Here is a 143,026-nt window from a genome sequence, read left to right as displayed (position 1 = left end):
GTCAGGGCTGGTAGTCGGGCGGCAGTGCTGGCAAACGTAGCCCCGGCTCTTGTACCACTCGTTGGAGGTCTGGTTGACGAGAGCCAGGTAGACGTGGAACAGAGAGTAGCCCGCCAGGAGGAAGAAGATGAAGATGAGGAAGCCGAGCATGAAGACGATTCGGGGGAAAGTCAGAAACAGATGCTGGAGGGAAAAGAAAAGACAATTATTTCACGTTATTACTCATGATCAGTTTGACAAAAACAATAAGCACACGTTGGAACAAAAATCTGATTTACCTGAACAACGAACAGAGGCCCTGCAAACTGCTGCTCCCCGTTCTCGTCCACATAACTGGCTCTTAACATCCCCGAGCGCAGCACGGCATGGAGCAGCATGTCTCCCGTGAGCAGGGCCATGTCACCCGCCATTGCGCACACGCTCAACAGGTAAAGCAGGAAGTAACGCGTGTTCTGAGCTCCGATGCAGTTGTTCACCCACACGCAGTGGTGGTCGAAACGGAGGACGCACCTGTTGCACACGCCTGGAAAAAAAGTGTTTTACGATCAGCAGAAACAAAAAGAACGTGTTCAGAAGGTATTCGGATTTCAAGCGGTTGTGACATTTGTTTAATGTCTTAAAAATAGACGATTCAGCATTTAATTCAATTATGTCCCTTATTGCCCGGCTTCAACATTTACATAGAAAATGTATCATCATGCATCTTTTGTGGTGCCGTTTACATGACAACATTTTCAAGTGAAAGCAGAAAACCTTTGCTTGTACGTTTATACACGACAACTGACTCACAGACACTGAAAATATACGTTTTTCAAAACCCAATGTGGACATTTTTGAAAACACTCCAACTCAGTTAAAACTGGGGAAAATGTGACTTTTCTGAAATGCTGCTACTGCAAACGTGCACCAGGTCTGGAGGAAACAGATGTTCTGCTCAGTAGATGGACAATAACAACAATGGCGGCCTTCAGAGCGTCATGACTCCCAGTCCAGGTTCTCCTGGGTGGTTATATTTTGACAGTCAACATCATGACAATCCAAATTCCTGGTCTGACCGTGTACTCCCATCATTAATGTTTATAACCTATTGTTCTCTGTGTAAATGTACGTGGGGTTTCATTACAAATAACACCCAATAACGCCAGCTGGTGGTCCAACATGGTAACCACACTGAGTGTCTGCCATCGATCTTTCTGAAGCTAAAACGCAAAAATGCAAAAATGAAACATTGTCATGTGACCGCACAGAGAAAAGAATATCATACAGTATGTAGGGTGTTATGAGGCTCCTTCAATTTGTTGGTCAGAATTTAGTGTTAATCCCTGTATGCATTTCTTTTTTTACACATTCGTCTTTCCCGCTGCTGACATTTGAATTGACCTTCATGTCTCCTGGAGACACTTTTAAATAAATTATACACTTCCAATGTAAACATGCAAACTCGGTTGCTTTGTGACATACATTCATTTAATGCTGACTCACCTAAATAGGTATAGGGAACCGCTGGTGTAAAAACATTACTCACGGCAGTGTTTGGAGCGAGCTGGCTTCAGCAGCTGGCAGGTTGGACAGGAGACTCCGGGGTGAAACAGTCTGCGGTCGTATGGATAAACGTGCAGCTGGCCGGCAACGTTCTTCTTTGTCACCGTGCCTGTCACAGGAAGAATTATCATACTTCTCCACCAGAAAAGAGCAAACACAAGAGCAACACAGTTTTTTCTGTTATTATTCACATTCTCTGAAATATGTGTGCATGTATGCAAGTACTGGAGGATGAACCTGGATCTCTCTTGATGCAGCGGTAGAAGAGGAAGGTCTTGACAGCCAGCAGGATGTAAGGCACAGACAGGCTGGTCAGGGTCGTGTCCATCTCCCTGCAGAAGCCATACACCTCGAGGGTGAACTCTGCGTACACGGCCCCCTCCAGCAGGATGTGCAGGTAGATGAACGCGTTGCTCCTGAAATCAAAGAGAAAATCACAAATCTGAACACGTGATCTCACAATCAGCGACAGGATTAGAATCTGCGCACAAACCTTTGGTGGAATAGAGTGTGTAAGATCCAGTGAGAAAGCTTTTGGAGCCATTTTGGAGTAATTGGCGCAAGTACCTGAGAAGAAACTTTTATTTTAGACTTGCCATTGTGTATGATGAACTAGTATCCAGCGCCACACGGTGGTGAACTGCAGGAAGAACCCCTGCTCGGGCTTACCGTCACTACACAGTTGAGGACAGTGTTAAAGGGGGTTTTCTGCTGGCCGGAGTATTTGCAGATCAGGACGATACATGTCAGCACCACCAGCACGTAGACAGCGAACAAAGTGAGGAAATCCATCTGGAGTGACACACAAAACCACAGGATGTCGTACAATCTCAGGTCAAAACAAACCTCACTGATGGAGCTACGACTTCCTCTCTGCAAGACTGATTTAGTGTCTTAAAACCAGAAGATGACAGACTTTAAAACTAAATCCAAACTTATCTAGGAAGTCTCAGATGAGCAAAATTGTATTAGCATGCTTACTGAAAGAGTTGGCAAAACTGCTAACCCAGTTTCTTTAATTTCTTGAGGCTCTTCTGAACCATTCCCCTCTTGCCCTCTACTGGTCACACATCGCTCCTTTCAGGTTGTATCTCTTGGCAGCATCGTCACGTTTGCTCTCCCTGCTGCTGCCGGCGTTACTTTTCGTCCATGCTCTTGTCCTGCGGCTGTAAACAATGATGCTACTTCCGTAGCATCGAGCTAACAGCTGGTAGCACGGCGCATAGGATCCATGGAGAGGGCGGGGCGATGACGTAACGGCCTCTCATTGGTCCTTTTTTATAGACCCTTTTCAACGGAGGCAGTGGATCCAAGCCAAGGGAGGAGGGTCCGACGGGGAGCACTCTTGTATGCAGCCGGCAGTCATGGAATGACTTTATGAATGAATGAATTATTGCCCCACCTAAGAGAGTGTCTTCCAGAGGGCTCAGAAAAGGCAGCTTGTCGTCTCGCAGCAAGTTAGCCAGGCTGAAGCTGCTACTGCGGACCACGATTATGTGGCACGTCCACCCACAGGTAAATATCTACGATGGTAAATTGTATACATTTGTCATATCTGCTTCCTTTTCTCACCTTCTACTAACCTCAAGTTGTCTTTTGAGAGAATACATGCAAACATTCCTACATTTCTTACTTTACTGTAGAGAGGAGTTTATTACTGCCTCATATAAAATCAACAATAATAATAATAATATTAAAGAAAACTGAGTGCCGGTATCGGCAGATATCCAAAATCGGGGATCGGGATCAGATTGGAAGGGAAAAAACATGGGTCGGTGCAACCCTTGCATCTCAGCAATCCTTTGATGGGATTGCAAAACAAAGACGATCTGATCGAGGATCATATGACCAATGACTTTTGGTAGAAAAACCAGAAAGATAAACTTTCCAGAGCGTAAATCCCACCACAAGAACTTCCCATTCTCTAAAGTTTTGACACCCAATTTTGTGATGGCATGACCCGTACATGCACCAAACCAACACAGAGCTCCTCCCGACGGGGATGCGTGGACCAATGCTCATGCATGGGACAAGTAGTGCTGAAGGCCAGAAGTGGAGCATGGACAGGATTGTGCGTACGGTCAGCAGACGCTCAATCCGGCCTTAATGCGCAACAGTGACATTAACTTTTATGTTCCGGCCCTTTAAAACCACCTCAGTAGTATTTGTAGGAGTGAGAAGAAATAATGGACGTGTGTCTCTGCAATGACTCTGCTGATGTTCCTTCATCCATGAAACGTCGCCTCACTTGGAGGAACGACCAGCCTGATGAGACGGACACATTGATGAGGCGTCGCTGGAGGCTGTGGTCGAGGCTCCACCACCTCCGCTCTGTGCACAAACTGGAAATATCAAACGCTCACCAAAGAAACGCCATCACCAGGGTCAGAGGTCACACAGCTTCTGCATGACCGTCAATGTTGTTTAACTCAGGATTTTATAATTAAAGCCTTACTTTTAGCCAGTTTATCGCTGTTCCACCACTTCTGACATTTTTTTAATCTCTTGTTCTGTGATGATTTTAACCTTCTTGTGTGCATATGACTGGTATATTGTTTGTCTAATGACAGATGTCTATCTATATACCAGTTTTGAGCTTTCCTTCCGTTCGTTACATCTTCACATAAAAACAGTGGACCAAAGCTATACTCTGTACAAATAGAATATTTTAAAACGTTTATTCTAAACCGTGGTGGGTTGTTACTATGACAAGCTGTGCAGTGGTGAGTGGATATTTTGTCGTGTGTCTTAATTCAAACATAAGATGTGAATAATCTTTTCTCTGCGCTGCTTCAAAATGCCCAAGTGTACTTCTACAGCTGTTGAAATGACTTTTCTTTTAGGGATGCCATCCTTTAACATCTTCCAAATACCTCTTTTAAAGCTGCATCCTGGGCTCTTCTTGTTCTTTGCCTTGCGTTTTGTTCTGTTTTCGATAGCCTGCATTAAGTGAATGTAATGTAGAAACGTGTCTTCAAACAGTGATGTTTTCTTGATTTGTCTTGGGTTTTTTTTCATTCCTTTTTTAACTATTCCAAAGTGGCATTAAATCTTTGGGTCATTTGTAAACAATCTGTTACAAACTGACACACAGTTTCTCACTCAATTTGATCATTGAGGCCAAAAGCAAAGTCCCTTCCTGCACCGACTGTTGCTGCACGTTCTTCCTGGTCTGCAGCCTTACTGAGTGAATGATGGCGGGACGTCTGTGGAGCTCTAGTAGCACAGTACTCTGTTTATTGTGGTATTTTATCATGAATTAATAAAGGCCAAGGGCATGTTCAGGTTTCTGCAACAAGAGGCATCCTGCTCACCAGACAAAAGTCTGGTGATTTTCATGTTATAGACGTGAGATTTCTGAGATAAAGTTTAACACAATATATTGAATAACCCTGTGAGGAGTCCTTAAATGTAAATCAAACGAGTACGGTGGGACCAGAGGCTCCCGTTGTCCCTCCTGCTCAAATAGCCAACCAACGCCCACCACCGGAGCTGTCAAACCCCTGGCCTGGTCTGGCCTTGGGTGCCTCTGGAATTATTCCTTTTTTGATGTAGTAATTATGTCTTTTGTGCTCAATTGTTGTAGAAGACAGTAGAAAAGAGCGGGGGAAAGGTACATGCTCAAATCCTGCTCAGTGCCTGCAAATGTTGCCATTTCTTCTTTTGGAAAACTCTCATAATTTCATTTTAGGTGTCAAGTCCAAGTAATATATAATCAATTCTACCGATTGGGTTCGTTCTGCTGAAGGAAATCAACCTGCTGTGAGGCGCAGTGCTCGATTCCAGCCAGCAGGGGGAGATGTTGCACCACAGTTTGAAGACTGCGTTCAGTCTCTATCCATCTATCCATCAATCAATCTATCAATCTATCTGGATTCCCCTTGTCAGAACCATTTCAAAGGGATCGTTAATGACAGTTTAAAGAGGGCTTCTATGAAATATAAGCACGTCAGGCAACGTCAGCTGACCAAGTGGTGTAAACTGTCCAAGCAACGTCAGGTGGCCGAGCAATGTCAGGTGGCCCTGCAACGGATATTTGCTCAATATCATTGCTCAATGTCACAATTGTCTTTACGTGTGTTCTCGATTTTTATTTCTTGTCTTCCATCCCATTAAAAACTGTTGTTTTAGTTTTGATGCAGAGTGGAGAATATTCCACTGGCCATTATACTATGTCTGATTGTTGTTTGTGACAAATAAAGATTTTGATTTGACTTGAGAGTCGTGATGGAAAAAGATTTCAAGGAACTGAAGGGAAAAGTGAGGCAGCAGCTGTGTGGAGGTGCGTCAGTCTGCACGCAGACTGGAAGTGAACTCAGATCTGATGAACCCTGAGAATCCAGTAGCGTCAGCATATTGTACTGCTGACAGTCTCCATTCCTAACTCAACCAATTTACACATTTTCTTCTTCTAATTGTGAAAACTGGCAGCATTCCATCACTTGTCAAACCGTTTCCCAGTGACATGCAGCGTTTCATGATGGCACAACCACGTCATCACACAGTTTGTCAATTGAAATAGAAAACAACTAGTACTAAACTCGGCAGAGCGCATACCTTCACCAACGCCACATTCGTCACCATGGAAACCAGTGGATTAGAAGGTATTTGATCCACCACACCACTCCTTCCATTATTTGTCCTGGTGGTCTAAATTGCTTTATGTTATCACTTTTTGACGGAGATGTACACACATTGTACAATTTCCATGTGACCAACCCGCCCTGACCTTTGACCCCCCCCCTCCCCCAACTGCTTAACGGGGTAATGACATCACTGCATCATATCATCAGAGGATAGGGAGTTGATCTACTGTGGGCGAGGGCAGGATTCACCTGGACAGGTGACCAGTCTGTCACAGGACAAACACATACAAACACCCACACACACTCACATTCACACCTCGGGGCAATTTAGTGTCACCAGTTCACAGAGACAAGTTATCGATCAGAACAAAATCAAGATTGTTTTTTATTAATTCACTTCAGGCATATGGCACTTCACATGTGTACAATCACTACGTACCAATATTCATATAGTCTGTATTTACATTAATGTGATGGGGGGGGGGGACTCAGAGCCAAAAAGCCAAAAAGCTGATCCAAAGTCAAAATATCTTGTGTTTTGAGTTGTTTGGAACTTGACTGTTGTACCTAGAAAGACTGGGTAAACCTTCTTTTAAACCACTACTGGATTGTTTCCCGTCTTGATCGAGAGTTAATGTTTTAGTGAGATTAATCTCGAAGACGTAAAATATGACATTAGGCAGTCAAGAATTGTTTTGATTGAACGAACCCCTCAGATAATCCTCACATCCAGTCTGACCTCCGACTCAGCAACAATGTGAAGCCAAACAGAGGAACACACGGACTCATAAACATCATCAAGGCAACAAGCAGTTTTCTCAGGTCACATCTGGACTGTGAAAAGATAATAATTGTGGTTTTAGTGACATGTACATGCACTTATATTCCACCTGGTGGCCACAGGGAGGAAGGTGTGGTGTCCTCCACTCCACTGTTGCCCAGAGGCTATTATGTTAATATGTGGTGACTTCAATCATGTAAATGGCGACTCCACTGCCTGCACTGGGGAAAGCAGATCACAATCTCATGCTGGAGCCTCACTACACTTGATAGTGAGGCAGTTGCCTACAAGCACACGCTCATTCATGAAGTGGCCCTCAGAGCCGGAACCAGCTGCGAATGACTGCTTTGAAGAAACACACTGGGATGTTCTGCAGCACAAGCAAGAACATGGAGTTGGTCACATGGAAATTAACCACGCCTCACAATACATCAACTTGTGCATGGAAGCAGAAGTTGATGCATCACAACTGACATCGAGGGCCTTCTGTATCAAAAGAAGAAGGCCGTTAAAGATCAACAGGAGCTCAAGTGCACAAGAAGCTCCTGTTGATCTTTAATTGCCTTCTTCTTTTTATACAGAAAAAGAAGGTATATATATATATATATACATATATATTGATGGTGCTTACCTCCACCCCCACCCACCCCCACCACCCGGCCCCTCTACAACCAACACCACCCTGACCTTCACCCCCACCAAGCCCCACCACCCAGCCCCTCCACGACCAACACCGTATCTGCTTCTTTCGTAATGATAGCCTTCCTCCTCTCCAGCAGGATGTATGGAGGCGGGGAATAGAACCTGCAGTGCAGCCGGCGGCCCACAGGGGGCGTACCGGGCCTCCGCTGCCTCCACAATGAATGCCAGGCTGCACAAACTCACAGTTTGGATGCAGGGACACGCATGAAGCTCATCACCAGAACAGATAACCACACAACTTAATAATAATAATGAAAAACAAACACTAATGTGACTCTGCAGGATGGTGTCGCCATCTAGTGGTTAATTCAGGTGTTGTCAGCTATTCTCCCTTTTCAGGTTGAACAGTCTCACATTAAATCAGGTTGATCAGGATGACCAAAGTAAAACTTACAAAAATAAATCCCAACAAAAAATGTATTTACATTTTTTTCCATAGAATATGTGAAACATCTATCGCTTATGTTCTATTGTTCATAAAATGTGACTTTGTGTGTTTGCAGTTATAGTTAACTAACAGATTGAACAGATAGTATAACAGTAAATTATAACAACTGATGTGTAGACATTTAAAAATATACCTTGTTATTGGTTAATGCAGGCAACTTTATTTATTACATGCTGCAGGATGGACAAAAATACCTCCACCTATATCATGATTGGACTTTTACACTTAAGCAGCCATACTTCCTGTTTGATAAGAAAAAAAAAGCATTTTCTTCAAAAAGTATTAAAAAAAAACTGGCCTTCGCATATGAACTATTATTTTTTATTGTAACACGTCAAATAAAAAAATAAAAATATCAGACCAGTGAAAAACACTATGAAATATATGTGTCCCTTAATTGGAGCAACAGGACATAAACAGTGTAAGATAAATCAAAGTGTGAACTGTCAACCTGAAGCCTGCCACTAAATGAATGTTAAAATACTTATTATCGAAGAACGAGACAAAGTTGAGCAGGCGAGTGTTAAAATAAGTTGTTTAATAGAGTCTTTGCTGTGACATGATTAAAACTAGAAAGCAGCAGTCTGCCGCCCTCACCTGGAAGTGCATAGATCACATGTTTCATCATACAGTACTTTCTGGAGAGTAGAGTTTGTGTACGTCACGCATGAGCAGCGATTTCACGTTACAAACAAACAATGTGGGACCAAAAATAGCAGCAAAAGGTTGCAAGTGTCCAAACGCTGCTGTGGAGGCATGCAGCTCCCGACGACCTCCAGCCGTGATGGAGGAGGTACAGGGGAGGTTTTTAAAGGTGTGTGGAGGTGAGGTCTGGTCCGCGGGTCGCAGGCCGGTCAGGCTCCTCAGCGGGCGGGACGACCCCCCGCGGGGCTTTAGTCCCGCCCCCGTCACCCTCTGACCCGCCTGGCCGCCGAGCAGCAGAACCAGCTGGAATGAAGACTCCTCGCCTCGCTCTCTACTGCTTGTCCTTGCCTGGAACGCAGGAAAGAATAAAAACACCTGATGTCAGTTATGAAAGTGCTTGAGAAATCATTCAAAGAAAAAAAACTGCTTGTTTCGCTGATTAAAGATGCAGGAAGTAAAAAGCTTCTGTAGAGTTACTTTTCAATCTGACATTTTTCCTATTGGACTGAGGAAAAACTGGATATCCTGCCGGTTAGTGTGGAATCAGAGCATGACTTTGTATTATTCGCTCTTTCTTCTTCTTTTTTTAAGTGTGTGTGTGGAGCATTATTGTGAAATTACATTTAGAAATGAATTTGCCCAGAATGCCCTATTTGTTAAAGGTTGCACAAACTGGAGAACTTTCTCTCACCTTTGTCAGTTAAAAAAAAACAACCCAAAAAAGTACAAGATATTAAGATTATTAGGACAATCATACACTCTACACACACACACACACACACACACACACACACACACACACACACACACAGTCGGTTGCCTTGCCACCTGAGCTATCCAGCCGCCCTACACTGGAGATATATATATATATATATATATATATATATATATATATATATATATATATATATATATATATATATATATATATATATATATATATATATATGCATGCAAATATAAACAAACAAAAATATATTTTGTTTGTTTGTTTATTTTTGTTTTAAATGGCACTTCACTGCTGTCAAACTGCTGAGTAAGCACTTTAATATTTGCACTTTATTGTGGGTTTTTAGGAAGAATTATTTTACTGCATTGTTTTTCTGTTTTTATTGTTTTATATGTTTGGGATGGAAATTAGTGTTGTCGTGTTCAATCTGGCATATTTACAGTAACCTCATGAAGAGATGGCCTGTTCATTAATATGCACTGTCCCGCTCAAATAAACGAATCAATTGTAAATAAATAACAATAAAAAAAGTTTAAATATTATACTTTTGAACTAACTAATCTGATTCCGGTGCAATTAAATGTCTTGAAATCGTCTTTTTTTTTTTTTTTTTTTACTTGTTTATGCTACAAAATGTGTTTTTCTTCAGCCTCCTAATTCAAAAATATATCCGTCTCACTGTAGGCATTTCTAATTTCAGAGAATATTTATGCAATAAAATTGCAATAAAGCTGACAAAGAAGTACCGACAAAGAAGAAGAGGGAAAAACAAACTGCGAGGGAAAACAGAAATAAGGAAAACTAAAGATAATGATCCTGGATTACAACATGTTTTCCCCCGCAGTTTGTTTTTCCCTCTCCTTCTTTTTCTTCTTCGTTGGTTATGAGGCACATAACCAACCAGAATTCAACGCCCGCCCCAAATTTCTGTGATTGGTGGACAACCGTGTCTGTCACATTTGGGCTTTGGACATTTTGAGCGAGCGCACAGCAGAACTTGAGCGGAGGTGGAGAGATTTGAGCGAGAGAGAGAGAGGTTGAGCGCAGAGGAAGAATCTGAGCGCAGAAATGATTTTTGAGCGAGCAATCTCAAGTTTGTCTTTGCGCAATTTAAATATTTCCTCAAAATGCTTTTAGTGTGCTTGCACAATTAATTTTTTTGCGCTCAAATTTTCCCATCGCTCGCTCAGAATTTTGGCACAAATATAACCCCATATGGGTCCCCCAGTCTGAACTCTGGGTCCCCCAGTCTGAATTCTGGGGCCCCCAGTCTGAGTACTGGGTGCCCCAGTCTGAATTCTGGGTCCCCCAGTGTGAATTCTGGGTCCCTCAGTTTCAATTCTGGGTCCCTGACTGTGAGAGCTGGGTGCCCCAGTCTGAATTCTGGGTCCCCCAGTCTGAATTCTGGGTCCCCCAGTGTGAATTCTGGGTCCCCCAGTGTGAATTCTGGGTCCCCCAGTGGGAATTCTGGGTCTCCCAGTGGGAATTCTGGGTACCTCAGTCTGCTCAGCAGTGGGAGGCGGTTGAAGCTCCTTCTCATGTTCCACCGGTAAGTGATGTTTAGACTTTTTATAGTATAGAATAGACAGTCAACAACCCATGACAACCCTGGAAACCATGACTTTCTCTGACTTTCAGTGTGCTGAACACTGGGTCCCCTAGTCTACTGAGGACTTGTTCCCAGATTCTGGTCAGGAGAGGGTCAGAGAGGAAGCTGAGTCTCATGTTCCTCAGGTGAGTGCTGTTTAGAGTTTTAATAGTATAGAATAGACAGTCAACAACCCATGACAACGCTGGTAACCATGACTTTCTCTTACTTTCAGTCTACTGAATGCTGCGTCACCCAGTCTGCTGAGTGCTTGTCCTCACATTCCGCTCAGCAGAAGGTCACGGAGGAGGCTCAGTCTCCTGCTCCACGGGTAAGTGCTGTTTAGAAATTGAATAATGACCAGGAAATACAACTTATGACAAATAAGTTAGCTCAAGACAGAATGTAGACCAGTAATATAAATGCTTAAATGAACATTTCAAGCACCCTTAAATAAAGGATGTGGTGTTATAAAACATGCTGTGCTAATTAAAACTTTATAAAATAAAATGAAGTAAAAAAAAAAAGCCCACACCAGGCCTTCCCTTGATTTTGAAGAAGATCACTGTGACTTCTTCCTCTCTGTGTCCTTCTGTGGACATTAACGGTGTCTTTCCTCTCATTTTCTACCTCAAATAGCAGCAGCAGTTGCAGCCACACTCCGTGAAGGACCAGGGGGCCGAGCAGCTTCAGGCGGCCAAAGACAAGGCTGAGAATCATGAGCTACTTGATCTCGCCAAGAACTGTGAGGATGATCAGCAGAGCCAAGCTGATCAGCACCTACTGGCTGAACAAGCCGAACAGCACCGGCTAAACAACAACCGTCGGGTGGCTGACCAGGAGGAGAAGCGACACCAGGTGGAGCAGCCTCGTCAAGACAAACACCATCAGTTGGCTGACAAAGAACGTTGGCTGGACGACCAGGTGGAGGAGCGGCGGCGGTTAGTGGAGCAGGCCAAACAACAACGGCTGAACAAAGAACATCGGCTGGATGACCAGGAGGAGAAGCAACGTCGGGTGGAGCAGCTCCGTCAAGCAGAGGAGCGTTTACTGGCGGAGCGGGCAGAACAACGGAGGCTCAACAATCAACGGCGGCTGGCCGATCAGGCAGAGAGGAGGAGGGACGACAGAGTCCCGCCAGGCAGTGGGAGGACACAGTCCCACTGGAGACGAGTCTCCGGATGAGGAGGTGAGAATCTGTTGCCATATCGTGAGAATATTGAGGAGAAGAGACGCCCCTGAGAGTGGCTGCTGAATGAATTCAGACACACTCATTGATAAAAGCTGGTCTTGTTCGTGTTCAGGTCATTGATCATCTCTCACTTTTTGTTCCCCTGCAGGAAACCATCTCCTCCCCGACCCCAACCTCAAGGCTTTTATTTATCATTAAAACAAATTTTAAAAAATCACTTTTTTGTATTTTGTATTATTGTACTTTGTGTGTCAAGTGGAGTGAGCATGAGCTGCAACCACCAGTGAATACCACATTTTAATTGTTGGCTTATTTTCAAGACAAAGGGCTGCTGTGAGGAAAACAATGGGACAATTGTTGAAGTCCCTGTGTCTCCAGTGTCCACAGGGTTGTCAGAGGAAGCATGACTTTTTCAATCCAACTCCTTTTCACTCGTATCGTCACAAATCACACAGAAGAATTTTTTTTTTTTAAATTCACATTAACTAACCTCAAAGCCGTGCTGCCAGAGTGTTAAAAACACCCATAATGCAACAAAATCTATACATTTCATTGGACATTTCACTGTGTGTGTGTGTGTGTGTGTGCATGTGTGTGTGTGTGTGTGTGTGTGTGTGTGTGCAGGATTTTATTTTTCATGTCTATGGTTGTTCCCCTCTGGTCACACTCCCGAACAGTAGGGGGCAGTAAAGCTCCATTTAATTGTGCCAACCACCGATAAAATACACCGAAGCAGAAGAAGAAGAACACCAGCCTTGAGTCTCGTCCGCCTAAATCGAAGTAGACGAAGAAGAAAAAGCAGTTTTGGCGGCTATTTGAAGCTCGTTAGTTTCCACGTCGAGTCTCACACAGGAAATATTTCATCTCCTGCAGCAACAATGAATTCAGTTCAGGCTTTGAGAGAGTTTATCAACGAGCGACTAGCTGCTGCTGCTGGAGAAATATTCTCCATGTTTCAGCAAACCATCGTCGAGCGCGAGGACGAGAATACCCGGCAACACAAATGTCTGGAAATCAGCGGCAACCGTCGAATCAAGTTCCACAGAACAGGTGTGGGAACGTCTGAATGAATGTGACTCGTGGAGGATCGTTACGTTTCTTTTGAAGCTCGCAGACAGAAATGACGCTTCAGTTCTGGTTCAAAGTGAAACAACAGGAGTGAATTTAAAGCAGAAACTTCCTGGATTAAACAGAGTATCTGTCCCAGAAACAAAGCAAACGGTGTTTTATGCTGTTTATAATAATTATATAATATCTCATAATAATCCTACAGCGACGATTTGGGTTTTAAGTTATTTAAAGTTGTTCATTGCAGGTTATTGCTTTGCTAACTTGCATGATCTGCGTCCTTTTTCCGCCATTGTGATTTTCTGTAAACGCTGGGACCCTTTAAATGTTGTGAAACATGTGGAAAATGTTTCCGTCGACACAGTCATTTGTCACAACACAAGAGAACTCACACAGGTGAGAAACCTTATTCTAGTGAAACATGTGGAAAAAGTTTCAGTCAACAGAGTGATTTGTTGGTTCACAAGAGAATTCACACAGGTGAGAAGCCTTATTCTAGTGAAACATGTGGAAAAAGCTTCAGTCAACACAGTAATTTGTCACAACACAAGAGAACTCACACAGGTGAGAAACCTTTATTCTTGTGAAACGTTGAAAAAGTTTGAGTTTTCAGAGTAATTTTTGACGCCACACGAGAAATCACACAGGTGAGAAGCTTTATTCTTGCACTGAGAAAAATGATTCATGGGGTTAGTTTGTAAAGCTTGAAATCAAGAGCCTTTTTTACAGAAAAAATTTTAGTTTGTTACATACACATGTTTTAATTAGGGATGCTCGATATTGGCTTTTCTACCGATATCCGATATTCCGACATTGTCCAACTCTTAATTTCCGATACCGATATCACCGATACCGATATCACCGATACCGATATATGCTGGCTTTTTACATCAAAACTGTTAGGTAACAACAACATAAAATATCTCCTACTGTGGAATGAACACATTATGCCTAATTTTATTGTGACGCCCCACTGGATGCATATGTGAATCAAACATGGCTTTCCAAATGTACACACTGAGAAAAATAAGAGAACAACAACTTAAATTATGGAAAAAAGTGCCATATTTATTTAGTGTTAGAGAGAAACCTCAACAACAAACTCAACAACATCACAGACAATATAAAAAAAAGGAAGAGGCATATCTTCAGTCCATTAGTTGTAAACAGTCAATGAATGAATAACTGGACATAACTTGTCAAATAATAGCCTCAAACTGGACTCAGTCTCTTTTAAGAGTAACAAAATAGTGCAAATATAAACAAGAAAGGCACAGAAATGCTCACAAAATTAAAACAGCCCTCCTTTAAAGTGCAACAAAAACAAAGACTGAAGTTGACTCGTCCATAAAACTGGTCTATTTCTTTTCCCATGTCCTCATGTGTAAGAGGGAGATTGTTCTGTATGAATACACTGGTTCACTGTCAACACTGGTGCAGGGTGCAGTCAGGTACTGGTACCAGTGCTGAACAGTGGTTCACCGTCAACACTGGTGCAGGGTGCAGTCAGGTACTGGTACCAGTGCTGAACAGTGGTTCACCGTCAACACTGGTGCAGGGTGCAGTCAGGTACTGGCACCAGTGCTGAACAGTGGTTCACCGTCAACACTGGTGCAGGGTGCAGTCAGGTACTGGTACCAGTGCTGAACAGTGGTTCACCGTCAACACTGGTGCAGGGTGCAGTCAGGTACTGGTACCAGTGCTGAACACTGGTTCACTGTCAACACTGGTGCAGGGTGCAGTCAGGTACTGGTCCAGCAGGGAAGAGGGCCTGGTTGAGCCTCCAGTCCTCCACGGACATTTCATTCACCGGGCTTCTCCTTCTTAGCCACGAGTCCAGCATGTTGTCTTTGTTGTTGTTAAACGTCATCAAGCGCGCGCCCGTAAACGTCCCATGCTGCGTTCAAGGAGACTCGGAAATTCCAAGATCGGTTGTAAAAATCCGATACCGATATTTCCAAATATTAAATTTTTAAGTCAATATCGGCCGATAATATCGGCCCACCGATATTATCGGACATCCCTAGTTTTAATCAGTTAATAACTTCCTGTTATAAGTTTGTCAAACTGAGAATATAGAAATCTGTCTTGACTCCATAATTTAATGATTTTGAATGGACATTTCTGCTTCCACTCAGCAAGAGACAATATTTAGTTGGTGCAACTTGAATTTCTGTTAAGCATCCTTCAAAAGCTGAGTAAGACTGGACTTGCCCGCACATGTTTTACCCAAAGGCCACGCCTGCAAGAAAGTGGAGGGAAAGGAACGGACATTGCATATTTTCAATCCAATTGAATGTTACTGGGTGAGTAGTACTTTTTGCTTTCTTTAATTTGCAACACTCAATGAGTGTTTTAACATAGTGCAAGGAGTAGTTTTTTTTTTACACAATCCTAAAAGCAGGTTTTCAGTTAACTGTTCATTAAGCTATTGTATGTAATGTGATACACTTTAGCTGAGTCTTTCTGCCGCTGCTGCTAATCATTAGGTTTTACATTACATTACCCTGCACAGCTAAGAGATTATATGTGTCATTGTCTCCCAATTTAAACACAAGGATGATGTGGGTTAATGTTTAAGCTTTGTACATAGGTTAATTTTATTTTGTTCAGTGTTTTTAACCACAGTTAATTGATCGTTTTTTGTCCAAGACCAACGTAAAAACGTAGGCTGGAGAGCTGATACGACAACGTTGCTGAGAGGAAGAGGCCTAAAAAAGTAAGTCTATTATCACTTTACTTAACATTAAACATATGAAAATATTGGCCTGCTAGTATTGCCATTGAGTGTGCACTATTTTTTTTCCTTTGGCATGTTACAACATTAATGAGAAGGCTTTTTGGGTTGTTTTTTTTAGGCCCCGTTGCATAAAGTTTGAGAGGTTGGCTGCTAGTTGTTGTTAATGACTTCAAAGTCCGATGGCCTGCTCTTTTTGATGCAGCTCAGGTAAATATTTGATCATTAAATGGTTTGCAGTATGTACTATGTTGATGGAAATTTCCTGCATTTTAAAAAATTGTCCCTGTTGTTTGTCTTTACACTCACAGATAAACCAAGAGTTCAGAAGAATCACAACTCTCAATCTGGAGACAACATTCATGGCAAGACTGGACCAGTACATCCCGAAGATAATGTCCTTGCTGTCAGCAAGAGGAGGAGCTGCAAAGATGAGTATTCAGCGCATAAAGAACCTGCTGCTTGAGGTATGAATAAACCTTATCTTACAGTATACGTGGTGCTATAATGGTTCCAAAAATCTATGCAAATTGTTACCTTTTTATTAAGTTTAGCCAATGTATTATTTTTTAGAGTGTGTGAAACCTCACAAACCTCAGTCATTTGTCATCTCCTGACAAATGACTTCAACACAGTCATTTGTCACAACACAAGAGAAATTTAGCACCAGCTCTGTTACTGTCAATTGACTTGTTTCCTTTGCAGTTCTCAATAAATGTTCATCTCCTGTTCATGTTGAAACCCTGACTCCTCATCTTTACTCTAAAATAGTGTTTTTAACTGATGTAGATTTGATCTAACAAGGAAAACAAATGAAAGAAATACGGTTAATATTAATTGATTAAATAGAATTAAGTTAGAGTAATCACTTCCAACCAGCAGGTTTAGTTAAAAGAACTAACAAGGTTTTAGTTAATACTTAGGAAATAGGAGAAGAAGTCTCAGAAAGAGCTCCTCTGGATCTCATAACAATTAATATCAAGGACCTGAACTAAAAGTCCAATAATAAACCATCAGATGCAATATAACCAGACCACCACCAGGCCAATACTTTCAAACTCCACATTTAGTGATTTAGCTGAACTTTCTACAGGGAAAGAAAAGTGTGGGAACAAAGTTAATCAACCAATAAATAAACCAACCAGGAAAGAAGAAAATAACTAGTCTTACGGTTTTATACCTGTTAAAAGTCAAACTAATGCGACGGACAAAGCCATTCCCTTTGAATTCTAATGCTGATCATTGAAACTACACTCAAAAAAATAACTCATTGGATTTACTCAATTAAATTGTGGGCAGAATTTCCATCCAAAAAATATATGTAGCCCCAACTCAAAACAAGTGCATCGATGTAATATAATGTATTTGAGTTAATGTAACTTATTTTTTTACATTTGGTCCAACTCAAATTGAACACTTCAATGTAGTGTAATTAAATTGAGTTACCGCAACTCATTTACGTCAAGGAGAGCTAAAGTAAAGTAAATATACTAAAGTAATGAAAATTATTTGTGTTTGTTCAACCTAAAAAGATTTAATTAATTAAATTAAGTTAAATTGAATTAACCAACCCACCGCACCCCCACCCACCCCCACCCACCGCACCCCCACCCACCCAAATAGGACACATGTGAGAGCATACCTGGTTGAGGTGCTTTTATTTAAAACCAGTTGAAACTCAGATCAACAATGCAGTGTATAGATTTTACAAACCATAAAATGCATTCTGTAAGGTCAATGACCTTCCCTCATAAACGTCAGCACCTGAACACGTACATCAACTACTGTAGTTAATACAGAAAGATACATTAAAACACGTTTTTGGCAGCCAGTGCAGCCATAGCATTTTCAAAACGTCAAACCCAACTCTCCTTAATGCCCCACAGTTGCAAACAGTGCTACTAAGGAGGTAGGCACTTTGAACCATTCACAAAAACAAAAACAAAGACTCACTGTTGGATCGTATTTTTAATTTGCTTCAACCTACATTTATCGCCATGGGAAGTTACAGCTTGTACAGATTTAACCGAGAACACTTTCTTTTCAAAAGAACATAAGATTTAGAATGTAAAAATAAAATGTTGATCTTGAAATGTTGTAGTAAGTTATTCCACCATCCTCCCAACAAACTTAGAAAATGCGTCAAAATGTTTTTTGTTTCTAAATCAGAGTGTAAATTACAGGACCTTATTTGACAAATGGAAAACCCAATCCAGATGCTCCTTGTGTTTCACTGAATTGAGAACACAAGGGAAGGAAACATTAATTGTGGCAAGTAAAACAATAAAAGGCAACGGTCTACATCTATAAGACATTTGTTTACAAGTCGAAGCTTGTTTCTATGCCAAGTGCAGGTACAGTTATCATCTCAGACCCCATCACCTCAGCATGATAAAGCCAGCTTAGATCCACAACTTATTAATGCTCACCTTAGTTATGATGGTCATCAAATGAAGTAGACATAAAAAATACATTAAAACACGTTTTTGGCAGCCAGTGCAGCCTTATTTTCAATTTAACTTACCAAACCCAACTCTCCTTAATGCCCCACAGTTGCAAACAGTGATACTAAGGAGGTAGGCACTTTGAACCATTCACAAAAACAGGAAGTCATTGGCTAGTAGATATCACAATTTTCAAAGTTAAATGCACAACACATCCTTCCTTTCCTTTTTTTTGAGTAAGGTACTCAACAATAAAAGTGCATCATAACATTTTTGGATAATACTGTCCATTATATAAATGCAGTTCCAAATTCCAACTGCTCCTGAAGCAAAACATCAGGTAGGAGCAGTCACAGTACAACGCTCTACTATCTATGGCTCAAAGCTCAGTTCAGACAAAACAAAAACAAGTCCCCAGTCCAAGTGGTTTTTGTCACCTGTGCCTCCTTTTACATGAACAGCTTGATTTTCAGCTGCTGTATTTTGGCGTTGAGCCGGTGTGCATCCAGATTCATCAGGATTTTTTGGACAAACTCAAAAGTGTATTTCAGGTTCTCTGGAAAACTAAGATCCAGCGCATACATTATCCCAAAGAGTGAGATGAAAGCACTTATGGCACTTCCTACATTAGTTAGGACTTTCACACCTTCGATGACGACCCACACGTCACCTGGCTCCCCAAACTCATGGCTTCGGACTGTGTGAATGCTCATAACTGTAGTGACAATGTCATTCTCAGCATCCTCAACAGCAGATGGCTGAAAAAAGCCGAAACACACAACAATCATTTAACATAAAAGATACACTATTTGCACAGATCATAAACATAACCCTCCCACAAACATTGAACTATTGATGAATACAGTGAATGTTGCAGAGGTCCATGCTAGGGTTGCTGCGGTGTGGAAAATGTCCCACAGCATAATACACTGGTGTTATCGAATACAACAACAAAAAGATTAGTCTATACCGCACATTTCAAGAACTTTGAGGTGTGTCGCTGTTGCCACGTCATTTTACCAGGGGTTCAGCCTGGAATGTTTTGAAGTTCCAGATATATTTTATATATAATTTCCACAGTGGACACGTTCCCCTCACTTTAAAATGAGTTTAATTTTATTTTTTAACTGCAGGTGTCATCATCACGGAAGAGTACAGTGTGCATTTTCTTTGTATTTATATATACTGAGAAATATTTTATGTGTCATTACATCTCAAAATACACATGGAACAAATAGCTTGTGTAAATAAAAATACATTTTACTTCATTAGCTTCCATGTCATGTGACCTAGTGTCAAATTATTCCAGAATTATTTCCAATTACAACAGAATGCCAGCAATTTTTTCTTCAATAACATTTGGCAGATGTAATTCCGCAGCCTCACCAGAACTTAAAGTTTCATAATCAGGATTTATGTCCTCAGAACCTGTTGGCACATCTACTGAATTGTCTGACTGATCTAGCCGAGTCCTTGTATTCAGTACATTAGCTTTAAAGTCTTTTAGTGAATGTTGGTTGTGTTTCCTGTTAGTCCCAAACTTTTAACCACAAGTCTGTTCAACACAAGATTCCAATCATCGATATAAAGATACACGACAAGTGTTGCAGTGTCACATTTCACCAAATATGGTGTAACACCTGTTAATCTAGGTCAGACAAATTAAGTATTGCTCGCGATTTCAATACCACAGCTGTATTATTCACTGTCATAAGCTTTTAAAAAACAAATCCTAATTTTTAATGGTAATTTCAAACTTATATCACTTTACAATAAGTGTTTAATTTATATATTTAACATGACCTCTCTTCAGGGCTTCGCCCTAATAATCATTGCCCCAAATGTTTATTTTTCATAAAAACAATAACATTATGAAGAACTATATTTTTCACGGAAACAATTAAGTTACATATACTTGATTAGATCATGAAAGCATGTCAAACTAATCTTATTTTTGGCTTTTTAAGTAAATCATAGCCTTAATAATCTGCATTAGGAGTTTAACGAACAACAATCAGCTTAGTTTGATATTTGTGTTCGAAAAAAAATTACAATGACAATATTGTGGCGAGCGCCGTGGAAGAATTGCTCTGCTATAGATTGCTATTTGCCAGCTGATCACCCAGAGGCTTTTATTCTGACAACACGAACATCGCAACCGGAACTTCATAGCGGACGACACTCCACACAACACCTTCGTCACTCATGGTTGCAAACCAACATTCTAACAAACCAAAATAAACTAGATGAAATAGTTACTCCTTGAACTGGGGAACAAAAACACAGCAAAAGCACAATCAACACAACAACAACCCCAACAATAACCCACAACAACAACAACAAAACATGAATTCCCATCATGCCTTGCAGCGACCACCTCTGTGATTGCTACAATATCATGAAAGTGGCTTATACTTTAGATTAAATATATTTTTGAATTTAACTTACAATTACATAAAAACATAATTTGAGTGTATCAACAATAAACAGTACAGTGAATATTTCTGTAATATTTTCAGTGTATTCATGTGGAAAATCACTTCTTGAGATACATTAATGACGCCAACTCTGCCATCATTGAGACCGACCTAACTTCATATCCTGAACAGTCAACAAAGCGATTCTGTTCCCTGTGATAACGCTTGCATCACTGCTTTACTCCGCACATACATTTGCAGTTTACACGCGTGTTTGTGTCGTTATCTCTCATAAGTTTATTAATGCTCGTACAACAAAGTGTATTTTTGCTTACTGTGTGTGTCTGCTGCACCGTGATCAGCGGCGGACTGTTTACTTGCGCTGAATTGCAACAGAATGCTAACTGCTGGCCTGGCACGCGGTTTACAGTCTATGGTACGCTATAAGAAAAAAAACGTTGTTTTTACGGAAAAAAACTGGCAGCTGTGGTTGCCAGAATAATATTGTAAAAAATACAGCGGACTGTAAAACCCGTACAGAACAACCTGTAAATTTTACAATATAAAACTGTAATCCTTTACAAAATAACATTATAAAATTTACATACAAAACTGGTAAATTTAACATCCATTTTCCGCCAAAATAGCATGACTATGCCTTTATTAAAGCTATTTTCTCCTGTACAATTTACATGTAGCCATTGCTTATTTGACATCTAATCCCATTCAATTTCACTGGAAAACATCAGACAAAGGCATTAATAATCGGTAAAAGCCTCATTATAAGACAGTAATTTGACTGAATTTTTCTGCTTATTTTATTAAAAGGTTATGTGTTGTGTAATATATTTTGTAGTATTAATAGCGATGTTTTGTATTGAAATAAACATCTACATACTATCATTGAATTATTTGAGGAATGTCTTCATTAAATTAGTTATTACCGGTAAGACAGACACACAGACAGACAATCTCTGTCACAATGTCAAACAAAGATTTTCATCTGTAACATTTACTGTCAAAACAAAGCCAGCTAAAGAAAACTGGGACGGATGAAAAGTAGAAGATTGACCACTTCTATATTTGATGGTTACATTTTAAACTGCCGTTTCTTTTTAGGTTTGATTTACCATAAATGTGAAGAGAACTGTAACCTGTGGTGTGCAGCAACTTAAAAAACAAACACAATACCAACTTGTCATTTCAAAACCTCATTTTATTGTCTCAAAAAAGGTATGGAAAATACTTTAACAGTTGTGTGTTTTGTTTTTCTTAATTTTAAATTATTCCTTTCCTTTTCCTCTTGGAAAAAACAATATATATTCCTTGAATATAAAAGAAATAAATGTGCAACCATAGTGTCACAACTTCAAACAAATATTTTCATCTGTAACACAATAATGCAAGCTGAAGTAACTAAGCAACCATAAGAAACCTGAGATAAAAGGTGAGGACTCTGGGGTGCAAAAAAAAGTATTCAAAATACTTTTCAAAAACTTTTCAACAGTTGTGTTTTGTTTTTCTTAATTTTAAACTATTCCTTTCCTTTAAAAAAAAACAACACACATTTTGGAATAAGGCCTTGAATATAAAAATACATGTGCAACCACACTGACATAACTTCAAATATTTTCACCTGTAATACAGTAATGCAAGCTTATGTAACCTTCTTGAATCAAGGTGAGTGTAGACGGGAACTGCTGCTCTTCTCCACTTCCATGCCCTCTGTGCTGATGGAGAAGGGGAATCTTGGAAAAGAGAAGAAAAACAGACTAATATGTTAATGATAAAATACACAGACTTACAGACACACTGAGACTCACAGATTGACTAACAGACTAACATGCACACTCAAACACAATCAAACTCGCAACTTCATACAAATATTTTCATCTGTAATGTTTACTGTTAAAGTTTAAGGAACTAACCCACCCAGAGAAAAGTTTTATTTATGACTGGGACATCACCCCAAACCATGGCTTACTTTATTCCATATTCAGACACCCCGCCACTCATGGTCTGAAAGGCCTTGGATCAACCGTCGTCTGCGTCTCTGTTCCTAATTGACTCTTCTCTGCCTCTCGTCGCTTCTCCTCGTGTGTTTGTTGCTCCTAACTGGCCAATTTGCGCCCACAATTCCGCTCGGCGCCAAGCACTGCCCAACAACGTAGCGTCCTCCAATGACAGAAGTGTTCAAAAACGGTGCTGCTCTGTGATTGGTCTGCAGTTTGAAATTCTAAGCTTCTGTTCCACACGAAGTTCCACGAGCCAAACACTCTTCGTACACGTTCCTAACTCGGTCCTAACACGTGGCTAACACGGTCAGAAAAACCGTGAGCTCCTCCATTCTTGTCATCCAGGTCATGACATGCCAGGTGTGCTATTAATTTCAATAAATAACTCTATTTGATCTGAAATATATTTTTGAAAAGGTTTACGGGATAATAACAATGGATCCAAATGCCATGCATGTTGGGTTGCAATATTATCTGGGAAAATCAAGTCTAATTGGACAGGGGAATGGTCGGAGATCACTATACTATGGTTCTGGCATTTAGTTACTGAGGAGAAGATGCTATCATCAATTAGAAAAAAATCAATTCTTGAGTAAAGGAGAGGGAGTAAAGGGGAGAGTAAAGATGAGGAGTTAGGGTTTCAACATGAACAGGAGATGAACATTTATTGAGAACTGCAAAGGAAACAAGTCAATTGACAGTAACAGAGCTGGTGCTAAATTTCTCATGTGTTGTGACAAATGACTGTATTGATGGAAAGATTTTCCACATAAAGCTTCTCACCTGTGTGATTTCTCATGTGGCGTCAAAAATTACTCTGAAAACTCAAACTTTTTCAACGTTTCACAAGAATAAAGGTTTCTCACTTGTGTGAGTTTTCTTGTGGCGTAAAAAACTACTCTTGTAGCATACCCCCCGATATGAAGGATGACACTTTACTGATGGATTTTTAGGTTTAATGGCAGTAAACCCTCAATCTCACCGTAAGAGCTGGGAATACACGCAGAAATTGCACGTGAACTTACAGCCATACTCTTACATCCGTTAGCCTAGCATAAACGTAACAGCTTTAACATTTTTCTTAGCTTCGCAATAAAATAAATACATTTGTCACCTTTTAAACCATAAAACAGTGTTTTCAATCTGTATGAATTCTCTTGTGTTGTGACAAATGACTGTGTCGACGGAAACATTTTCCACATGTTTCACAACATTTAAAGAGTCCCAGCGTCTACAGAAAATCACAATGGTGGAAAAAGGACGCAGATCCATGCGAGCTAGCAAAGCAATAACCTGCAATGAACAGCTTTAAATAACTTAAAACCCAAATCGTCGCTGTAGGATTATTATGAGATATTATATAATTATTATAAACAGCATAAAACACCGTTTGCTTTGTTTCTGGGACAGATACTTTGTTTAATCCAGGAAGTTTCTGCTTTAAATTCACTCCTGTTGTTTCACTTTGAACCAGAACTGAAGCGTCATTTCTGTCTGCGAGCTTCAAAAGAAACGTAACGATCCTCCACGAGTCACATTCATTCAGACGTTCCCACACCTGTTCTGTGGAACTTGATTCGACGGTTGCCGCTGATTTCCAGACAGTTGTGTTGCCGGGTATTCTCGTCCTCGCGCTCCACGATGGTTTGTTGAAACATGGAGAATATTTCTCCAGCAGCAGCAGCTAGTCGCTCGTTGATAAACTCTCTCAAAGCCTGAACTGAACTCATTGTTGCTGCAGGAGATGAAATATTTCCTGTGTGAGACTCGACGTGGAAACTAACGAGCTTCAAATAGCCGCCAAAACTGCTTTTTCTTCTTCGTCTACTTCGATTTAGGCGGACGAGACTCAAGGCTGGTGTTCTTCTTCTTCTGCTTCGGTGTATTTTATCGGTGGTTGGCACAATTAAATAAAGCTTTACTGCCCCCTACTGTTCGGGAGTGTGACCAGAGGGGAATAACCATAGACATGGTAGTAAACGCCGATCGACCGCTACGCCCGGTTGGTGCCGCCATCTTGGCCCGGTCGTCCGCTGCTCTCAGTTTAATCTGCTTGACAAGAGCAATGAAGTGTCAGAGACTTTAATCAATCGTAACTCGGTGAATACTGAACTGATCTTCACCTGGTTTTCTTTCCTGTGTTAGATTATATTAACTTGATTTCTTCTATGTCATCTTCCATTTTGGCTTCACTATTAAATAGACAATGGGTTTGAATTCTGCCATGAGTTTACCTCCATTTTCTACCATGTTCCTTCAATGATACTCAAGAAGAAGCGCTTGTTGATATGTTTTTAATTGTTTGTTTTTATTTATTTATTTTTTATTATTTTGTTTTGCAGCATACAGGACGAAAGACAGAAACAAACAACAACGCAGTACAGTAAACTCTGTGATTATGTTTTTATGTAAACAAAAGAAAATGTTATTTATTTATTTATGTATTCATTTTTTTAATTTAAAAAAGACATTTTTAAATACATTACAGTCATTCCAACGTGCTTTTATAGAGAAAATTTAAAAGCCCAACATATCCACATGAGCAAGTAGGTTTGTTTGCGACTGTGGAAAGGAAAAACTCCCTCCAACAGGGAGAAACCTTTGTAGAAGCCAGACTCAGAGGTGGAGGCATTCTGCTGACCAGTTGGGGTGAAAGGATGGAGGAGAGGAGAGGAAAGGATAGAGGAGAGGAGAGGAGAGGAGAGGAGAGGATCACAGAGATAGACTTGGTGGGGAGATACATACAATACCCTTGTTAGTGCTATATATATATATATATATATATATATGATCGTGATCATCACCATGACTTTTTGAGGAGATGCTATTTGTATGGGTCAAGCAAGCAGAACAGGTGAATAGAGCAGTGGTGAGGACATTGAAGGGAACAGCACACTCAGTTCTGGATGAATACATTTCAAGACCTCAAAGACTCTGACTACTTCTCTGGTGACTTCCTGGATAGAAGTCTGATACAGTTCTCATGTCTTGAAATAAAAGAGGGAAGTGATGTTGCCTTTGTGTGATGAGAAAATGCAGTTTCTAAATTCAAAAAGCATCTTGTCCTCACTAGAAAGTATAGAGAGATGTCACATAATGAAGGTGTAGATTTAAGTACTAACCCATTGATAAGAGTTGAAATCAATAACAAATGTACAACATCCTATGCAACATACACATATATAGATAAAGCTTTTTCATCATTCAATGCATACGCCATTGGTGCATACAAGAATCAAATGTTTCTGCACAAGGCCCAAAACTTGACTCCTTGAAAAGTGTCTAAAAAACCCAGTAAAAGTATTGATACACACAATAAAAGGTATTAAAAATACATATTTACAGCAGTGAATAAAGTGCCTACGATGCATACGATAAGAATTATTGCACTGGAGTATTGCATCATCCTCAGACCTGACAACAAACTATTGCAGTTCAGAAGTCTTGTGTCCTGAGGAATGAAGCTGTTGTAGAACCGGGCTGTTCTGCACTCCAGGCTGCGTTTCCTCCTCCCAGAAGCAGCAGAGACAACTGAGCAGTGAAATGAATCCACAAACAGAATCCAGTGAAACACAAGTAGAAGGAGCCATTGTAGTCATACTTTAGTTTAACGGTTGTGTCGTCCTGTTCATGATCAGTTTCAGCCTCTGGAGGCAGTATTGGGCTGGCGTCTCACATGTCACATGACTTTAGGCTTCAGGTGAGTTAAAGGTGACGGTATCACCAGGCCCGCCCCTCCCTACACGCAGAACACGCGCTGTGCGTAGGGCCCCGCGATCCATGGGGGCCCCATTTTGCGCAAGTGAATTCAATTTCCCTCGGGATCAATAAAGTATCATCATTCTCTGCAAATGCGCAAAGGATGCGCGTGCATTTTGCCGAGAGGCGCGTAGAACACCGCCACCGAGTCAGCCAGAGAGAGAGAGAGAGAGAGAGAAAAAGAGACGCAATGATTGAAAGCGCGAAGCGTCACCATCTGACCAATCAGCGGTCAGATGGGCCGGCAGGCAGTTGTTTCCAGGTGGAGAGTAGAGAGAGAGAGAGAAAGAGAGAGAGAGAGAGAGAGAGAGATGGCTTCCAGACGTCAATACGATTCAGGAGCTAGCAAAAGAAAGAAAAAGTCCAGTCAGAGGCTCGTGCTTCACTTGAAGGTGGGATGTTGTTGAAATAAAAAAGAAAAAACTTTGTGGCATAAACTGTTTATGCCACAAAGTTTTTTTCAGACGTGTGCATCTGTAAAGTTCTTGTTCCACTCTTGATAGAGGCTGTTCATTTGATTCGTTAGTAATTGTAATTTATTATAATTATAATAATATTTATTATTATTATTATTATTATTATTATTATTATTATTATTATTATTATTATTATGTTATTATTATGACGTCGGTGCCATACACGCGCCTCTCGGCAAAATGCACGCCCATCCTTTGCTCATTTGCAGAGAATGATGATACTTTATTGATCCCGAGGGAAATTCAATTCACTTGCGCAAAATGGGGCCCCCATGGATCGCGGGGCCCTACGCACAGCGCGTGTTCTGTGTGTAGGGAGGGGCGGGCCTGAACTTCCGCATTCACTTGAGCAGCGATCTTCTTCCACGCCGCCTCCCTCTCTTTAGCAGCCGCTGCGCTGTTGCATTTCTTTTTGAAAATAAAAGCACCAGATTTGGCCCACGAGTGCTTCAGAACCTACTCTCTCAGAAAAGTACATCATCCACAGAAAATAAAAATCCCAAAACAGTAAAAAAAAAAAAAAAAAAGGGATTTTATTTCATTTTGTCCTCATTTTACTCAAAATGACCGTCTAAACTACACAACTCGCTGCTGACTTCCGGTTTGTATTACACTCAGCAAGGAGCAACGTGATTGGTCAGTTGATACACGTGGTGTTTACATTTTGAAAGGCGTCAATATTGTTGCATGTATTTGCTCTGCTCCAGTTGATTTGCATATTTTGTCTCACAATGAGAAATGAGATTATATCAGCAAAGATGGGAAACGCAGCACAAGAACATATTCACACTTTAGAAATCGTGTTGCTGCCATCAAAGAGAGAGTAAATCAGTTGTATTGTTGTAGTATTATCACAAACTGTATTTCCTTGTCTGCTTTATCATTTCTCATTGAAAAGTATGAAGCCTGGATGACGCCCAGTGAATCGATTGAAAAGTTTCAAAAGAAAAGTATAAAAACAATAATAAGTATGTAAAACAATGGCAACATTTATAGATTTAGTAAACATAAACAAGTATATTTCAACTCTTTCATGATTTGATGAGTACAATGTTTTCTTTTAAGTTATGAATTTGAAATAAAACTTGAAAACAATCTCCTCAGATCAGATGTTACTCCTACTTATTACAACAGAAATCCATAATTTACACAATTTACCTGGCTTCACTGGACTCTTTTAAAAAGTTATGTCATGACTGTCCGCAGGTGTATTGAATAATAGACTTAATTTCATCATCATTATTATTATTATTATTGTTGTTGTTGTTGTTGTCGTCGTTGTTGTTGCTGGTGTTCCTTCAGTCAGTGTTGGTGGACGGGGTCTCGATGACGCTTGTTTGGTCGGACACTGCCATCTATCGGCGGCAGGCGGAACAGCGGAAGGCGGAGCTCCGTTAAACCTGCAGGAGAATCAGAGCCACCGACCATCTGAGACACGAGCAGCCTGATCAACGCTGATTTCCTCCCGGAGCGGTTCTGAAATCACACCTCGACATGTCTTTCTGCCAGTTTCTTGGCGGCGAGATCTACAAGGATCATTTTAAACCAGGTGAGCGAGCTGGACGTTATTGAAAGCACAGAGGTGATATAACTGGATTATAGAGGACACAAATAACATTTTGTTCTCACAGTTCGAACCAGATTGTGAAAACGGGATTATTATAAGAGAATAGCGTGCTATTTATAATGCGAAAACCAACCAAATAGTAAAAATCTAACCTTTCATAATGATGACGTGCAGGAAGGGTCACGTGACGTTACACATATCAGATGGTACAAAAGTAACTCCAGAAATAATAGTTTTCTTGTAGTGTAAATAAATGGTTGAACTGTGCAGTTGTGGTTTGTATGAGCTTACATTCCTCAGTTTAGTGATTCAATTATTATTGTTAATGATGAATGTGGCTTTAATTGAACAACATGTTTTAGACTATTGGAATCGATATAATCCAGATCTTTATGTTGAGAAGAAACGTGTCAATGCAGATTGCATTAGGCTCAGTCTAAAAGCAGACATCAACAACAGAAGTCAGGGACTTCTACACAGGGAGTTGTATCTCTAAATCCGAGGTTTCTTTTTGTTTGCAGATGTGTAGGCTGATGAAGAACATCTAAAATGAAAGATTAAATCACCATGTTAGTCAGGGAAGTCAAGCGTCTGGCTTACAGATCAGTCAAACCCTGCTGAAGTCCCATTTCGTCCTGTGGCTGTGACCATGCAAAGTGTAGAAATTACTCTTTTTTAATGAAAGTCACTCCATTTGGTCTATTCCTGGTTAATATTGTTCCTCCTTTCTAAGTAAGAGGAGCAGAAATAACATAAAAGAGCCTTGAAAGCTCAGCGATGGAGCAGTACTTGAAATCCACCTTCAAATAGCCTCAGTGACAACGAAGCAGCCTCTGAAACTCTTGTCATGGTGAGTGTGCAAACCAGCTGAAAGGCTGCACAAACAGTGTTTCCCTGGAAAGCCACGCTCTTTTGTCTTCACATTTTTCACCCAAATAGAGCTCAAATTCAATGTGGACTTTTTTACACTCAGGTAAAAGAATGCAATTGGTGTCGTCATGTTTAATTGATAATGATGTTATTTCACTGGTACAGTTAATTCAGGACAAGACTGAACTGTGTGCAGTCTTACATGGGTTGTCTAAGAGAGTCCTGGTTGGTTGCACCGTTACAATATGGAAAAGTCGTTGATGTTTCAGACAGACGCTCAGCGTGTTGTACCAAACTTTCCTTTCCCTCTCAGGAATGTACGTTTGCTCCAAGTGTCACCACCCGCTGTTCTCCAGTCGCTCCAAGTTCGCACACTCGTCTCCGTGGCCGGCGTTCACCGACACCGTCAGGGAGGACAGCGTGACCAAGATGATGGAGACGCTCACCGCCTTCAAGGTCTGAGACACACACTGATCCTGTGACCAGCGTGAGGCAGGAACTCTGAAGTCTTGTGCGCTCGCAGGTCCTGTGTGGAAAGTGCGGGAACGGACTGGGCCACCAGTTCGTGAACGACGGGCCCGAGGAGGGAACGTCACGCTTCTGAATCTTCAGCCACTCGCTCAAGTTCGTCCCCAATAAAGGTGGGATGGTCTCGTCTGAGAAGGAGCCGGCGGAAACCCACAGTCACTTCACTGTGATAACATTTAGATTAAAAAGAAACAAGCTCCAGTCTAATCCAATGTGAGAAACCTGAGACGACGGTTGGAAGTCAAAGTAAAAATCCAGAACCAGACTAAGAGCAGTTGGGAGTAAATGACTCGAGTAAGAAAACCAGGAAGAATTGAGAAATAAATGAACAGCAGACAGTAAAATACTTGACATGAAAAGTGTTAAAGAGCATTAATATTCTCTGCAGAAGTGGAAACCTAAAGCAGCTTCACTCTGAAAATGTCCAGCGTGAACAACAGACGGTGTCCAGACTCAGTTTGATTGCAATTTTATTGAATAAATATTCTCTGAAATTAGAAATGCCTACAGTGAGACGGATATATTTTTAAATTAGCATAAACAAGTAAAAAAAAAAAAAGACAATTTCAAGACATTTAATTGCACCGGAATCAGATTAGTTAGTTTAAAAGTATAATATTTAAACTTTTTTTATTGTTATTTATTTACAATTCATTCGTTTATTTGAGCGGGACAGTGCATATTAATGAACAGGCCATCTCTTCATGAGGTTACTGTAAATATGCCAGATTGAACACGACAACACTAATTTCCATCCCAAACATATAAAAACAGAAAAACAATACAGTAAAATAATTCTTCCTAAAAACCCACAATAAAGTGCAAATATTAAAGTGCTTACTCAGCAGTTTGACAGCAGTGAAGTGCCATTTAAAACAAAAATAAACAAACAAACAAAATATATTTTGTTTGTTTATATTTGCATGCATATATATATATATATATATATATATCTCCAGTGTAGGGCGGCTGGATAGCTTGGGTGGCAAGGCAACCGACTGTGTGTGTGTGTGTGTGTGTGTGTGTGTGTGTGTGTGTGTGTGTGTGTGTGTGTGTGTGTGTGTGTAGAGTGTATGATTGTCCTAATAATCTTAATATCTTGTACTTTTTTTTGTTTTTTTTTAACTGACAAAGGTGAGAGAAAGTACTCCAGTTTGTGCAACCTTTAGCAAATAGGGCATTCTGGGCAAATTCATTTCTAAATGTAATTTCACAATAATGCTCCACACACACTTAAAAAAAGAAGAAGAAAGAGCGAATAATACAAAGTCATGCTCTGATTCCACACTAACCGGCAGGATATCCAGTTTTTCCTCAGTCCAATAGGAAAAATGTCAGATTGAAAAGTAACTCTACAGAAGCTTTTTACTTCCTGCATCTTTAATCAGCGAAACAAGCAGTTTCTTTTCTTTGAATGATTTCTCAAGCACTTTCATAACTGACATCAGGTGTTTTTATTCTTTCCTGCGTTCCAGGCAAGGACAAGCAGTAGAGAGCGAGGCGAGGAGTCTTCATTCCAGCTGGTTCTGCTGCTCGGCGGCCAGGCGGGTCAGAGGGTGACGGGGGCGGGACTAAAGCCCCGCGGGGGGTCGTCCCGCCCGCTGAGGAGCCTGACCGGCCTGCGACCCGCGGACCAGACCTCACCTCCACACACCTTTAAAAACCTCCCCTGTACCTCCTCCATCACGGCTGGAGGTCGTCGGGAGCTGCATGCCTCCACAGCAGCGTTTGGACACTTTTGCTGCTATTTTTGGTCCCACATTGTTTGTTTGTAACGTGAAATCGCTGCTCATGCGTGACGTACACAAACTCTACTCTCCAGAAAGTACTGTATGATGAAACATGTGATCTATGCACTTCCAGGTGAGGGCGGCAGACTGCTGCTTTCTAGTTTTAATCATGTCACAGCAAAGACTCTATTAAACAACTTGTTTTAACACTCGCCTGCTCAACTTTGTCTCGTTGTTCGATAATAAGTATTTTAACATTCATTTAGTGGCAGGCTTCAGGTTTGGGCTGGATCCTCGGCTCAAAGTCTCTGGGGTGCATTCTCTGTGACTTTCCAGCTGATTTGGTAAACATCTGCACATTCTTATGTGTATAGTTGTGTTGGAAAGGCTGGTTTATGTACCTTGGAGGGGCTGCGAGTCAAGGGGGAGTTTGTGTGACCATTAAATAAAAAAACAAAAAAAAAAACAGATGCAACCAGGGGTGTTTTTGCCGGAGTTAAATGGGATGTCATCATGAATGTTGTGAATGTGAATGCATTATTCCATCTTACATGCTAAAGTCTCCATGTTGTATGTGTAATAAATGTGTGGTAGTAGTTGTTGAGATATGCTCTCATGTACTTGGATTTGTTTTTGTTTACATATGATGTCATGGCAACGCTCATTGATCATGTGACTGAATGATTGCTGATTTGACACACGTGTGAAAATAAAGACTAGTGTGCCCGAGGTCATCACAAAGGAAAAAGACGTGTGCTGTGTTATGTCACGTTTAACGCTGTGTTTAAGTGTAGACTCTGCTAACAGGTTATGGGCCCAGAGTCGTAACGCACAGTTGGATGAAGTACCGGGTGAAAGTCGCGACGTTTAGCCTACTGCGTGCACCTGAGAGGCAAGTTGAAGTGATCCGACCATGAGTGGGAAGGACAGAGACGCGGTGCCAAGTGGCCGCTGGGCAAGGCGCGTTTTCGATGGAGACGAGAAGAACTACGAGCTATGGGAGACAACGTTTTTGGGCCACATCTATCTGCAAGGGTTAAAAGACACTATCCTAAATGAACCCGCTGCCGATAATGAGGAGGACGGCGAGAAGAACGCAGAGGCCTACGCGGAGCTCATTCAGTTTTTGGATGACAAGAGCCTGTCGCTGGTTATGCGTGACGCGGCGGATGACGGACGCGAGGCGCTCAAGACTCTCCGGGAATATTACCCCGGCAAAGGGAAGCCAAGAGTGATAAACTTGTACACCGAGTTGACCTCACTGCAAAAGTCACCCATTGAGAAAATCACTGAATATGTCATTAGAGCGGAGACTGCGATTACTGCCTTGAGAAACGCAGGCGAGACGCTCAGTGAGGGACTTTTAATAGCCATGGTGTTGAAAGGGCTACCAGAGACATTTAAGCCGTTTCAATACATGTGTCTCAGATCGAAGATAAAATGACTTTTGCCGAATTTAAGACGAAGCTCAGAAGTGATGAGGATGTTGAAAACATGCGAGCAACTGTGTCAGAGGATGCGGTTATGAGGGCGAGAGCGCAGTTTGGCACAAAGCGCGCGCCCGAGAGCGCAAAGAACAGTGATAACATGGACATTGTGTGTTACAAATGCGGTGCCAAAGGCCACATTGCCAGGGCCTGTAATCGCAAACTATGGTGCAGCCACTGCAAAAGTAACACGCACAACACCGCTAGCTGCAGACGGAAAAAGCGGGATAACGCACGGATGGCGTCCGAGTCGGGGAACAGGGAATACGCGTTCTGGGTGAGAGACGGGGAGATGCGGGTGCCAAATGTCAAGAGGAAAGGACTGATGGTGGACGCGGGTGCAACGTCGCACAGAATTCGACGGGAGTTTCCAGGCCAGGACGCACTGCGTGGAGCTGGCGGACGGGACCAGATGCAACGGTGTCGCCAAGCGCAGAGGTGACGCGGAGGTGCGGCTTGTTGACGGCAAGGGGCGGAGTGTCAGAACCACCCTCAAGAGAGCCCTATACATACCAACGTATCCCCAGGATATTTTCTCAGTGAAAGCTGCTACCACCAGCGGAACCACAGTAATCTTCAGTGAGAAGAACAGTGTCCTGCTTCATGGAGACGGTACCGAATTCCCCATACACGTACACAACAACCTTTTCTATCTGCACACTTCAGACATTGACTGCAATGACCAATGTATGAAAAGTCTTGACTTGCAAAGTTGTCATGAAATTTTAGGCCATTGCAATTCTGCAGATGTGTCCAAACTAAGGCATGTTGTAGATGGGATGGACATTAAGAACGAAGGTAATAAACCTGTTCCATGTTGTGAAGTTTGCACTCAGGGGAAGTTTGTTCAAACTAGGAACAGAGGGCCAGATACGAGGGCCAAAGCACCTTTGAACATGATGCACACGGATTTGGCCGGTCCTATAGACCCAATGTCTAAAGATGGTCATAAATACGCACTATCATTTACAGATGACTTTTCTAGTGCAGTGTTTGTCTATTTCCTGAAAAATAAAAGTGATACAGTGCAAGCAACTGAGAAATTCATAGCAGACATGGCCTCTCATGGCAAAATAAAATGCATGAGATCTGACAATGGCACAGAGTACACAGGCAGAGAGTACCAAGCTTTAATGCGCAGGAGTGGTATTAGGCATGAGACTTCAGCCCCATATTCTCCACACCAAAATGGTACTGCTGAACGTATCTGGAGAACCCTGTTTGAAATGGCCAGGTGTATGCTCATAGAAAGTGGGCTGCCAAAGATGTTGTGGACCTATGCCGTCCTGACAGCTGCTGTGGTGAGGAATAGGTGCTTTAACAACCGCACTAAACAGACTCCTTACTACATGTTAACAGGCAGACGACCAAATATTGCCAGAATGCAAAAGTTTGGACAGGTGTGTTATGCATACAAACAGGATAAAGGGAAATTGGACACTAGATGTGAGAAGGGCATTTTTGTGGGATATGACAAAAATAGTCCAGCCTATTTGGTGTACTACCCCCAAAACAGGAAAGTACAAAAACACAGACTTGTGGAGTTTGCATCTAGATTGAATCAGGAAATACTGGATGCCGAAGATGATGATAGAGTGATTCAGAATGAAAGACAAAAAGTAAAAGCCCCTCCAGTTTGCCCAGACATAACTGGAAGCTTATGAGGGGGTTTGATCGCCGTCCTAAAGGGGGAATCATGAGTCACCATGGGTCTGGTGCACGGCCTGGTGGGCACTCTCACCAATACACACACACACACACACACACACACACACACACACACACACACACACACACACACACACACACACACACACACACACACACACACACACACACACACACACACACACACACACACACACACAAGCAAATTGCCATCTGTTGACACGTGCAGCAGTTCAAAGATAGATCAGGACCAGAAGTGGCGCTGACGCTCAGAGGCTCCGCCGCTTCTTTTTCCAAGTTGTTGTGTCTCAATGTGAGCACATGCAAGTTGTCAGCAGTCCGTACACACACACACATACGCACACATGCGTGCACACTGTCTGTTCAATTGGAAAGGGTTTCTACAGCCACGCAAACTAGAGACGTCTTGTTGTCTCCAGGTCCACGGAGGTTGTAATTTCCATTCCGTCAACTAGAAGGACTACTGGAATCGCTGCAACCAACTCTGGAAATGGAGCCATTCAATGACCAGTTCCTGGAATTCCACCCAATCCACGGCGTCAACGTCAGACTGGACCACTCGGGGACTCAGGCCACCCGCGTGGAGAGCTTTGCTAATGGGGTTTGCTTCAGCAAAGACCCCCTGAAGCCCGGAGAGATATTCCTCATAGAGATCGAAGATAAAGAGCTGGGCTGGTGTGGACACCTCCGGGTCGGCCTGACCTCCCGAGACCCCCGGAGCCTGGAGGCGGTGCCTGAATACTCCATCCCAGACCTGACCGACTCGGGGGACAGCTGGGTATTTGCCATCACTCGAAACCATAATAAGATCATCGAAAGCGAGGAGGATCCAGGAGCCGAGGACGGAGCAGCTGGAGGACGGAGGCTTGGGCGAGGAGAGGCCGAAGATGGAGGAGGCGAGGGAGGAAGCAACATGAAGCCAAAGACTTTCTTCACCGACACTCACCTGTACATTGAGAAGTTTCGAATCCCCAGGGACAAGCTGGTGGGGCGCAGTCGGCCCGGGCGGTTCAGTCACATTCTGGACGACTTGTACAAAACGAACGCTCTGCCGCCCATGGCCAGGCGGAGCAGGATCGGAGTGCTATTTGTGCCCAAAGGCCCTGAACTGGGCGACATGCACATCGTCATCAACGGTGAGGACATGGGCGCCTCGGCCAAGGGGATCCCCACCATCCAGCCTCTGTACGCTGTGGTGGACGTCTTCGCCGCCACCAAGTGCGTCCGAATCGTCCAGGTGGAGTATGGATGTGAGTTTTGGAGTTTTGTATCATTCTTGTGGGCTTCAGATTCATCTAGTCTCTTTCAGATTTCCGATCATTTTCTATCTCTTTACAATCATCCTGTGTCTTAATGGAATGTTTTCTACAGTTCTGGTGCAGCTTTCAATCAAGGATTTAGTTGACGAGTTAAGAGAAGAGTTAATCTCCTGCAGTCTTTCTCATCATTGTCGTTCCTCCTCTGTCTGTTCAGTTGCATCCCTGCAGACGTTGTGCAGGAAGGCCATTCAGAAGCACATAGTCCACAGGATGGCCATTGATTGGCTGGCGCTGCCCGAGGCGCTCAAGCACTACTGCAAGTATGAATGAAAAAAGCCAACCTGTGATGGACCTTTTCTGCTTTCACTCTCTGAGAAACTGGCATTATCCGGTATGACGGGAGTCACACTGTGATGATGCCGTGGTCTCAAAATGTCACAAAAAAACTGAAATAAACCAACGGCACTGGTGCGCTATCCGCCTGTTTATTAGGTTTCCATTCACGCTGGTTTCTTTGTTTGTTAAGCTGATTAATAAATACTTGAGATTGCAGCACTGGACATTGCATTGGCCGCCTCACTGAAGATTTCTACACACAGAAGTGACGATGATCTGCTGATCTTATCACATTGATACCCTTTTATAAAGATAGTACATAACGAACGTCAAGTTTAAAAAAGGAACAGCTATTATTATATTGTGTAGCAGCAAAAGAGCGGAACAAGGAAAAGATGCATCTGGCAGGGGATCTTTAAGCTTTTATTGTCATGAGACAGGAGGACACATTAGTTGTCAAAAGTGTCAAGGATATATACTATATATATAAATATATTTCAAATAAGAAATAAGAAATTAATACAGTAATATCTCAGTCAGACGTATCGAGGCATCAAGGAGCAGAGGATGATGCTCATGTTTGATTGTTTTATTCCACGTTCTTGCAGCAGATTATTACACAGGAGGTATTAAGATTCGTAGCATGTATACATGTGAACAGAGAGCATGAGCTTAAACTGAGACAAAACCATTGCACCAAAACTGTATAAGTAACTTAAAATTGAAGCTGCAAGCAGCCTTGATCGGGACCATGCACTCTGGCCTCTGGCCTGGCGGGGTCGGCCCCATCATGGCCTCTGTGCCATTTAAATATTGATCAAATATACATTTTGAAGATTTTAACAGAAAAATACTTTTATTTTGAAAAAATGTGTGGGGCTTTTAATTTAAAATCTTCAGAGCCCGGTCCTCATCACAGCTCCTTTGATTTAATGGCTTTGATCCCAAGATGGGAGCATGATGACGTCAGAGGATGCCTGCAAGATGTAAGCATCAAAGCATCACATGATGTCAGCAACTGAACTTTGTGCCTTTGATCTGCAAATATAAAAGGCACGTCGGAGCAGCACAATCATTTCAATTGCTGACCTACACGGACAAAGCACCAGCTAGCACAGTAGCCCCCACGTTTGTTGGTTGTTTTAAAACAGGTTTGGAAAATGACTGAAAGAGGCAGAGAAGGTTTTAAACATGAAATGGAGAACCTCCCTGCAATGCTCCTTGAAATAAAAGGTCTGGACCTCAGGAAAGCTGAGACCATGAGGACGGAGAAGTTTCAAACTCTGGAGGAGAGGCTGCAGCAGGTGGTGGAGGAGAGAGACAGGCTGCAGCAGGAGAAGGAGTCCATGCAACATGGGATGGAGACCCTGCAGCAGGAGAATGAGAACCTGCAGCAGGAGAAGGAGGCCCTGCAGCAGGAGAAGGAGGCCTTGCAGCGGGAGAAGGAGACCCTGCAGCGTAAGAAGGAGTCTCTGCAGCATAAGAACGAGTCCATGCAGCTTGTGAAGGAGACCTTCCGCACTCAGTGCAATAAAATGCTGGATATGAACAAGCCGCTGCTGGATGAGAAGATCAGGCTAACGAAGGCCAACCAGGTCTTAGAGGAGAAACTCCAGGGCAAGAAAAAGACGAAAAGAAGCTTCTGGAGGCGACTCTTCAGATGGTGCTGAACAAGCATGAGAGAGCAGAGGTCCGTTTCACAAAGCAGATTTATCGACGACGCCAGAGGTCCGTTTCACGAAGCAGATTTATCGACGACGCCAGAGGTCCGTTTCACGAAGCAGTTTACTGACAACGCCAGGTCAATTAACCCCGAGTTGAGGGAAATGCTGGGTTTTCCGTTTCACAACGGTACGTAACTTCAACCAGAGGATTGATACCCATGCCAACCCCGGCTGCTGACCCCTTACCCAGACCCTGAACCAGGCCCCCAACAGAACTTCAACCGGGCTCACTGCAGGACAAGAGCCCGGGTGGAGATGACCATAAGCCTGCTGAAAGCCCGTTTCCAGTGCCTACGTCACCTCAGGGTGACCCCTGAGAGGGCCTGTGATATTATAGTGGCATGTGTTGTCCTTCATAATATTGCCACTATTAGAGGAGAGCAACACCCTGCCCTACATAGAGGACCCTGCCCTACATAGAGAGGACCCTGCCCTACATAGAGAGGACCCTGCCCTACATAGAGAGGACCCCGATGATGATGATGAGCCTATTGACTTGTCAGCTATGCAGGACGGCAGAGCTGTCAGAGACACTATTTGCCATCATCACTTCGGGGTCTGATCACCACCACCACCACCAAATAAAGACATGATGCACAATTAATTTGGTCTTCTTTATTTCCTACAAATACAAGAGCTAGTTTAGTTAATGTAGTTAGTAGTTAGCATAATTCACCTGGGACTCTACACCCACCCTTAACTTGTGCTCCAGTAGTTCAATTTACAGATCTGTCTTTCTAATCTGGTGGTCCAAGTACTACATTTCCTTAGCAGTTTTTTCCATCTTCTGGAGCAGGTGGAGTCTATAGATCTGTTTTACAGATAACTGGGAAGACATAAGGAGGACATTCAATTATTACAGTTGGACATGAATTCCAAAGTCAAAAGTATGATTTCAATAGAGACGTCTGTGCTGTCCAATACCTGAAAGCCCCTGAAGTCTGACCAACATGAGCTGAAGGTGCTTTGGTATCTGAAGTGAAACTGCAGAAAACGACAAGTCATCAAAATCATTCGTTTTTCTCAGAACAACTGGGTCTCCAGCAGGACTGACCAGGACCAGAACACTGAAAGACGTCCACAAGGAGGCTCGGCTGGAGAGGAGGAGAGCCTGGACAACGCTGGTCAGCAGCTCTCCTCTGGGAGAGAGAGAACAGGACAGAGGGAGAGAGAGAGAGAGCAGAGAGAGAGAGAACAGAACAGAGGGAGAGAGAGGAGAGGGAGGGAGAGAGAGAGAGAGGGAGGGAGAGGAGAGAGAGAGAGCAGGACAGAGGGAGAGAGAGAGGAGAGGGAGAATAGAACAGAGGGAGAGAGAGAGAACAGAACAGAGGGAGAGAGAGAGGAGAGACAGAGGGAGAGAGAGAACGGAGAACAGAGGGAGAGAAAGGAGAGGGGAGAGAGAACAGAGGGAGAGAGAGAGTATAGAGAACAGAGGGAGAGAGAGAACGGAGAACAGAGGGAGAGAAAGGAGAGAGAGAACAGAGGGAGAGAGAGAGAGAATAGAGAACAGAGTGAGAGAGAAAGAGAGAGAGAATAGAGGGAGAGAGAGCAGAGAGAGAGAGAGCAGAAAGAGAGAGCAGAGAGAGAGAGCAGAGAGAGAGAGACAGGGAGAGAGAGGGAGAGAGAGAACAGAACAGAGGGAGAGAGAGAGAGGGGGAGAGAGAGAAGAGAGAGGAGAGAGAACAGAGGGAGAGAGAGGAGAGAGAGAACAGAGAGAGAGAGAGAGAATAGAGAACAGAGGGAGAGAGAGAGCAGAGGGAGAGAGAGAACAGAGGGAGAGAGAGGAGAGAGAGAATGGAGAACAGAGGGAGAGAACAGAGGGAGAGAGAGAGAGAATAGAGAACAGAGTGAGAGAGAGCAGAGAGAGAGAGCAGAGAAAGAGAGCAGAGAGAGAGAGAGCAGAGAGAAAGAGAGCAGAGAGAGAGAGAGACCGGCGACTGAGAGAAGACAGAACAAAGTTGCTTTAAAAACTGTTTAAAAGCTCAAATAAAGCTTTGAAATCTTAAAAAGTCATGATTTGTTCTCTTGATCAGTGGAAATGTGGTTTAAAGGTCCATTTTGTGTTTGATAAAGTGAGCTGGTATTTCTGATTGGACGTTCTTGTCCAGCGTAGAGCTCAGTTTTATTATCGTCCCCACCAGTAGCACTGGTCAATAGAGGGCGCTGAGTCTCTGATTATTAACTGTCACCTCTAATTTACCATTTGAAAGGAGACATTTGAAATTTTGCTGAAAAGCTGCAGCTTCAATTTTCTCCATTATAGTTATTTTTAAATGTACTTAAACACAAATGTGTTCAGAATTCTGAAAACATTTCCAGGTTTTTTAATGTTTATAAATGCTCATATTCATTAAGAACTGATAATCTAAGCTTACAAAAGCAGCTTATTTTGCACTTCTTATTTGAGGTTTCTGTCAAAGAACTTTAAAAAGGTTTGAAAGATGTATTGATGTGGTGTTTGAAAATACACCTGATATAACTTTTGTTTTCTTTTGTCATTTCAAGTAAACCAGCCTCAAAACGCAAATTTTTCTAAAAGCATCTGCTTGTGTTTGTTTACAAGTATGTAAAAAAAAAAAAAAAAAGCAACCCAAACAGTTTGTGTCCGGTTTCAACTGCAGGAGCTGACAGCTGTCTGCGCAGACAGGGGGCGCTGTCCGTGTTGGTGCACGGTGCGCCCTGGGCCGCTGCTCACTTCGCCCATGGCAAAATCCCCCACCGGTCACTATGAAAGACAAATAAATAGTCTAGAAATAGATGTTTATGTGCGGTAGAAGTCTCAGCAGACTGCCAGAACCGAGATTTCCAGTTTTATTCTTGAAATCTTCTGGCGCAGTCGACACATTTGGATTTTCACCTCCAGCCGCAGAGCCAAACCACTCCAGCTTGTTTTAATAAACGTGTAAACACATTTCTCCTCTGGGTTTTGCTTTGGGCTGGTCGAGTGTAAATGAATGGATCATCGTCTTATTAAACACCACTCCTGCCTAAGCAGAAGAATATATGATCACTACAAGCTGTCTCTTTATATTTCTCTCCAGGAAAAGTAGACGATAAGTGTTTTAATGCATAACTCATTAAAAACAAGTACAAATATTACATAAGAGTGAGGTGCAAGGTGTAATGAAATGCCCTGGGGTTCTCAAAAAGCAATTTCCAGGCCAACCCATTATAAAAGCATTTACAAATCCATTAAAAAAAAAAAAAAAGGTGTGTACTCTATGTACCACTGTATGGTACAGTGACACTTGTAGATGGTTTCTTCACGTTGGACACTGAGCCACAGAGCTCAGGCTTGAAACGCTCCGGCCGGCCGGCAAAAGTCGTGCCGAGACTCTGAAGAAGCAGTTTAACGGGGACGGATGTTCAGAAGCGAATCCGTCCTGCCGGGCTGCAGATAAACTCCTGGAAGCGTCTCACAGCACACTTCAAACCAAGTGCGCATTTTGAAAGGCGGATGTTTTCCCCCCCTATACAATTATGTGTGTAAGAGCTTGATATGCAACAACAGTGGATATTTTAATGTGGCCTTGTTAGCGGAAAAAAACATTTGGAGGAGTGTCTGTTAAAATCATTTATTTCTTCAAATTGAAAAAAAAAAGGTGAGAACAGAGACACTTGTAGTATATATATATATATATTAATTTAAAAGCAATTAATTCCATCACTGTAAGAGCAGGTTAAGTGATCGAAGGTGTCACAACTCATTTGTTCCCGTCGGCAGGACCACCTTCTTGAGTTTAGCGTTGAGCCTTGGTTTGGCCGAGCCACTCGCCGAAACACTTCTCCATGGCCTTCCTGCTCGTCCAGCTGCCCACGTTCACCGTGGGGATGATCTTCAGGGGCTTGAGCCACCGGACGAACCGCTTCAACTCCGCAAAGCTGCTGTGCTCGCTGTACGGGACGCCTGTGGAAGAGACGCACGCGTTTACTGGGCCAGAACTGGAAAAAACAAGATTTACCATCGGAAGAGCTGTTGAAACTAATGCAACGATTGTAGAGAGCCGAGGAGTCAAAGAGCTTATAAAAGGTGTAAAAGCGTGAAAACAGTGACAGCTTGAGATAAAGGCGTGTCACGTCTAATACAAACCAAATAAATTGACAAAATCTGCATCCTTCCATCAAAACTAAATGTTTTCTCCCACAGTGAGATCCCAGCCAGCTGAAGAAATCGTGCCGACGACTATTTGAGAGCCACTCACGTCTTGTTTTTTTTTTTCCCCTCCACACAGCGGGAGTGTTTAAGCTGTAATTATCTCAAGCTTCCTTTTATCAAGAAGCCAAGTCCTGCAGGGAAGGAAGCCGGCGGTGCCGACGAGCTGAAGTCCAAGGACTTGGGAGACATTTTCCACTTCCCATCATTTCCTGCAAATGGATTTCTTAAACAAAGTCCCTGCTTCGGAAAACAAGAACTACGTCTTCCATGTCTGCAAGCAGGAGAAAAATCACGTGAGCCTTAAAAAGACGTCGCAGGTGCTTATTGAAGTGAGCCACTGCCTCAGACCGTTTCCCTCTCCAACAGAAAACCTGCAGTGCTTCCTTCTGGTTTTTTATTTTAATTATCAGGTCCTTGCTTCAGCCCTCTACCAGACTGATCAGCTCCTCAGCTTAAGACTGATCTTGAAGTTCAGGGTCTGTCCTCCCACATGCAGGGAAAGATATTAGTAGCAGCATAACGGCAGGAGGGAGAGGAAGAGATGAATGGACAGACAGCAGAGAGCGAGAGAGCGATTGGCTTCCACCTGAGCAACACTGTTACAGAGAAGGAAGAAGAAATTATGCGAGTGTGTTCTGCAAAAAGGCCGGCGCCGGTGACTGAAGGTTACGAGCCAGATGGCTGCCGCAGTTGGCGGTTCTATTCCCAACATGAAACGGGAGACAGGAAGGAGGGGGGGAGTGGCAATTCTGCAAATCAATTCACTTCAGCTTTGGGCTTCGACGAGAGAGAGATTGTAAGATTCCGGCCAACGGATGAGGAGGACGACACTCCAGCTCCGTCAGGATCATGGATTCCAACATAAAAGTCTTTTTACATCTTTTTTTCTTGCTTCTAACCCGGGAGTGTCAAAAGTCGTTATGAAACATTAAAAACAGCTGACCAATTGATTTCCATCTAATTCATGTTAGACATTAAGCGGGAAATCAAAAATAAACTCCCACAGCAGTGAAAATACAATATAATACAATTAAACATACAAAACCCTGGTTTGAGAAGCCATTTAACATTTTCCCTCTAAAATAAATCAAATTATGCTTGTGTTCATCTTTCTCCAATGGCTTCTTGTCATTTTAAGATTCATTTTAAACTTGTTTTTGCAAAGAGGTACAATAGTAAAAAAAAAAAATGTGTTTAAATTTAACAGAACATGTTTAACTTCTGTGAAGAAATAGCACAGTATTAACATCTTGCCATTGTACATGAAGCCTCCTGGTGTAGAACACAGTGAACCATGTGATTTGTGTTTCATTCCCCTAAAAATGCTTCAAACTTTATTTTGTCAATTTTCTGAAAGGTGAGAAATTCCTCAGCAGGTCAACAAAAATATCTGCTCTCTGGTTTTAATACAACAAGCCTTCACTGCCTCAGTGCAATTTTATTCTTCACTTGAGAAGCAGTTTTTGTTTTCTTGGTAACGTTTAGATTTCGCAGAGTGAACTAATCGCCCGCCAGCCGTGTGTTTGACTCGGGTACATTTTCTGCTGAATAAATTCCTCCACAATGGAGAAATGAGTGTTATTCACTTCACCTGATGTTGTAATGTTTGCAGCATTTACAAAAATACTCAGATAATATAAAATGTTAAGGGAGAATCTCTACTTTGATCTGATTCTACAAACATGTGAGTCACAAAGGCAAAGAGCTGCATTCATTATCCGGATCAGAAGAAGTGAGACTGGACTGAGGAACCTTCCAGTTTGTTCTCCTGATTACCAAAAGATGGCACTGTAGGCCAATTATAACTGAGCAGTCGTTCATACAGTCATGGACAAAGAAAAAGACTATATTTTATTTTAACAGAGACCATTTCTGTCAAATTCTGAAAGATTCCAGTGTTGTTCCTGCTCTCCTTCATACAACATTCTAAAGATCTGCTTCTGGAAAGGCTCGTGGTGAGGAGACGGTTTGTGCGCACCGTAGATGGAGACGTCGCCGCTGATCTGAGGCTGGATGTCCTCCACCGACTCCACCTGCTGGCTGAAGGTCCAGCCGGTGGGCTTGAAGGCCACCAGGCGATCGTACTGCTGGGAGAAGCGCGACAGGTGATCCTGCAGCTTCTGCAAGAAAAGAGTTTGCAGAAAAAAATATATATTTGAGAGAGTAAAGGAAAGGAGGCGAGGGGAAATGATGGCGTTTGAACTCGACCACAGTTCAATGTCCTTGGTTTTCTCTGGACTTCTAAACCTGGTGACTGCAATCACGGTTTTGTTCCACCCTCATTATTTCTGTAACAGCTCTTCTTGCTTAAACTGCAGAAGTCCGTGCTTATAGCGCGCACACACACACACACACACACACACACACACACACACACACACACACACACACACACACACGCACACTCTCTCTAAACTGCAGCATCCGTTTCCTTCAGGTCAGCCTTTCTGTGCCAAGCGGAGCGTGAATTACACCGACTTATCTGTGGTCACACAGACGGGAGTTTTAAAGTGCCTCGCCGCTCAAGGCACAGTGTGACTTTCCCTCAAGACGAAAGTCATTTTAAAACACGGCTTCAGTCGTTTCACTGCGTCGGCGCTCATCGGGAGCACACTGGAAACATACGGTGCGAGTAAAGACCGGGGTCAGTTCAAACCACCAGGAAGTGAAAAACCTACGTTGAAGGTGAGGTGCATCATGGGAAGCACGTGGACCTGCGCCGCTTTCCAGTCTGTGGTGATGCGCCCTTTGATTTGATCCGACTCCAGGCAGCACATGGTGTTATATTTGTCCCTGGACAGGCACACTTTGGAGCCCAGGACCTCGGCCAGGGCTGCAAATGGAGGGAAATAAACGGGGTTGTTGTGCATCATCTCCACTGGAACGTTGTGTCCCACATGCCACTTAAGGGTTAATAAGCAAAGAGAGACACGAACCCGCTGCATTATGTTTAACGCATGATAAAAGTGCGCTCAATATAAACCATCAGGACAACAAATGCACAGCTTGTTGTACTTTCTGGGTAAAATGGAGCAAATGTTGAGCGTCACTTGAGGACCGTGTGCCTCTTCATGAGGACAGAACTCAATGTGTGAACTGGGTTAAACCTCCGGCTCCCCGAGCCGCCCTGGTTCACTTTGCAATAAAGACACAGCATCACACGGCCTTTCAGAGGGAGGCGACGCACGCCGGTGGTATAAGAGCACAGAAACACTTTTACTTTGTCGCTGACAGGCTCTGGTAGAATCATATTCAATATCTTTAGTTGCTGCATTACAGCGAATAAATACAGAAACGCATCGTTCCGATGTTTTGAAAATGTGCAAATCTGCTGATTGTAGCTATGAGAGGTTAAAAAGGTAAATGGACTTTACGTATATCATTATGTAATGTTATACGTTTGACTGGTTTCTCCAGTCAAACTTGCTTCAAGTGGTCGGGGACGTGTTAAGCTGGCGATTTCTACGTCTCACATTGTTTAAAATGGTTCCAGTCTTGATTTGACTTCATCATCTTCCTCTTTTTACCAACTATTTCAGCCACTTCGCGACACCATGTCGTCTGACCATGTCCGTTTTCAAAGGCAACCCTTGGCGGGTTGGTGACAGCACCAAGTATTGACTCTCCTCTGAGGTGAGTGACGCCCCCGCCCTCCTCCACACGTACCCAGAAACACCTTCTCCTTTCCCACCGAGTAGGAGCCACACACCACCAGCGTCCGCGGGTTGAGTGTCACCGACTCGAAGGCCGCGCTCGCCGCGAAGCTGATGACCTCTTGCTGTTTTGGGAAGGTGTACTCCGGACTGCAGTACCTGTTGGGTGTAGCGTCGCGCAGGTAAATGATTCAAACAAATTCAGGGCCGTCTGGCTCGTCGCCAGGAGTCACGCGGTGGGAAATGGGGGCGGCGTACGTGGTGTCCAGGTAGAGCGTCTGCACGCTGCAGCCCAGCAGCTCGGGGTAGGCCTCCATGGAGGGGTCGGCACGGAAGTCTCCGGTGTGAAGGACCGTCTGTCCGTCGGGCAGGAAGAACAGCAGCATGGCGGCGCCCGGACAGCTGCAAGCACAACGAGGGGACGAGAGGTGAGGCCGACGGCTGAATTCTCTCAGTGGCCTTCAAGGAAAAGCTCAAATGTTTGAGTTGAATTAAGGTGCAACAGTTTCCGTAGCCCCCCCCCCGGCGTCTTGAGGGTGGAGGCTGTTAAGAGTTTTATGGAGATTTAGAAATGCACCAGCAGAACGTTCCCACGTTATGCAACATCTCTCCTTTTGACGTGGCGTCATTGTTTTTTTGTTCAATTTTAAGTTTAGTTTTTCATTGTAAGATTCATTTATAAACGCAATCCCTTTATCTCAATTCTTCCCATTGAAAAGTAAAAGCAAACAGCAAATAAAATGAGCAGCTAATCTTTGCTTATATCAGTTACATTTCTCTCCCCGTAAAAAAAAAAAACAAGCCTTTGATTGTCTCACATCGTTTCTTTGCATTTCAATAATAACTTTGATTTAATTGCTTTTTTTTTTTTTTTTAATGTACCGTCTGTTTTACAATCTTTTGCATCCTTGTCTAGTTTTGTTCCACAGCTGGACCCTTTTTACTGAAATGCTCGTTTTTACATGAACACCTCAGTGTGCGTCGGTTTCTATTGCCCCCAGTGGATTATTCAATATTCCCTCATTTTTTGCCGCCACCCCCGAAGATTTCTGTTCCATTGAAGTTCTAGTTACCTTCTCTTCTTGCAAATTAATTTTCCACACACACACATATATGCAGTCTGAATCTGAAATGCACATACGTATTGACCAACAAACCAAAAAAAAAAAAAAAGGGGGCAAAAAGAAGTTTCAAACTTTTCACTGTTGGCTCCATCTTTACAAAGTCTGTGCTCTGCGGCTGATCGACTCACTGGTTGGCGTCCAGAAGGACGACCTTGACTCCGTCCACAGTGACCTCGGCGTTCATGGGCAGGATGTGGACGTACTGCTCCGCCACCTTCAGTTTGCTCTTCACCAGGTTACCTGTGATCTGCAGACGAGGCGTTCAATTAAACGGGGCGGACAACGCGAGGGGAAAAAGCAGAAGCAGTGAACACTGACGCAGCTCAATCGCTTCAACGGATCAAAGCTTCATCTCAACTCGCCGTTTTCTTCCTCCTGCATGTCAATTTCATGAAGTTGTTAATAGAGAAAAACACACGGGCAGGGATTCACCAGAAAACCAAAAAGACAACCAACCATCAATTTATTCATCTATAAAGCACTAATCAAGATCGATAAATCCTCTGAATTAAAGAGCTTTTCTCCTTGTATTTTAGCTGCTGAGTAAACCTCATTAAAGTGAAACCGAAGAGCAATTTATAATTACCAATTAGCCTCACATGAATGTTTTTGGACTGTAAAACCAGTGTATACCATTATAAATTGTACATTTGTTTCTAATCTACAAAATAAAACAGTCTTTATTTTTTATTTAATCCCAATGAAAGGGGATTCAGCTCATTATAATGTGCACACATGCACTGAACACCTATTAGGATGCACACCCAAGTCCATTTATCCACAATTTACACACTTCAATTGGTGCAACATTTGCACAAAACAAAGAGCAAAATTTTATGTTCTTGCGGAGCAGGTATTTTTAGTCTGTTTGAAAAAAAAGAAAAGAAATGACAGAGGTCTTCCAATTCTAATTAACTCCAACGTGATCGCTGCAATTTGGCGAATTGGTATTCATAACAAGCCGTTTTATTTTTTCCCATTACAGAGACCCAATGCGGTGCAGAGAGATAAAATGGATCAGGTAGCTCGTTTCTGAATTATGCGGGAAAGAACATCCAGGAAGCATTTTAATGTGATGCAAATTAATTGGATTTAGATTTTCCAGGGAGGAAAAGTTTGTTGAGCTTCCAAACATGTGGACCCGCTTCATGACAGTGAAGACGTGACAATCCTTTGAAGGGAAACTTAATTTATTTACAATGCAGCAGAAACGCCACCTGCGCTATTCAGAAGAATGTGGCTTGTGTAGGACATTAGTCTGAAATTCACCAGGCCAGTTCAAATCACTGACAATCAACCCAAGGTGTGAAGTTTGACTCACTCTGTTGCAGTAGATGGGGAAGGTGGCGCTCCTGGTCAAGCCTCCATAATGATCGGAGTGGAAATGAGTCAGGAAGTAGGCAGCGATGCCCTCGATCTCGCCGTACCGGAAGGCGTCGATGGCAAACTTTGTTCCTGAGCGAGATTTGACATTTGAGTTGAACTGCGAGACGACTGACCTTTGAACTCGAGTGTGTGGAACTCGTTCACCCACCTGGAATCTTCTTATAGAACGGGCAGCGTGGCGACTGCGCTTCCCCGTCGGCACTGGCTCGGCCCCAGCGTCCTCTCCTCCACCCCCGGCTGCCGCCTCTCCCCGCTTCGCCCCGGACCTCCGCCGAGCCGCCGGCGCTCGCGGCGGTTCCGTCGGCCCGAGGCTTCCTCTGCCGTTCTCTCCTCTGCCTTTTCCGTCCGGAGCTTTCGCCAACCCCCGGAGAGGCGGCCGCGGTTTGTTCCCTTGGTCCCGTCGCGGCCTCCTTCTCCTTGAACGGCTTGAGGCCAAAAAACACCCCGATGTCCGTCTGTCTGAGGCCCGGCGCCGGCGCCATGCTTTGAGATGGTGAGGGAGGCACTGCAGGAGTTGCACCGTGGCGCTCCGGGTGAATCCTGCTGGTGTTGAAGTCGCTGCTTGAGCTGGGGAGGGAGTCTCTGAGGCGCTCTAAGACAATACTCTGTGGAGACTGAACACTGGTCTTGCTGCTTTGCTTGTCTCCAGCTCTGTTGGCAGCTGCCTGATCGCCGGGCGCTGACGAGGAAACTGAATCCAGCTGGGTGTTCGGGGACGACCGCTCCTTTTTTTCCTCCGAGTTATTTTCTACATATTCGGCAAAGAGTTCGTCGTCACTGGAAAAGCCGTCGCTGAACAAAGTCATAGAGTTTTCCACCGCACCGTCGTTAAAAAGGGCTTTGCGACACTCGGCGCCAAGAACTCCAGCCTCCGCTGGGAGCTCAGAAAGAGGAGAGTAGGATATTGCGTCGTCGTATTCAGGAAGTTTTTCAGTTTTGGGTAAACTTTCACGAGTCTGTCCTCTTTCTTCCTTGACAGGGGGGGTTAAAAGTTCCTTTTTACTTTCTTGCGAACTGGTAATTGACTTTTGGCTTTGTGGAGATGAAAGCCAGCCTTTCTTTTTCTTGAAGTCCTCTGGGCCGGGGGAGCGCAGTAGCAGAAGGCCGTTTGGAAGTTCAGCTGGAGGCGTTCCACTGTGACAATGATCCGGGGAAATGCTCTGACTGGACGAGGATGGGAGATTGAGAGCGCCGTCCTGAAAGGTTTCTGAAATGCAGCCGTCCGAGTCCGTGTTCACGTGTCCTGGGAGACGACGGGGGCCGGTCCTCCGGCCGGCGCCCTCAGCGGGCTGGGTCCCGCTGACCGCTGATGCTTCACCAGTCGCTCGGCTTTGTGCCAGGAGCGTGTGATTGAACCTCTTGTAGTGATTTGGGATGGTTGAGGAGCACCGGAGGCCGTCTGGACATTCTGCTTGAACACAGAAAAATCATCAGAATGAGATACGATCACGTTTAAATCCACTTTCAGGTGAACATTATATTACATTTTTAGCCAAATACCTGATTTTTTTGCATCTTTCTTGTCCAGCATTTTTCAGACTTTTTTTTTTTTTCTTATTTGACAGTAGAATAGAATACAACTGAATCACAATACTTAATTAATCCCAGAGAGAAAGCATTAAGCATTGCTCCACACAGGATAAATAGAAAGAAAGTTGAATATCAAATAAGGCAGGATAAAAATTAAATAAGTAATTTCAAATACTAATGAGTACAAAACTTAATAGTGACTAACATACAGAAAGGAAACACAATCTACAAGGGGGAGTTATGAGTCTTATGACAACAGGAAGAACATTGTGTGAAGAACATTTTAGCCATTTTATCTCCTTTCTAAGCAGTTTTGCTTGATTTATTTATATATTTTTCATTTTCAAGCTTTAATCCCCTTTTAGAAATTCTAGTCATTTTAGCTATCGCGCCTTGTTTTACAAGTATTTTTTAAAGTTTGTTTTTTTTCCCCAAATGCAAGAGATACATTTATTTTCATTGTCATTTTGAAAAAGACTCTGGTGGGTAAATGAAATCAAAAGAAGATTATCAACAATTATCAAATGTTTCAGAACCCAAGTTGTGAACGACTCATGTGGAATTCAATATCTGAATGTTTAATTATTATATACTAATTTGTATTGTATCAGTTGTATTTGGTGTTGTTTGGGCTTGGAGATGCTTCGGTTTGCATGTCCTCCCCGAGCAGGTGTCCAAACTGTACCCCACTTTTGTCCCATGACCCAAAAACACACGTTTGAATCTCATGTTTGCACAAAAGTGTGAATGTGAGTGTGTGTTGCTTTGTCTTTATGTGTTCGCCCTGTGACAGAGTGGTGATATATACAGGTATACAGTATATATCCAGGGTGCACTCTGCCGTCCTCCACCATCAACTGGGATCTGAGTTGTTAAAGTAATAAAACAGATGATGGGAGGACATTTTCTCCAACTAATGCAAAAGTTCACACATAAACATGGTGAATGTGTCTTTGAACAGTCGTTCTCCATAGATGGTGGAAACCTGGACACCATCCTGCAGGTCTAAGACGTCTCCCTGAATCTAGTGATCATAATCAAGCTTTTTAAAAAAAAAAAAAGCTCGATCTGTAACAAAATAAAAAAGATTAAACAATAATTTGAATGTGATCTTATTATGTTTAATGCTTGTACATTATTTTGTACTGATTATTGGAGAAATAGATTACAGATTATGGAGAACAGAAGACTATAAATGACTTGGGCAACAGCAATTATACATAAATACCATAAACTATATGCAGATATATGTATATACAAATAGTCCAATCTTTTATAACTCATTCTTACAATACTTGGAGGCAGGGGGGTATTTTGCCTGCATCATAATGTAATATTAGTTTTCCATTATACTATCAATTACATTTCACTTGGGTTTATTACACATGTTATTACACGGTTGTACCTGTGCACTGGCCCCTGGGGGAGTCCAGACACTCGGAGACATGCCATCGAGGGGACTGGACCACCAGGATGAAGAAAGGCATCTGGCAGACGGGACAGGAGTCCCCAGAGGACGAGTCTTTCGTTCCATCAGCCCTGGTCTGTGGCTCCGGGTGTGTGCAGGACTCGTCCCTGCAGCCACTGGGAGCTGGACGACCTCCACTTTCTGCAGCTTCGCCACGGTCGTCCAGCGGCTGGGAGGTTTTCCTGCTCGTGCACTTTCGTCTGGTCACGGACGCAGATGCTTGGCGTCCCTTCTTTTTCTTCTCCAGGGGTTTGTACTCCCATATGTCGCTTTCCGAGTCGTCCTGCTGAGACATTGGAAGCAGGAGCGAAACAAAACCGAGCCCGGCGTCGCTCCTCTTGTTATGATACAGTCACTGATGTTTACTAACATCCCGCGATGAGACAAGATACAGTAGTGCAGACAGCTGTGGATGGGTTAATATATTATCAGAGTCGTGGTAGCGATAATAACCGATTTTTTAAATTGTAAATCTAGTCGGAGAAGAGTGTTTCCCCGTGACTGGAGCATTTTGGACAAGCCGGGACTTCTTACCGCCTCAACATATGCCCCTGCAGCGACGAAACGCAGCGACACATTCGTCACTTTTTGTAATTATTAAGATCTTTTATTCAACCACAATTCTAATGAAAACCACAAAAGACTCAACAATGACCATCAAAATTGACTTTATCTTTTTAAAACTGTAGGCTGTGATAAAAGGTTATGCGATGTTTACGCTACTTCCGTGTCGAAAGTGCGGATGTGAATCTGCGTCGTTGGTTTACCTCAGCGAGTGGGCGTTGTTGTTAGAAACATGGCGACCCAGTGCAGCCTCTCCACTCTGTTTCCTCTCCAAAGTCAGCTGGATTGCTCTTTAGACGACGCTACCACCGAGCAAGAGAAGCAGAATCTGGTCGACGAATATCTGAAACAGCTGGACGAGCGAGAGGACTTGAAGATACCTGATTTCCAGACAGGTTAGAGGATGTTATCGCTCCAGCTTCCTCAGGTCGAAGTGTTCCTGACAGGACACGACTCAACTTGTCCACACAGCATCAAAGCTTTCTTATTTTCTACTTTTAAAAGCTTTCCTGTCTGTATATTGAGGTTTGATTCTTAATCAGTTACAACAGTTTCCTTGTGGGGAGCTTGTTTTTGAAACGTTAGTTCCTGTGGAGGATCAGAATAGACCAGAGTAAAACAATATGTGCCTCAATAAATATTTCTATACACTGTGGAGCTAATTGATGGGAAAGGCACATGTATTTATAGAGAACCCTTGAGACAAGGATTTCAAAGAAATATTGAAAATTCATGAAAACAAAAAACATTGAAACAGAAGGTTTAAGAACTGTATAACAAGGAGAATACATAAAGTACAATCTTCATATAAATAAACGTAGTAGAATAAGTAAAATCCATTGTTTAATCAAAGGCTTAATAGATATTGATTTAAGATCTGATATAAAAGAAGTGTTTATCAGCAGGGACCTTGTTCCACAGGTGAGGAGTGTAGAAACTAAAAGCTGCTCCAGTTTGTTTCTCATGACTATGAAACACTTAATACAATTGTGTAATGTGTAATATGATGCTGGCAGGATGTGTATTTACAGAAAAATCTCATGTGGGTGTTTTTCAGCTTCAAAAACATGAATGAAACTATGAATGGATGAATTGATTTACTTCTGGTCACAGGTTCTTTTCTGTTCTTTTTAAATGATGAAGAAGAAGAATAGACTGTGGCTTATTTAGATTATAAATTATATGAATAACCTACAATGTGTATAACTTCAAAACAAAATCCTAAAACAACAAAAGGCAAAAAGATCTAAAGGACTTCACAATAACATGATTATTTACATTACCTTTCTCTCATCATCTAATTTATTCTGTATTTTACAGGTTTTTCATAAGCTACATTTACATTCATCACTGAAAATGCAACTCCACACAACAGAAACTCATCTGTGTTGTATATTAGTTCTCACTTTACATGACTTGAACATAAACAGTTCTCAGAAATTGTATCCGTTTTCTCTCAATTTGAAAAAAAACAAAACAAAACAGCTCTTGAATACAAACACGTAGGCTTTTATTCTTCTCGTTCATCCCTCAACGTTACAAAAGCCTGAGAGACAAACAGGCCTTTGTTTATGCCGGTCATTCTTCAAACGGTGGCGTCCTACTTTTCCAAAAACAAAGGCTTGAGTGTTTAATTTGGACCCGCTATATAACTGTCATCAGTTATGTCTGACGTTTACAAACCTTCACAGCCCTTCAATAATTTGTTAAAAACCTCTTGTCGTGCCAGTCCTGAGAAATACACCGGGATGGTAATATCTTTTCTTTCCAGTAGATGGTGATCTGCAGTAGAACATCAAATAATAAAATAAATAGGGCTGTAGGTTACCATAACTAGGTCAACAACTGAGATGCTTAAAAAAAAAAAAGTTGGCCCAACATGTATATGCATAGTTGATTTTTAAAGCGAATGCAAAACTGTTCAATAATTAATGACATGAGGATGTATATAACCTCTCTGTAAACTGAAGGAGGAACTCAACTGGGTGTTGTATGTAATTAAAATATTTTTTGCTTCCCTTGTGGAAGAGAGTATAGCCTTATTAATTCTTTCATTTTACTGAGTTAGACTTGTGAATAATTCACAATCCCTGCCATTTACTTTGTTATCCATGGGTACTGATGTGTGCTTGATGCAGATTGAACATTGAAATCTGAACTATTATCTATACAAGTTATAACTGCTGTGCTTCTTTCAGAATATTGCTTGCAGCGTTCTGTGGAAAGTTATGAAGCGCCATGTGTGGGAAACACATTTTCAAACACATTTTTAGAGAAATGGCTGTGACTTGTTTTTATTACTTCATGACTTGAAGCACGGCGGTGGTATCTAAAGTGCGGGCTGGCTTCCTCTGAGGGGCATCGCTGAGGTTCAGAGCGCAGCCAGAAAGATCTGAGGGGTCAGGAGGATTGCCTCTACATGACATCTTTTCTTTAAATTATTTTTGATAAAGAATCCTGTTATAAAGAAACACATGGAGGGTTAAACTTCTTCCATACTGCTCACATACGGCATTATATTAAAACACACTGATTTGTAGGACACAATGAGACCAATTGTGTTGAAAATCAAGTTACATTTAGCACAAAACCAATAGTATAATAAAACATTATATTTTACTGATGTGAATAACATTAGGAAGTCCATGAAGCATTGATGGTGCTGTTAGGTGAGGCTCTAACCCAATGGTGTCAAACATAAGTCCTGTGGGCCAAAACCAGCCCACAAGACGCTCCAATACGGCGAAAACAACAAACAAATTGTGAAAACATCAAAGAAAACATAAAAAAAAATTCTTAAGAGTAGCCAACACAACACAACACTGAGACCTGAGCTGAGAGATCAATGATGCCGGTGTAGATGTAAATGGACCCCGGGGTCTATTTTCAGCTGCAAAATATGGACCCCACCCCCTATAGAATATGCCCCCCCGTAGTATTTGCACTGAAATAATACTACATTTTAACAACATAAATAAATGTGAACAGAAACAACAAAATAAAATAAGAAGTGAATACAACCTTTATTAGAGATCCACTATTATAGAGTGACAACAGGTTTAAAATAAACAAAAACATGATGGTGCAGATAGAGATAATAAATAAATAATAAAATGGACCCAGGGGATTCATATATAATATTACACCGGCATGAAAGATAGCTGCTTTGTTGCTATCAAACTAAACCACTACTACTACTACTACTACTACTACTACTACTACTACTACTACTACTACTACTCCTAACATGCCTCAAAGCCAAGCAGTCTGTGAGTTTGTAAAAGCGTGATTATTGCATCAGTTACAGGAGACGTTTATTTGGACATTTTACTGTATTTTACACCAGAAGGTTTAATTTAAATTGGCGTCGTGTTGATTTTCTACATTAACTGTTTGATTTTTGCAAAACATAGGCATTTTTTATCATGTATCCTCACGAAGTTTCAATTTAAAGGTTGCTCTGCCACTATTCTACTGGTTCCGGCACACTCAGGATGAAATCGGGCTGCTTGTCGCCTCTGAACTTAAACGTGTTTGACACTCCTGCTCTGACCACTTTGAAAAGCGCTCATCTTACGTGTAAGTGAGGCAAGTGTGACAAAAAAATAAAAATAAAATGTGATGTATATCTATTTATATAGATTTTGCTGTATTATATAGTGAAAAGTGAGAGTTTCTGCTCTAATCAGTTGAACATGCGGCATGACTGCTCTGTGAGGAAGAGCTCATACGCCACTGTGAAGTGTTTTATCACTGCTGAGAAGCTCTCGCATGACAAGCAAGCATTATGAAACATTGCCTGCATGGTGATTGAACATCATTAAGAGGATGACAACAATATATTTGTATTTTTCCAATCTGCACGTGTCTGCAGGCCTGGAGTGGCTGAACACGGAGGGGCCTCTGTCTCTTAACAAGGAGCTGGCTGGTAAAGTGGTGCTGCTGGACTTCTTCACCTACTGCTGCATCAACTGCATGCACATCCTGCCCGACCTGCACCGGCTGGAGGAGAGACACTCCGTTCAAGGTCTGTACCGGCGATTGCATGAAATGGGGAAAAAAAAAGAAGCAGGGATGTCTTGATCTGGAGCGGTAACAAGATGAAATGACAGTGCAGGGTCACAGTGTTCATTTTATCCAGAACATTGAAAATGTTCATCAGGAAAATGTCTTAAAAAATACTAGTGCAGCGCCGTGGTGCACATGACGGGGGAGAAAAAGTGCTGTGACTGCTGCCAAGAGCCCAATTCACATCCTGATCTTCAAGTTTAGAAAGTCCAGCTGACTTAGAATTCACTGGTTCAAATTGTTCTGAATCAACCATAAATCATATGCGCCGTTATTCCCACGCTTGAATTTTTCTTCCAAACTCTTCCGACACGTTTCTCAGAGTCACGTGTTTTTCTCTCTCCTGTGTCTTGTGGTCACTGTCTCTGCACGTTTGAGCGGAAAATAAAGAAAAACAACGGAGACTTTTAACACGCGTCAATCAGGGTCCAGCGGGGTCAAACTAATCATGCCATGGGAATTGTGTAACGTGAAAGCCTGTTTCATAAGACTGTTGTCAGTGACGTCTCTACGACGGCAGTGAAACGACACAAGGACAAACACAGCAGCAGTGTGTTGTTCTGTCGCTCTGCGCTGGCTCCCCGCTCCACTCTCAGCCCTCCGGAGGATGCACGTCTTGGCAAATGACTCTGCCATTTATAGGAAATGTTTAAAAACATAGACGCGTGCACACGCACACACACACACGTGCACGTGTGCGCCAGCGTAAGTTCCATGGGCAGCCCTGGATGATTCCTGGAGGGTACGTCGTTTCTCTGCTCTATTTCCCCACATTTCCTGTCTCGGCTGCTTTTATCCAATTAAGGTAAAACCACAACACACACTCACTTGTCGCACTTTAGAAAATAAGAGTAGTAACCAGTGCATTTGTCCGGGGGGGGGGGGGGGGGGGGGGTTCAGCCATGGATTAGTGCATATTTGTGCCTCCAGGGTTGTGTCTGGACTAATGGCAGGAGCCTGGCGGGGCTTGATTGTGTGCGCTTGCAGCTTTCTGCAACAATTTGAGCCAGTTCTATTGACAAATCCAGCCTGTTTAAGCTCAGGACATATGCAAGTTAATAGGAACGGTTCAGTGTTTCTTTTGAAGTGTCCGTGCGGTTTATCGATGGTGTTATAAAATATATGCATCGAAAGCTTTGTTCTTTAAGGCACAGCACTAAACCAACCCCATTCAGTATGAATTAGCCCAGTTTTGTATGAGTTGGTATAATTACAAAATGTGTCCCGTCGTTACAGGGAGAAGCATTGAATATGTAAATAAATAAAAATACGATACGTTCAAGGTACAATAAAATGAAAATCTAATCTCGTGCGTCAATATAAGTGTTTCAATATGCCTTTGAAAGCCGCCTTGACATGCCGGAGACCATTTTCTTTAACGCATGTCGTCAGAGTAAGACTGCCGCTGGTCCTTGAGGAAACTAAAACCTGGCAGGTCCTACTGAGGGAACACAAATCAAAAAGCAATCCTGCCTTATGTGTCATGTTGCATCACAGAAACAGGCAGAAGTTCAGTGGGGCAGAGAGGCTGTAGTACATCACTTTACCTCGCCCGCAAGAGCAGAAGGCCACTTATCTCAGCCGTGAAGAGACGGCGACTAAAAATACTTCATGCTGCAGCTTAGGTGAGTACGGGGCCAATAATTGCACCCTATGCAAGTTCACTGCGTCGTGCTTAACATAAGCGCTCCATCTCCAGCGTAATCTCCGGCATCCTGCTGGTACTTCAAAGGGAAACTTTGTATTGGATGCTGAAGTTTCTTTTCAAGGAGTCGATGAGACAACATGTGAGTTCAGTATGAATAAATACATGCACCGACTAAATTTAGGCGGAAAAGGTATTCAAATAAAATTAATTTTTAAAATAGGTGTGAGGTTACATTCTGTTTCTCAATTCAAGGTCTTTTATTGGATGTTTTCAGTGTGACTTCATGGATATTGACGGGCCGGCTTCCGAAGGATCATCTGAGGAAACTGCAGTTCGGAATTCAGTTTCCAAACACACACACACACATATGCACACTGCATTGGCATCACACGTTATCGTGCTGGCCTTATCTTTGGCTCCGCTGTGGGTACATTCTGTTTGCTGCTCTGGTCAGCGAGGTGTGGGAGCCTCCCTGTCCAGTCACTCCCACAGTCCACCACCCACCCACCCATCGTCGCTGCAATCTGTGTTGTCGCTGCTCCGCTTGGCGGAGGCCTCGGGCGATGAAACCCACTGCAGACTGTCGAGTCGGAGCGTTTTGGGGTTGTGTGTGTGTGTGTGTGTGTGTGTGGGTATGTGTGTGTACGTTAGCTGCTCTTGAAGCAGTGACGGTTACTTAACAGAAGCAGTTTTGTTGAGGTGTTGTTGTTGTTCCCACTTGTGATTGATATATATATCTATATAAATCAAGGATTAACAATCCACATGCTGGAACAAATGAGCAGAAAGCAGTTGTGGGCTGAGTGAATTCCTTTAAAGTAGCACTTATTTGTTTTCATTAGTTCTTTAAGCGCCTTTTCAATCATTTTTTTTAATCCTAAATGTGTCTTGATTTTCCCTACACTGTAAAATGAAGAAAGTACCCAATCGTAATCAATTATCTGCCATCTGTGCTGATCCTGCCTACATTTCCGATGCACCCATGAGTGTTTAATGAGGCGTTGTCAGGCACATTGTTGGCGCTCAGCTCAGGGTGGAAGAAACCAACAGTATAGGACAAAGTAAAAAAAGAAAAATGGCGCCATGGAGTGTTATTTTAGCCGCACATGACAGACTCACAGTTTACATCCACGCTGCTTGTTAATGACACGCAGGAAATGTTATCAAGACGTGAAGTCACGTGTGTGGGTGTTTGTTTTTTTAACATGTTTGTTTTTCTTTGGAGTTTATTGCATATCTGAAGCAGGGTCTTTGCACACAGTTACACATGAGGCAGCAGCAAAACTCCAACAAAACCACCTTCATAACATTGAGGCACATTTGCCAAAGTTTAAAAAAAAAATTGAAGACAAGGTGGCACTTTAATTACTTTAAATACTCCCAAACAAGTTCAATTAGACTTCAACTCGTGAATATACACAACAAAAAAGCCTGACGTATAGACTGTATGGCTTAATCTATTAAATTAGTGCTCACAGTTTAAAATTCTTAATGTCTATTAAACATATTACCTTTGGTCTTGAAAAAGTGAGTGTCACATCTGTCACAGCGAGAATGAAAATGTTCAGAGAAACAAAAAGTCCATCACCAACACTTTCTGTGTCCATAAATAAATAAAAAAATGCAGAATAGATTTGGTCTATTAACGTCAATTACAGGCTGCTTGTCTTGATGAGTGGCAGTGGTACAAGCAGGAATACACACAGTCACACTTAATAAAACTTTCAATGGATTGTAATAATGTATAAAATTGTTCTGGTATGAAAATGCTTCCATGACACTGAGCCGAATCGCTGAACGTATTGTGAGACCGTCTCGGACGGGTCGGCTTTCCCGCTGCCGTGCGCTCACTCTGCTCACAGGGAACATAAACAACAGTCGCACGCCACTTTGAAAACAGGAAAGAAATTTGATCAAGTTTATCTGCAGTGCCGAGCGTCTTTAGTTAAACATTTCAGCTCCGTTTTCACAGTTTTCAGGGTTTTTTTTGTTTTTCCATTACGCAACAGCAGAACATCCGTGTTCCCCGTCAGAAGTCATGATTAAAACTCAATCGCTCTCATTGTCTGCACAATCATCTTATTGTTTTCGATGCCTCCTCAGATGCTACTAAAATAGTCTTTCTCTAGCCCCGAGGCTCTTCACTATTTTCCGGGCTCCACATGTACGAAGCGTCCGTCTGGAGGGGGGGGGGGGGGGGTTTGAAAGGATGACCCGCAAAGCTCGCAGTGGAAAATCAAATCTTTTCATCCGTTTGTGTGCAGCTTTTGTGCTGCTATTGATGAAGCTTATGAAACCTTGGGCACAGCAAATTACAGCAAAATACTTGCAGAGATGTGAAGATTGAGTCTTTTGGCCGGACACAGGTTCAACTCATTTGTTTATCTTTCATGCTCTTATGTAACAAACAGACGGCCTCAAACTATAAAACAAGGTCGACTCAGGTTGGGTTTTTTTCTTTGCAGCCTACGAAAACCTATCTATTAAAGACCTTTTAAAAATGTGTTATTGTTTGCAGCCACTAATAGTTAATATATTTGCAATTGTTAACTGTGTCCTCGTGTTTTTTTTTATTCCTTCTGCCAGATGGGTTGGTTATAATTGGAGTGCATTCGGCTAAATTTCCCAATGAAAAGGTAAGTGCTTTCATTGTGTGAATGGTTTGGCTTGTTTGGCTCCAGCAGGGCTTTGTCTCTGCACTTATGTAACTTTAGTGTTGACAAATATGATGGTTTCATTTGGGAATGCTTTTGAATTCAAATAACAATAATAAAAAAATATATATTTGTGACAAGCAAAAACATGCATTTGAAGGTAATTGGCCAAAGAGATTTGGATGGATGGATCTATTGATGCAAGACAACAAAAACATGTTTAATCATACTACAACTGGGAGGAACATCTCACAGAAGATAGTTAATAGATGAAATAAATAAGAAAATAGGTAGAAGAATAAATATGGCCACTGACAGAAGTTAAATGAATAAACTAAAGAAATAGATTCTAAATTATACAGCAAAAAAAAAAAACAAATACATTTAAACAAACTTAAAATTTGCATACTATGGAAGGAGTAGAAGAAATATCTTGATAAATTCAAGCAATTACATAACTCAGTAGTTAAACAAAATGTTTTTTTATTGAAGGGACAAGAAGTTACAGATTTTCTTTCAAAACAGTCATGTGAGTTTGCTCTTCAGTTTTTACATGATTGAACTTGGAACAACCGAACAATAGCTGGAGGTGGACTACCCTTTTGGTTTACATAACATTATCAACAGTCGCAATTATTAGTGTTCATGTCAACATTACATAAAATCACATCTTATAGGCTCAACATATTCTGTGCATTTAGGCCAAATTTTATAAAATTAGTCCATTTGCATTTTGAACTTGTGAAGTTTCAAGTGAAATCGTAGCAAAAGATTGGAAATACTCAACATTAGACAATAGAAAAGAGCTTAACATTTAAGAAAAGGGATTTGTTAAAAAGTTGAACGAATAAATAAATGAACCAGGAAAGAAACGAGCAAAGGAGCAAGAAACTTGAGAATATTTGACGGAAAGAATAACACACAAAACAAATTAAATTAAATAATTGACAAAACTACATGCAAATACATTAACAAAACCATAAAGCTCAAATAAACTTTGAGTAAATAAGAAAACAGAAGTGATGCTTCATTTCTTCCTCAGGATTAAAATCTTTAAAAAGTTAATATAATTTTTTATGTGCTCTTCAGTGAAAACTATGTCTTTTTAAGTTTATAATGAAGCTTTTCACCTTTGTTGTAAAAGAAAAATACTTTAAAATACATACAAAACGACCGGGATCAAAATGGATTTATAATGGGTAGGCAGGGCTTTCACAATGTAAGAAGATTGTTAAATATAATTCATTGCAATAGGGCTGCATCTGACACCGCTCTTCTATCAATAGATGCTGAAAAGGCCTTTGATAGAGTGGAATGGCTATACCTTTTGAAGGTTTTAGAAAAATTTGGCTGTGGAGCAAACTTTTTAAAGTGGGTCAAGATATTATACAAAAATCCGACTGCTGAAATTATGACAAATAAAAATATTTCAGACCCAATTAAGATTAGCAGAGGTTGTAGACAAGGTTGCTCACTTTCCCCTTTATTGTTCACATTAGCTATTGAGCCACTTGCTGTTGCTTTGCGCTCTCATCCTCAGTTTAGTGGGATCTCAGTTGGACCAACGAGCCATACAATTTCGCTGTTTGCGGACGATGTAATTTTATTTTTGAAAAATTTAAGCAAGTCAATACCAATCATTCTCGAAATAATAAAGTCATTTAGTAAGATATCTGGTTACAAAATTAACAGAACCAAGTCTTCAATTCTGTTATTAAATGCAAATGATAGAGTCCATCCACCTCCTGAGGTCTTGCAATTTAATGTAGTTTCACAATTTGAGTACCTGGGAATCCAAATCTTGCCAGATTTGGAAGAAATAGTTGAAATAAATTAAGATCTCATAAAGAAAGACTTAACTAATTCAATTGAAAAATGGATGCCTCTACCAATATCTATGATAGGGAGAGTCAATATATTGAAAATGAATGTGTTACCAAAATTACTCTATTTGTTTCAAAACATCCCCTTGCTGCCTCCTCCAGACTTTTTTCTCCAAATTAAGAAGCTTTTTATCACATTTATATGGAATAATAGAAGGTCACGACTCCGCCTGTCTTTGCTTTACCTTCCGTATGAACGAGGAGGTCGAAAATGCCCAAATCTCCAACTGTATTATTGGGCTACACAGTTGAGGTCTATGATGTTTTATTATACAAATCCCTCTCCACATTGGGTGGATATGGAAAGTCAAGGGTTACATTTGGAACTCCCTTTGTACATGTATTCCAACACAGTTACAAAATTATTAAAACAGACGAAAAATCCAATACTTAAAAATATGATCAGAATATGGAGAGATGTGAAAAAATACTTAAAAGAATCAAATGGTTTATCCCAATTTAGTCCAATATGGGGCAATTTTTTGTTTGCACCTGGGAGAGCTGATGCAGTTTTTCATACATGGAGAGTCAAAGGATTGGGAAGGATTCGAGATGTTTACCTACCTAACTGTGATACATTAATGAGCTTTCAGGAGTTACAAGATAAATTTCATATAGATAAAAAACATTTCTTTAAATATCTTCAATTGCGAAGTTACATACACAAAACCCAGAACAATATACTAACGAAACCTACACACTCAGACTTAGAGGAAATTATGACAAAGGATAGTCAAAAGAAAGGCATAATATCACATATATATAATTTTATGATGGGAAGAGATCCTGAAGATTCATATGGCAGACTCAAAGCTTGGAACGAGGATTTGTCATTGGATTTAACTGTGGAGGAGTGGAGGGCTACATGTAACTTGGCACATACCACATCTATTAACGTACGCCTCAGATTAATACAGTTTAAATGGTTAATGCGAGTATATGTAACACCGGTAGATCTTCATAGATATAATGGTAACATTCCTGATCTATGTCCAAAATGCACCGACTGTAGGGGAACACTGGCTCATTGTATGTGGTATTGTAGGAAGATTATAATGTTTTGGGAACAAATAAGAGGTGTCATTGAAAAAATTATTTCTAGGAAATTTATATTGGACCGAAAGCTATTCATATTTGGTTTATACCCAGAGGAATGTACATATACAAGGAGTGAAAAAATGTTTATAAATATAAGCCTGTTGAATGCTAAGAGATGTATATCACTATTTTGGAAAAAGAGTCATGGACCTTCTGTGGAACAGTGGAGGCAGCAGATGTTGTCAACACTCCCATTGGAGAAGATCACCTATGTGTTGAAGGGCAGACAAAATGTTTTTGGGAGTGTCTGGGGGCCTTTCATGTTGTATGTCAAAGACCTTTGAGCATGAGTAATAGTGTGATGGTTTACTTTACCTTTGTTAATTCTTTCTAAACGGGCAGTGTGATGTGTTTTTGTGTGTGTGTGTGTGTGTGTGTTTTGTTGTGTGTTATGTTATAAAAATTAATAAAAACTTTTTTTGGGAAAAAAAAATACATACAAAACTTTACAAATCCTCCCAGGAAAAACACATTAATCAGGTTTTTTGGGTTAAACAAATTGTAATAAAGCATTAATTCTAATGAGAGGAATGACAGTGAAGAGTTTACATCATGGAACCCCCAAAAGTAATTTCTTTTAAAATGTCTTTAAAAATTTTTTTTTTTACTTAATCACCAGACTTTGTTCTAATTACGCCACTTTTTGGTCCCGCAAACTCTGGCAGGTCCTGGACAACATCCGCAGCGCGGTGCTGCGGTACGACATCGGTCACCCGGTGGTGAACGACAGCGAGGCGAGTCTGTGGCACGAGCTGGAGGTGTCCTGCTGGCCCACCCTGGTGCTGCTCGGGCCTCGTGGCAACCTGCTCTTCTCCCTGGTGGGCGAGGGCCACGCCGACCGGCTGGCGCTGTTTGCGGACGGCGCCCTGCGGCACTACGCGGCGCGGGGCCTGCTGAAGCCCCACGCCGTCGGCATCAAGCCGTACAGAGACTCGCCGCCGCCGCCGCCACCCGGCGTCCTTTCCTTCCCCGGGAAGGTCGCCGTCGACGAGAACGGCAGCAGGCTGGCCATCGCCGACAGCGGGCATCACAGAGTGCTGATCGCCTCGTCGGACGGACACCTGCTGCACGTCGTGGGAGGTAAGAGATGGAAGACAGTAGAGAAAATACTGCGATTTGGAAGCTGGAACTGTATTCATCGTCTGATAATTGTCGTAACCTATTGTTTTGTGGGAGAATTAAGTGATCAGAAATGTGTTTTTTTTTCTTTTTTACAACAATAATTATGTATTAACAAAACATTTCTATTGTGTGGTAATAAGAAAGAAAGCAAAAATCAAAAAACATCATTGTAATAATAGTACTGTATTATAATACTATATGTCTTAATGCTATTTTTTGGGTTCCCTCTAATATTACCTACTAACATCAAGTTCCTAACTGAAGAATTGTTTTGTGCATTTCTTACACATAACATTGATTGTTTATTCCACCACGTTAGTTCAGCTCATCTTCATCTTGATTGGCCGAACCGGTAGAATAGTGCCATTATGACCTATGAATTAAAATTTTAAAGTGCGTTTAAAGTTGTAGCGCAGAGTTTACGTGATGAAAATGTCTATATTCTGCAAAAGTATAGATATTACTACAGAAAATGACTACAATGTCAAAATTAGTTTCATTTTAATGAAACTTTCAGGTGTAAAATTCAGTGACTTGTCCCCCAAAAACGTTCTCCTTTAGCTGCTTGTTGCCTTATACATGTTTTTTACAAACTCACAATATTGTTGTAAGCTGCAGAGTTGCTCTTAAGTGGTACAAAGTGTATTTGGTAGGAAGTAAACGGCTGATATTTTGAGATCTCTCACATACGCCGGCGGCCCTCAGAGGAACCCACTGGGTCGTCCACGCTGCCCGGCGCCCAGCGGGGAGGTTGGCAGCCGCACGGAGCAGTGCATGCTGGGAACTGGCAGCGACCTCACAGGGGACGAATGAGGGAAAACCAATGTTTATATTTTGATGTGTCCCACGTCATCACCGTGTACTCCGAAAAAAATTAAATAAGCATCATTCAGGAGACCGAAAGGTGAATCACTAACTGCTCACTTAAAGAAATAAAAACGCTACGTTCAGTGCCGAAGGGTCGTTCTCATGAGAAGTCCTACAAGTTCTGAGCTACACATAAATCAAGTGTTGAATACATGGACGTGTAATAAAACTCCTCGCTTAAGTAATGTGACGTGATGACAGAGAGAATCTGTCCTTTCGTCTTAACAGAGGAGGCAAACATTTAAAACAAGGGCGTCAAACTCATTTCAGTTGAGGCCACATCAACCTGATCTGACCTCTGGAGGCCCAACAAGTCAAACATCACATGTTAAACTGTAGATATGGACAAATGCAAAGTCTTTCCTTCTTTTGATCCTTTTACAAGAATTTGCCAGTCTATTCTGAAATGTACATATTAAAGGAAATCAGATATTATTATATTTGTAAATAAAAACCCTCAGTCACCTGTATCTGGAAATCATATTTTTATTTAGGATTAAAACAATTTGTCATCATCTGGAAATAGTTTTGAGTTTACGTGTCTAAAGTATCACTTCACATAAATTGGACTCATTGTTTTATTGTGAAAGGCTTTGAGTCATGTGACCTCCACAGATGCATTAATGTCGGGGGGCAAATTCTGACCAAGGGAGGTTTTGAATGTCATTTTGGTCAATCGAGTGTTTTTAGATCAGCCTCTGTCAGTTTTCATATTTATACTTAAAAAAAAAAAATCCCATGGCGGCCGGATTAGATCCTCTGGCGGGCCGCTTCTGGCCCCCGGGCCACATGTTTGACGCCCCTGATTTAAAATATGTCTGGAATATTTATGATGAGGTACAGAGCGATGAAGCGGCACCCAGAAGGCATGATGTCACGTGACCTCCTCTGTCGCAGGGCCCGGAAGCGGCAGGCAAGATGGCGACTTGAGCGAAGCGTCCTTTAACTGCCCTCAGGGCGTCGCCATCAAGGGGCACAGCGTGTTCGTGGCCGACACCGAGAACCACCTGATTCGAAAGGTAGAGCGGAAAATAAACGTTGTCGAAATTCACCCCTGTGCCCAAGGAAGCCTTTTTCGTGATTAACGCGCCCGAGGTCTCCTCAGATTGACCTGCTGCTGGGGAAGGTCAGCACTCTGGCCGGAGTGGGCGCTCAGGGCACCGACAGGGAGGGCGGGGCTCCGGGACCTCTGCAGCCAATCAGCTCCCCTTGGGACGTGACGCTCGGCACTATGGGTGAGTCCGCTGTTTATTGTCTCCGCTCTTCGTATTTTGCCATCCAGATTAAAGACGGAGATAAAATACTGACAGAAACAGAACAGCTTTTAATGTTGTGTTAAAAATAACAATAGTCAATAAGTCAATGATCCAGTGAGGAGAGCTCAAGTTGGGCTCAGGTGGGCCGGACCTGCAACTGTGTCTTTGTTTTAGTGCAATAAAATGTTAATATATCATTAAGAAAGTCACATTTAATCCACTTACACTATTTACATCTTCAAAGGCAGAAGACATTTGGCCACATGGAGGTGGAACTCAAAAATATAGTCCCTCCACTCATTTCTCCATCTGCGTATTAATCCTGATCACCTGAACTGACTCTGCACGTAAGACAAATTTCTCACAGCAGGTAATTTTCATTTTGTGTGGATTGGACTGTGGAGGTGCGTTGGACAACAGTGTGTTGAGTGAAAGTAAATCTGGAAAACGTTTTCTGAAAACAAAACCTCCTGGAGTCGCGCTCAGGTTTGTCTTTCACACTTTTATTGACGAAGACCACTGCCGTGAAACAGAGACAAACAATCCACCACGGGTGAAGTTTAAGTTCCATTTGATAAATTGTGATTCAATCGAACTACGTTTCAAGTTTCTGTTGTTATTGAGAGACTGGTCCGCCATGACGCACAGACCCCTTCTGTGTGTCTTCTACGTTCTCTCTTTATTCTGCTGCACCGTTTTATTCGGTGCTTGTTAATGTTGCCTGATCTGTTGAGTCATTTGCATTCGACAGATGTAAGTGTGGGCAGGTCACTGCTGTCTGTCCACAGCTTGACATGACTGGATTCATGGGAACTGATGGACAGATTTTGCCTCGAAAAAAAAGACCAAAAAACCCACAAACCATTAGCTTTACATCTTCTTACCTTTGGAAAGGATTTATCTGTTTCCTGTCATGCGAAAGTGCATGAAACTGAAGGTTCCCCAGCCGTGTGGCGCTCATTTGGGGAACACGGTATTTGTGAAGTGCTTATGCAGCGTTTCCATGGAGAGAGCGTTTACAAAACGTGCACCATAATTCCTATTTTCAAGCAATCGTGACTCTTCCCTTTTGGTCAGTTTGAGGCGAGCTCTCCCCTGAACAGGATCAGGCTTCCTGTATTTTCCCAATGACTGGCGAAACATGATGTGTTACAACAATGGGTTAAAGTGCGTCGCCAGAATCACCAGAACGTCTCTTGTTTCTTGGGAATTTGAGTTATTTTTGAAACCCAAACAAACTCTCCGTCAAACGCGGCAGTTCCTCAGAGCGTCCCGGAGGGAGGGGCTATCTTCCACCGTCGCACTTCACACGATCTGTCAAAACGAGGGTCTCGTTCTAACGGAACACGTCAACGCCGTCGCAAAATATCTCATGTCCCCGTTTTCCCTGCACATATTTTTCCACGTCATTCCTTTCATCCAGGATTTCTTCACAAGTCGCTTTGCCAAATGCTTCGTCCGTCATGTGGCTGCACACACGCAAACAATGGATTTAAGTCACCCACATACTAGATCAGAAATTTTTTTTTAAATGAAAAAAGCTCCTGTAAACAACCTGACAAGGTCTTTCATAAAACCTCCACTTTACTTCTGAGCTCCGTCCCTCTGAAGGCCTGACTTTCATTGTTTGGCCGTGAGAATTCAGGTTGTTTTTATCGCTTCATCTCTTCTCATACGTAGTACATCTTGAGATTTCAAACTTGTCTTGTTTGCTTTTGTTTTTTTTTTATCATCATCATCATCATCATCAACTTTATTTATAAAGTGCTTTTAAGCAGCCGCAGCTGAAACAAAGTGCTGTACATTGTAAATAAAAATATAAGTCACAAAATAAAAACATAAAAACAATAAGATGTTAAAACAATAAACAAAACATAAAAGGTTAAAACAACAACAAAAAACGAAGGCACTAAAACCAGACCAGAGTCTCACACTGAGGTAAAAGCCAAAGAATAAAAATGTGTTTTAAGACGAGTTTAAAAAAAAAAAATCAGATTCGTGTGTGGAGGACTTTTGCAATTGATGGAGCTTTTATAAATGTACCGGTAGACTATAGGGCTGATTGTTGAGATTTATTTTGGAAATTCCGTTACTTTCACTACATTGGTGATGAAAATATGGGAATTTTCACAAAATGCATCATTGGTTGCTCGAAATCTGATGTTTTGCAAAAAACAAACGCAAAAATAGACACTTAAAAGCCCGTCTTTATTTTGTGGAATCATATTTGACATATTTCGTGTTTCGGGCTTCTTTGCTTTGACTGACTGGAGCACATCTGCTCGTCACTGTTCTCTCTGACGTGGTTTTAATCCGGTTTGGTGACTTTCAGTTTAGTTTTTCTATCTGGAGCAGATCGGCCGGCTGTTCTGTTATTTCAGTATTTTCAGCTTTAAGGAACTGCACTGCACTATTTTATGATGTAAAACATTGGTGCTAATTGGGTGATGAAGGTGTTGTAGAAGAAAAACAAAGCCACCAAAACCCAATGCTTCCTCTTCCTCTTCTTACTGATTTCTTTAAAAACTTTCACGAGTTTGACGACGAATTTGATTCCTTCAGATAACCGCAAATGTTGAGCAGTGTTCTTTTTTTTTCAAAATTGCTCTTCGTGCCACAGAATATTTGTAACTCGTGAGATATTCTATAAGAAGGTCTATAAGGAGTAAACGATTGTAGGCTCTTCAACACCTTATAGTTCTCATTTTAGGAGTGTAATCCCAAGCATTCTGTTGAAGTGGGTTTTTTTTTTCTTTTATATAGATTTGGCTTCCAGATGTATGGAAATACCCGCGGCTGTCAGATAGTTTGTGAGTTTTTTTTGCCCCCACTTCCCAGTCATTCACGAACATACTATAAGCATAACATTTCAATTCAGTATAACTTTATCGCCAGTGTTTCAACAGTTCATGACACACCAAGTAACACCAAATACTTACGCGAGTGCTCATATAGCACCAATAACTTCAGTGTTTTAGAAATGTAAATGTCAAAGTTGATGTCCCAGTGGCCAGAAACACAGTCATGTAAAAACTGTGCTTAGCTTAACTGTCTGGTTTATTGGCAGGTTTAGTTCATTTTATTTCAGCGAGAAATCCCCCCAAGTTGTGTTGTTTTCGTTTCCCGTCAAACCATAAATGCTGTTTGTGGAACTCGTGAATAAAAACCAAAACCCCTCTCCATGCACAATACATGAAAACATACACATGAATGCTCATGTTTCTAATCAAAGGCATTTACAGTAATTTGAAAAGTGGAAGGAAAAAAAAAAGAAAAGGTCGTTTGATCAAACCTCTTGGTTGTAAGAAGGAAGAATCCAAATTGGATCCAGTTGGTTGAAAACGCTGCCGAACGAGGACGTTTCATCCGGGGAGCAGAGGACACTTCACTGGAGGGCAGGTTATTGAAATATTTTAGTAATTGCTTCCAATGAGACTGGAATCTGCAGGAGCAGCCGCGAAAGACCAGACCTAGTCTTCTGGAGCTTCAGCAGACACAAAATGTCCTGTAGCCAGACTGTAAAGGTTCTGTTTCAATCATTTCCATAGAAGGAGCTTCTTTTTTTTTTTCTTCCTCTGTGCAGAACCAGATGGACAAGAACAACAATGGGCAAACTTGAAATGCAACCAAAACATGGCTTCTGTTTGGATAGAGTTTGAAAAAAATATTTCTTTTGCTCAAATTCATGATCCGTTTATTTTTTTTTAATGCTCTCTCTCTTTAGCCACCCAGACCTCCGCCAATTATTTCCTTCAGTTTAATGATTGCTTGTCTCCTCTGTCTCGCCTGACTGTTTGTTTGTGTGTTTTTACTGTAAAACTCTTTGTGCAACAACTGTTCTTCAAAGTGTTACATACATAAAGTTATTACAACTTATAATTATGTGTAAATGCAGCATTTTCAGACTCAAGCACTTGGTTTTCAATTTGAGGGAATCGGGGTGAGTGCATTCAAGCAGAATTTTATTAAGTTTATTAATCGATTAAAGCTGGCAAATAGATTATTTATGTACAAACCTTTAAGAGATTGCAGACCATCACTTCCCAGAACGACGAAACGTCTGTCCGTTTTATTCTGGTGGGGATAAATGGTTATTGCATGGAGGTGGTCATTTAAATTTTAATTATTTAAATTTTTTTTATTTAATATGAATCCAGTTGTTTGCAGTTTTTGATACAATGGGTGTAGATGTGAAGTGTTCAGAGTTCTACACACCAGTGGAGCGAGAGCTCGTCCCTGCCAGGTACCAAGTAGTTTGTTATTTTTACTCCTCAAAGAATAAATTGCCCTTGTTTATCTTGTAAAGTATTTACCCTGAAAGCATGTGCGCTAGAATCAAAGCTCATGTTTCGTACAACACTGTGACTGGCCAGCCTGGTGAAATGAACTGATGAACTGATGAACTGATGAAGCCACTTGGACGAGGAGCAAAATGTCTCGTTGCACGAAATTACATAAATACAAGCAGACCCGAAGGTCTGAAACCAACACAAGCAAAACAATTTGTTGTTTTGTTCTTCTTTTTCTTTCTTTTATAGCTTCTGAGCTCTGCCCTCTGGTCACCAGGAATAAATTAATCCGGGCTGTCGACTATTAAGATGTATATTTTACACATGAATCACACTGTTTCTGTGAGTTAATTGCAATTAAACGCGTCTGTTCATTCACATTTGAAATCCTGTCACTTCGACGTAAAGTTCAGGTAAACATAGCTTCACCACAGCTCAGTCTGCATTTCCCAGTGTGTCTGTTGAAGTCACGTTCATGAATAATTTGTGGTATATTGTGCAGCTTTAGAAGAGAAAACACTTTTTTAACCCCAGAGGGAAATTCTTTAAATGTTTAATGTCAGGATACTGTTTAATTAAAGCATCTTATTGATTTGTAGGCCATAATCTAATGCACCTCATAAGTATGTTTAGAAGTAAACAACCATTTTCTTGAACACTAAACACACGAGACGTTTTATTTACACAAAAATTCCCATGACCCCGTTTTGTTTCCTTTTGTGAGTAATTGAAATTTAAATACTGGATAACCTGTGTATTAGGAAAAAAAAGTCAAAACACTGTGTTCATTCCTCCATTGAGTTGTTTATTACATATTTAGCAGCTGCTCCACTTGGAGGAGGTAATTTAACACCGCAGAGGTCCATCGTTCACCTTCTGTGTGGCTTCATCCAATTCAGGGAGCCGATACACACACACACACACACTCACTTCTATTTATAGCGGCCAATTGTATGTTTTCGGACTGTGGGAAGAAACACAAGTCCTCACAGAAAAATAAAAACATGCACAGGGAGAACATGCTGACTCCTAATAGAAATTAAAAAAACCCCAGCAGGACTTGATTCCGGGGATTTTCTCCGGCACATCCCAACGCTCGTTGCTTATACATGACGTCTCCACCAAGCAGATGAATAAATGATTCACAGGACCCTGCACCGGCAGCATGTTTTGAACTAGAAAGCGTCGACGCCGTGAGTAAGGTGTGTTCGTTGTTGGCAGTCCACCCGATGTGATCGAGGAATACTGAATTCTTTCAGAAATACAGCTGGTGGCTTTGTGTCCGGGGTTGTGGCTCCATCGGGACGGTATTATCTCAGCTGGGTGTGTTTGAAGGTGGCATATGGCCTTAGTGAGACTCTGACTCACTAAGGTTTTGACCAATAAAGCTTGTTTGAAGTCCTTAACTTGGTTAAAAACCGCTTCTTTTATTTTGTGTCTGTTTCAGAGATATTGATCACAGGTCTCCTTCGATTGTATTGGTTTAATGTCCTCATTTGTGTTTGGTTTGTCTCTGCAGGCGGGGAGGAAGACAACGTGCTGTGGATCGCCATGGCAGGGACCCACCAGGTCTGGGCTTTGTTCCTGGCAGATGGAAAACTGCCCAGAGGAAGGTGAGAGACTGCTGCATGGCCACCATGACCACTTGGCAGCCGCCAACAGGAGCGCGTGATTGCGATGCTGCTTTTTTTTTTTTGAAGCCGCGAGAGAACAGCGCACCTCCTTCTCATATCTGTTTTTAGCCGCATCGCTGGGAATATCAGTGGAAATCAATGAACGAAATTATGTAATGATGTCTTCCCATTTAACACGAATAAACCTTCCTCGCCCCAGGGACATGCGTCATGAAATTTAAGGGCGCCTCTTCACATATAAAAGATGAAATTGAAACGTTGCACTTGAAATCCCACATTAACACATTTATCTTCTTCTATTCCGACGCTCAAACAGCGACTCTGAAGCCGGGACCTGTGTGCGGTGGGCCGGCAGCGGCAACGAGGAGAACAGAAACAACTCCTACCCTCACAAGGCGGGCTTCGCTCAGCCTTCGGGTTTGGCCTCGGCCCCCGAGGAGCCGTGGGGCTGCCTGTACGTGGCCGACAGCGAGAGCAGCTCCGTCCGCACGCTGGCGCTGAAGGACGGCGCCGTCAAGCTGCTGGTGGGCGGAGAGAGGGACCCGCTGGTAGGTCGACGTGAGGACGGAGCGGGATTCCAAACAGCCTTGTGATGGGCCTGTGTTGTTTGTGATCAAACGCTGTGACCAAAAAAAAAAAAAAAAACACCGATGAGAATTGAAGCCATGTTCAACAACTGATCACTGCAAAAAGCCAAAGTGTTACCAAGTTTAATGGTCCTGCTGTTAGTCAACATGTTTCATCCCGCTTGATTTAACGTACATCCACCTTACAACTAATATTTCATCCAGATAGAGGGACTTGTTTTTAGACTGCATCTTAAATGTCTTGAAATCGTCTTGTTTTTGAGTCGATTTTTAGACGAAACCAGGTTTATTTTACATTTCATACATTTTTCATCCTGAGGTGTTATTCGTATTAGATGGATCATCTTGATTTTAGTATTTGTGGCTTATTGAAAGACACTGCGCTTGAAAATACTGCTAAACTCTAGCTTGAAATGAGTTTCCCCTGCTCATTTTACGGATCTCCATATTCCAACTATCACGTCTTGTTTCAAGAAATCTTAGAAGACAATTTTCACTTGTTCTTTTGGCAGATCTTTTCAATTATTTTCAGGTAAAAGGTCCATGAAAAAAGTTGTTTTTTTTCTTTTTGAGAGAGGGATTTATTTCTCCAGCGTTGTCCTGGAGGACCGTCTGTGTTTCCTGGTTCTAATACGATCAGAAGAGCCAATAGGAAAACATGCAGAACCTGGGTTGGAGAGTGACCAGTCCACCTGAAATGTTATTTCAGAACCGCTCACAAAGCCCCCCCCCCCCCCCCCCCCCCCAACTCCACTCCAACCATTTCAATGACACTTGTGACGTTAATGCTGAGTCAGCTTCACGACAAACCAGACCAAAGTAAAAACCCTGTTGGGCCACAGTGAGAAGCGATTAACCTCGTGACGCACTCTCACTGACAATACGCTGAATCCCTCTCAGGCAGTCGCCACCGGGCTCACGGCTATTCGTGTGTCGATAGAAAAAAAAAAAGAAAAACAAATGATTAACATCGGCCACAAATACACACACAGCATCCCTTGTCTGTTGTCGAGCCTGAGGAACAATTTCCGCTTTCAACCACTGTCGTCCTTTCTTTATTGTCACATTGATTTATTCTTAAAACTTAGTCTATTTTCTCTTCTTCATATTTTTGTCTATTTTCATCAGCACTCTTCAGCTAATTGAATATTTTTGTGCCTTTTTCAGTTGCTGTAAGTCAGCCAGCCTCTTTCATCAGCACTCTTCAGCTAATTGAATATTTTTGTGCCTTTTTCAGTTGCTGTAAGTCAGCCAGCCTCCTCACATCGACTTTTCTTCCTGAGATAATTTGATTGTTTGCTGTTGCTTCAAAAAAACAACAACCAAAAAACCTGGAATTATTTGCTTTTATTGACAGTGAGGTCTCTGTAATCCTCCATGTAAAACAGAGTTTAAATAAGGTCCGTGTCGTTCCTGCTGATCTGTTGTAGAAGCTGCAGTCGACTTGTTATTGATTTTCTCATCAATTCTATTCACCAGGAAAATAAGGGCGCTATTACATAATCAGCTGTGAATATGAATACTCCCAGGTTGTTGTTTCAAGAAAAACAAAATCATCTCTCTGTCGTCTGAATGCGATGCTAAGATAAATTAACATTTTAATATATTCTGCACCAGAAGGTTCTCATTAAAAATTGGCTTTGTGTTGAGATTTCTGTCGTTTTCTGTCGTAAAAGTGAAAATATATAGATATTTTAATTATGCATAGTCTTCTAAACAACGAAGGAGAACTTGAAATGTCTAAATACAAAGGTTATTATGGCTGTATTTTACTGTTCCGGCCCAGTCGAGGTGAAATTGGGCTTTGTCGTGTAGGTCTGTGTGAGTTGATGCCTCTGGGGTCGTACTTTTCATATCAACACGTAAATGTTTCAGGTCGACCCGCCGCAGTGAAGGTGGAACATTTTGCACTTGGAACATCTGATCTGGTGCCCAAAGGTTTCGTTTCTGTTACAGCTGCTATTTGGGCGAGTCGCTGCAGGGAGGCGGTGAGCCACACAGGATCATGGGACTGTTTCTTTCTTTTCTTTTCTCTCCCAAAAGACAAGGATTTTTTTGTTCATTGAGCAGAGTGAATAGAAGCAACACTTCAGTTCTTCCTCATTCTGGACGAGCAGTTTTTTTTGTTTGTTTTTTTTATTTGCCTTAATGGCAAATGAATGGCCTTCACCTGAAACTGGTCCACAAAGCAAAGTAAGAAGAGGAAAAGAGTAACAGTAGTTTATATTTGACTTGTAGCCAGTGTTTGATTGATGCTACGGTGTGTGTTGTTCCCATAATGAATCCTTCTTCCTGGATCATGTGTTGGATGCAGTTGGAGGCAGAGCCCAGGTTCACCCTCTGTCCTCTGACCCGGGATCCTTTCTGAGCCGTTTGGGTGTTCAGATCTAATCCTTGATCTCTTTGTCATGTTTTTTTTTTTTTTGGACCAGAACCTTTTCGCTTTCGGGGACGTGGACGGGAAAGGCGTGGACGCCAAACTGCAGCATCCCCTCGGCGTCGCCTGGGCTCCTGAACAAAGCCTTGTGTACGTGGCCGACTCCTACAACCACAAGGTGAGTCAAAGCCTCCCTTCTGCTCTGCCGCCGCCATGATTCAATACCCCAAGGGAACTTTCTCAACACAAGGCTTCTTTTAATTACCTTCCTTTTTCCTTTTTTTTTTAACCCTCCCCCGGTTTGACCTCGTCTCTGTGGTGGAGTTCAGATCAAGGTGGTGGACCCAAAGACGAAGCTGTGCAGCACGCTAGCGGGGACGGGGGACGTCGGAGACGCTCCGGGACCCGAGTTCAGCAGAGCCCGCTTCAACGAGCCCGGAGGGATCTGCGTGGCCGACGGGGGGAAGCGGCTGTACGTCGCCGACACCAACAACCACCAGGTCAAAGTGTTGGACCTGGTGTCCAAGACCGTCTCACTGGTGAGAGGAGACGTTCGAGGCTCCCTCCCCTTTTGTCCTTGTTCCTCTTTAACACCAAGATGAAATCTGTCCCCCGTCCAGTTCCACATCTTCACTGAGTGCACGGACTCGGCCGTCACGAAGCCGCCGCCGACCAAAGCGCCCAAACTGCCCAAGTCAGCTGCCAGGAAAGAAATGGCGGCGGTGGTCGGTGTCGGCCGGTCAGACGGTCGTCATGACGCTCGCACTGTCGCTTCCCCACGGGGCCAAACTCACCGACGAGGCCCCCAGCTCCTGGGTGCTTTCAGCCGAGGGGTGAGGCTCAACTTCCCGTTTCGTTGGAAAGTCATGAATTAGAATTTAAAAAATTTTATCATAAGGTTCAGATCTCGTCTCACCAGCAAGTGAATCTGCTTCGACAGAACAGAATTCAGATAACACAACTTAACATTTGAGTTCACGTTGATTTGACATGGCGACTCAGTCGTTCATCCCACAAATGCATGAGCAGTTAATCCCCCGCCCAAAAAAACCCCCCAGCATTGTTATAACAGAGAAGTAATCCACCAAATCAGCCTCGCAAACTGATGCTGAGTGAAACGTCCATCCATGTCTTCCACCTCGAGCCGATTCCAGGTGACGATGAATCAAGAAGGTTTCCAGTCTGGACGATCACACACTCACCGTCTCTTCAATCCATCAACACATTCCAACCAGGGGTTTTCTTCGTACTAACCAGTACACCAGTGATTCTAGACCGGGGCACTCTGACCCCTCCAGGGGGCGCCGAGGAGTCCTGGAGGGGCGTGAAGCGCTCTTGTTTTTAAGGGCTGTAACAGTTCTATGTTTTAAAGCCAGGCGGGTATGCATTTACTTCACTTAGGTCACAAAACTACTCAGTGTTAGTGTCACAAGTGGATTAATTCATTTGAAAAAATAAAAGATGAAGTCCGTGGGGAGTTTGGTGAAGACGAGAGCACGCACACAGAAAGCACGCGGGATTAAAAGCACATCAAAATGCACGGAAACTGTGAAAAGCAAGAGTGTGTTCCGGTGTTGAAAAGCACCTCCTACTATTGGTTTATTCCACACTGGAAAACGAGGCTTTGATCGTTTTCATCCCCGCGTCTGTCACGGTGTGGCTGGCGAAGCACGGTAAACCTCTGTCTCGTCCCGGCAGCCCACGGTAAAGATTAATAGTTCACAGGCGAAGCGCCCGGCGTCTCCATTAAAGCACCTGGGAGGTTTTCCGCGGCCTTGATCGTTTTCATAGTTCGCTGTCACTCAACCGTCCCTCCTTTGTTTCCCCGACACCGACGGAGAAGCGACTCCACGTGTCGCGTCAGTCGACGGCCCCTTCATTAGGTTTGGAACTAAAGTGTTTCCATCATTGGGAGCGACGCGGCGCGCAGCCAGCGCTATCAGCGGGCTATTTTTAGCGCGTTCTGATAAGACGACATGCCTTGGTTCACATAATTAGCCACCCTGCTATGTTACGTGATCCTCCGCTCCTCCATTATATCCAGTCTAGACTCGTGCTGATCAGATCAGAGCGGAGGCAGGAATTTTAATGGAGCACGTTGGAAGAGCACATCAGATCTAAATTGTTTTTTTTTTTTTTTCTTTAACTGGCTTTTCAGAGCCGGCTTCCATGGGACCTCATGTTAGACATCGGCTTCATTAATCACCGTGTAATATTTTCTCACAGTCGGAAAAATCAGGCCTTTTTTATTCATTTATTTATTTATTTATTTAACTTTTTGACTTTCACTTATCTTTCAGTCCCAGCGTCTCTCTCGTTCTCTTCTGAAGTGTATTTGCTTCTAAAAATAGACGTCCCGGGTTTCATGAAACGGATGTCCTCACTCTCATTTCAATCTAATTCAGTGAGGTTGTGTGGGTTTGGGCTAATATTTCAAAGGACTGAATTTTAGCAGTGCACAAACTGGAGCCCGCCGGCTGCTCCGTGTCACAATAAATCTCAGTCCCAGATAGACGCTCCCCTGCAGGACTGATATGGTTACGAATATAAATGTGTGTATTTTGGAGCTTTTCCTTTTTTCTTTTTTTTTTTACTTCCAAGGAGAGCAGAATAATAACACTGGAGAAGATGGTCATAGTCTTCTGTAAAAACTCACAAATAAATAAAATAACAAAATAATAATGATGATAATAATAATAAAAATAGAATAATTATAATAGAATAGAAAAATGAATAAATATTTAAATAGTAGAAGAAGAATAAAAGTATGATAAATATAATAGAAATGAATGACTCGATAGGAGGGGGTGATAGTCGGGGGGGGGGGGGGGGGGGGGGGCAGAGTGTTCAAGGAAGCAAAACAAGACAAAAAGGCCTTTTCCCCCAAAAAAAAATCTGTCAAGGAAAGTTTTTTTAATCCGAGAAACTTTGCTTCCGCTCATCAACCAAGAGACGTTTGTGTTCTAACCCGTCGTCATTCACTTCTTCATGAACTGTTAACAAGCAGTTTTCTAACTTTGTATATTATTTATGACCATTATTGAGGTATATAAAATAGGAAGAGAGGGGTAATACATTTTGTCGCCTCTGGAGCCCAACAACTCCCAACAGTAATGTCTTATAATGTGAAAAAACGTTTTTAAAATTGCATAAAGTGTCTCCTCCCACGGAGGTGAGCCGTTCTCAAAAGACAATTGAACAAAGCAGTTTGTGAATAAGGAAATCGTGTTGCATCGGACGTTGTTTGTTTTGTTGCTGTTGTTTGGTAATAACTCTTATGTAAAATGTGAACGTTATTATCGTGAGAACTTACAAACTTTGCACAGAGACGGCGTGAAGCCGGGACATAAAGCAGAGTTATGGTCTCTCCGCCACATCGCCATGCATTATCGCCAAATCGGAAAATGCAAGATTGCCATATATATATATATATATGAACTTCCCTGTCAGCGGCCATGCGTGCAGTTAACATGAGATTACCGAGAGAGAAATGTTTGGTCTACAGTGTTGCGTCCCGGCCACTTTGATGCACTTGACCTTTTCACCCGGTGCATCAGGCGGCTTGAAATGTAGTTTTCCACTAAATATCTTCACGTCGTTTGGCTCAGACGTTAAATTAGTTAAATAAGCGCAATATGGAGTAATTTAATACGTTATAATTATGTAATAATGCCACATTGTGTAATAACTTGTCACACATTAAAAACAGTTCTTACAAAATGCAGGTTAAATGGTTAAATGCATTTACAGTCTGGTTTCATTTCTTAAAGCAATAAAAGAAAGGGCTGGTGGAAATGCTGATTGGTTTGTGGCGGGAGATGGAAAAAGTTCAACGTGATTCAGAGCTGCGTAAACATGGAACCCCCACATTTTGCATTAACTTGCTGCAACTGGCAACAAGTTATTACAAAATGTTGTGAAAGTTTGTTAGCGAATGTGGCGCCGCTGCATAATGAGTTGAACATTTCTGACATCGTTACATAATGCGGCGCTCCGGTCATCCCGTCCAAACGTCCCTTCCCTCACGGCGTTTCCTGTTCCCTCAGGTGGCGAGTGGCTCCTCGGCGGTCAGGTGCTCGCCGGCGACATCGTCGACGTGTCGCAGCCCGTCCGCGTGGCGGCCAAAATCCCGGCCGTGGTGGAGGAGTCGGGCGGCGGCGGCGGCGGCGGCCCGCGCTTCACCCTGAGCGTGTGGTTGTACTTCTGTCTGGAGGCGGGTCACGCCTGTACCATGAGAGCCGCCTCGTTCTCGCTGCCGCTGCGAGTGAGCGCGAGTCGCGGCGAGGGGGAGGGGGAGGTGGAGGTGGAGCTGGCTCACGCCTTCTGACGCCCGCCGGGACGCCTCACCTAAAACAACCTCGCACTCCTGGTTGAACTCTTCCTGCGTCGTTTCGGTCAGAAACTGAAATACGTTACAAGTGAATGACAGTTTCAGATGTTCTACTTTAAAGTCCACAAAGCAATACTCGTGGTTTCATTTCCAAAACGTCCAAACGGAGCAGCTTCACAATCGTGGCTCATGTGTTTTTGTATTTATGTCTTTCTTTTTTTTTTGCATTCAAGCGTTATTAATAAGAATTAAAAAGAGAGTTTTCTAGATGACGCTACACTCCCAAGTTCCCCTCTTCAAATGAAATGTACTCACAAGAATAAGAAAAACTAAATATGTTCCGTGGCTTTAATGAGGAAACTTGAGCTGATCTGCTGGTTGTTGACGGACAGATGAACCGGTTTTGTTATTTAAGTATTAACGAGTGACTTGAAATACCGAAACCTTTGATCGGCTTTTATGCTTCCATCTCAAGGATTCCAGAATCATATTCAAATATTGTGTTCAAGTGGTTATTGAACTGTTTGTGCTTCTGAAAGGCGTGTAATCATTAAAAGGTCTTCTTTTAGTCCCGCGGGTGATTACGCAGCAGAAATCAATGAGGGAGGATATTTAATTGAGCTGATTTAGAATTCAGTTTTATTTTATTTTTTTGCCTTTGGTCCTTAAAGAAAAGAGAAAAGTTTTTGGAGAGTTTTTTTTTCCAATACATATGGTTTCGCAGGAGGGATTATAAGGACAGAAAAGTAAAAAGCTGTAATTGGTTTACAAGAGGTTATCTATGCAGAGAGACCAGCGTGATTATTATGTTAACCCTGTCTTTTTTTTCTCAGTAATATATATATATATATATATATTTTTTTTTTTTTATACCATCTGTGGTCACTGCCTCCCGGCAGAGTATAATCAAGTTCCCATAAATGTGTGTTTACAGAGTTTCACCCTTTAAAAGGTTAAACTCACAGCCCCAAAGTCTTATTCTGCCACTGATTATGCTTTTCCGTTCTGATTATTCGTGGAACAAGTAGCATTTTTTATCCCCCCCCCCCCCCCCCCCCCCCCCCTCTCCAGTCAGACCATAAAGTATCGCTCTTATCTGAGGAATGACTAAAGTGCCTGTTCAGAAGCAAAGCAGCCTCCTCTGAACTCGTGACCCCGACCGGCTGCCGCTCGCCCGGCGCGCCGCGGGGCGTCGCGTTAAAGACACCAGCACGTCTCATTAAAACATCCACTTGTGCACTTCAAGAAAGGGAACATAATAGGAAAGCCGCGATGGAATAATCTCCATCCGTCGCGTAATGTGATGAATGTGCAAGTTGTTATTGTCGTTTTCTCGTTATTGGTTTTTCGTGAAGTCTCATAACGTTGATTGTTTCTTTATTTGGCCCAAGTGCCTTTGGTTCGAGGCGTCGCTGCAAATCGATGACACTTTAAACGGTATGAGAAGCAATAACAATAGTGACGAGTCTGCTTCTGTAATGGGAGGAGCGTTTTACTCCCACCAGTTATTATCTGAATAAACTGCAAAGATCTTGTCTGTACTTTCTTTTTTTTTTGTTTAAATCATCTTGAGCAGGTGGGCATGCAGCAATAAAATCTAGCAGTTTGAGAGAAAAGCTCGTGAAACCTGTCTTTATTTGAAAATTTTAAATCTCCTCTGGTTTGCATGTGAACTAAGCGAAAGGTCGGCCCTCAGACGTCCCAGTTCTTTATTTACTTACTGTATTTCCCGCCGCAGTTTCAGTAGGTGAAGCTGAAACCACAGACGTTGTCAGAAGCTGCACTGATGAGCTTTCTTCAGGTTGCCAGGTTACATGTGGGTTGACCCCCGGATGTCCTCTTTGCGACAAGCTCTCCTCCTTTTTTTTCTCAGTCTTCTGATGGGAAAGTCTCAGTATTGTGCACGAAACCAGATAAAATAAGCTTTTATACAAATTCACACATTCGGCTGCTACATGAAGTGGCTGGAGTCTCTTGTCAGAGTTTGAGCCTGATTGATTCTCCAAATTTCAAAATTCATGCTGGGAGAAACGCGTCCCCCTGACCTTTCCTGCTGTGATAAAGCATTGAGGCGACTGGGAAAATCAAATTGTTAAAAAAGAAAAGAAAAATGTACTGAGATGAGACGAGTTTTAAATCAGTTGATGAAAAAAACGAGAACATTTATAAAAAAAAACAAAAACAGCAAAATCCAATCTGAAGCCACAATTCTAGTTTTTATTTTTCCATTTTTTTTAAATGTAGGAAATGTCTTTTATAATGTATTTTATCAGCATTCGAACAAAATGTCAATCTCATGCCGAGATCATGTGTTTAATCCATGAAGAAAAACTTGATCTGTCTTATAATGGGGAAATGATTGCACTGCAGTCGGATCAGATGTAATCTGGGTAATAGAGAAACACAAAATTCATCTACAGTTCTGTACATAATACATACTGATGATTACAGATGTGACAAAACCATATGTATTAATGCTCTATGTAATAATATTATATGCAATGTAAACACACAGTCCAGACACTTGAGGTGTAAGCAGTCTGGATGAAGGGTTGCGTTGGGGAGAGAGCTTTATAAACGAGGAGATCAAAGTGACTTTCCCTATTTCAACATTGACAGTCTGAGTCTAATTCGTGCTCATTATTAATGTTGACTGCTGCCGTGCGGCGGTGCTCGACCACCGAGGTCAGACTGATAACCTCCAGCCAGAGTTGAGCCGCAAGGTTAACTGCTCATTTTTATCACTGTTTTAAATACGTGAAATTCTTGCAAAACCACTCATGGTTGGACAAAGGGTTTAAAATGAAATAGATAAATAAAGATGAGTGGGGACCTATGGTGAGACTCCCGTCACCTTGCTTGAGTGTGGTCGCTCGACGTCGCATGGCTTCATTCAGCCTCCCACTCGGCGCCATTAACCCCGTGTGCATCTTAATGTCGCCTTTGTTTCCAATTCCAATGTGCCACAGCACACCTAAAATACTAAAAGCTTTTCTTAATGACAGGCTTACAGGCAGCTTGTTGGGTGATGTAACGGATCACAATGAATATTTATGTCAAAGTCAGCCAATCCCTCAAGTAGGACCGCGAGGATTTTCTTTTTACGTGAACGATCAGATACCGAACTCCCACCAGCACGCGAAAATGAAAATAAGAAGAAAAAAAACCTGTAAAAGCTGTTCTCTCAAGGCTTCGCATAAGATCCGTGTCTCTCATGACGCTCGTGTGACGTTGGGTTAATCCTAACCGAGTGACTGGCTTATTATGAGATGATATTAGATGAAAGCTGAAGCCAAATGGAGGACGTGAAGGAGAAAATCAACACTTTTCATTCGCTGAGACGTTCATTTCTTGTACTTTTATCCTGCCTTCAGTTCTGAGACTCTACCGATGCGAGACATAAAGCGTTATCCGGATACCAAGCTGTCTGAAAACAAACATGAGGACACAACGAAGGCCTCGGACACTGGATTTATCTGAGCCGCACTTCAAATCGTCACACTTTGACCTTTTGACTCCGCAAAAAATATTGAAGCAGGCACGTCCAGCTTCTACCTCCACGATGAGAAGGTCTTTAGTAGCTGCAGGGCAGCTCCCTGAGTTATCAGCTTCTGAAAAGAATTAGTACGAAAAATCAAAAAATATGAAACATTTTCTCTCAGTCACCCTTTTTTTGGGAGAAATAGACTGTATAGAAATGTATATGTTGTTTATGTTGGACATCAGAGATTAATATGAATCAACCTGCTAGTATATTGAGACGTTTTAAGCATTTCAAACTCTCGTTGGTGTATTTAAAAAAAATAAACAGTCAATGTATTTTATTATACTCCAACTGAAACAAATAATTGGAGCATTTTTGAATTAATAGCATTAAATAATCCAACTTACCACAGAGGGTCTTAAGGGATCCTGTGACAGTGAAGGAAAATACATTAATGTATGAGGTGTTATTAGGTTTTAGACTTTATTTTACAGCGAGAAAATTCACATATTTAAGTAAAGTAGATAAAGAAAAGGATGGAGGGTTACGTAGTGATGTAGTGGTACGCTCTCTCGCCTCACCGTCAGAAAACTCCCGGTTCAAGTCCTTCCTGAGAGGATGCATGGTTTTCGTTTTGTCTCTGGATATTTTATACCACAACTTGTCAGATCACCCTCACACCTCCTCCCAGGATTAGAACAGCTCCACATCGCTAAACTCCAATAAAACCATTATAGATTGAGAGATTTTGTTATCAATCTTGCATCATCCCGTTTTGTTATTGGTGCATCAGAATTCCACAAGTGTGTGTGTGTGTGTGTGTGTGTGGGGGGGGGGGGGGGGGGGGGGGGGTATTCATTTCCTGTTACTGCAGATATGTTTGGTTTGATCTGAATACTTTCAGAGGAAGCTGCCGTGGAACTCAGTCTGAGATCGCAGACATCCTCGCTTTAAGATCTCGCAAAAAACGAGCAAATAAACCCGGGATCATGAAAAGTTGGCATTAATCCCTCTGGCAGTGGAGCCGTCATCATTCCTCCAGGTGAATGGACCTTTCTGCAGGAGATCTGAGCAAACGTATAAGTGAAACATTAAAGTTAAATGTGTTGATCAAAATGTTTTTTCTTTCCATTTGGAAAAAAATACTCCAGGAAAAAAAAAAGAAAAAAGAGCATGACCTTTGACCCACAGCTCCTAATTTTTGATTATTTGTTGACGTCCTTCGATGCGAAGGATTTTATTCCGGCTCCCGCCGAGCACATCAGATGAGGAGGAAAGTCACTGCTCGCCTCAGATATGGGGGGGGGGGGGGGGGGGTTAGAGCCTCCTGAAAGGGTTAGAGTCCATGTCCATGAAAAAGAAGAGCAAAGCAGTGGAAGGCAGTTTCTGTGTCACGAGGACTTTGGTTCGTGATGAAGGAGATACGATCTGCCCTCGTGTTCATTGTGCTCAAGTGGAGCGTTCAGTGCTGAACCACACCTCAGCCCATCGTCGTGTCCTCACTAATGAGCAAAGACGCTTTGATCGAAATGATGTCGTCCAGTGATATTTGCAGTGCTTCGGTGTAAACAGCACTTCCTCCCTCCCGTCGTGTTTCTTCGTACCGCAGCCCGCCTCCCCGGTGACGCTTTGTTTTAGTTTGAACCACCGGCGCTGCGGGCCGCCGGTCCTGTTCGCCAGCCAGTTTACACCTGATGTGCGTCGCTGGCTGCTTTGATCTACTCACATCTGGACTGTGTGATGTTTTAGGTGTTCTGATGAACGGTGACTGACCGGGGGAATCTTTGCCTCTGCAGCGTCAGGACCCAGAGTCAAACCCCGCCTTATTCCGCGTCTTCCACTGTTTCTCGTTACGCAGCTGCTCTTAAGCAAAGAGAAAATCTTTGGCTTGGGTCGGTGGAATGTATTTACAGAGACGAAAATATAAAACAGACGAGTGAAAAAAAAACAAAAAAACTAATCTTGTTTGTGATGGCAAGTGATGAAAACAGTGAAATCCCTATAGCTTCAATGTTCTGTGTGGAAGCTGGACTTCCATATTTGGGCTATAAAGGTCCCAAATAGTGGAACATTTTCCGACTGATAGAAATCAAACCTTCGACATCTCCTGTCATCTGATCGTCTTCGGTCCGAAGTCACAGCCATCCATCTTCTCATTCCAGTCAACAATGAACAAAGTAAAAAAAAAAGCCTGGAAATGTGACTCGTTTATCACAGAGAAATGGGGAATTTTAGGTCCATGTTTTTGGAATGAGGGAAGAAACCGGATGAAAAGGGAGAACATGGACCGTGAAGCCTTATTGATGTAAACATTTAGAAGTCATGTAGACAACATGAAACAGCCTTTGTTATCAATTTACAGTCGACATTGGAGAGCTGCCCGTCTCACAGTGCAAATTAACAAAATGTGACAAATGAAAATGATGTAACATGGTAATAGATGTTGCACAGTAGATGTTTGAGTTTTTTAGCTAATTAATCTTACAATTTTCTGTAATTAATTTCGATTAATCACATTTTTTTCCCGCTTTAGACTGATGCTTGTAATGGATGTTTATGTGTGGATATTCATGGCATTAATTCAGGCTCAACACACAGAAAGTATATTCAACTTCAAAAACCATTTTTTTCTACATTTCTTTCAGATTTGAGTGAAAACTTCTCTCCTTTCTTATATCCACTAACAGAAATAATATAGCAAAACCATGACTGTGTTAAAGTGCAGGTTTGGGAATTTCAATATTTCTACAAAATAGTAAATATGAACAAAGTTGCAATGAAAAAAAAAAGCCTTATTGTGACGTGGATCAATGAGTGTGTGAAAAACAGGGTGAGTTTGCTCACTCTTTACAATGAGAAATAATTAACTTGGTCAATAAAAGATGAATAAATAAGGGAACAAAGTCGAATCATTCCTCTTTATCTCTGTCTGACTCGAGATTTCTGTGACTCCTGAGCTTGATTATGAACCAAACGCCTCCTTCTCTCTGGTCCATTCATTCGTTACCGAACCAGAGCTGAATGGAGCGTAAAGCCTGATGTTTTGACTGTTTCTTTTCTTTCTTTTCTTTTTTTCTGCTGGGCTCCGTGGGGAGCGGTGGTCCTTCGAGCTGTGTGATTGGTGCTGAGGAACAGTGATGTCACCACCGGCTCCGCATCCCGGTCGGTGCGGCAGCCAGAGCGCGCTGAGCGGCCGCACGGAGCTCCAGATGGACCCGGAGAGCGACCGGAGCAGAGCTGCAGCTCCTCACCCGGACAGGCTGCTCGGCACTGCCTGGATGACCCGGACCTGGTCCGGCACACAGCGCAGCAGCAGCAGCCCGTCATGGGGGACGGCGGCGCGTCTCCGCTGCTGAACTTCCAGAATGGCACCGGGAGCGACGCGGCGGCGGACGCGCCGGGCTCGGCCGCGGCGGCGTCCGACCACTGGATGGCCGGGATGAGCCTGCTCATGGGCTTGATCGTCCTGTTCATCGTGTTCGGGAATATCCTGGTGATCGTGGCCATCGCCAAGACGCAGCGGCTGCAGACGCTCACCAACGTGTTCATCGTGTCTCTGGCGAGCGCGGACCTGATCATGGGGCTGCTGGTGGTCCCGTTCGGCGCTGCGCTGGAGGTGCGCGGCTCCTGGCTCTACGGATCCTTTTTCTGCGAGTTCTGGATCTCGGTGGACGTCCTGTGCGTCACCGCCAGCATCGAGACCCTGTGCGTAATCGCCATAGACAGGTACGTGGCCATCACCTCGCCGTTCCGCTACCAGAGCTTGTTGACTAAAGCCCGGGCCAAGGCGGTGGTGTGCGTCGTGTGGGCCATCTCCGCGCTGGTCTCCTTCCTCCCCATCCTCATGCACTGGTCCCGGGACAGTGTGGACACTGCCTGCTACGAAGACCCGGAGTGCTGCGACTTTGTCACGAACAGGGCATACGCCATCTCCTCATCCGTCATTTCGTTTTACCTTCCCCTGCTGGTCATGATATTTGTTTACGCGCGCGTCTACAGGGAGGCGAAGAAGCAGGTGAGGAAGATCGACCAGTGCGAGGGCCGTTTCCACAACACCCTGACTGGACTGACCTCCAAGTGCAAGAAGAGGCCATCCAAGATCCTGGCGCTCAGGGAGCAGAAGGCGCTGAAGACCCTGGGCATCATCATGGGGACCTTCACCCTGTGCTGGCTGCCCTTCTTCATCGTCAACGTGGTGCGCGTGTTCAGCGGGAAGGTGGTGGACAAGGACCTGTTCGTCTTCCTCAACTGGCTGGGCTACGTCAACTCCGCCTTCAACCCCATCATCTACTGCCGGAGCCCGGATTTCAGGAAGGCTTTCAAGCGGCTGCTGTGCTGCCCGAGGCAGGCCGACCGGCGGCTGCACATCAGCTCCTGCGACCTGACGCGCTGCTCCGGAGGCTTCGTGTCCGCGCTGGAGCCCGGGACGCTGGGCATGTGGACCGACTGCGCGGGCTTGGACAACAGCGACAGCAGCCTGGCGGGGACGGCCAAGCTGTCCCACTCGGAATCTCAGCTGTAATGGTTCACATTTTGTCGCTTTTTTTTTCTGGAAGCAAAAACACACTGATCAAATCTGCTGAGCTCTTGAGCGCGCTCCCGTTTTGGGTCGGAAAAGCGCGCAAGAGCCATGTACTTTTTATACCCAAAGTGTGTCTTTAAAATGAAAAATAAAAAAACCTCACTCAAACAGCAGGTGAAAATATTCAAGATCTATGATATCTCTCTGGGATGGCTTCTTATTTAAAGAGATGAACCAGTTTTCCCGTTTCTCCTAAAATGCGGGTTTGGATCAGAGCGCACGGATGCGCGTCTTCTCAAATTTCACTATTGTGATAAAAGCTGTTCACATCTGTACATATAAAGACACGACGGGGAGGGGAGTGGGTATCCTGCGGGTTTTTAAGATTAATTTATTCTCTAAAGGACCCATTTTTATCCGTTAAACGCGTCGGTCTGGAGTGAGACGTCTGTGTGAGTGTCTGTATTGTAGCGGCGTTAGAGCTCACAGTGATGTGTTTTTTGTTTTTGTTTTTTTACCTCACAGCCAAAGGCAAGTGCAATCTGTACAGGTATTTGTTTATATTAAACATTTATGTAAAGATAGACATGTATTTATTCCGCACTGGTTTTTTTTTTTTTTGGGGGGGGGGCAAACAAGCAAGTGATGGTGGGGCGGTTTCCTCAACGCCCTGTGTACATATTCTGTGGTGTTTAGTACTGAAGAGAGGGATTTAAGCCTCCCTCTTTGTGTTTGGCTCGACATGTTGAAATGCTATTGTGGGGTTGTCTGCTAACGTCTGTTAAAATAAAAGGAAGTCCCATTGTTATTTAGTGTTTGAGCTTTATTTGGGGGATTTTAATAGGTAAATATGTGGCTTCAGATCAGGCTTGAAGCAAAAATCTTGAGGAGATGTCATCAGGTTTCTATATTTCTTAAAGAATTTAGAGAAAGGACCACGTCATTTCCAGGAATCCCGAGGACATTATAACACTTTGAAGATGGGTTAATGGAAAGATTTGTGTTGAGGACAATGAACTACCAAGAAGCAAAAGACAATGGATTTACATACCTTGTTGATGTATTTAAGTTTACACTGGCTATTGCTCAGGAATATAAAGACCTGTTTGTGCAGTACATGTTTGGGTTAGTGCACAGGCATTATACCAAACAACACAGGGGTCGGTCGTTTCTCTTCATCGCATACATTTGGACTATTTTGGGTAAAAACACAGTGAATGTGGTGAATGGTGGCTCTTTTACACGATATAAACAGAAGAACATCAAATTCAGCAATCGTCCTTGTGTGTGTATGCCAGTTCTACAGCCACATATTGAATATTGTTTACATGTCTTTTGAGTACTGAAGGTTGATTTTTACATTATGCGAGAAAAACAAAATGGGAGAACTTGACGAGTTGATTGTCATTTGTTTTGGTCAAAACCAGACAAACAGGTGCTTCTGTGCTACTGACCTGCTCAACGCAAACATCTGATCCTGTTTAGGGTAATTAAGGACAAAATCAAACTTTTCTTTCAACCACAGTATTTCACAGGGATAATTGTGTGTATTTTGACTGTTAGATTGTTTGATCAGTGACAGTAATAAATTGCGATCCAGCTTCATAAACACTGATGGCATGTCTTGTGAATGTGATTCCCCAAGTCTCACATCACAATATGTTGAAAACCCATTCATCATCCACTTCCCCATGCACCTAAAATGCAAACCAGCATTTTTCTGCAAGTGGCGTGTCGACAAATGCTTATTTATCTGGTCGATTATTATTAATGGTTGCGGTTGTCGTCATGTTTTCTGACATCTCTTCAATGTGTGATCATTTTTCGATGAAATCATTAAATCTGGTTTAAATCAGATGCAAAATCTAAATTGAGGTTTGTTTTCTTCAAACATGAGACTCCCATCATAACTAAACCTTTAAATGTTTGGCTTTTGTCTGAACGACAACTGACTGTGTTCATGTTGTGATCTGTATTCAGTGTTATTCAAAAGGTTAATGGCACCTTTAAGCCCTTTGCTGGTGGCCATACACTGGGAGCCTATAGAAAACATTGCAGTAAACATCATGACAGCTGGTGTGGCGCAGCGACTTCAGGGGAGATTTGCAGTCATTTCTGGAGAATATTAATTAGCCCCTAAGCTGGATGTCTTTAAAATGCATTAGCATGATGTGTTCTGCCGATGATGCTTTCCCAAACGGGCCGAGTCGTACATTTCAATCAGACCTTGAAAACCCAAAAAAAAAAAAAAAAAAAAAAACATAATGAAACTGAGCTCAGCTGTTTTTGGTGAATAAACCTTGTTTGGCTATGATTGGCTGGAGTAATGAGTGCAAACGAGACCCAGCTTTTAGCTAAAGGGGGGGAAAAAGTGAAATAGATAACAACATCAGTGCAGCCAGAATCATTGATGGCCTCCTGGCAAAGAACCCACTTCATTATTAAACATTGTTTGTTTGGCAGAAAGTTTGTGTTTTGGGCAGATTAGCGGAGGGGCTCACAGCTGGGAAGTTAATCACTGGCTTAGACAATAATCTTTGCAAATTGAATGTGTGTCAGGTGACATTGTGGTTGCTGCAAGCCCAAAGGAAATATGCAAAACAGCGTGACCTCAACAGTTGCAGAGGGTTACATTCAGAATTATCGCAGGCTGGAGATTCACCAGTAACACTGGCTGACAATCCGCGGTGGGAAATATTCACAATCACAGCCTGAAATGGATGTTAAACTGAACAATGATTCAGTGCGTTATCAATGATCTCATTATTACAGTGCTCTGGAATTGCCTCATTTGTCAGAACACAGTTTCTTAATGAACTTCTCAGTCAGTGGATCATTGGAACAGGAAAATAATGTGAAGCGTTTCCTTCAAGGAGACAAAGTCTGATGTCTTTTAGAGCTCTGTTTCCTCAACTTTCTCTCCGGAAGCTTCAAATGTTTCTTCTAAACAACAAACTCATCCTATTCTCTGACCATCCTCCTGCAAAATCTCCTGGGAAACAGTTGTATTAGCAGAAGTGAATGTAAATTGAATTTATCCAATGAGGATGAGGCCATTCTGTGTCTCGTAGCTGTAGGTCAGTGGTGAAAAGGGGCAGAATTACAATCACAAGGTTGTGGTTTTGGCTCATCCATCTTGATTTGTCCCTCTGTCAAAGTGTCCTTGAGCAAGACGCTGGACTCCAGGTTCCTCCCAGCTTGCATGGGAATGTGTGAATGTAACATAAAGACACTCAAACAGTAGAAGACCTTTAACCAAACTCTTCTTCCTCTAAAGCTCACACATGAATATATAGTGTCTCTGTAGGGAGAAATAAACCAGCCTTCATGTTGTGGTTTCATCTTTCCATTATTTGCCAGGGCTTTTTTTTCTCTATATTTTGGCCAGGAGCCGTTGCCTCCAGTCAAGACTTCAGGAAGTTTGTCCTCCGGGCCAATAAACCCTGAACAGACCTTTGGTGATGGAGCCGTTGCTTCCAGTCTTTATGCTTTCAGCCTGTCATACTCACACACTGCTGATGAGATAGATTCACACCACTGGAGGTTTTTCACGTCTGCCGCATGTTGTTTTTGGTGAATATATATTAAAATAAAATGAATACTAACTTGAGGAAACCCTTTATCATTTGTAACAGCGATAAAAAGGGGACACGCAAATTGGATTTGTGTTGAGATTGGAGCCGTTTTCAGGACTTAATATTTAGCTTTGGTAAAAATGTGGCCATTGTCATCACATATTGACAAAGAGAGACGTTGCAGTGGTGCTTCAGGTCCGGTCTGATAACAGGTGGGACGTTTCATCCAGCCATTTGATGGACTCCACCTCCTCTCACACAGATCCTGAATGATGCCTGCGCCAACCGCTTCCCACTGCCATCTGCACTTAATGAGACACAAACAAGAAGCATTGAAATCATTGATTTGAATTTTAAAAAGCAGAAGAAGAAGAAAAAAAGAGAGACATATTTGCTACCATGGCGATGAAGCGAACGTTAGCGAGGCATTCGAACGGCGCTGCAGCAGAAGGATGAGGATGCCTCATCGTTTCTTGTTCAGCGCGTGATTGGAAGGATGGAGGGACACTTCCTGAAGCAAGAACATCTCTGCACCTGCAGATAATTACAGGTGATTACTAATTTCAGAGGCTTATCAGACCGCAGCGTATATGCAAAACTTGGCTCATGAAAGTTAAATTTTTTTTTTTTTTTTGCAAACATACTCCAGTTGAAAAGCATTTATTCCCAGAGGGTGTGCACCTGAACTGCAGGGCGACTCATCTGAAGCCACATCGTAGAGCGCCTGTGTGTTTTTAAAACTCTTATTCATGAATGTAAAACGGCAGAAAGCGACAAACCAGTGGAGCTGGCACGGGGCCCTCCGGTGCCAAGCATTGAATAAAGTCCACTTCAATAGGCCAATAAATACATTGAGTAGACAAGACAAGACACCCACCCCCCCGCTCCTCTTGTGATTATTACACTCTAAATCACAGTGCGGGTGTGGAGGAGAGCTGCCAGAAGCAGGTGCCATCTGTTTGGATTCCCGTGTGAACTTGGCGCTCCGTGGCCTCCATCTGCTGCGTCTTGGCCGGCGCCCACCGTGGCTCCGGCCGACGCGGGTCAGTCGTGTTCGGTGTGTCGGTGCAGCTTTTCGTAACGTGAACCGACGGGCACCCTCAGAAAACAAGCGCGGCGCGGTGCGGCGCGGCGACGAAACTTCTGCAAAGGCCCAGCAAAAACATCGCAGAGTTACATTTTTTTTCTCTCGGCCACATCAGACATAAACATCAGTACAGGGAATATATTACTCTTGGGAGTAGAAGATTTGATTGATAAGTTAGTTTGGAGGAGGAACGGAGACGAGACTGTGCAGGAAAAAGCTCAACTCTCAGTCCCAGATTTTGCCCCCGAAACGAAGCTGGAATAACAAAAACACTGAGTCAGCCTTGGACTTCTGATTGCAAAGTGCAAAAGTTTGTCTCCTGAGGGCACCACTGACAATCAATCACATAAAACACACATATACCTGCAGTTATTACAGGGGTTAGAGGTTCAACGCAATTTCCCAAGAGGCAAAAACTGAAGTGGAGCGAGCCATTATATATATAAAAAATAATAATAATTCTCTTTACTGGTTCTTCACTGCACGTCCCAAAGCCTGAACTCTGATCTTCTGCTCAGATTGTTCTCCAGCCTCAAGAGTCTTGACCTCATGCTAAAATCCCGCTGAAGTGCCAGAGAGCTGATGATTCAGCGTCTGAAGGTCCAAGGTCATTCCTTGAGATGTAGGGCACAGGACGAGTGTGCGTGCAGAACATTTGATATGATTAGACGATCCTTGTCGCACAACTCTCCATTAAATAGGCCAAAACAAGAAGTCGGATCTGATCCGTATGAAGCGGCAGGAAACGACAGTCGACTTCAGTACCCGTCGAGGATTACATCTGCTGGAAAAGAGAGTTTTTATATTGAAAACGTCAGTTAGTCTTCATATATACCTGTTCTACTTATGGTTTTGCATAATTATCAATTTCATCGTTACAATTCATATGTGCTTTATCTGTGTTACCTCCTGTTATTTAAAACGATAAACGCTAAATTACTTAAGGATGAAAAATGAAAGATGAAACACATCGGGGCCGAGAGCAACGATCAGACACAGAGGGTACCTTAAAGAAACCAGGATGAATAACACACGACATGAAAGAGCACGGCACTCGGCAGCTTATCAAACGTGAGGAGTGTAATCGAGAACCCTTCGTACAGCTTCTGACTGAGTGTTTCCCCCGTTTCAAGATGTTTTCTTAAGATATAAGGCATAAAATCTGCACGATTTTGCGAGTTTTTAATTCAATTTTTCCAAATTAGAAGAAAAGCCAACCCAGAATGCGTTTTACAAAATGTCAAACATGCATTTACTTGAGTTCCATACATCAGCGGCCCCGCTGAGTCCATATCAACCCCCCGGCCGTTCAGCCTGTTGTGAAAACAAAGAGACGCACAGCTGATCAAACACATCCTCAGTTTACGCTTCCATGTCTTCAGCTTCAGTTCTTATCAAACTCGTCAGGAATCTCGAGCAAAACCAGATCGATTCCACTGTTTTATTTCACCAAACATCTTTCATATACAGTTTCATCAATGAAATGATGGAATTATTATGAAAAATGTGCTGGAGAAAGTGTTTGTGGAAGTAATAAAGGACGGATTGTTAAAGATGCATGAAAGCAAGAGTTTTAAGTCTGTCGCTGTCTTATGTACCAAAACACTCATGTATCGTATAATTTATTATTTAAAAATGGAAAAAAATAAAGGAAATAAGTTTGTTCCATACTCACAGGATCAATGTTCCTCCAGCCTTTTACTTATTAGATCTTTATTTCACCAGGAAGTTGTATGAGATCAAATGATCTCTTCAGGCAACAGCTCGCTATTTTACATCCAAAGTCAAATTACACCTTGTTACAAGTGTCTGGAATAAGTAACACTCTTTATTATGATTATTTACAAAAAATTCTAATAAAATCCATCCTCTACACCAGGGGTCGAGAACATTTCCCCTTCAAAGAGACGTTTTATTCACTCTCCACCAAATAAAATTCGCGATTCAGACATTCATGACATTTCACGACTATAATTTCGATTTAATTTGGCTGTTTTAGCTTTTGCAGCCATTTTTAACAGTTTTAACTGATTCAGCTTGTTTTGCTGTTGTGGCCATTTCAAATTTTGTCCATTTATTTCCAGGATTGTTCGTCATTTTAGCGATTTTAACAGTTTAAAACAAACTATTCCAGCTATAACAGTTTATAGCGAACTCATTCTCAACTGGAATAAAAAAATCTACCAGACCAAGAAGAAGTTCCTCTTAACACCAGAAGAATAGAAGGATAAAACACCATCAAATGTAAATACTATTATTTCCTTCATGGTAAAATAATAAACGCAGCCTGTTTGAACCGTTTCATCACACAAAAGGTTGAACCAGTTGTTTTTGTTTTTTTTGCTGCCCGCCTCGACGTGATGTACTCAAAACATAATCACCACACACACACTGGTGGCTTTTCCTTACACACATGTACAAATCAAGAAGCAGCTGAAATCGGCAGATTTCAGATCCCTTTTTCATTTCACATCAATAAACGTGTGAAGATTTAGGCTTTGCTAATGCGGGCAGAATCACACAACAGCGACATTAAAAGGCAATGAGGAGAAGGTAATTACATTCATTATGGAAACTCATTTATATTCACATTTCTTCTAATCTTTGTGCTCCTCGGAGGGCCTCACTCCAGCGTGGATTATAGTCAACAAAAAGGGTGGAGAAGCACAGGACGAGCTTATCTCCGCTCCTTGAGAGTCACTCTCACGGCCTTTATGAATTCAGGGCTGGTCATCTAAGCCGATAGGAGGATCCACTAAGCGTTGCTAAAAATAGCCCGTCAGGAACCATTTGCTTGAATTGGATATTTGAACCTGCCACAGCGCCTGCAGGGAAAATGGGAATTTCACCGGCACGTGACGGGAATGTCGAACGTTTTCATTTCTGAGGCCAAATGTTGCATTAACATGATGTTGAATCCCCCTCCCCCCCCCCCAAACAGGAAAAACAACCCAGGAGGGACCTGCAGAGGGTGGCGAGGGTGGCTGAGCAGACGATCGCTAGGAAACATTCACACGGTCCGACTGCAAACCGTGAGGGTCTTTAATGGCGCCGTCTCGCCCTCCACGTCCTCCGTCGTCAAACTTCCATCGAGTCGAAGTCAAGCGGAGCCGAAAAGCGCGCTCACCTTCGACATGAGGCGCGGAAAGTTTCGTGTGTGGTTTGGAGATATGCAAATAAAAATAAATAAATACATAAATAAAGATTGCATTGATGAAGATTCAATTACAATTTAGGATGGGAAACATTTCATTAGATTTTTCAGCTGTTTTTTGTTCCCGATTTACATCTTTTTTTCAACAATTTTCACATTTTAGATTTTTAACCGTTTTGGCTTCGTTTTAAGCAGTTGTGCATGTTTTCCCCTCATTTTAAAGACATTTTTCTATAGCATTTTTTCCCTATTTATAGTTGTTTTACATTTTTTTTCAAATTTATTTCAGCCAAGAGCCAAGATTACTTTTGAAATGACAGGCGTGTGTAAATAAGCTTACATATAAACGTCTGAAAGCTTCAGGGACGAGCTAAAGAGCCACTCGACAGACTTTTCTGATACTCAAAAACTCACGCATCTCTTTAAAGCATTTACATTTTTCTCCATTTAAAGCCCCATTTGACGCCATCCCAAGTCACTATAGTTCCAAAATGAATCTATAAACAGATAAATGAGTAACATCGACATGCTGTTCTTGTATTTCTTTGCATGTTTTCAGCCAAACGTGACCCGGGGGGGGGGGGGGGGGGGGGGGGGGGTCTCTTGTTGCACTGTATTAAAAATCTGAATTTCATCTTTTAAATGTCATCTAAATGTCGTTAATTGTGTTAAATCAGTTTTAAACCCGAGGATGTGACGTGAGCTGAGGACCTCTTGGCCAGGTCACCTGTGAGAGAGAGAGGTCGATCTCAATCAGTTTATCAATAAATAATAAATAAATGTAATAGAATTCTGCCCCGACCTGTTAGGAGCTGAAGTCGACCAGAGCGTGAACACAGGGATAGAGATCTCCCCACTCCGAGCTTACAATGCCACTGCAGTGGAATAACCATATTGTTATTGAATAAATCAGAATTCTACAAAGGTTTCACCCATTTTTTTTTTTTTTCCCCCATCCTCAACTTATTGCACTTCCCGAGAGCCGTCGGGTTCAAACTCCAGTGAGATGCTGCCGCTCTGACAGAGACGAGCCCGACCTCCAGCAACGCTGACTCTGTCGTTTGTGAAGAGATCTAAAGCCACATCAGGCAGCAGCCGCTGTGTGGGAGGTTATCAACCCGCTACCTCCATTTGATAGAACTCCTCCGTGCCGCCATAAAGCACAACAAACAGATAGAGGATTTGGGGAAGAGGGGGAAAAAAAACAACAAAAAACGACAACAGCAGAATACAAAATGTGGATTTAAGACTCTTTTAATTCCCTGGAAACACCGTATGTACACACATCATTCAGAATCTTTTTGTTTTTTTGTTTTTGTTTTTTAAAAACAGCTCATGATCATTTTACAGAATGACAATATCTACAAATGCATATTAGAATCACAGCTTGGATATTCCACACAAAAAAAACGTTGCACAGGGGAAGTCATTGCACAGCAGGGGGGGGGCAAAAAGACAACAAGACGTTTCTCATTTGAATTCACAGACGGGCACTGGCATGTACTGAAACATGGCGACACATGAGAGTCCATCCATGCATCCACCCATCCACCCATCCGTCCATCCATCCGTCCATCCACACGATGCAGCAGCAGGGCTCCGCGCCAGGCCTGCGGAAAGCGTGTGAAAACGAGGGATCGGCGGGAAGAGGAGCAGACGAGTCCCTCACGTCTGACGAGGGATTCCCAACGCGCGTGGACGTTGCATAGGTTCACTTCGGAGCGCCAGACAAATCGCGGGGGCGACGGACACATTGAGCGGCGAGCGCCTTAACACTTCCATTTGTTTAAAGATTCACACAAAGACGCACGTTCACTGATTTCCAAGCGACGGTTTGGCCTCGTGATAAAAAAAAAAAAAAAAAAGAGAGAGAGCGGTTTAGTAACTTTAGACCGAGACGACGCAAATCTACCCGCTGATCCCAAAAGGAAACGTGAGGCTTTAAGAACGCCGTGACCTCCATCTGGGAAACTTTCATCTTTATCCGCGCAGCGGTCCATTTTGACATCGCCTCGGGGGGGGGGGGGGGGGGAGGAGGAGGAGGAGGAAGGGGAGGAGGAAGGGGGCTGGAACCATTTGTGACCCACAAAAAAAAAAACCTTTCTGGCTGTGACAATGACACGACGGAGGCTTATCTTTTATTGTGGCGGTGCCTGCAATCAGATCAAATCAGGTGAAGGGAAACGACGGCATTGTGGAAGTGAGCCAGGTGCATCACTGCAGCCCCCCCCCCACGTATGGAACAATCTCCGCAGGGGTTAAGAAAAAAAACCAACACAAAAAGGCACACATGCAGCCACAAACAGTTTCTTCAACGCTCAAACACGGCAGCATGTCGAACACGTATAAGAACATTCAAGCAGTTCACGGGCACACGGACATTCAGAACAAAGGAAAGAAAAGAAAAGGGAAGAGCATTGCACTTTGTCCCTGGTTTTTTTTTTTTTTTTTTTTTTAAATCTCTGCATGTTCCATTCCTGAGCTACAACAGATCTCCTCCACTCCCTTTTCTTCTTCTGCACTTCTTCTACTTCAACGGACTTGGTGACGCTACACTCAATTACAAAATAAAAGAAGAGGAGCGTGACGGCGACTGTTCCTGCTACCAAATCATATTATGCACACGGTGCATAAAAAAAAGAATAAAAAAATAAGGGCTTGTACGTGCTGCGAGCGTCACTGTCCGATATGAGGAATGCGTTCACGACGCCGACAAGACGTCTGGGAGATGAGCCGCCTCGAGGCGGCGTTAAAAGAATCAGCGATGGGATCAGAAGCAAAGTGAAATACAATCATGGAAGGAAGAAAAAGGAAAAAACAAAACAATACTGAGCCAATTCAAAGTAAAATAAATTAAAAAAAATAATAAATCACATAGAAAAATAGACAAACTAAAGACCAGCTCTACATTTTAACCTTCATGTGTTACGTTTCCTGACTTGTGTGTGTAATAATGAACACGAACCCATGAAGAAGAAAAATCGCTTGCAGAGGGAAAAACCCTGCGAAGGTGCGATTGTCCGCCTCCTTTGTGTGTCACACACATGGGCGGCTCTGCTTGGGGGGGGGGGTCGGGGGGGTGAGGGGGAAAGATGCTGAGCCGAGCAAAAGCGGGATGAAAAATGGCCGCGGCGGCCGGCGGGTCGTTTCTCACCTGCGGAGGCGAGGAAGCAGCATTTTCTCTTCTTTACCGGCAATTTGTAGATTTTCTGCAGTTTTCCAGGTAGAGTTGATGATACATTCATTAGGATGTCTTTTTAGATTAGTTTTTTTTCTTTCTTTCTTTCCCCAAGGCAATCAGAGTGAGGAGCTCTGCTCATCTTGGCGAAAGCTCTTAGAGAGACAGAGGAAGATGTGTTGTGTCAAGAGGTGGTGGGGAAAACAAGATTCTAAAAAAAACTGCAGGTCGTACGCCGCGTGTCAAGTTTCGGACTGGACCTCCATCTTGTTTCACTTCCTCCTCACTTCGTCGCCGGGATCCCTCTGTTGTTTTATGAGCCGTTCGATCTCGGCGCCCAGAGTCTGCAGATTCTCCTGAGAGACAGACGAAACGAGAGAGTGAACATTTAAGGTACCGCCTCAAATAAGAGTCGGATCATTTTATCAGACTCCAAACAAACGGAAAGAATTTAATTCTATTCCAACTGAAGAAGGATTAAAGTTTGTTCCCGTCTGGTCTGTGGATGTTTGCGCCGTGATAAAAGTTAATGAATAACAAAATTCCCCGTCATTACTTTAGAAAAACCACCATTTTCATTCAGAACAAAAAAAAAAAAAAAAAAGGCAGATCATCAATCACCGTCTTGACTTGGCACCGTCAGAATGTTTTGGTTTTATTGTCATTTCTGTTGTTCCCGTGGTTTTGTGTTTTATATCATTGCTTCCTGCCAATCATCTCCCATCAACAGGAACAAAAAGAAAGAAAACAACAAAACACAACAATACTCCCACACATTATTAACCAGCGGTCGTCTCGGCCAGGTTGGTGCGGAGGGGAGCCTTCCATGAAAGTTTGACACACTATGAAGACAATGGGGGGCTGATTGGACCAGGAGGGGAAAAAAAAAAAAAAAAAAAAAACACGTAGCAAAAGCGTGAACAAAAGCGCAAAACAAAGCGGAAAGGAAAAAAAAAGACAGGGGAGGCGGGACCAATCAGTGTGTGAATGTGGGCGAGCAACGAGCTCCGACGGCCGTTTTCTTTGTGTTCCTTCCTATTCTGGTGGCGTTGTTTACCGTGAGTGTTTGGAACCTGCTTTCCGCCCACCGACATGACTGACAGAACCTGTATGACACAACCTCCATACACATGTGAGATCCCAGAGCGAGGAGGATTTAATTATGATGGGAACAGGCGGCTGGGGGCGGGGCCGCCGCCGCCGAATGGAGCGGACAAAGATAAAAAAAAAAAAAAAAAAAAAAAAAAAAAGTTTAATTAAAGCCGCAAACGGTATCTTGTTGTTTGATCAAAATGAAGGTCCTTTCTGTTCCGAGTGGTGTGACGACGAGTCGCTTCTCATCGGGTTTGATGAAGGCAGATCGTTTTAACGGGCAACTTTCCTCAAAGAAATGAGAAATTGCAGCAGCGTGAGAGTAGAAAGGACAGAAAGATCCCAGGGTGAATTAAACATGAGTGTATGAAGTAATCCAAGACGACACGTCACCATGTTCATGCTTTTTTAAACCCACTTTGACTTCCCGCCTTTCATCATATTCATCCATCTATTGTATTTTCGAGGAAACATCTTGGAAGAAGTGCTGAGATTAAGCTTTATTGACTTGTTTTGAAAAGGTGCTAAATGGGTGAAATGGCCTCAAGACGTGTACTCTTTTGGTTCCAGTTTAGCGCAGACACCTTGATATATGTCATTTTTAATTTCCTCACAGATTACATCTCGTTTCCCCTTTTGAACGGTAAGACAACAGAGCAGGCATGTTGAGATGATCTACTTCACACCGACACAATTTCAACAGTCGGGCTTCACAGGAAGAACGTCCCTGTTTAAGTTTGCGTTACGTTTTGTGCAGAAGCTCATGTTTTTCCTTCAGACAGTTTTAAAAGCCTCTGAAGGTAACAATGCGAGTCTTCCAGGATCAGCTGCCGCCCCCCCCTCCCCCCTCCCCCTCCCCCCACTACCCCAGATTCACTAAAACGGCACAGCGGATGGATTGATTACTCAAATTAAATGATTAGAAGGCCTGGAATGTGGACATTGGATGAGGTTCACGTGAACACAGATCCAATGAGAACCGATACAAAGCATCAGCCTGAATCTATTATTTGAGGTTCCATTGGTTTAACAATCCGTCTCTGTTAAGTAGGTCGCAGTGTTTTCCCCTCCTGTCAGTGACGCAGGTTGTGACCCGCATCAGCCCGAGATTCCCAATAGGTCACGTTTGTGTCAAACCCGACGACGTAACAAGGATAGGAATGTCCGTGGTCGCATGCGGACAATGCGATAAAAGCCGAGGCGGCTTGAAAGAAGCATTGAAAACATCAGACGGCCTCGGTGTGGCGACGGGCAGAAGGTGGTCTGACATTCTCATCCAGGCTCGCGGATCAAACCGCTTTTATCCACACCTACGGGCTTTTAGTGCACAGCAGAGGAAGAGCTTTGTGTCGGGGGGGGTGGAGGTGGAGGTGGAGGTGGAGGGGGGGGGGGGGGTTTCAAGAGATCAAAATATTTCAGTAGCAATTAGACCCGATCATGGAGAAATCTCAGATGCCTCAACAACAAAGCGCCGCATGCGTCTCAACCTGCTGTAGACGACTGCGGGGGAGGAAAGGAGAGCATCTGGAGGTTTTCGCTGCGACACTCCGGCAGAATGACTTTGCAGGGTCTGAACTGCTAAAAGAAGCTCCCCGCCGGCTTCCCGCATGAGGAGTTTACAGCCTGGAGTCCTCCGGGGGGAATCCTGCAGCCCGGCGCTGCTGTCGGCTCCGCTCTCAGGACCACGCCGACCAAACAACTCTCTACACGTTTGGAAATGTTGTGTGTGTTCAAGAAAAGTGTGAACAGCCTGTGCGGTAATATGGAGAAAACAGACGGCGAGGGCAACTTCACACTTCACCAGATGATCGGTTTTCTTTCTTTTAAATGAGGATCCTATGTTTTTCAGTCTGATCCATCATTTTGTCATTTCTTGACACAGATATTAGAATTCTGACCGCAGAAGGTAGAACACAGGGAGATCCTGTTGTAATAATTGAGACACACACACACACACACACACACACACACACACACACACACACACACACACACACACACACACACACACACACACACACACACACACACACACACACACACACACACACACACACACACACACACACACACACACACACACACACACACACACACACACACACACACACACACAGAGAGGAGGCAGCCACTGCTACACAAAAGGCCAAATTGACTGAAAGTTGTGCTTTTTTTTAATCTTCTGAAAATTGTGTCACTTCTGATTGCACAAGTTCAAGATGTACATCTTGTGACATGTGCAGCAGCATATTTAGTCCCTGGTGTCCAGCGTGACTTGGCGTCTCTACATCTTGCTTCTTCACCATCATCTTCATCTTCAGGAGAGACACATCATCTCAAGTGTGGCTCTTACCTCACGGTTATTGCCTTTCAGATTAAGTCTAAAGTTTTAAATGTCTTGGCGATATAGATTCTGTTAATAACACCAGGGTATTTTTTCATTTGATAGTCCATGTCTAGAAAGTTCTTTCGGGACTCAGAAGGGCATTTTATAAACAGCCAACAAACCCTCCCTCCACTCCAAACAAACTAACAAATGAATAATTACATTACATTATTTATCAACAAACCTATACGAGGTCAATTCTTCACAAACAAACGTCTTCAAAACCGACACCTACTCCCAGATCTCTCATCACAAACCTGCAAACATTTGAGTTTGGCTTGATCAAACGTAAGACATCTGAAGCCAACTGGCTCCTGTTGTGCCGTTTCTGGTTATTCTTTCATCATCTCTCTGTTTATGCATTTTGGATTTCTAAGCTTGCCTTCCTTATTATATTGACACCTTTAAATAAGGTTTTAAATGGTCATTCTTTCCTTGAACTCTTGTTTGAAGGTAGAAATAAAAAATGAAAGTCACATCAGGAGGCTAAAAAGCCGGATTGTGACTCAGATGTAGGAAATTAATGATCCAGTCCGGGAATACAACCTTAAACAAGCAGTTCCTCGCGAAACTGCTCGCATCATCAATACAATCAGTGAATTTAAATCGGCGTGCCCGCACTGGCGGCCGAGTACGGTGGGGGACACAGAGGCCCCGCCGGGGGAGGAAGTACCTTCAGAGTGATGTTCTTCAGCAGCGTGTCCTCCAGCACAGCCTGCAGCTTCCTGTTGATCTCCAGCGACAGGTCCAGGGTCAGCCCGCTGTCCGCTGGGTGGGAGGTGTACAGTGACGCCATGATGCCCCCCCGCCGGCTGAGGTGCACCTTGTTGATGTCGGACGCCTCTGACGACAGGGCCCCCGACTCCTCTCTGAGCACGTAGCTTTGGATAATTCTGCGGGGACAGAACGGGAGAGACGGTCAGTCAGAAGCGCGTGCCTCCGACGGGAGAGCTCAGCAAAGTGAGCGGGCGGCGTCGAGCTGGAGACTGTTGAGCAGGGGGGAAAAAAAATAAAATCGAAGAAGTGGGATTTCACAGTTCGCGAGCACAGAGAGCTCCAGCAGAGCAATAAACCATCGCCAGCAGCAAGAGCGCTGGACATTACAGGAATAGTAATTGCAGCTGGATGGCGTATTGGACTCATATACGTGGGACACGTTCAGTCATCGCTACGGAGACCGTCACTGCGCCCGTCAGGGGAGGGGAGCTAATGAAAACAACGTCTTTAGAATGGGCAGCCAGGATTCAATTAATCAACCGGGGCCCGCGTGAGGAGGGCAAAGTGGGATAAATCATCACGCTCATAATACACATTTCAGCTGAGCGAGGTCACGATGTTTGAGGTTCAGCCACGTTGGCGTCACAGAGAAACAAAGGAGAGAATTAATTTGCTTAACAGCTCTAAAATGTCCTGTTGATCAATTTCCCCCCCCCAGTACAGCCCAGAGAAGAGCCACATGCGAGTGTTTCTATTTAAAGAAAACAACCACTGAGGAGGAGGGGGGGTCGGGGGGGGGGGCGGCCACGGCGACGGCGAGTCAGATTTATTACAGCGTTCGACATTTGCCGGCCAAAGAAAAGGAAATGGATGTAAAGCACAATTCATACATGCAGAGGAAGACTTGAAACAAATAAAAACAGGAAATCAGTGAGATTAACACTGTACAGTAGATTGGCCTTTCTGTCAGCTGCTACTTCTTCTTCTTTTTATTATTATTATTATTATTATTTCCATAACGCTCTGGAAAGAATAGATTGCGGTGGAGCGAAGAGAGCAGCGACCTGTCCAGTGGAAAAAGGTCAACAATGTCCTCTTCTCCAGACAGTTCAGGAATCAATATTTCACCCCGAATTTAAAAAAGAAAACCCTGAATCCTCTATCCTCGCCTTCGTAGTTCATATTCAGGGCATGTGTGAGAGGGATGTTGATAAGGTGGGCGAGTTTATGACGACTTGTGAGCAAAAAGATGTTCCCGAGATTCTTCGGTAAGATTTAAAGTCCCCAAAATGACATCCTGCACGTCAGGAGGCGAGCTGCAGTGCCAACTGCTATTAGAAATATAGAAACGTTCAAATTCTTCTGCAGCAGCTGCACCTGCTCGCCACCTCGGCGTGACAAGTTCATGTAGGACTTAAAGCTGATGCACTAATCATCCTACTTTTTGTTTTAACTCTACATGTACAGTATTACAATCTGAAACACGTCAGATCTTTTATGAGCCCAATCAAGACAGCGACACCGACTTGTGTCCTTCGGTATGAAGGGACGGGCATTCGTAATGGACTGACAACCAGTGGGGAGGGAAGCTTGTTTTGGTTTTTTTCCCAATTATACCTTAGTAGCTGTGATTCCCATTTAAAAAAAAAAACAGCCTGCAAGAGGCTTCAATCTGACCAAACCACCAAGAAAATTGTAAACATTTCAAATAAACCCTCGGAGTAGAAAACACAACACAGAGACTAGAGTTCGTAAAAACACCCACAATGCAACAGGTTATGTTTGCTTTTGACATTTCATTGTATTTTGCACAAGAACATTTAATTCAAATTGGCTTTACGTTGAGGTTGTAGTGTTTTCTTTTTTTAGCAAAACTAATTGTTTGGTTCCATCACGTCTACTCTGCACCACAACAAAGTTTCAATCTAAACAAAGTTTCAATCTGAAGGTGATTCTGGCACCATTTTACCAGTCCAGCCCACTCAGACTGAAATTGGGCCGCATGTGACCCCTGCACTAAAATGCATTTGACACCCCTGCTTGAGATGTTCTGCTACGATTGCAGCAGCTTCAAACTGCTGAGACCTCACCAGTCATACGTTTCCTCTGAAAAGTGCACGGTTCACATTTGGTTTCCGTCTTCAGAATGCGAGAAGGAAAAACTGCCCTGCTGTCACATACTGATTAATGTCATCTTCCCTTGTGTCCCGTTTAACAATTTAAACTAATATCTAGCACTATAATCTAACTATAACCTTAAATAAATAAAAAACAATCCTCAAAGATGCAGAAAAGAATAAAAAAGTAGCTAAGCAAGCACTACTAGAAGCAAACAAACCACACACACACACACACTTGTATGTATCTGAGGCTTTCACAGACATACAGTGAAACTTACCTGACTATGCTTGCAAGGGTCCATATTTGGACCCCAGTTCCATCACGACAGTGTTTAGTAAAAACAAAAAAAGTGACAAATTAAAGCTGTGTCTACATGGAGTGCTGAGTGGCATGCACAGGTCAGCAGAGCACGACAATTACTGGCTTGGTTTTGTTGGAGAGAAGAAGGCAGCAAGTCATGCATGCAAAGAAGACTCGAAAGCAGATTATAATCCAGTTGAGGGAAGTCACTTTTTTGCCACTTCTAGAAACAATTTCTAGATTATTGACGGGGCAGACGCCCGCTATGTGTCTGCGCACGGTCGCTCATCATTACACATATTCATCCAATCATAGTCTGAAGTCATCTGCATATCGAGGAGCCTTTGTGTGCCGCTTGTCGAGTCGTCATGAGATCTTGTCGCCGTGGACGACAAGCGTCTCACCTAGATAACAAGCCGGTTCGATCACTGTACACACGTCAACACATTCAGCAGGTGTGGATCCCACAATGGCAACAATGGCGCTTTGAGATTTGCCGTTGGCGGCGATGGCGACCTCTTTCAGGTTGAAGAGGCCGCTCTCCAAATGAATAGACACGCTACTCCCACGCAGAACTCCCCCCTCTGCTTTTGTTGCCACCTGGACTGCAGCGGCGTCATTTTAATTCAGGTCACATCCGCACAAGAATTGGACTAAATGGTGGTAATAAACAGGTGTGCGGCGGGTGAAGGGCAGACATTGTTGCCCTTGAGGGATGCTGCCGCCGTTTCTCGGCATGTTTTAGCTCATTTACTGCAAATTGCACATACAGCCCCTCGACACGCCGCGGCCAATGAGCCCGTCGTCCAACCAACGCCAAAGCAGCAACGGCAACATGAAACAGCAAAGTTGAAATAAACCAGAGAAAATGGCCGTGTGGCGATACAGCTGAGAAAAAGGAGGGGAAGACGCTGCTTGTGGATTTCAGGAGGGTTTTGGTTTCTGCTCACATGACAGCCTCGTATATAATCCGACAAGTCTCAACTGGGGAAACAAATTCGACGAATAGTTTTATTTCCCCGTCAGCTGGGTAGAGGAGATGGCTCAAATTGATATTACTTCAGCTTTAATAAAAAAAAAAAAAGTAAAGATTTGAAACAGGAAGCAGATTGAAAATGCTTTCACAGCTCCTTTTTTTTTTTTTTTTGCAAAATTAATACAAAAATCCAGATGGTAGCTGCATTACAATGCTGTTTTGCATTGTGGTAGCTGGAGAAACCAGGGCGCAGAGCCATTAATCAACCCGTGACACCAACGCAGTGTCTCCCACCCTGCCAGTAGTAAATGAGCCAAAAAGATGCAAAAGCTTTATGAATGGGAGGAAATGTAAATCAAAGATTTGCCTAATAAGAGTCTCTCTCTCTCTCGCTAAACGTCGCTCACACGAGAGCCCCTAAGCCTCTGCCGTCTCGTCATTCACCCGTCTTCACCAGCCTGTCCTGGAGGGATGATGGACAGAAAGACGGAGGCCACGTTCACATCCACACTGTGGTTATTGCAACGCCTCTGTGCCGAGCCCAGATCTCACCGAGCTAAATTTATCCCTGCAACCGTGGGATTCGTCCTAAATTTTAACTCTTCAATGTAGGTTGAGGCTAATGGAATCAATCCCAATGAATAGCGAAGAAGTGGGCAAAAAGAAAAAAAGAAAGAAAAAAAAAAAGCCTTATGTAGACAAACTCCAATAAGCTGGAGGGCGGGAGCTTTACTAATTAATCAACAGGATTTTATTCAATGAGATTACATTACACATATGCAGCATGTCCACTAATAATTTCATTTTGGTCCACGACCCACTTTTGAGAACTTGAAAATGTCTAAGTGGTGTAGTTAAGACCGTCCAAACGTCCCTCGTCTCTTGATGTCAGGTGACGCACATGAATATGGATGGCAGATCGTTAGAGATCCACACAGAGACGCGCCCCTGTCGCCTCCAATCAGCCAGACTAGAAACAGCGGTGACTGAAGTTTATCATGAATGTGAAGTGCTGTGTTTGCATGACCTCAAATTTGAAGATGAGAGGAAGAGACAAAGGACACAGTGTGAACTGTGTGTGTGTGTGTGTGTGTGTGTGTGTAAGGATCCCCTATCTATCAAAGTCAGCTGAAACACTGAGGCCAGTGCGTGAGGGATGCTGTGTGCATCACAATTTTTGATGAAATGGAGGGATGAACCTGACTTGGATAGAAATATGACACCAATGTATAAGACGTGGTGCAAAAAGTACAATTGCTGCACGTCCAAACTGTCTCCGGGGCCGTCCACACCATGAAACCAGTGAACCTGAACGTGCTGTTGTTTGAGGCGTGTTCTAGGAGACGGCTTTTATTGAACACTGAAGCTCCAGACGCTATAGACCTAGAATTATATAGAGGCTTATATTGAGGCTTATGAGCAGAAATTCTGAAATTCTCAATTCTGAATTTCCATGTGCTTTGTCTTCTTCTGTGTTTTTGGTGTGTTTGGTGAGTCACAGCGCCCCTAAAGGCCTGCCATGTGTCCTACAGGCCCCGAAGCCTCGTGTTGAGCCGAGTTCATAGTGTCGTGTGGACGGAATCTTTTTTTTTGGAGAAGGCTGGGGAGAAGAAAGATGGCAGAACGTAGCCAAATAAAGTTCTCTCTCCTCTCTGGAGACCACTCACTTGGTCTTTTTGCGGATCTCTTCCACCAGTTGCTTGATGTGGTCCTCCATGAATTCAATTTTCTCCTGCTTGCGAGCCAGGGCCTTTTGCAGACGGACGATGCGCTCCACCAGCACCGCCTTGTCCACCTCGGGGAAGCTGTCCACAACCACCACGGAGGGCCCCGACTGGCTCTCCGGCGACCGCTCCTCAACGCCACTGCTCCCGCTGTGGCGTGCGTTCAGCGAGCCTGGGGACAGAAGTTCGGCGAAGACACTTCACGTTGCTTCTCCACACTCTGGTGTATTTGTGGGCAGAACAATCTACCGAAACGGAAATCAATGGCCTTATTGGACGAATAACTAATACAAGACAATCTCCCTTTTTAGATATTAAAACGGGTGTTCACGATTTAAATACTAACCAAATTCCGGAGTAGTACCTGAGGAACTGGAGCGGCTGCCCATACTGCTGGCATCTCGGTCACATCCTCCATTCTCCACCTGGTCCAGCCTTTTACGGGCTGTCGAGAAGGTGAACACATGTTTGACTTGATCAAGGCGTCTGTGATGCACACGTTTGAAAAATCACACGCTGTGTGAAAAAGACGTTCTGACATATAATGCAAGCTTTTTTTGAAACCAAGTGCTCCTCCGGCAAAGCTTCCGAGCGTTGGCTTAAAAACGACTCTGCTGATTAAGGAGCCCCGCCGACGCTGAAGTTTGAGTTTCACCGGGGGGGGGGGGGGGAAATGTCCTCACTGTTCCTGCAGTTCAATGTAAAGTGAAAACGTGTGCACGAGAGATAAAAGAGCAGCGCTTCAAGCCTTAGAGGTCACCGTATGTGCCACGCGAGCCAAGTAGGTGAAGCTGGCTGATGTGAGGACTTTTAATCCGAGCATGAGAACATGAGCCGTCTGCGATGCCTCGTCCATCATCGTGTTTTAAATCACCGCGCACGTCCTCTTTATGTACATTCGCACGCCATAATTGAGATATAAATCAATATACAGCCGACGTGAACGTAATGGCCACTTTAACAGAGCTCAGAATAAGATGAAAATGATGAATATTTTATAAATATCTCGGTTTTGGTTTTTCTGTAATGGTGCATACAGCTTTTAAATGGGAGTTTTTTCAGCTCGTCAGCATAATTACCGATAAATACAGATTGGAATTACACAAAGTTCTTAATCAAAGTTAAGCATGTTTAAAAAATTAAATCGAATCAGAGGCCCATCACTTTAATAAAAGGTTTTTTTTCTTCATGTTTAGTTCCGACTCAAACAGCATCCATCATTAAAAGCCTATCAATTGACACATTACATTAGCAGTTTGCGTTTCTATCTATTGTATTTACATAACTCAGAACGAGAATAACATCTTTTAATATGACAAAACAAAAAGGAAAGGCCTACACAGTGTGAGAGCTTATGGATTGGGAGTGTGGGAGGAAGCGCTTTGCAGCTTTTGAACCACAAAGTGGAGTGATTGGGAAAAGAAAAGAAAACCGACTGGTTGCCGTTATTATGACGAAAACGTAGCAAATCCAGTGATTTGACATCAGCTGTAATACGCCTGAACGCCAACCCGCAGTATGTGAAGACACTTTTTGACCGTCATAACATATTTTTGTTGTTTTAGACCAAACACAACTGATCAACGCAGGAAACGACGCCGCCGCATCATACTGACACGCGCTTGGGGTTCCACTCATCAACATTACACATACACGGGAGAAGGAGTTGTTTTTTTGTGTTAATTTCAAAAGAAAAAACAGCAAGCTTGACTCGTGGGTCCAATACATCCATATTCAATACTGGCGGGAGAAAACAAGATCCTGTTTCACCAAAACATCACAGTGCAAAGCGTCATGGGATCGATACACTAATTGAAATGCATTACATCTCGGCATATATGAACTTAAATCATTAATCTCTCGACGGGAAAGACCTTGATTAGATTGATCGGCGGCCATATAAATGCAGCCAATGTCAAAGTTATTTCAGGGAGACGATGAGATAAACTTACTTATCTGTCAAATATTTTATTATTCATAGTCCCGTTCACCTTGGAAGTGAGTTCATGTCCAGTGGGTTTGGGGACAACGATGAGTCACCATGATGCAAAACTAGCAAAACTATCGCTCTTAATCCGTGGATTCAGATTTCCATTTGTGTGCTTCCACGCACAAAAAGTAGTCGTTCAAAAAGAAGCGGCTGAATTTATGTGCATTTAAACAAGCGTGGTTTTCAATGGGTGGAAAGAAACACGAATTTGAACGCACAACAGCGATGACGCGCGGAGGCACTGGAGAAAACATGGAACAACAAAGAGCTCCAGAGGCAGGAGCGTCGTTTCTAACCTTGGGTGAGTTGCTTGGTGAGGTCCTTGATGTTGGCCGCTTGTTTCCGCTTCTGAGTCACCAGCTCGTCCCTCAACTCGTCCACTCGAGTTTTCAGTTTGGCCACTTCGGCCTGCAGCGCCGCCCGCTCCTCCCGCAGCCCCGCCACCTCCTGCTGCCTCAGCACCTCTTCCTGTTTCAACTGGCGCGACTGCGGGAGCAACGGGAGAAAGTAACAGAGACTGTTTGGACAAGCAGGTATTATAAAGTCACAGACGGCACGGATTTGAACCCGTTCTCACTATGCGTGGCGGCGCTCGCCATTGTTGTGATCCAAACTATAAAATTAACAAAAATATTATCATTTCATTGGCTCCTCACATTTGTCCTTGGAGATTCCGCACAAATTGTCTCAACAAAATGCTGCACAGCCCTCATCTAATCTCTGATTTACCAAAACATGCCAATAAAGCCAATTACTGCCGAACGTTAATCGAGTTTTCTTCAACACGTGCCAATTTATTTAGAACAATTTGGCAACCAGCACCCTGTGTCACCTAATTTTGCCACTAAACTCATGTTTTATTCCCACTTTGCTGTATATCAAGACGACGGTGCATCTCTCTGACCTTGTCGTCCAGCAGCCGGCTGGTTTCCTCCAGCTTGGCCTGGAGCTCGCTGAAGTTACTGGTGAGCTGATCCAGCTGAGACTGCAGGCCGTTGCTTTCCGACTGCAGCTGGGCGTTCTTGCTGCTCAGCTTCTCGGTGAAGCCCAGGAGCTCGGCCTCGCGCTCCCTGCTGCCTTGGATGTCGCGCTGCAGGTCGGCCAGCTGATTGGTCAGGCAGTCCACTTCCTCGCGCAGGGAGGCAATCTCCTCCTCATCACTACAAACAGGAAATAAAAAGTATCGTTAGTTCTGTGTATTTCTAATCTTTCATACAAACAAATGGAATATGAGTGGAATCTACCCCACTGGGAAGACGCCGCCCACTAACGTTTTCCTGGCACACAGAACGAGGAGACATTCATGTGGAGAGAAACGTCTTCTTTTCCACTTATTTAAATCCCTTTTCTATTATTGCATCTCATGACGAGCGGAGCCACACACCCACTGAGGGACCCGTGTCCGGTCCTGCCCTCTGTGCTATTCTGGTCCCTGGCCTAGCTTTAAGAGCGCTTATAAAATATTGGAGAGGAAAAAAGAAAAGACAGAGGGAACGTAAAGAATCAGGGTATATGCAGGAATCCTGAGGTTAATTTCAATACCCTTTTAACACTTTTTTTAAAAATCTTTCAAAAGAAATTAAGACCAGATTGCTACTTTAAGTTGTTGTGAGCAACACATCTTTAACAGTTGTAGTTTACAATTTAACAGAAATGAGGTAAGCTGTTTCGTGTCCCAAGATTTGAGAGCCCAGATCCCTGGACTGGACAGTCGTCCTCCCAAAAACAGACGTGGACGTCGTTGTTGATGCTGTCAACAAGCTGCAGCTTAAAGTACGGTGCGAACCCGAATCTTATGATGGATCCAGTTTTTTCCTTGCCACAGGTGAGTCGGGAAACCGACTTGAAAAAAAATCCGCAATGCCTTCGTTCAATCCTTTTCTTGCAAAGTGTGCAATAGGCTTCCCGGTTGTTATTCTCCACTGGCTTTATCCAGCAAGGAGTCAGAGAACTTCTACTTTCCCATTTTTGTATACCTGATAGAATCACGATTTAGACTTTTTTAATACTTTTAAGGGCCTTGATTTTCCCACAGTTGATTTATCAACTTTTTAAGACCCCGCGGACACCCTGAGTATGTTACAAGCTGCTCAGACCTGTTATAAACAACCATAAGTGTGAAACACATGCTCGATTCAAATTGAACAATTTGGGGTTGATACGTCAGTGATTATCCACTTAACCCTTGGATGCACAACCTACCAGTTCCTACACTCTTCCACATGTGGGGTCAAAAATGACCCCCCAATTCAAATCAATGCGTTTTGGCAACACACTGGGTTGTTATCTTCAAAATCTTTAAAACAAAGAGTTGCAATATTTTCATATTCTATGTATTCCTCATAAAACATGTTTGTGACATGAGGCCATTTGTATTTTTATTTATTTTTTCATTAATTTTAAGAAATTGCAGTTTTTGTATCATGACCCCACTCTTCCACAAGCAGTTCCTATGGAATCTTCTCTGAAACTTTACTTCTTAGCAACTCTGACAGTGTCACTTACACATCTGATGTCATATCTCACATCTGAGGCAACTTTGACTGTCAATACTGTCCCACTTAAACATCTGATGTCAGCAGTCTCACCACCCTGGAGGACATTTTTACCCAGTAACGCACGTGTAAGTGGGACAGTATTGACAGTCAAAGTTGCATGAGATGTGAGAGATGACATCACATGTGTAAGTGGGACTGTCAGAGTTGCTAAGAAGTAAAGTTTCATAGAAGATTCCATCGGAACTGCTTGGGGTCATTTTTGACCTCACGTGTGCATCTCAGGGTTAATGTCTAACGGGATGACATGCTTTGTGTTGATGCTTCTTTTTTACTAAAATGACAGTGAAACAAACTTAAAATATTTGTTATCTAATAAGACATTATGACTGAACCCAATGAACGTGATCTATGCATGTATTATTTTTTTGGAAGCTACTTTAATAATGCAGCATTTATGATTTACTGGAGTTACTTCAATCCAGTAAATCCGTTCTAACCAGAGAGACATTTGTTGTCCTCTGATCAGTCCGTTCAGACGCTGAACCGGCAGTCCTGCCCTGAGGTGGACAGTATTGATTTCCCTCTTCAGTGTGGCCGGAGAGCACCGCCGCACTTATTTGCTGCGGCGTCTCCACAGTTGAGCGTCCACGCCACTCCTACGCCATCACCCAGAGTGCCGTGGTCGTACCGCTGATGCTGCTCTTGGAGCGCAGTGACCTCCTCCAGCTTTCCTCTCTGCCGGCCGATCTCGGCTTTCTGCCGATTGATGATCTCTCTGTATTTGCTCAGCTCGTCCTCCCAGCGCGGGCGCTCGTCCTCCAGACACTTCAACTGGAAAAGAGAGAGAGAGAGAGAAAAAAAAACACTTCACGTTACTGATCTGAAGGTATTGTTCATGCAGATTTTCAAGCACTCGTCTGCATGACGAACCTTGGTGCGCAGAGTGCCGAGTTCATCCATGCCCTCTTTGTAGCTCCTCTTCAGGTCGTCCAGCTCTTTAGCTTTCACTCGGTGTACCTGCCAAAGGCAATGCATTATTCTTCATGATGAATCTGCTGTTTGTTTCCCCTTCTTTCATTTTATTACTTTGATGGCGTTCACATCGAGGAAACCTTTCAAAAAATCCTCTTTTCTGCCAAACAGAATCATTTTTAAACCATTTTTAAAAAAAATCATCGGATTCCTGGAAAAGCCAACGAACTATTCATTAAACCTTTGAAAGGCAACCACTGAATACAGAAGTGAGATCTGTAAATGTTATTGACTTTACAAGCAGTAAATCTCCATCTCCATCCCTGGTCAGTTCACTGTTGCAGTATTTCGTCCACTCGTCTCACTCCCACCCAGTTTTTCATGTTTACACACAAAACTGTACGTTACGGTGTAACGGTAAATGTTCGGCTCGCCTTATTTCTGACTGAGCTGCATTATCATATTAACAGAACACACAAGCTCATATGTAACTTCCCAACTGTCTCAACAGCAGTCTGCACACAGCCTCAATGGTGGGACTGTTTAACGCTAGAAAAATCTGAAGAAAAAAAAATTATATATAATTAAAACAATCCGGCAACGAATTTTTTTAGCTACGTTCAAAAGGAAAAAAAAAAAAAATCCAATCACATCGGAGTGATCGTACACCCGGGAAAATAAAAACAGCCTGTGAAATAGTGCATTAGCAAGAAATGGGTGATGTCTTTGGGGCTGTTGTTGAGAGGCTCCATATTGATTCTTTCTGTGCCATTTATTTTTAAAGTGTGATTCCCTTCAGAGTGAGACCCGGAGAAAAACAGGCCATTGTGTTTGGATTGAGTCCATGGCTGTGCCTGCATGCACGCGCAGAGCCGGTGTGCCACTTTGCTCACCATTCCCAATTACACCCCTCAAACAGAGGAAAGCAGCTGAAAATACATAAGATTCATGAAAAGAGCAGGGATTAGAGGATGAAATTTGCTGCTGGGACTGAATTTTGTCATTAACAATTTTGCAACACAAGTAGAAACTAAACTCGATGTTTGTGGAAAAACAAACATGTCCGCTGCTTCACTTTCGCTTAGTTTTGAATTGGAAATACAAAAGGCAAACATTTGCAGTTGCTTTTTTTTTGTGTCACGCAGCACTCACATACACGAGCTTGAGGAATTGAGGGAAAGGGAAGAGAAGTATGGAGGTTATTAGGCCAGCAACTGATAATTGGTATACAACCATCATTTTGTTGTGTTGCTTGTTAATGGGAGGCCACTCTGCTCATGGGGAAGCTGTGAAAGAGACGGGTCCGTGGCTAAATGTGTTTACGTGAGTATTCCCACCTCTAATTGGTCCGTTTGTTCCTGCTTGTGTTTCTCCAGTTCTCCTTTGGTCTCCCTCAGTTTTGCATCCAACTCATTGGATCTAAGCTCCTCCGATTCCTGCGTGAGAGAAAAAGTCAAATGTGGGGGAGGCGGGGACACACGCCACATTAGAAAGAAAGAAGAGCAAAAAAACACATTTAAAAGGTTAAGTGACAGTAAAATAAATGCTTTATATATAATCTATTATGATCTCTTTAAAAAAACAAAAAAAACCCTGCTGTTCAGTCCAACCCACAGACAAAACCACTACAGCTCTTTACCACCATCGTAAGGTGCAAATGAAAAGTGCCAGTCTCCTGAAGCACAGCCAGTCAGGCTGTGAGTTCAGAGAACAACAATGACCTTTTAGCACATTTCAGTGGGAGCGCGTCACGTCGCACGTCACAAACCTGGTACGTTCGGATCATGTCCTGGCAGTTCTTGCGGATCTGCTCAGTTTCCTCTTTTGCCTGGGCCAATTTAGATGTGGTTTCCCTTAGTTTGTCTTTAGTTTCCTGCACATACATGAATGCACATTTCAAAACCCGATGAGAAAACACACTTGGGTGACTACATGTGAAAATGAGAGTGATGCACTAAAGGGCTCATATAAAACAGCCTGAGCATCGACTCCGAAAAGGTTTGAATTCTGTGCAGCGTTATTTCAACAGAAAAGAACAGTATATATACAGTACATGCACACGCACACGCACGCACATAAAACATTAGCTGCATAATTTCTGTGGCCTTCAGCACCTACAAAGTTATTTTTCCTCCATCGTTTGTTATAGTTTTGTGTTTTCTTGGAGGCAGTTAAAAAATAATATCATTATTTCCTAAAAGACATTTTCGAAAAATAGCTCCAATGCTAATGACATTGCCCTCGTGGGTTCATTACTGTATCGTTTGCACGCCATTTCATTTTGAACCGCACAACACATCTCATCATGATGTCGACGACATAACCGACGGCGGGGAGGTCATTTGTGAGCTGCTTTGCATCTTTGACGGACAACAAAGGTTTGTGTTGAGAGACCAGAGAGGCAAACACAAGAAAAACGCTGTTTTTAAAAACAGTGGTTATGTGAGGTGCAGTGATCCTGCAACATTCAGGAGCACTAAAGCTTTCAAATACAACACAGGATTACCAGACAACATGAAAACTATCCACTTCTCTCCCCTATACTTTCACAGGGATATTTAATTGTGAGCAATGAAAGATTTTGTTGAAAAGGATCAGTCAGATATGGTTTGTTTCTTTCCGGCTATAATGCTGGACAGCACATTGGCCTGACAGTGAGAAGGTCCCAAGCTCCAACGTCGACTCCTTGACAAAAGTGACTCTCAATCTCAACGTGACTGCAGCACATTAAAAGAGCAAACAAATACAAATACGTGGTTACGTTACCTTGTGGGTGTCCGCCTCGCTCTTTAATTTGTTCTGGGCCCACTTCACCTTGATGAGATGAGAGTTTATTTCCTCTTTCAGCTTTTCCACTTCCCTGGTCAACCTGCCAACTTCACCTTCCTGAGAACGCGGGGACACGAGAATATTGATCCTGCTCATTTCAACTGATGAGACGATTGAAACAATCAACAAATGTTGCAAAACTAATCAATTTACCGCGCTAAATGCAGTCAGAAAGACAAGTTCGTATATCCTTCACGTACTATTTCTTAACCTTTTTCCCTTTGACGGTTTGATGTACCTTGGCGTCATACAGCTGCTGCAGGCGGCCTTTCTCCTGGGCCAGCTGGTTTCCTCGAAGGGCCTGCCGGTCGACCTCCTTGGTGGCTTCCCTCAGCCGCTTCTCCAAACTCTCCTTGTCCCGCCTCAGATCCAGAGCCTCCTTCTCCCCGCGCACGTACTTCATCACCATGGTCTCCTTCTCCTGGCGCGCCTCGTCACACTTCCTGTTCACCTTGAGAGAATCGGTCATGTCACGAAACGCTCGTCATTTCACCCTTCAGTCACTCATTCAGTTGTTGGATCCTCAGGAGAATCACAAAAAGGGAGCGTTAAATGAATGAGCAGTGAAGAGAATGGGAAAAGGCTGCAGAAAACTTTTTTTTTTTTTTCCTTTGACCAACAATAGAAACATTTCTGAGGATTATGGCGTTGTGTGTTTCTCATGACAACCGAGTGTCCAATACGAATCAAACATCACATATTCATCCATTTCAAATAAACTCAGTAATATAGTCATTTTGACTCATTGCACCACATCATCACACCACAAAGCCATAAGACATTTTTCTTTGGTTATTGGTTTGCGATACCCAACGTTTGGTGACACTGGCCATTAGTTGCCCATGCCTGCTACAAACAGTGGAGTAGATTTGACGGGGGTATGCCCAGTGCTTTATGAGAACAGTGTTGACGGTGGCGCTGCGGCTCACCGCTGACCCCGAGGGTTCGTTCACTGCTTCCTCCCGCTCGTATAACACTTGTGTGTTCATTCCTCACACCCGCGAGATGCTCGCGTACAATCTTTCAGTCTGACGGATCGCAGATTTATGTTCCCGTGAATCCCCCTGTTGTGCTCGCAGTGACAAGTTGGTGTTTAGAGACGGTAGGGGGAAGAAGGAGAGCCCGTATGGGAGCTTGTGTGTGTGTGTGTGTGTGTGTGTGTGTGTGTGTGTGCGTGGCAAAAATGAAAATAAACACCCCGCTTGGTGCACAGGGCAGCACAACATTAAGTTCAAAGGTTAAAACGAAATCAGCTATTCGGCGCAAATGTTGCACAAATTAAAATGTTTCTAACCTCGGGGCCACGATAACTGACTTGGAATGGGTTATTCGCCACCATAACACAAGGTGGGAATGATGCGAGAAGAAAGATTAAAAGAGACGACCGAGTGAAAAATCTCACTCGCATTGTTCACTGGACAGTGAAATTAAAAATGGTGAAGTGTGACAGAACTGTCGAGAGGAAAGCGCCTCGCGTGGTTTTCAACCTGGTGTGTAAAACTGTTGGGGGAAGAAAAAAAAAAAAAAAAGAAAAGTGTTTCAAAGGACTATTCATTTAACAGGAGTTTGGAGCGGAAGACCAGGGTCCTTCCACGGTTAGTTTTCTGTAAATATCTTGACAAGATCAGGAGCACAGCGGAGGTAAAACCCTTTTAATTAACTGGGATCAATATTCGTTTTATATAGTAAGATTAAAAAAAAAACAAAAAAAAAACCAGGTTTTAAAGCTGTGCATGTTCAGCGAAACACACGTACGTCTCACTATTTACCTGTTCAAGCCGGTGAGTCATCTCCCTCTGCATGTGCTGCAGGGCAGCTTTAGCTGCCTGGTCCTGGTGGACGAGTTTATCCCGGGATTCCTTCAGTTCTCGTAACAGCTCCTCCACCCTGCCCTCCAACTGCAGACACAGGGGAGTCGCCAGCTCAGACAAGCATTGGGAAAAGAAAACGCCTCGGCCACACCTGGACTAACCTGCTGCACACAACAATAGCTGACAGCAGTGGGGTAATAGTTGAAGGCCGGTTTGATTTACAAAAGAAATACTGGTATTTCCACATCGTTTATCTTGAAACCACATCAGTTATTTGGTCTGTGGGAAGGATTAGTCTGAAATAATCACCACCTTGAACTCACAAGGGTAAAAAAAAAACAGGGATTTTCTTTTTCTATAATTCAATTTATTTTAGGAATAACTCAAATGTATCACACGGAAACTAATTATTACTAAAAGCTTCACATTATAAATCATAAAAATCTAAAAGGAGGCTATATTTATTAAAGTTTTTAAAAAAAATTAAACGCTTGACACCTTTTAGCTTCCGTGCAATGAATACAGAAATACTGTTGAAATAATTACATTTAAATTTTTTTAGATGCACTTTAAACACTTTCTCATAAACACTATGAACTCACTATTTATCATTTAATGTATCTTTAGGAGAAAAAGGGAAGTGATCCCAGTATACATTGGGAGTCATAAAAAAAAAAAAAAATCTATTCTATAACCTTTTGCTTGCACAGTGCTTAAACAAACCGTGCTACCGAGAGCACGAATCCATTATTGTTCCTTCCGTGGCAACAGCAACGCTAAACCAGATTCAGTGAATAGTGGGGCAATTAGATGGTGAGCTCTGAAAATGAAAGAGCTGGATACGGCATTAAAACAAAGAAGAAATGACGCTTAAGAGGACACAGAAAGGAAAGTGATCATGTGGCCCATTTAATGCTACTGATCATCTTCATCTCCCCACGGGGCTGCTTTTTTTTTTTTTTTATCTGTAATTTCCAGCTGCACAGTGCCAGACGACACATTTAATTGAATTGTACGGTCACAGCGGCCGGCGCAGACGCACAATATTTGCGATCTGTGCTTTAAATTGTACCGCAGTGAGCAACACTTGCAGCTTCCAGATCAATGCAATCAGATTTAAATTACTACTGAATGTAAATCAGTCAAAATACAATAAGTATTTTCAATACTAAAGAATGAAGTCAAAAGGAAGCATGTGACGTTGTGTAACCAATTATTTCAAAATGTAGGATGCTATAGGTTCAGTCAGGGGGACGGGTGCGGTATAATGAGGCATTAGAGTTTACAAAAATGTGCATGCTACAGGAAAAAAAGTCTTCTTCATCACGGCTAAAACAGTTTTCAAGTAAAAGTGTTGACAAAACTGCATCTGCAATGTGGTCGCAGTGTGCAGACGACAAGGTCCCGAGTGAGCAGGAAATGAGACACAACACAGCTTTTTCCCTGTTGATGTAAAAACGTATCGCAAAGATTCTTCTGTTTTCAAGAAAATCCATCAAGAATGGCTCAGAGAGTCGTACGTGTCAAACAATGTCCATTATCTCAATTGTGAACGGTGGAGGAGAAAGCCTGACCTTTCTGATGGTGGCTGTGTGCAGATTTTCTGTGTCGGCCCTCTTCTTCAGCTCATCCTTCATATTGTCTTTTTCTGAACAAATGCCCAGAATCAGCTCCTGATGTCGCTTGTTCTCCTCCAACAACCTGTGCACACAGATGGAGCGAGCACACACACACACACCATTATTCAGGTCCAGACCATATAAAATGTTGAAATACACAGTGAGAAAGAGAGAGAGAGAGAAAATAGGATTATACTCGATTGTTTACAAACTAAATCCTGTTTCAAGATGGAAAGCTTGGCAAACGTATGAGGACATTACTTCACTGTGTCAACTTCATAAAAGCAGAAGGCTTTAATTCACAGTGGAAGGAAGAAAAGCACATCACGGCTGAGATATTCCTCCATGTATTTCTTCTCCAACACAACTTTACCTCTGAATGGCTTTCTCCTGTTGTGCGTACTTGTACTGCACACACTTCTCAAAGACCACCATGCAGTCGTCCTGGTCCGCGGGGACTCCATTCACCAGTGGGCTCCCTTTCTTCCCGCCTCCGTTTTCACCCACGGGCAGCCGACAGGCCAGAAGCTCCGACTCCAGCTCGTCCAGCAGCGACTCCTGCGACAGGGAGCGCTGGATCTGGGAGATGAGCTTCCGGCTGCAGTCGGTGTCATAAGGACTGGACAGGGAATGCAGGGGGATGGAGTTCTTGGCATTGGTTTGTGGGCTGGAAGCAAGCGAGGAGCTAATAGTGTCAGAGCCCGGGGTTGAGGGGCCATTAGAGATCCCAGAGGTCGTGCAGTCGGTGGGAGAGCTCTTCGAAGTGCTTTGGACGGGAGAAAGTGAGGGACTCTCAGCCGAAGCTCCGTCGTCCTCGGGAGTTGCTGTGGTGGAACAATTTGTGACAGAGAGTGACGGCCGCTCATTGCGGTTGGGAGTAGTGCCACTAAGAGTCAAAGAGGTGTCTTCGGTTCCTTCAGGAAGTGAGGCGGAGATTTCTACTAGATCCGGAGTGGTAGCAGGAGTCCCCAGTGTGTGACCGGGCTCACTCAGCTGTGACGTCTCACCCTCGACTGAGACTGCACTGGAATCACACTCTGTATCAGCCGTCGGTTCTTTCTCGTCGAGATCAGCCCGACCGCACTCGTCCATCTCAACACCGGCCAGAGTCTCACTTTCTCCACTGCCCAGCTGACTGTCCAGTTCCGTGTCTTGTGCATTGTTGCACAACAATTGTTTCACCTCTTCCGAGTCTGATGCGATGTTGTGAAGCCGATTCTCTTGATTCGATTCCTCCAAAACAGGTTCCACCTCTGATCCTTCCATCGTGCGTCGATCTGTATCAGGACCAGGCTATCGGTGGCCCTTCTTTGGTTCAAATCTGGAACAGATGAAAGAAAAGTAGATACATGAGAGAGAAACCAATGAGTGAGTTGGAGTGGGAGCAGTTTGTTTTCACAGTGCTGCAGCAGTTCCTCTGACAACAATTCCTGGATGTCACTGATATAATCACAGAAGGCATTCTATGTATATGTGAGGCCTTCTTAGTCATTGGCACAATCCTACAATTGTTAAAACCAGGAGAAAACCCTGACAACAATGCTGCTGATCTGATTACTTGAGCTCATCATTAACCTGAATGAATGTTGCCTGAGTGAATGTCTGGCACTCAATAACCAAGAGGTGTGGCCTTCACAAGTCTACAGTCGTGGGTTACACCTGAAGGGTGTGTGAAGCGAAACGTCACACAGGTATGATCGGTATTTGAGATTATTCACAGCTTTGGAGAGTCATCAAAATGTAGCCTGTTAAATAATCCCTTAAAAGCCGCGACATGGCACACATGGAACGTTCCACTAACCCAAAAATGTAGGGAATTTACATTTGGCATTCAGGGCACAGGCTTTGTACAGAAGATAGAACTGGATAATTCCAAATAAAATTATGTGTGCCTGCCTGTCCTTTACTCTCAGCATTTCCTTGGCAACAGACGCTGATCTCCTTCTGAGGTGCTCCCATCCACTTGGTATGGGACATTTGTTCGTGATTTATTTTTCCAGAAATGGTTAGCTGAATTGTAAATAAGAGAAGAAGAAGAAGAAGAAGAAGAAGAAGAAGAAGAAGACAATGCATCCAAGGCATATATATTTAGTAAAAACTAGCTAGTTACAGTCATTTTAGAATAAGTTACGGAAATATGGTCAGACTCATAAAGATAAACACGCTTTGTATGCTAAATAGGTGGGAAAGATATGTAAACAAAGCATCTCTGTTGTAGCCCGACACTGAAAAACCTCTTAGAAGTACACCTTTGGACTTGAAATGCTTAATCTGCTCTTACCCAGTTGTTCGTGGCTCTGACGACTGTGGGGCGCAAAGAGACGTTTAAAGGCATTTTACAAGTGTAACTGAAATTCCAAGTAACGAATTAAAAGCTCGATGCCTTGTGTTTACTAGTCCAGATTCTTCTATTGAAAGCCAAACAGCTGACACACATACAGACGATGCTTGTTCGACATGCACACTTTGAAATCCCCACAATTTGCGTAGTCAGCCTAATAAAAATCACGTGATTCGAGTGACCTTGAATCGGGTTGCAAGTAAACCGATACAACGAAATGTGCTCACTCCCTTTTTTTAATCTCCTGTCACAATGGTCCATTGACGTTCGCAGCACCTTGACTTTAGCTCGCTAGCTTCTCAGGTAGCCTCGCGAACGCACCCAGAGTTAAATGTGAAATAATGACTGAAACACAATACGTGGCAGCTTGAGGGATATGCGCCCGATGTAGCGAGGTTTTAAGATGGCTCGAGGATAAAGCAGCAGGTTGACATTGTTCCATCACCCTGCCCCGTTTAGCCGGCGGGGCTAACGCAGAGATAAGGGCAGGCGCGAAGCTCGTCCAAGTAAAACGCGTTACCCCGCCGCCGGGTTCTCGCCTCATCCTCCAAAACAGATGCTTTCATTACCCACCGAATGCAGAAAGGCCATGGTGTCGTTCGAGCGCGGACACAGAGCGCAAGTTGTTAACTCCCCTCTGTCCGCCAGCTGATCGCCCAACAAGTCACTCCGGTATAATGACACATCAACAAACATGGCTACCGCAGGAGAAAACCAGCTGGTGTCGACCAATGAAACAACGCAGAGGTGTGACGCGCCTCTGACGTAATGACGCACCAGGCACGCCTTTGAATGTGAGAAATATGTCCTGTGTCAAACTAAAAATCACGTTCAAATCGATTGTAAAAGTGGAATTGCATATTATGATTCCAAAAATAAAGACATAGAATGTATAGATGATTTATTGATTCTGAGTGGAAAATTTTACATTCACAAATGCAGATTCGTTCTATATTGAATTAAAAGAACACATTAAAACACTTCGTAACATAAACACAAAAAAGCAATACAACTGTTGAGCTGTTTAAAGAACTATTACCAAAAGAATAATGACATCCTCTGTTTAACTGGTTCATTTGTATTTTTTAAATTATACTATTCTCATTAAAAAAATGTCTGTCATTTGTATTCGCCATAATTACAAACTTTATAAGTACATAAAGTGCCATAAAGCTTAATATTATATAAATGTATTATTTGTGAGCACTGCCTGTTAATGTTGTTGTGTTTGTTTGCACTGTTTGGATGTTCTTGGATGTTGTATTTGTGTAATAAAGTAAAAAAAAAAAAAAAAAAAAAGTCCACACCTCAGTGAAGAACAAATACTCTGATACTGCTCAACTTTGTTGAATCTAACTCATAAAGTGTGAATAAACTGTGAAACTTCACTTAACCCTTAATATACATGCACAATTATGTGTGGACATAATAATAATAATAATAATAATAATAATAATAATACTAATAATAATAATAATAATAATAATTATAATTATAATTATAATAGCTTGATTTATATGGCACTCTTAAGAACAGTTGTTGCACAATGTGCTTTACATTACAAACAAACAAACAAACAAACAAACAAACAAACAAAAAGTCAGGCGAGATGGAGGAGACAAGAAAATTTAAACTAGACAGATATTACAGATGAAAATTATTGGTGACAAAACACCACAGGCCTTGGTGGCTAAAAAGAGAGAGCATGTTAAAGATAAGTGGCAGATGATGTTGAGTAAAAATAGATCCATGGAATAACAACGATGAACCAAAAGGTAAGCTTCTTTTAAAAGTGAGTCTAGAGAAATTGAATTTTTAGAAGAGATTTAAAAGAGGTCACTGATTCTGCAAGAACTGATTCTGCAGGAAATGTTTACCCTCAAAGTGTCACTAATGAAGATAAACCATGTCACCAGTGATGTGCGGTCAGGGGGGAAAAGAGAAAAAAGAAAAACATAAAATACATACAATAAATATTAATATTTTCCACTGGCTTGTGTTAAAGATGCATTTTCAGTATGACTCTACACATTGTTGATATTTTATTAAGTAAAAATTGCAGAGTTTGAGTATTTGGTGATGAAATCCCGGGTGAGGCAGTGGAGAGGTGAGCCTCATGTCTGACTGTGATCCAATACAAACCGTGTCTGTTCCTCAGCATATTAACAATATGAACTTTACAGAAACATTTGTTATACAGCAGGACTCTCTACAGCCTGTCATGTCTTTAATGTATGTATGGGAGAATCCTTCCTGCTGACTGCACAATAAAGCACAGAGAAAGGTCAAGCCAGTGAGGCACGCAGGTACCCAGCTTCACCTCAAGGGGGCGTAGGTGAACTGAATTTGATCATAATCTCAATTGAGAACGGCAAAAAGAAAAAAAAAAGAAAAAGAATACAAAACATGTTTTCACATCACATGTTCTCATTAAAACAAATGTCGGGATCCCATCTTGGTGAGACTGGCAGCTGCAGCCCCTTCATGTACATCAGGTGCTGCTGAGATCCAAGAACATTCAACACTTTTAGATGCAAATGTTTTGGTTGGAATATGAACAGCTTCAGCACCTGTGAGTTCCTCATCACATTCGACAGATGTGCCTTCAAGGTGATGATCACTATTGTTTTTCTTCTCAGATCACTCATTCATTTCTCAGTCATGCACATCCTCTCCCTCACTTTATTCAAGCTTCTTGTGTAGTCAGTCATTTAATTTTAATCTATAATATGCCAGCCTAACATATTTGGACCTGTCATTAGTTTTATTTTTGTTTTGTTTTGTATATTTAGGTAAAGACGCAAGTACTCTAAGATATTAGTTCTATGTCGACAGACAGTATTAGTGACCTGATAATATGGCTGTGATTTTAGATTGGCACAAACTATTGATTTATGATCATCATTATAATTGGATCAAGACCAAGACCGGACAATAGAAATACCTTTTATTTTTATTTTGTTTTATAAGAGCATTCTCTTTTAATAGCTTTTATGGTTTGCTTATTGTAGTTGTAATTGAGGTTCCTTAAAAAATCTAAATGTAAAAAAAAAAAAAAAAGGGTAACATGAAAAAGGACATGTTGACTTTTTTTTGTTTTTTTTGGCAAAATTCAAAATTTCAATGCCTCTCTACCCTCACTGAAATGAGGGTTTTATGAGGATGAGGATTAAGTAGTATAGGAATGGGTGGATGGATGGATGGATGGATGGATGGATTCATAAAGTACCACTCATTTCCTATTAGTCAATGAAACTAATAATATATTTCATTAACAGAACTTATTTTATTATGACAGCCTCTCATCCATTGAGCCAAGATAACCAAACATTGTGATTTTACAAACTATATGAAATAACATTTCAGGCAGACATGTCTGGTTAAACATTTCAGGCTATTTGGGAGAATATTGAAGGGAGTTTTGAAAATAGATAAATGTTTTTTTTGAATCAGAATTTATTAAACATTAGAGCACTTCCGGTTTGACAACTCGCCTTGCAGGTACTGCGCGCGCATGTGCGAGTCCTTCTTAATCAACCAACCAACACGTATTCCCAGGTAAGAGACGAATAATGTAAAATATAATATTGAAGTACGTATTAATGCATTGTAGCATTAAAGTATACGTTTTAGTCGGTAGTTTTCCTCTGTTGCGAAACCTTTTATTGGATTTACACTGTTTAATCATGGAGCTAAGTTGTCAATTAGCACGCGCGTGTTAGCTTTGTTGCTAGCCAGTTGACGCCATGTGTCATTTAACATTCGGCGTGTTTGAAGTTCATTCCAGCTGCAGTCATGGAGGATCCATTTAATGCTAGCCGGTTCCAGTCTTTGAGAAAACCGTTGACGAGTCTGGTACCTTTGGCCCCCGGGGCTCCCCCCCTCAGACCCCCGACCAAGGCCGAGTCATCCCCAGCACGCAGCGGAGAAGGTGAGGTCCAGCTCCGGCTCTCATTTCACCCGCAGAACCTTCCTATTTTGGTGTTTTCAAAAGCAGATAAAAAAATAGAAAGAAAGAAACTACTTGAAACTAAACGCTGTTAAAAAGTTTCCCATCTGTTTTTTTCTTTATTTTTTCATAACTTTATTTGTACATTTGTCAACATATGGACAAAAACAAGCAATAAGCAAAGCACAAAATAAAACAACAACAACAAAAGACTCAGACATGTCTGGTTAAACATCTGGATGATAGACACAATGGTACAAATACAAGTGTTCACAGTGTCACAATGTTAAATGAATTTTCAATCATCCTCCACTTCATCAAGAAAGGTGACAAATCGCTCCCAGATTGCAATAAACTTAATTATAGAATCAATTCTTTAAGATTAAAATCTTGAAAATGTGGGGCTAAAGGGGCTAATTCCATTCCCTTAAAATGAATCTCTGAGCTATTCTCATGTATCACGAAAAGCGTTTGTTCTTAGATAGAAGCAAAAGCCCTTATGTGCTTGTGTTTCTTTTTGGAAATACAAAACAACAAGCACATTTTAGTTTCCCAGTGTGATCATTTAAGTACTGTGCCACATTTGATTTACACGTATTGTCCAGTTGATGGTGCAGTAGAGTAAATGAAGCAACCTTGATGGAGCTTCATTGTTTCATGAGACTTGTCATCACTAATCACAGGTGACAGTCAGTTATAAAATTACAGAGTCCCCGGAGAATATTAACTGGGAGTCCAGCATTGTTTTTGTTGTTACACTCACAGATGTGCAGAAAAAACTATTTACTAAAGCCATGGTGCACATGAGCAGTAGCAGCATTTAAACAACAACAGAGCCAGAGTGTTTTTCAAAAAGTTCCAACTTGGGTGCCGATTTTCAGTGGCTCCGACCAGCATTATTGTGTAAATGAACCCCAAAATGTAAACCAAATGTCCCATTTTCAATTGTGTAACAATTTTCAACCTATTTTCATAAAAAACTGTTTTTTTCCCCCCCCCTCTTCATAGTTCCTACGGATTCAGCAGGCAACAGAAATGCCTCACCAGTATGTAGTAAATATGCAGGTTTGGTCTTTTTTTTTTTCAGTGCATGTCTTGTATTAAACTGATGGCATGTTCTCTGGGAAGTTCCCACCTCCACAGTTGCCAACATCTGGGCTCCCTACACTCACTCTTGTCTTCTGCAACTACTGCGGTCAGCAAGGTAATATATCACTTTTAACAGGCTATGTTGAATTTATATATTTGCTAATGTGCACACCCAGGGTTTGGATGTTGATGTTGATGACAAAATAAAAGTGATAGTCCGGGGGCTCGGATCGATTGGGTGGAGAACACATGCATTTTTTAGGGCACAGCGACAGGAATTAAGAAGCACAATGAGGAGTGACTGCATCTCGTCTTTACTCCACATCTGTCTGTGTGATATTGTCATGAGTTTTTCTTTGTTTTGCCATAAACTTCATGGCAATGACTAAACATTTGTGTGCAGCGGTGGGTTTCTGAGGTCTGGCAATTTCATGGAGTGACTTGAAGTGAACGATTACACTTGTTTCTTTCATTTTGCAACCCATGTCAGTGCTTGTTTTTCTGTTTGCCAAGGTGCAAGTGTAATGTAGTTTGTCAACTGGTGGTTTCTCGCGGCAGGAAATTCTCGATGCAGCAGCTGCAAGAAGGTCCCTTACTGCTCAGAGGCGTGTCAGAAAGAAGATTGGAAATCACACAAACATGCGTGCACGTATGTTGAGAAGACTAAGAAGTAAGCAGAAAAGACACTGTGCGTGACCTGGAGACGTTCTTTAATCTTAATTGAAAACAAAAAAACAATCATTATTTGTCTCTTTTAATGATCAGAGTGCTTTCTAAAGAAACCATCGTCTCTCCAGCTGAAGGAAGCAGACCTATCCCCGTTGAGCAGAAGGTATTTGCAAAGTTTGAATGTTCAAAGAAAAGTATTCTTTTTGTTCTTGTGCTATAACAATCATTTAATTGAAGCTTGGCAGCCCACAAAGCTCCCAAAAAGTGTATTTGAAGGACCTGCCGGTCCCTAAATTCGTTGAAGGAGTTGACATCCAGGTACAAATTACTCAGTTGGTTTTCATGCCAACATTAATAACATTAATCATCAATAGTCAGTAAATTGCTGTATTCATTTGTTGTATATTTGTGTCTTCAGGCATCTGTCTTGGAGTTTTACAGCCCGAGCAGGTTTTTCATCTTCTTTCAAAGTTCAGAAATGTTGGAAGCTCTAACAAAAATCACTTCAGCGCTTCAGCGCTTGTACAGTTTGCCTTCGTCAAGCTGTGTTCCCTCTGCCGGGGAGGTTTGTGCCGTTCAGTTTTCCTGTGATCTGGTGAGTAACAAACGGCTCATTTTAAGAGGCACAAGTTTTAAAATTCACTATACATTCACATTTCCTCACCGGCTTTCCTCTATATGATATTTAGAAGTGGTACCGCGGTCTGATACAGACTTTGACTCACGACCAGAAGATGGCGAACGTCCTTTATATCGACTTTGGTAATGAGGAGGACGTGCCAGTGGACAGGATCAGATCCCTCGCAGCCAATCTTAAAGCATTCAGTCCATGTGTAAGTGTGTTTCAGCTCCTTTAATAGTGGATTTCAAACTGCATGTTATCCCACATAAGGTAAATGTTGCACAACTCTTATCTCCAGGCAATGGAGTGCTGCATCGCTGGCGTGCTGCCAGCGGTTGACACGTGGTCCAGCGAGTGTTGTACTGCAGTGAAGAGCATGGTTGCTGGCAGTGTTGTGACTGTGTGCCTGGTGAAAACACCAGAGCAAGGTCACAGCTACGCGGTGGATGTTCTCCTTCCCATGGGTGGGTCAAATTGACTTAAGTTGGTTTTAAATGAATTGCTCACACTGAACCCCCCCGTCTCCTGTCTTTCAGGGAAGCTGAGCACACTTCTCGTTGATTTTGGATATGCAAAGAATGAAACGACGAACCAACACCAATCCACACCAACCAAGCAAGAAATAGGTTTGTTTTGATGTGTTGAGCCCATCCGTCCATCGTCAGGGTTGCAGGAAAAGGAGGGTACACAATGGATAGGTCTCTCGTCTATCACAGGGGAAACGCCAAATGACATAAAACCTAATTATAAGGCACTGTGGTGAATTAAAAGATGGCAGTGTTGGGCTCTAGATTTGATGCCCACTGTTTATGTCTCTTCTTGTGTGTGTTCTGTTATCAAGCAACACGAGAAGGTAATTCCCTGATTTGTCTTTAGATGCCATGACAAATGCCTCCTTGGAGAACTTCCGGCGTCTGTCTGACGGTAAAGATGACAACGCCTGGGCCCGACCGCCGGAGCCACTGACGCAGGCCGTAGGGGACCGCCTGTCTGTCGTCGTCATCCACTTCCAGTCACCCACTGAATTCATCGTGCAGAAAGTGGACAATGCTCGTGAGTGGCAGTTCTTCAAGTTTCCGCAGCCCGAACTCCTGGCCTCTGCCACCGTTGTTCACCAACGTCTGGGTTCTGGTTGACAGGGCTGATCCAGGACTTGCAGCTGGAGCTGAGGGAACACTGCGGTCAGGTCTCGGCCCCGAAGAACTTCAGACCGGCTCCCGGGACAGTTTGCTGCGCTCAGTTCTCAGGTCTATTATTTAATCGACATCTTGAGAACGTATGCTTGTAATGATCAGTGAAAAAGCAGCGCAACATACTTTTGAAGCTGCATTTCATTCAAATTGGAGAGGCAGTGGCATAAAGAGACGTTTGTATTAGGCATGTCAACCACTGACAACAATTCGATACGAATCTCGACAGGCAACCGTGATGCGATACTTAAATGACTCATTGAATCCCCGGTGATACAATACAATACGATTTGATATTCATTTGATGGCAATTAAATTCTACCCAGTGCGATTTAGTACGATGCAATTCAACATGATGTAAAGAAATTATACCAAAAATTATATTAGAAAATAAGCTGCAGTTCGTTTGATACAAGAGGCAGAAGATTTATTCTTTATTCCAATCCTCATAAGCAGCACTGGCTTGCAGGAGAAATGTATCCTGAGGCAGTGATGGTGCATTCAATGTGTCTCGGAAACATGATAGAATTAAATGTAATGTGAAAAAAAATACAACATGAAAAACAAATTTTCATGTATTTTTTTTTAAAGTACGTGAAAAAAATCAATGCAACCGTGGATTTTACCGATGCAGGCATGCGGTGACCGACGTATCTTGATTTCGCTCGTAAATTGCACCAATCCACAGTGAAGGAACCGAAACGTTTGTATCTCGATACTGATTCATCTCCGTGGTTAGTTTTATTAATCTGCCTAAAACTAATTCTGATGACATGCTGAATGCACTGAAATGAATAGTTTTTAGTGAATGTGTGTTTTGCTTCCTCCAGAGGACAAACAATGGTACAGGGCAAAAGTTTTGGCGTATTCATCGGAAGAACGCGTCTGTGTCGGCTACATTGATTTTGGCAACTCTGAGGAAGTGGATTTAAGCAGCCTGTATCCCATCAGCCCTTCCCTTCTGGAACTCCCAATGCAAGTAATACCGTGTGGTTTGGCAGGTAATGTCACAACTCATCTCCTGCTCGTTTTGTCCTTGGACACCTTGATGGACACTACTGACTGACCGTCGTGGGTTCTAGTGTGTAACCGGAAACACGGCCCTGGATGTCTTGCAGGTGTGCAGCCCGTCGGAGACTGCTGGTCTGAGGACTGCATTGTGGCCTTCAAGAGTCGTGTGTCAAACCGGATAATGCAGGTGGAGATCGAGGGAGCGCAGGACAGCAAGGTGCTGGTGGCCATGATTGATGAGGCCAGTGATCCTCAAGCCAACGTGGCCGAGCTGCTGATCTCTGCAGGCTACGCTGCACCTGCTGCTGCCGATGCTGGAAGTGACTCGCAGGCTGACAGGATGGCTCCTCCTGTGCACTCAAAAGGTGACATGTACCAGTAATTCATCTGCAAATGCAGCATAGCTGCAATGCATGCATGCATTGTGTAGAACATTAAACTGAATTTAAACTTGCTGTGGTTGATTTATGATAGTAGCCTATAACAGAGACAGAAGCAATTGTACTTGTGCATATAGTTTATCATGGATTTCTTTTTATGACTTGATGTCAAATCTTCCATCTGACAAAAACATCTTTTTTATCATGACAGTAATTAAGCACAAAGTTTGATTTGGAAGAACTTTTACAATAACTGTGTTTAAACATTCACAGGACCTCCTCCAGTGTGTGAGCCTCTGGTTTGGCATAAGGCTGAACTTCCCTGTGATGGCCAGACTGTGGCACTGCAGGACATTCTCGTCGTAAACCCCGGAGTGTTTTACTGCCGCACCAGTAGTCCTGCAGGTAATCTTGTTGAAGATTGCATTTGATCATCAGCAATATACTGCACACTCACCTTTCTTCATAAACCAATGTTAGAAGTCTTGTACATATTTTATCCAGGACAGTGGAGCATCAAACAGTTTATAAGAATGCTGCATTTGAACATTTTCGTTACTGTCTTTTGTTTTCCAGACCAGCAGCAGTTCATAGAGCTGGCTGCTCAGTTGAAGCGCCATTGTGAAGCTGATACCACGGCTTTTGTGCCCAAAGTGGGGGAGCCGTGTTGTGCTGTGTATCCTGGTAGGAGAACCATTAAACATGCTTCCATTACATGGAAAGTTAGAACCAGAGAATAATGTGTCTGTTTTAAATGCATATCAAACCCTGGGGCTGTTCTGTGTCACGATCTGGGTTACTTGACTATATAATAATACACCATTTTCCCACCAGGTGATGGAACATGGCGTCGGGCGATGGTGAAGGGACTGTCTGCCGACCGGGTGACCGTCAGCTTTGTGGACCACGGTCACAGCATGATCGTAGAAACAAGCCATGTCCGGTCAATTACACCCAAACTCCTGAAGCTACCCTTCCAGGCAGTTTGCTGCTGGCTCACAGGTTGTACGATTGAAGATGACATTATTAGATATTTAGAATTTCCACTGAGTTTCCGTGATCCACTTTGTCTTAGGTGTGGAGTCGCTGGGATCAGAATGGAGCAGTGAATCCCTGCGCTTATTCCTGACGCTGGTCGACGGGCAGCAGCTCTCGGCGCGGGTGGTCTCCGTCACCGAGCGGGGCTTCGGTGTGGAGCTGGAGAGTCGGGGACAGAGTGTAGCGGCTGCTCTCATTTCTGATCACCTTGCCAGGCTTCCTGGAGAGCTGGCGAAAGAGGCGCATGTGAAGACGGGCCAACCACATAAAGACGGTGGGAAGGCCAACGGGCTCGGCCAATTCCAGGGTCAGACCACCAAGCAAATGGAAGCCGCTTGTAAAGAGGTGGCGGCTGGTCCACTGGGAGGTCGGTACCAGCATCAAGCTCTGCTCTCGATGAATGTTGGAAAGTGAATGAATGTTTTCTGGTTTCAGAGCCATCTTTCCCGCTGGACTGGAAGGCAGTGACGCTGCCGTTCAAACACTTTAAACCTGGCGTTGCGGTGGCCATTAATCTCTCCCTCATCTACGTGCTCCGCCCCATTCAGGGTCAGGTCCCACGCTCGTTTCTCTCTCGTGAGAAGTCGCAGTGGTCAGCTGTTGTAATTATCACGTTTGGGTCTTTTTTCTAAAGGGGAACGTATAAAGCTTCAGGAATTGATGGAACAACTTGGTGCCTACTGCTGCAAACACCAGGCGGCTTTATCTGCAGCTGTGAGGAGCAGACCTGCTCCTGGGGCTGCCTGCTGTGCCCAGTTCTCTGGTGAGACGGTCACAATCCATTAAATGCATCCAAAGAGGAACTACTGCTCTTTTCATCGCATTGTCTAATATCTTCTTGCGCACTGGCTTGTAGTTACTGCTGCTGGCATGAAGGGGGAGACAAATGTTCCACACTGCAGACATAACAATTACCATCGCCCCCTGATGACAGTTTGATTCATCAGTGAACGTTTCCATCCAGTTTCAGTGCCCCCCACCCCACCCCCACCCGTCCCACATTTAATTTCATGTTAGCTCCCACCTGAAGTTGTCCCTCGAGACCTAAGCTGGTAATTCCACGTCTGCTCGTCGATATAATTACACGGCGTCTGTGTGTGAAGTGTGTGTAGCCAAACGTGGAAGCGGCTTTAAATACAGTATGCAGGAAGGAGACTATAGCCCGGCATACATTCCACAGCCCGGTAACAACAGGGTCTGGTTTAAAGAGGTTTTTGTGCTTCTTGTCGGTCCTCGCAGCCCCCTGCACGCTTTCAATTGTCCTCATCTCCAGTGTGGGTTTGGTATTTAGTTTTAATAGAGGCTTTTGATAGATGATTTTCCATTAGAAATGTGTAGTTGGATCTTTACACCACTGTACGTTATGAAGCATAACGCAGAGCTCCAAATGTTTCCCCACCCAGTTGACAACGCCTGGTACCGAGCCGTGGTCCTGGCAGTGGGTGAGAATGAGGCCAAGGTCATATACGCAGACTACGGAAACATTGTGACGGTGCCGCTCGCCAGGATTTTGCCGATTCCCCAGCACCTGCTGCAGCTCCCGTTCCAGATCACTCGCTGCACCCTCCATGGTAGAGAAAAGTCAACTGCGTTCTTTGTAATTCCCTCGTGCCGTCACTTTTTCCTCCAGCCCACAGCTCTGTCGCTCTTTACCAGGTCGGGAGCAGTTTCCGGCAGTGTTGCCCGAAGAAGTGATGAAAATGTTCGAAGCCACGCTTTCGAGTGGTGTGTTTGTGACGGCGCACTCCTTCGACGGCTCGGCCAACACGCTGTCTCTCACTCGGCCCACTGAGAGTGGCGAGGAGCAAGTCTCTGCCGTGATCTTAGACGCTTTACGTGCCCGTGACCAGACGCACGCTTCCCCACCCGCTGCCCTGGGAAGTGAGCAGAACCTCCTCGGCCACGTTCCCAAAATGCAAAGCAGGCTGAGAGATGCTACGGGTGAAATCCAAAGGCTTGAGGATAGAGCGACGAGCCTTCAACAGAAGAAACGGTCCTCTGCAGTGACGGCAGCCCACGGTTCGTCACGTCTGAACTCCCTTCTCCACGAGTCATTACCGAACTTCTACTTTTGTTTAGAAGTCAGAAATGCAGCACTCTGTGACTGGATGAAGATGAATTATACTTTGCAGTATTACTCACACACTTGTATATTAATATTGCCTGGATTGGATCTGACATGTCAGATAGACCAAGTGCTGACATCAGTTGGCGTTTTTGTTTTTTTAGAAGAAGGAGTGAAGAGAATCGTCAACCAGATCGACCCGCCGTGGCATAGTAATTCAAACTCAAACGGTCTGTATGTTTTAAAAGCCTATGCTGGGACCTGACTGGACATTTCTTTATTTGTCCAATTTTTCTTCTTGATAACAGACCAGAAGTCCTCGTGCTGCTGTCTGAGCCTGAAGACACAGGTGAGGGCTGGTTTTACCCCTGTACAATACAGAAAGGCTTGTGAAAACGACTGTATTTTCCTCTTTTCTCTCCAGATGGATCACATGGAGCAGCTGCTGGAGCAGCAGCTTTCCCTCATCAAGCAGATTGTTGGACAAACACAATAAGAAAAAATCACGACTGCTCATACCTCAGTGATGTTGTTGGGTACTTTGTTGACGGTTTTTCAGTAAAACCAGTTACCTGATAAAAATCTTTGTTCACAGGAGTTTCCGCACATTGTTCCATTAAGTGGCCGAGCACTTCTTTCAAGGTTTCTTTTCTGTTTTCGTGAGCTCCGGTTTAAATCGGCTCACTTTTCAAGATTTTCTGGTCCAGCTTGAATGGTCTGCAGAGACGTTTGGTTGTTTAAAGTATTGATTCCTCTGTCCTTCACCTATCTTTGTTTGATCGTCATCACCAGTTCAAATGGCTTTGACCTTAAGTTTTACATAAACGTTTAAAACTCTTGTGTGCTTTATTTTTTCTTATTCTCCAAAAAAAACAAAAAAAAAAACGTATAAACTTGGAATCCAATTTGAAGGCATTTTCGGTGTGGATGTTGGGAGATGAAAGGAGGACAAATTAGAGCCCACCGGTGCAGGTACATGAGAGGTGGGCATGGCGAGGAGGAGGAGGAGGAGGAGGGGTTGCTGCTCCGCTGCTGTCCGGAGCAAACAGCCTCATCACAGCCGACAGGAGCTGCAGCAAGGTGGAGGAGCTCCCTGGGGAAAACACGCCTCTCACTGACGGATTAGCACGGCTCTGGGTAAGAACATGCACACAGTGTTAAACTTTGTTTTTGACAGACTGGTGGAATTTAGATGGGAGTTAAAACGTTTAGGATGGAATAAATGTTGGAAGCGCGTGTGAAATGTAGTTTTTCATCACACCTATTGTCAGGTCTGAACGCAGCGCCTGGTTGAGCAACTGCTAATTAGTGTTTACACAAGATGACAAACGGCACTTTGTTTCTGTGTGAGTTATTGCTCTATGTCAAGAGGGTCCTCACCTTTTAACACATGTAAGAAGGTCCAGATGTTGACGGGACATCTAACAAGACTGAGCTCCAAGCAAAAAGCTCTGCAGGTAAATCACAGGTGATAAACCATCCAGCTCAACTCCAGCTGACATCTTTCCACTCTATTTCCTGCTATTTGTTGTTACATGACTGCCTCTTGTGTGGTTTCCAGTAATGTTTGGACTTCAATGCATACCAGAGGAGTGTTGGAGCTTTTAATCAAAAAAAATAAAAATGTTTCCCCATTTGTTTTGTTTGAAACGGCTCCATTTCAACTGACTCACTGAAGCGATGGTTCTCAGTGACACTGACATCCAAGTACAGGTTAGGAGACCTTGTGGATTTTGTATGAAGTTGGTCCAAAAACAAACACTCCTTACTAATTATAGACTACACAGTGGAAGCGCACTTTACAAAACAGACTGCGCATCTGTGGTTTATTTATTCTGTCATTTATTAAGCTGCTTTCTTTGTGACTGGCTCAGTCTGAGTGGTTTTTATGTGATTGCACTATTTGGCAAATAAATGAACCGTTCCTTTAATATGGTCGATCTGACAGGAGAGTGTCATCCATTCTTGGAGCACAGAAGGTGATCTGTACAGGTTTGTCCTTTTTTACTGGAACCATGATTCCTGTGCAGACAGCAGAAAAGGTGTTCATTGGCAGACAGGTAGTGGAAAGACGGAGTGATGGAGGGTGGAGGGATCCAGAGGAATGCTTGTGAAGCAGGAGCCAATTTTGAGACAGGTGTGTGTGTGTGTCGGCATGCTTGGCTTGCTTCCCCCCCTATTACATGCATGCTCTGAGCTGCAACCCGCCCCTTGACAGTAATGAAATCTCTTGTCTGCAGGACGCAGCAGTCAGTGCACATGTTTATCAGCCCAGCCGGTGTGTGTCAGCGCTGCAGATCCATATCACAGACTGGCCTTGAAGAAAGGCCCCGTGCTGCACACAGTTGTATCTCTCTCTGAGACACAGTTTTTACCGACATAAAAGGTTTTCCCCTCACACACATTGACGCGGGCAGAATAATGTGGACGAGCTGGAGTTAATCAGATGTTATCTGAAGTCTCTTAACATCTCATGTGTGCTCAACATTGACCATCCAGAATATGGACAGTTTATAGATGAGCATCGCCGGACTAATGGAATAGTTAGAAGAGGCCAGAATATTAACTTGGTGTGCAGTTTTATCTACACACAGCGTTTTAAACCCACAATATTCAAATAAGATTGATCATTAAGGAAACGATAGCTTTCTCGTGCGGTTTCACAATAACAGAATGTGCAAGATTAGATTTTAATGAAACGGCCCCCAATTGATGGTTAAAGTGCAGATCCTAGTTGTATTACCACCATGTGCCACAAGGTGGTGCAAAGAGTTCTAGAACAAATGTAGTTAAAGCCAGTGCACTCTGAATTTCTCGACCATGACGAAAAGCATTAATGTTTATAGTGTCTTGTTCTCTGTGAGCAATGTGTGTAGTTTCATTACAAAAACAAACGGTAACGCCCACGAGTGGCCTGACATGAAAAATATATTTTTAGTGTTTCTGCTGTTTCTGTGTAAATGGACGTCGTTGGCAAAACGTAGCAGTGTCGTCGTAGTTGTCAAAATCACATCTTGCAATCAGGAGTCATATTTTGGGAAGCCGATCCCCCTGTAAACAAAGAGAACCCCCACTATCACACTCTAGTACAAACTGTTGTTAAAATCACGCTTTATTCAACTTCCGCCTTCCAACCACCCGTGTCGACACACAGTTGATGTGTCGCGATAAGAGCGTGTGACCCAGACAAAACACTGATACGCGCTGGTGTCAAGTCACCGCGTTGATCTATGGAGACGTCTTTCTCTCAATGATGTTTTGTGGAGGCGAGCTGAGATGATACGGGTGATTAAAAAGGCCTGGGTGGTCAGGCTTGTTCATTACCCCGTGCTGACGTCAGGATGTTAACCTGAGAGAAATTAGTCTTTGGTAGACTGCCTCTCTTGTTTTCTTAAAAACGTTGACCGACACTCCACTGTATGGAAACAATACAACCTGACTTTAGTGATGCTGGAGGAATAAATAAAATCTATACATTTCCCTGTCTTAATATGTTTTTTGATTTCTGTTTTTTTGCATATGAATGGAAAACCAGTCGTCCAGCAGTTCCTGTCAGATCTCAGTTAACTTTACAAAGCATGAGAACTACAAAGAAAACATTTTCTGCTATTTTTCAGTTAAAATGAGCATTATACCCGTGTGTGTGCTGTTTCACGGAACACTGAGGCCGAGACCTTAACAGCTGGTTGTTTCTGGAGGCTGAAATGAAAGTTGTTGATCTCAACAGACTTTCAGTCATGTCTGCAGAAAATATCTAGCAGTAGTCATTTTTTGATCGGAATTGTTTCATTTTCATCAAGTACAGTATATTCTGCCCCAAGACAATGAAAAACCCTTGTAAGTTTGAATTTAAAGGTTATTGTGGCACTAATTTATGCAATATTGTGCTGCATGTGTCCCCTGAACTAAACTGAGTGTTGACAGCCGCGATCTAGATGAATAATTGTTTCTTTCAGCCCAGTTGAATCTCAGAAAACATGTGACTTTATTTACAAGAGCCAATTGTTTTCCACTTCTGTGCATTTTGCTGCTTTCTGTTTTCTCTCCTCGCTGAACCCGTTTCTCTTCTCTCTTTATCATTCCAGGTGTCCCGACATGCACCCTGATATCGGTTTCTCCCTCCTCCTCACGCTGCTGCTCCTTCAAGGTCGGCTCATTGATTTTTAGTACCGTTTTGCTTTTTTCTCTGGTATTCTGGCGCCATTCGAGCAAGCTCCAGTTCAGGGAATGTTTGGTTTCTCACAATTGCAGAACGATGCACCGGTGCGTCAGGATGAATATTACTGACTAATGGCCCCTCCGGGTCGACGGCTGCTGTTTAGATCCTCTTCTGGACAACCTCAACCAATTTACAAGATGCTTTACTGCTCGGCGGTGTCCTGTCTTCACCTCTGAACACTGTCTTGCTCCTTGTACTCCAACTTGTTTCCAGGCACGGCCACTTTTTGTTTTGTTTATAGCGTATCGTTAGTTGTACTTGTGGACCTTGGGAGTATCGGTATTTGCCCGAGGGGAAGAGGCGGGGAGTCACTCGGCGATATAATCTCAAGTTGTTTTCAAAAATGACAGCTTTAGCACCATGTTAAGTATTTACTACTGGCCGTTTTTAAGACTTTGAACTTGAGCAAACCAGACTGTGTTGCCTCGTCAAGACGCCCCCTCTCTCGCCCCGTTGCTGACAGCACAGATAACACGCTGCAGTCCACAAGCCAGACGCTCCAATTCCATTTGACAGGTCGACCTGAGCAGATCCAAAGTTTCATCTCAGATTTTGAAGGGAGTGTTAATCATATCTACAAAGGGATGAATGCCAACTGGACGTCGACCCCCCCCCCCCCCCCTCAGCCAGAGGAATTTGTTTTTTTTTCTCCTTCCTTCATTACCTTGCTCCTCATTTCCCTGCTTCGGTTTCTTTCACAGACTTTAAAGATAGACGGTAATTTTGCTGGAGGCACTTGGCTGAACAGACGGACTTTTTGTTCGGAGCTCTGGGGCCCCGCTGGCCCGGAGGGAGCTGCTCGCCAAGACCCTAAACTTTCACTGTCAGGGGGACTTCGGGGCAGGTTTGATGTTGGGATTAGGGCGCAGGATGAAAGGGTCAGGATTGTTGAAGGGGTCAGATTAGAGGCCTCTCTTTACATTTAGCTATGTACTCTTTGATATCTATTGATCTCCCGCAGCTCCTTCTGTCCACGGAATCCAAGTTGTGGAAGTTAAACTTTCATTGCCAGAGAAATCGGCGAGCCATTTTCCATTTGTTCTGGTTTTTTGGGGTTTTGTTTTCTAAAATAATTTTAGGGAAAAAACCCACAAAGTACAGTGTTGACAAACATTTGTTTTGCTCCAACAGAACCCCATCATCCCTTCAACAGTGTCACTGCACCATTTATTGGCCCAATATTTGCCAGATAATCACAAATACATACAAATAAACTTGATTTGGGAGCAATAAAAAACCCTCAGAATATCTGCATAAGAGAAAAGAAAAAAAGACAAAAATCAAAGTGACAAAAAAGGCAATAGAGTTGCAATGACTGACTATATAAGCAGCAACGTGCAGTCTTTATCACAGAACTACAACATCAATAGTGTCCATTTTTTTTCTGCATAACATTTCATTTATTTTCTATAATTTCACACTTGCAACCAGGCATTTTGACTTGTGCATGAATTATGTGAAATTGTGAAAGATAAAACTTTAATCATGCCGGGGTCCAACACACCACCAACCTATCGACGATGACAAAAACAGAATATATATATATATATATATATATATATATATATATATCATATTCCTACAAGAATGGTCATAAATCCAAAACAATAAACAACTATATTTTCATGAATATACTATTAATATCTTCTACCTTGAGTTGACTCGTGTTCAGAGAGAAGCAGTTTAACCCTGCGAGCACCAAGCCACATGTAAACCACGTGCATAACTCTCCAGTAGTTGATTCTTCAGTTTTATTTTAGATATGAATAATGTGGCTGAGTGGTTTATGTTGCTTTTCAGCTCATTCCAAAAGTTTGTCCCTTGATGGGAGATTATATAATGAAACTAGTGCATTTTAGTACAACCAGTAACATTTCTGATCACAGCCGTTTGCCATGAAGTGACTTTCCTCCAATGTTAGATGATCGTTGATACTGAATGTCTTTCAATACTAAAGATAAGGTGAATGAAGTAATGAGTTGAACACCTTCCCTTTGCATTTATCAAATAAGCAACTTCCATAAGAGGATAGGAAGTAGAAACTTGATTAGTCTTTTCCCAGAGCCCCACAGCCAATGAGCAGTTTTCATGTCTTTAGCTTCTAGAAAGAAGTATCTGTTGTTCTCTCAAAAAGGCACGAGTCCTTTTTCGTTTGGCAACTTTATTTGTCCCGGAGTTGGATAACTTTATTTATTTGTTTTTATTTTCTCTCCACAGCAGTCGGCAGCACAAGTTTCATGCATCACAACCCACGTTCACAACTAAAACAGACACACGACAACTAAAACCGATTAGCGTTGTGCTGTCACACTCAAAAACATATATATTTACCATTATCTTTAACTTGGGTACTTTGTACCAGAAAGTACCAGAATTTTCAGCTGTCATTGTTTGGGTTTTATTTATTTTTAAATAAATACATTTTCATCATTTATTTTCTGCTCCACAACAAAGAAAAACTTAAAATGTTCTATTTAAAGGTTATCATGGCACTATTGTGCCGGTCCGGCCGACTCGAGATGAAACTGGACTGTATGTGACCCCTGAACTGAAATGTGTTTGACATCCTGAGATAGAAACCACAAGAGAAATTACAACTATTTTGTCATTGCTGGCGTTTTAAAAAGGACGAAAATGGACACGATTGACAATCTGTACTTTTCCTCCAGTCCTCTGTGTTTACCCCACGTCTGTAAATTACCATCGTAGCGGAAACTACAACCCTCAAACTTGTATTTTCGTTCTCGTTGCTTTGGTCTCTCCGCCTCTTTATCATTTGACGGGATGTCGTTGCCACCAACTGTCCGTCAGACAGATGGTCTGCAGCATCGCGGCCGCGTCGATGGGAACAAACAAACCTCTTTGTGTCCTGCTGGAAGAGACGCACTGTGCTTTTCAGAGGGTGGAATTCGTTTAGTGCGGCGCTGCACGTTTTTCTAAGATCACTCAAGTGATTCGTCTCTGGACCAATGCCTCTGTGACCTGTCGGGGTTCCCCGGGACAACCAGGCACGTTCACGTCCCCCCTCCCTCATCCCCGGGCCCAACGTGGGCCTGAATGGAGGAACGTCCTCTCGGTGAATGGAGCCGGAGAATGCTTCTCCCCACTTGTCCGCTCACATTAGCTTTAAATTCTCAATTAGAAACCGCGGGGCGGGTCAGGTGGGAGTGCGCCTGGCTTTGGGAAGAGCGCCCAACTGATCGTTTTATTTCCCTTCGACAGCGCGAGTTTCCGAACTGCCGATAATTACCCACCATGAGACGGGTCGGCGCTGAAAAGAAAAGCATCTTATGTTGAAGTTCTGAAACTGGGAAGGTGGACGGGTTGATCATTCACATTAGTGAGCCCTCTCATCCTTTCTCAGTGAATGGAGGATATACTTTCAGTCCAGGGGTGTCGAGGCTCTCAATTTACCTCTGGTGCCTAATTCGATCAAAACTTAAGACCATACAAGCTAATGTGTTCACATTAAGTGCAATTTTCTGTTTTTCTTATCTTCACACTAGTGTTTTGCAAAGCACACTAGATTAGCCTTCAGCTTTCATGTTTTCACAAACTGACCCCAAAAGGGTCTGTATTTGATGTTGATGCTGTTTTTGTAAATTTATTGTTGCACCTTTCAGCAAAGAACTTTTTTTTAATATAATTTTCTTTTCTCTGACACTGCTGGCCTGGTTTTGGCCTCAAGTCTGGCGTCTCTGTTATCAGTCTATTAAGCCAGTGATTCCCAGCCGGGGGGGGGGGGGGGCGGGACTGTAGCGCCACATTATGTAGTAATGTAATACATTTTCACCTCATTATATAATATCTGCCACATTCTGTAATAATCTGCCACATTTTGTAATAACGTATTACATATTGCAACAAAATATGAATGTTCCACCTTTCTCTTTTCGACAATGTGATAATTTGGTGCGTCATGTGATAAATGTAGCTCTTTATCTGAAGACGTGGTTCTATGTTTAATAATGAGGAGAAAACTAAGATTCAGTTGGAAGAGAATTAAATGTCGCTCTTTGCTTTTGCTCATGTCCTGCCAACACAGCGACGGCATCAGGTTGAACCTTTTAGATCTAGCAGCCATTGTGGCTGCTAGATTTTTAAAGTTACAAGACAATCGGTATTTATTAAGAACGCAAACCAGATTGAAACTGGCACTGAGTGCATTCAGTCATTTAACCTACTTTTTTTTGTTTCAAACAACCGTTTCAATGTCGAGCAAGTTATTATAAAATGGGACCTAGTTTATTACAAAATGTTCAAGAATATTATTACAAAATGCGGCGTTATTACATAATGAGTTGAAAATGTATAGCATTATGACACATTGCATTGTTATTACATAATGTGGCGCGACAGGGACATTTCATGAATCTGCCACAAAGCTATGAAGTGTTTACATCA

General features: G+C 42.9%; 9 protein-coding genes across 12 annotated transcripts in view; 6 read left to right on the top strand and 3 right to left on the bottom strand.

Moving 5' to 3' along the window:
• zdhhc4 (zDHHC palmitoyltransferase 4) overlaps window positions 1-2,721 on the bottom strand; it is a 2,903-nt gene extending 182 nt beyond the window's left edge. The window contains exons 1-7 of one of the 2 annotated variants that reach the window (XM_080516740.1): window positions 2,524-2,721; window positions 2,212-2,334; window positions 2,036-2,109; window positions 1,780-1,958; window positions 1,526-1,651; window positions 279-523; window positions 1-183 (exon numbers count right to left, since the gene is read on the bottom strand). The exon at window positions 1-183 is cut by the window's left edge and continues 182 nt beyond it. In XM_080516740.1, coding sequence (XP_080372866.1) covers window positions 1-183; window positions 279-523; window positions 1,526-1,651; window positions 1,780-1,958; window positions 2,036-2,109; window positions 2,212-2,334 — 930 coding nt within the window. In that variant the 5' untranslated portion in view covers window positions 2,524-2,721. The remainder of the gene's footprint in view (window positions 184-278; window positions 524-1,525; window positions 1,652-1,779; window positions 1,959-2,035; window positions 2,110-2,211; window positions 2,335-2,523) is intronic. The other variant, XM_080516741.1, reaches the window with a different exon arrangement.
• Window positions 2,722-28,559: 25,838 nt separating this feature from the next.
• msrb1b (methionine sulfoxide reductase B1b) lies at window positions 28,560-32,496 on the top strand. The gene is made up of 4 exons (XM_080516785.1): window positions 28,560-28,679; window positions 29,881-30,023; window positions 30,091-30,208; window positions 31,571-32,496. The coding sequence occupies exons 1-4, from the start codon at window positions 28,625-28,627 to the stop codon at window positions 31,585-31,587; spliced, it is 333 nt and encodes a 110-aa protein (XP_080372911.1). The 5' UTR covers window positions 28,560-28,624; the 3' UTR covers window positions 31,588-32,496.
• Window positions 32,497-35,420: 2,924 nt separating this feature from the next.
• On the top strand, window positions 35,421-36,711 carry LOC308145350 (neuralized-like protein 2). Of its 2 annotated transcripts, none has more exons than XM_080516744.1 (2): window positions 35,421-36,251; window positions 36,475-36,711. In XM_080516744.1, exons 1-2 carry the CDS (start codon window positions 35,492-35,494, stop codon window positions 36,588-36,590), a joined length of 876 nt encoding a protein of 291 aa, XP_080372870.1. In that variant the 5' UTR covers window positions 35,421-35,491; the 3' UTR covers window positions 36,591-36,711. The 2 variants fall into 2 exon arrangements, with proteins under 2 accessions (XP_080372870.1, XP_080372871.1); XM_080516745.1 differs by having other exon boundaries at window positions 35,421-36,219; window positions 36,475-36,669.
• A 5,216-nt stretch (window positions 36,712-41,927) lies between these two features.
• On the bottom strand, window positions 41,928-51,950 carry dclre1a (DNA cross-link repair 1A (PSO2 homolog, S. cerevisiae)). The gene is made up of 9 exons (XM_080516781.1): window positions 51,575-51,950; window positions 48,788-50,047; window positions 48,575-48,708; window positions 47,382-47,500; window positions 46,388-46,531; window positions 46,143-46,288; window positions 45,155-45,309; window positions 44,455-44,596; window positions 41,928-42,227 (listed from the first exon to the last, which is right to left on the bottom strand). Exons 1-9 carry the CDS (start codon window positions 51,930-51,932, stop codon window positions 42,061-42,063), a joined length of 2,625 nt encoding a protein of 874 aa, XP_080372907.1. The 5' UTR covers window positions 51,933-51,950; the 3' UTR covers window positions 41,928-42,060.
• A 483-nt stretch (window positions 51,951-52,433) lies between these two features.
• nhlrc2 (NHL repeat containing 2) lies at window positions 52,434-81,589 on the top strand (the record flags this gene model as incomplete). The annotated part of the gene is given in 14 exon segments (XM_080516615.1): window positions 52,434-52,596; window positions 56,076-56,228; window positions 60,504-60,553; window positions 64,218-64,632; window positions 66,439-66,560; window positions 66,647-66,776; window positions 72,606-72,699; window positions 73,037-73,268; window positions 75,740-75,862; window positions 76,014-76,223; window positions 76,305-76,409; window positions 76,411-76,515; window position 76,517; window positions 79,731-81,589. Coding segments are annotated over 14 exon segments (2,184 nt in total). The 3' UTR covers window positions 80,012-81,589.
• Window positions 81,590-86,823: 5,234 nt separating this feature from the next.
• On the top strand, window positions 86,824-88,020 carry adrb1 (adrenoceptor beta 1; the record flags this gene model as incomplete). Its single annotated transcript, XM_080516890.1, has 1 exon — window positions 86,824-88,020. The coding sequence occupies one exon, from the start codon at window positions 86,824-86,826 to the stop codon at window positions 88,018-88,020; it is 1,197 nt and encodes a 398-aa protein (XP_080373016.1).
• Window positions 88,021-97,085: 9,065 nt separating this feature from the next.
• Window positions 97,086-123,051, bottom strand: ccdc186 (coiled-coil domain-containing protein 186). 2 transcript variants are annotated; one of them, XM_080517516.1, is made up of 16 exons: window positions 122,964-123,051; window positions 120,423-121,370; window positions 120,005-120,131; window positions 118,389-118,517; window positions 116,858-117,070; window positions 116,557-116,676; window positions 115,559-115,663; window positions 115,128-115,226; window positions 113,749-113,835; window positions 113,507-113,649; window positions 111,225-111,480; window positions 110,617-110,806; window positions 108,677-108,775; window positions 108,274-108,502; window positions 103,166-103,385; window positions 97,086-99,370 (listed from the first exon to the last, which is right to left on the bottom strand). In XM_080517516.1, the coding sequence occupies exons 2-16, from the start codon at window positions 121,313-121,315 to the stop codon at window positions 99,287-99,289; spliced, it is 2,994 nt and encodes a 997-aa protein (XP_080373642.1). In that variant the 5' UTR covers window positions 121,316-121,370; window positions 122,964-123,051; the 3' UTR covers window positions 97,086-99,286. The 2 variants fall into 2 exon arrangements, with proteins under 2 accessions (XP_080373642.1, XP_080373643.1); XM_080517517.1 differs by having other exon boundaries at window positions 108,695-108,775.
• Window positions 123,052-124,153: 1,102 nt separating this feature from the next.
• tdrd1 (tudor domain containing 1) lies at window positions 124,154-134,899 on the top strand (the record flags this gene model as incomplete). Its single annotated transcript, XM_080517493.1, has 18 exons — window positions 124,154-124,165; window positions 126,278-126,321; window positions 128,641-128,692; window positions 128,787-128,930; window positions 129,018-129,183; window positions 129,596-129,772; window positions 129,859-129,966; window positions 130,740-130,910; window positions 131,028-131,285; window positions 131,877-131,984; window positions 132,135-132,302; window positions 132,376-132,705; window positions 132,774-132,887; window positions 132,973-133,101; window positions 133,742-133,909; window positions 133,995-134,219; window positions 134,712-134,752; window positions 134,828-134,899. The coding sequence occupies 18 exons, from the start codon at window positions 124,154-124,156 to the stop codon at window positions 134,897-134,899; spliced, it is 2,487 nt and encodes an 828-aa protein (XP_080373619.1).
• A 3,593-nt stretch (window positions 134,900-138,492) lies between these two features.
• The window catches only part of vwa2 (von Willebrand factor A domain containing 2), a gene marked incomplete at its 3' end in the record, with an annotated part of 14,549 nt that continues 10,015 nt past the window's right edge, over window positions 138,493-143,026 (top strand). The window contains exon 1 of the mRNA XM_080517492.1: window positions 138,493-138,550. Within this exon, the coding sequence (XP_080373618.1) occupies window positions 138,499-138,550 (52 nt within the window). The 5' untranslated portion in view covers window positions 138,493-138,498. The remainder of the gene's footprint in view (window positions 138,551-143,026) is intronic.

This window comes from Blennius ocellaris (assembly GCF_963422515.1).
Source record: "Blennius ocellaris genome assembly, chromosome: 21".
In the NCBI taxonomy this organism is placed as follows: Eukaryota; Metazoa; Chordata; class Actinopteri; order Blenniiformes; family Blenniidae; genus Blennius; species Blennius ocellaris.
The sequence above is the reverse complement of the archived record's forward strand: the minus strand, read 5'-3'. Positions and strand labels throughout refer to the sequence as shown.

Coding starts and splice junctions, on each gene's coding strand:
- LOC308145350 (XM_080516744.1), top strand. CDS start 35,492: ATGGAGCCATTCAATGACCAGTTCCTGGAATTCCACCCAATCCACGGC. Junction 36,252..36,474: donor CGTCCAGGTGGAGTATGGAT/GTGAGTTTTGGA, acceptor CTGTCTGTTCAG/TTGCATCCCTGCAGACGTTG.
- ccdc186 (XM_080517516.1), bottom strand. CDS start 121,315: ATGGAAGGATCAGAGGTGGAACCTGTTTTGGAGGAATCGAATCAAGAG. Junction 117,071..118,388: donor TGACTCACCGGCTTGAACAG/GTAAATAGTGAG, acceptor GATTCTCTCAAG/GTGAACAGGAAGTGTGACGA. Junction 99,371..103,165: donor TGAAGAACATCACTCTGAAG/GTACTTCCTCCC, acceptor TCTGTCTCTCAG/GAGAATCTGCAGACTCTGGG.
- dclre1a (XM_080516781.1), bottom strand. CDS start 51,932: ATGTCTCAGCAGGACGACTCGGAAAGCGACATATGGGAGTACAAACCC. Junction 50,048..51,574: donor CCCCAGGGGCCAGTGCACAG/GTACAACCGTGT, acceptor GTGTTCAAGCAG/AATGTCCAGACGGCCTCCGG. Junction 46,289..46,387: donor ACGCTCTACCTGGACACCAC/GTACGCCGCCCC, acceptor TACACCCAACAG/GTACTGCAGTCCGGAGTACA.